We start from the raw sequence: 143,786 nt of genomic DNA, 5'->3' as shown, positions 1-143,786 counted from the left end.
GAGATCGCGCCATTGCACTCCAGCCTGGGTAACAAGAGCGAAACTCTGTCTCAAAAAAAAAAAAAAAAAATCTAGGATCACACAACATGTAAACCAAAACCACAAGACATCTGCACGAGGAAAAATCCTCTCTAGTTAGCAGTCTTGAAGGGTCACTGAGCCTGTGGACAGAAGAGAAAACTTACTCATTCAGTCAAACTTTAACAACTGTTATTAAGTAACTGGTCCTGTCCCTTGAGGGTTTATAGGCTATTAATAAACAATTATAGATTTGTCTCTAAGTGCTGCAAATGTCTTGCTAGAGAGCTTAGAGACTTAAACAATTGCTGGAAGTTTGGTAGAGTCTTCCAGGGGTGGCGGATATGGCTGAGAAACAGCTGTTGGGCCTGGCGGGAAGCCTGTTTGTACGGGAGCCTGGCAGGGCTTGAGGCTGCTGGTGATAATTGTTTTATTCTCAAGGGTACAATAGGGCTGGGCGCGGTGGCTCACGCCTGTAATCCCAACACTTTGAGAGGCCGAGGCGGGTGGATCACGAGGTCAGGAGATCAAGACCAGCCTGGTCAACATGGTGAAACCCCGTCTCTACTAAAAATACAAAAAAATTAGCTGGGCATGGTGGCGCATACCTGTAATTCCAGCTACTCAGGAGGCTGAGGCAGGAGAATTGCCTGAAACCGGGAGGCGGAGGTTGCGGTGAGCTGAGATCGCTCCATTGCACTCCAGCCTGGGTAACAAGAGTGAAACTACATCTCAAAGAAAAAAAAAAAAAAAAGGGTACAATAGGTCAGGCTAAGGAATTTGTATTTTATTTGGAAGATGACAGGAGAATCTTACATTCAAGAAACATTTAAAACTTTGTCAAGACTAGAAATAAAGAAACCAATTACATGACTCTGTAAGAAGCAGCCAAGCCCTAGACTTCAACCAAGAATCAAATTATCTGTGACCCAGATTTTATTATCTCAGTTTATGTGAGATGGCATCACTTTTCTTTTGGGCCTGTAATATTAATCTAATCCTAAGAAGGCATCATAATCATATCACCAGGCTGGGTGAGGTAGCTCACGCCTATAATCTCAGCACTTTGGGAGGCCGAGATGGGTGGATCACCTGACATCAGGAGTTCAAGACCAGCCTGGCCAACATGGTAGAACCCCCGTCTCTACTGAAAACACAAAATTTAGCCAGGCGTGGTGGCAGGCGCCTGTAATCCCAGTTACTTGGGAGGCTGAGGCAGGAGAATCGCTTGAAGCCATGAGGCGGAGATTCTAGTGAGCTGAGACTGTACCATTGAACTCCAGTCTGGGTGACAGAGCGAGATTACGTCTCAAAAAAAAAAAAAAAGATAAAATTAATAAAACCCTTGATGTTAATGGCATTTGTAAACATGTATAAAAATACAGAAGGTCGGGCATGGTGGTTCACTCCTATAATCTTAGCACTTTGGGAGGTCCAGGTGGACAGATTCGTTGAGCCCAGGAGTTTGAAACCAACCTGGGCAACATGGCAAGACCCCATCTCTACCAAAAATGCAAAAACTGAGGTGGGAGAATCACCTGAGCTTGGAGAAGTCAAGTCTGCAGTGAGCTGTGATTGAGCTAGTGCACTCCAGCCTGGACAACAGAGTAATACCGCATGTCAAAAAAAAAAAAAGAGAGAAAGAGGGAAAGAAGAAATATTTTAAACAATATTATATATTTTTTTAAATATATATGTATAATAATCACAAAATACATAGCTGATCAGCTTGTATTCAACATTGAAATATTCAAGGAAAATTATTTTCACATTTTATTAAATGTGTTGGCTCATTATTATTAAATATATATATATATATTTATATTTTTTGAGACAGTCTCACTCTGTAGCCAGGCTGGAGTGCAGTGGCATGATCTCAGCTCTCTGCAACCTCTGCCTCCTGGGTTCAAGTGATTCTCCTGCCTCAGCCTCCCGAGTAGCTGGGACTACAGACATGTGCTACCATGTCCAGCTAATTTTGTTTTTTTAGTAGAGACGGGGTTTCACCATGTTGTCCATGATGGTCTTGATCTCTTGACCTTGCGATCCACCTGCCTCAGCCTCCCAAAGTGCTGGAATTACAGGCATGAGCCACCACGCCTCGCCTTAGGTATGAGAGGTATTAAGAAGGTAGAAATGACAGAATTTTGTGATGAGTTGATTACAGTAGTGAGAGAGGTATACCTGGAAAGGTTTCAAGCTCTGTTGTTTGGATGACTGGGTGAATATAAAAATAAAAATACACATTTCAGGCCGGGTGTGCCTGAAAAAAAATTTTTTTTTTTTTTGAGACTGGATCTAGCTCTGTCGCCCAAACTGGAGTGCATTGTCATGATCTTGGCTCACAGCAACCTCCATTTCCTGGGTTCAAACGATTCTCCTGTCTCAGCCTCCCAAGTCACTGGGATTATAGGCATGGGCCATCACACCTGGCTAATTTTTATATTTTTAGTAGAGATGGGGGTTTCATCACATTGGCCAGGCTGGTCTCGAACTCCTGACCTCAAGTGATCTGCCCACCTCAGCCTCCCAAAGTGCTGGGATTACAGGTGTGAGCCACTGCACCTGGCTACCAAGGTAGTTCACATTCTACACTATAAAACAAGTCTCAGCCAGGCGTGGTGGTTCACTCCTGTAATCCCAGCACTTTTGGAGGCAAAGGTAGGCAGATCACAAGGTCAAGACATCGAGACCAGCCTGGCCAACATGGTGAAACCCCATCTCTACTAAAATACAAAAATTAGCCAGGTGTGGTGGCGCGTGCTTGTAGTTCCAGCTACTCAGGAGGCTGAAGCAGGAGAATCACTTGGACCCAGGAGGTTGAGGTTGCAGTGAGCCAAGATCGCACCACTCACTGCACTCCAGCCTCGCTACAGAGCAAGACTCCATCTCAAAAAAAAAAAAAAAATTAAAACAAGTCTCAATAAATACGAAAAGGTTCAAGTCATACAAGATATAGTCCTCAACCATGGTGGAATTAAATTAGAAATCAATAACGGAAACATATCTGGAAAATCCCCCACTATATGGAAACTAAATAAGACACTTCTATATAATCCATGGTCAAAGAAGAAATCAAAATGAAAATTAGAAAGCATTTTTAACTAAGACGAAAACACAACATATTAATATTTGTGAAATGCTGCTAAAGTAATACTTAGAAGAAATTTATGTTAGGAGAAAAGTCTTAAATCAATGACTGCAGCTTTCATCTTAAGAAACTGGAAAAATAGGTCAGGTGTGGTGGCTCACTCCTGTAATCCCAGCACTTTGGGAGGCTGAGGCGGGCGGATCACCTAAGGTCAGGAGTTTGAGACCCGCCTGACCAACATGGAGAAACCCCCTCTCTACTAAAAACAAAAAATTAGCCAGGTGTGGGCATGCATGCCTGTAATCCCAGCTACTCAGGAGGCTGAGGCAAGAGAATCATTTGAACCTGGGAGGCGGAGGTTGTGGTGAGCCAAGATTGCATCATTGCACTCCAACCTGGGCAGCAAGAGCAAAACTCCGTCTCAAAAAAAAAAAAAAAAAAAAAAGACAAAAGAAAGAAAGAAAGAAAAAAAACAGAAAAATGAAAGCAAATAAATCCCAAAATAAGAAAAGAAAGAAAAATAAAGATCAGGGCCAGGCGTGGTGGCTCAAGCCTGTAATCCCAGCACTTTGGGAGGCCAAGGCGGGTGGATCAAGACCATTTTGGCCAACATGGTAAAACCTTGTTTCTACTAAAATACAAAAAATTAGCTGGGCATGGTGGCCCGTGCCTGTTGTCCCAGCTACTCGGGAGGCTGAGGCAGGGAGAATCACTTGAACCTGAAGGCAGAGGTTGCAGTGAGCCGAAATTGTGCCACTGCACTCCAGCCTGGCAATAGAGTGAGACTGTCTCAAAAAATAAAATAAAATAAAATAAAGATCAGAGTAGAAATCAATGTAATAGAAAATGAAAAAACAGTAAAGTCAATGAACCCAAAGGATGATTCTATGAGAAGATTAGTAAAATTGATAAATATCTAACCATAATGCCCAGGATAAAAAAAAGAGAGGATACAAATTACCAACATTAGGAATGAGAGAGGTGCTATTGCTATTGCTACAAATTCCCAGATACTAAAAGAACACTAAGAGAACAGTATGAACAACTTTACTCATTTAATAAATTAAATAGACAGGGTGCTGTGGCTTACACCTATAATCCCAGCACCTTGGAAGGCTGAGGCAGGAGAATTGCTTTAGGCCAGCAATTCGAGACTAGCCTGTGCAACATAGTGAGGCCTTGTCTCTAGAAAAAATGTTTTAATACCGACATTGAAGCAGAAGCTGAAGCAGGATCAAAAAGTCCTTAAGAAAGCTGGTCTTACCCACTCGCTCCAGCAGCTCCAGGACTCTGGAAATACCTCGAAGCCGCTCCCTGCAGGCCACTCTGCGTCAGGCTCTTTGCTTACACCAGGGCATGAAGCCGCATCCAAAGACCCAGATCACAACACAGGTTTGAAAGTGGTAGAGTCAAACACTTGTAGGACAGACACACCAAGGAGATGGAAGGGAAGGAATAAAGGAATCCAGGACCTGGAGGAGAGCTTTGTGCCTGTTGCTGCACCCCTAGGTCATCAGAGAGAGCTGCAGAAGTACTCCAGTGATTCTGAGAGCACCAGAAGAGCTGGTATGGTGTGTTGCCAAGTGATCAGAAGCTGGCGGAGTTGAAGGCAGAGGAGCCAGGTAACTTCAGCAGCAAAGTAGTGCAGAGGGGGCGAGAGTTTTTCGACAGCAACGGGAACTTCCTGTACAGAGTTTGAGGCAAGGCTTGGCTTGTGGAGATGCCTCGTGAAGCATAGCGAGGCAAGAATTAATATATATGGAGCAGACTGGATTTCTGTGTCTGGATAAGCCAGCTTGGAATAGGAAGAAGTGATGAGCCTGGACTGTGGGAGGAAAGAGCTGCGTGGATAGAGGGAAGCTTCCTGCAGTAGTTCTTCCAGTTAGACTGCTGTAGATCTTCAGTACTCAGTCTTCTTGCTTGGGCTCTCTGTATGTTGAAAACCAGCCCGTGTGCATGTGTTATTAACATTTTCTGTGATACTTGCAATATATGTTTGAGGGGAAGTAAAAAGTTTTACCTTCTGACCTCATTTCCTTCTTGGTCAGTGAACACTAACAGTTTTGGGATAACTTAGTCACTTGGTTTACCTTATGAGCAAAATAAAGTAAAATGTAGCAGTCAAAAAAAAGAAAAAATGTTTTAAAAATTAGCTGGGTTTAGCGGTGCATACCTGTAGTCCCAGCCACTTGGAGGCTGAGATGAAGGACTGTTTGAACCCAGGAGTCTGAGACTGAAGTGAACCGTGATTGTACCACTGCACTCCAGCCTTGACAATAGAACAAGACCCTATCTCTTTAAAAATTAAATAAATACATAAATACACACATACATAGATGAATGGACAACTTCTTTGAAAGACAAACTACCAAGGCTCACTTAAGAATAAACAGATGGGGTGGGCACTATGGCTCATGCCTATAATTCCAGCACTTTGGGAGGCTGAGGTGGGTGGATCACTTGACCTCAGGGGTTCTAGACCAGCCTGGGCAAAAAGGTGAAACCCTGTCTCTAGAAAAAATACAAAAATTGGCCAGATGTGGTGGTGTATGTCTGTAGTCCTAGCTACTTTGGAGGCTGAGGTGGGAGGATTCCCTGAGCCCAGGAGGTTGAAGTGGCAGTGAGTGAAAATCGTGCCACTGCACTCCAGCCTAGGCAACAGAGCAAGACTCTGTCTCAAAAAAAAAAAAAAAAAAAAAAAGAAAAGAAAAAACAAACAAATTTATACACCTAAAGGGAATAAACTTCAAACAGTGAGCAACATAAATATAGAGTATATCTATACATAAGAACTGGAAATAAAATTGAGTCAATATTTGAAAAATTAGATTTTAGCATTCGTTAGCATTTTTCTGTGTGTAAATTGCTTAAAATTATGGTTTGGACTGTGACAACCAGCCTCCAAGATAGTTCCCAGTGATGCTCATTTCCAGTTACTTGAGACTTTGTGTAGTCCCTTTCCATGCAGAATCAGAGCTAACCTATGTGACCAATAGAAAAGTATAAGAACAGCAGTGTGTGACTTCAGAGGTGAGGTCATAAGGGAAGCATTACAGCTTCTGCTTTGTCTCTGGAAACATTTCCAAGGTCTCTTCTGTTGCCCAGGCTGAGTGCAGTGCATGATCATGACTCACTGCAGCTTCGACCTCCCTAAGCTCAGGTGATCTTTTACCCTAGCTTCTTATGTAGCTTGGATCTCAGGCTTTCACCACCATGCCTGACTAATTTTTTGTAATAGCAATAGGGTCTTGCTATTGCTCAGGCTGCTCTGGAACTCTTGGGCTTAAGGGATCCTTGGCCTTCCAAAGTGCTGTGATTACAGGCATACGCCAATGTGCCTGGCCCACCAGAATAAATCTTAGAATATTCTGATCACCATGAAAAGAAACCCTGTACCTATTAGCAGTCACTACCCATTGCCAGTGTCCATCCCCCAACCACCCAGCCATAGACAACCACTAATCTACTTTCTGTCTCTACAGGTTTGCCTATTGTGGGCATTTAATACAAATGGAATCATAAAATATATTTTCCTTTGTGACTGGCTTTTTTCACTCAGCATAATGTTTTCAAGGTTTGTTAATATTGCAGCATGTATCAATAATTCATCTCTTTTTATCACCAAATAATATTTCATATGTACATACCAATTTCATTTATGCACTCATCAGTTGAAGGACATTTTGATTGTTTTCTACGTTTTGGTTATTATAAGGAATTCTGTAGTTAACATTCATGTACAAGTTTTTATGTGAATATATGTTTTGAATTTTCTTAGGTGTATACCCAGGAATCGAGTTTCTGGATCACATGTTAACTTAGGTATACTCTTAGGAGTAAAATTTCTGGGTCAAGTATTTTGAGGAACTGACTTGTTTTCCAAAGCAGCTATACCATTTTACACTGTAAACCCACTAGCAATCTATAAGTGTTCCGATTTCTCCACATCTTCACAACTACTATAGTTTTGATGCTTATTTCCCCAAGCCTCATATTGAAATTTGATCCCCAATGTTGGAGGTGGGGCCTACTGGGAGGTGTTTCGGTAATAGGGGCGGATCCCTCATTAATAAATTAATCACTTCCCTGGTCAGGGAGTGAGTGAGTTCTAACCCTATTAGTTTACACAAGAGCTGGTTTATAAAAAAGCCTGGCACCTCCCCTGCTCTCTTGCTTCCTCTTTTGCCTTGTCAACTCTGCACATATTGGTTCCCCTTTGTCTTCTGTCATGAGTGGAAGCAGCCTGTGGACCCCACCAAAAGCCTAGGAGATGCCAGCACCATGCCTCCTGTACAGCCTGTAAAACTGTGAGAAAAATAAACCTCTTTTCTTTATAAATTGCCTAGTCTCAGGTATTCCTTTATAGCAATACAAACAGACTAAGACACCAGTACTATAAACAAAATCAAGTATCTGTCATTTTGATTATAGTCATCCTAAGGGGTATGAAGTGATACCTCACTGTTTTGATATGCATTTCTCTGATGCCTAATAATGTTGATTATCTTCTTATGTGCTTATTGGTCATTTGCATTTGTATATCTTCTTTGGAAATATGCCTATTGAGAGCCAGGCATGGTGGCTCACACCTGTAATCCCAGCAGTTTGGGAGGCCAAGGTGGAAGGATTACTTGAGAGCAAGAGTTTGAGACCAGCCTGGCCAACATGGTGAAACTCCATCTCTACTAAAAATATAAAAATTAGCCAGGTGTTTTGTTTTATTTTGTTTTTAATTAAAAAAAAAAAAAAAGAGGCCAGGCACGGTGGCTCATGCCTGTAATCCCAACATTTTGGGAGGCCAAGGCTGGCGGATCACAAGGTCAAGAGAGCAAGACCATCCTGGTCAACATGGTGAAACCCCATCTCTACTAAAAATACAAAAATTAGCTGGGTGTGGTGGCATGTGCCTATAGTCCCAGCTACTTGGGAGACTGAGCCAGGAGAATCACTTGAACCTGGGAGGCAGAAGTTGCAGTGAGCTAAGATTGCACCATTGTACTCCAACCGGGGCAATAAGAGCAAAACCCCATATCAAAGAGAAAAAAAAGAAAATGAGCCGGGCGCGGTGGCTCACACCTGTAATCCCAGCACTTTGGAAGGCCGAGGCGGGTGGATCACGAGGTCAAGAGATCAAGACCATCCTGGTCAACATGGTGAAACCCCGTCTCTACTAAAAATACAAAAAATTAGCTGGGCATGGTGGCGCGTGCCTGTAATCCCAGCTACTCAGGAGGCTGAGGCAGGAGAATTGCCTGAACCCAGGAGGCGGAGGTTGCGGTGAGCCGAGATCGCGCCATTGCACTCCAGCCTGGGTAACAAGAGCGAAACTCCGTCTCAAAAAAAAAAAAAAAAGAAAAAAGAAAATGAGATCCTCTGATCTTTTTTTTATCTATTTTTATTTTTTGAGATGGAGTCCTGCTCTGTCACCCAGCAGGAGTGCATTGACACGATCTCAGCTCACTGCAACCTCCGACTCCCCGGTTCAAATGATTCTCCTGCCTCAGGCTCCTGAGTAGCTAGGATTACAGGTGCCCACCACCACACCCAGCTAATTTTTCTATTTTTGGTAGTGATGGTGTTTCACCATGTTGGTCAAGATGGTCTAGTAGAAGGGGGGTTTTGCTATGTTGGCCAGTCTGATCTCCAACTCCTGACCTCAGGTGATCCACTCACCTTGGCTTCTCAAAGTGCTGGCAGCACTTTGACCTTTGTTTTTCTTTTTTGTGATGGAGTCTCGCTCTGTCACCCTGGCTGGAGTGCAGTGGCGCAGTCTCAGCTCATTGCAACATCCACCTCCCAGGTTCAAGCGATTATTCTGCCTCAGCCTCCCTAGTAGCTAGGACTACAGGCGTGTGCCACCAAACCCAGCTAATATTTGTATTTTTAGTAGAGACAGGTTTCACTATGTTAGCCAGGCTGATCTTGAACTCCTGACTTCGTGATCCGCCTGCCTCAGCCTCCCAAAGTACTGAGATTACAGGCATGAGCCACCGCACCCACCCAACCCCTTGGACCATTTTTTATAAGCTGAATTGTCATTGGGCACAGTGGCAATTGAATTAAATTGTCTTAGAACTCTTGTTGACTATTGGGCTGGTTGAGGTGGCTCACACCTGTAATCCAAGCACTTTGGGATGCCAAGGTGAGTGGATCATCTGAGGTCAGGAGTTCAAGACCAGCCTGGCCAACATGGTGAAACCCCATTGCTACTAAAAATACAAAAATTAGCCGAGCATGGTGACGGGCACCTATAAACCAGCTACTCAGGAGGCTGAGGCAGGAGAATCTCTTGAACTCGGGAGGCAGGGGTTTAAGTGAGCCAAGATCACGCCACTGCACTCCAGCCTGGATAACAGAGCAAGACTTCATCTCCAAAAAAAGGGGGGGGGGCGCTGGGCTGGGTGCGGTGACTTACGCCTGTGGGCAGATCACAAGGTCGGGAAATTGAGACCATCCTGGCCAACATGGTAAAACCCCGTCTCTACTACAAATACAAAAATTAGCTGGGCATGGTGGCGTGTGCCTGTAGTCCCAGCTACAAAGGAGGCTGAGGTAGGAGAATCACTTCAACCTGGGAAGCAGAGGTTGCAGTGAGCCAAGATCGCACCACTGGACTCCAGCCTGGCAATAGAGCTAGATTCTGTCTCAAAAAAAAAAAAAAAAAAAAAAAGAATTCTGGTTAAATATCAACTACTTATAAATGAGTGTTTATTTTTGGACTTTAATTTATTCTTTTTATTTGTATGTCTTTGACTTTTAAAGAGGTGATGAATGTTAGCAATACTGCTCAGTTGTTCAATAAGCAATGTTGTGTTGGAAGTGACTGAAGAATTAGCTTCAAAGAGTAATCTTGGCTGGGTGCAGTGGCTCATGCCTGTAATCCAGCACTTTGGGAAGCCAAGGCGGGCAGATCACGAGGTCAGGAGTTCAAGACCAGGCTGGCCAACATGGTGAAACCCCATCTCTACTAAAAATACAAAAATTAGCTGGGTGTGGTGGCACTCGCCTATAATCCCAGCTACTCAGGAGGCTGAGGCATGGGAATTGCTTGAACCCTTGGAGGCAGAGGTTGCAGTGAGCTGAGATTGCACCACTGTACTCCAGCTTGGGTGACAGAAGAAGACTCTTTCTCAAAAAAAAAAAAAAAAAAAAAAAAGAGTTGTCTCTATGGAATGAATACATGTGAGAATATTTTCAAAGAAGTTGAAAGTCAGTACAACCTGAAGTTGAATCTGCTAAGATGTGTTAGAATTGATGCTATTACCAATATTTGCAGAGCAGAAGAAACTTAGTTGGACGTATTCACTAAGTTTGTGACAATGTAAGATGTTTAAAGCCTTATAGGAAATATTTGAATTTATCATGTGTTATTGAGCCAATAGTGTCAACCGTGAACTTTATTTGCTCTTCTAGAATCAATCATTATGAGTTCCAGGATTTTTTTCAGTAATGAAGGTGAACATCCTGACTTGATCTACCATACAGCAGTTTGATGGCTTAGCAGTTGTAACTTATTATTTTATTTGGGCTCAGGGCTGAGAAGGAAATATTTAAAACTTGTAGTAAAATACACACAACATTAAATTTACCATCCTAGCCATTTTTAAGTGTACAGTTCAATGACATTAAGTATATTCACAATGTTGTGAAACCATGGCCACCATTACCACCACCCATCCATCTCTGGAACTTTTTTTATTTTTTGAGATGGAATTTCGCTCTTGTTGCCCAGGCTGGAGTACAATGGCACAATCTCGGCTCACTGCAACCTCCTTCTCCCAGGTTCAAGCGATTCTCCCGCCTCGGCCTCCCAGGTAGCTGGGATTACAGGAATGTGCCACCATGCCCAAGTAATTTTGTATTTTTAGTAGAGACAGGGTTTCTCCATTTTGATCAGGGTGGTCTTGAACTCACGACCTCAGGTGATCCACCCGCCTCAGCCTCCCAAAGTGCTGGGATTACAGGCATGAGCCACCGCAACCGGCTTCCAGAACTTTTTTTTTTTCTTTTTTGAGATGGAGTATCGCTCTGTCGCCAGTCTGGAATGCAGTAGCACAATCTCAGCTCACTGCAACCTCCGCCTCCCAGGTTCAAGTGATTCTTCTGCCTCAGCCTCCCAGGTAGCTGGGACTATAGGCATGAGCCACCATGCCCAACTAATTTTTTTGTATTTTTAGTAGAGACAGGGTTTCACCATGTTGGCCAGGATGGTCTGGATCCACCCATCTCAGCCTCCGGAAGTGCTGGGATTAGAGGCGTTAGCTACCACTCCCAGCCTCCAGAACTTTTCATATTGCAAAACTCAAGCTTTATATCCATTAAATAATAATAGTTCCCCACTACCTCCCTACTCCCAACCCCTAGGAACCACCATTCTGCTTTATGTCTCTATTAATTTGACTACTTTTGGTACCTAATACAAGTGAAATCATATAGTATTTGTCTTTTTGATTGTCTTATTTCATCTGGCATAATATCCTCAAGGTACATCCATGTTTTAGCATTTGTCCTTCCTTTTTTTGTTGTTGAAGCAGAGTCTCTCTCTGTCACCGGGGCTGGAGTGCAGTGATGCAATCTTGGCTCACTGCAAACTCCGCCTCCCAGGTTTAAGGGATTCTTCTGCCTCAGTCACACAAGTAGCGGGGATTACAGATGTGCACCACCACACTTGGCTAATTTTTATGTTTTTAGTAGAGATGGGGGTTTCACCATGTTGGCCAGGGTGGTCTCGAACTCCTGACCTCAAATGATCTGCCCCCTTCAGCCTCCCAAAGTGCTGGGATTACAGGCGTGAGCCACTGTGCCCAGCCATTCTTCCTTTTTAAGGTTCAATAATATTTCAACCTTATTTGTTTATTTATTTTTTTACATTTCTGGTGATTCTAACTTTGAATCACCAGAAATGTCAAGTTGCTTTACACATTTTCTGTGGTGTCAAGGTTGCTTTTTTTCCCTTTCTTTCTTTTTTTACTGGGACAGAGTCTCACTCTGTTGCCCAGGCTAGAGTGCAATGGTGCAAACTTGGCTCACTGCAACCTCGGCTCACTGCAACCTCTGCCTCCCGGGTTCAAACAATTCTCCTACCTCAGCCTCCTGAGTAGCTGGGACTACAGGTACGTGCCACCACACCTGGCTAATTTTTCTATTTTTAGTAGAGACGGAGTTTTGCCATGTTAGCCAAGCTGGTCTGGAACTCCTGACCTCAGGTGATCTGCCCACCTCAGCCTCGAAAAGTGCTGGAATTATAGGCATGAGCCACTGCACCCAGCCTTGTGTCAAAGTTAAAACGAGACCTGAGGCCGGGTGCGGTGGCTCATGCCTGTAATCCCAGCACTTTGGGAGGCCGAGGCGGGTGGCTCATGAAGTCAAGAGATTGAGACCATCCTGGTCAACATGGTGAAACCCCGTCTCTACTAAAAATACAAAAAATTAGCTGGGCATGGTGGCGTGTGCCTGTAATCCCAGCTACTCAGGAGGCTGAGGCAGGAGAATTGCCTGAACCCAGGAGGCGGAGGTTGCGGTGAGCCGAGATCGCGCCATTGTACTCCAGCCTGGGCAACAAGAGCGAAACTCCGTCTCAAAAAAAAAAACAAGACCTGAGATGTCTATTATTGCACAAATTTGCAGCATATTCTTCAGGTTGATCAGATTGGTCTCGAACTTCCAACCTCAGGTGATCTGCCTGCCTCTGCCTCCCAAAGTGCTGGGATTACAGGCATGAGCCACCGTGCCTGGCCTTCGGCATATGTCTTTTCTGTGATTCAAACTACAGCGCCTGTAACATTTTTAGCTCTCACATATAAAGGAAATTTTCATATTTCAAAATCAGTTTCAATTTACAATTGAGGCTCTCCTATCTAATCTTGAATTGGAAGGTGATTACTTTTCAATGTAATGATATGCTCAAAGGCATATATTAAGAGAAGAGTCTAACATAATTTTTTTTCGACGGAGTCTTGCTCTGCCACCCAGGCTGGAGTACAATAGCGCAATCTCAGCTCACTGCAACCTCTACTTCCTTGGTTCAAGCGATTTTCCTGCTTTAGCCTACCAAGTAGCTGGGATTACAGGTGCGCACCACCACGCTCAGCATGATAGCCACGGGACTCTCCAGAACATCATACCTGCATCTAGCACCGCCAAGCTTATGGGCAAGGTCATCTCTGAGCTGAATGGGAAGCTCGGTGGCATGGCCTTCCGTGACCCTACCGCCAATGTGTCAGTCATGGACCTGACCTGCCATTTGGAGAAACCTGCGAAATATGATGACATCAAGAAGGTGGTGAAGGCCAGTCATGGTGGCTCACACTTGTAATCCTAGCACTTTGAGAGGCCGAGATGGGAGGATCGCTTGGGGCCGGGAATTCAAGATCAGCCTGGTCACCACAGTGATATCTATCTCTATTTAAAAATATAATAGCAGAGTATGGTGACTCACACCTATAATCCTAGCACTTTTGGAGGCCAAGGCGGCCAGATCACTTGAGGTCAGGAGTTCCAGTCCAGCCTAGCCAACGTGGTGAAACTCCATTTCTACTAAAAATACAAAAAATTAGCTGGGTGTGGTGGTGCATACCTGCAATCCCAGCTACTCGAGAGGCTCAGGAGAATCGCTTGAACCTAGCAGGCAGAGGCTGCAGTGAACTGAGATCATGCCACTGCACTCCAGCCTGGGCAACAGAGCAAGACTCTGGCTCAAAAATAAAATAAAATAAAGTAGTGAAGTAGGCATCAGAAGGCCCACTCATGGAAGGGCTTCCTGGGCTACACTGAGCACTAGGTCATCTCCTTCAAGTTAACAGTGACACCCAGTGTTCCATCTTTTATGCTGGGGCTGGTATTGCCCTCAATGACCACTTTGTCAAGCTTATTTCCTGCTATGACAATGAATTTGGCTATAGCAACAGGGTGGTGAACCTCATGGTTCACATAGCCTCCAAAGAGTAAGACCCCGAGACCACCAGCCCCAGAGAGTGCACGAGAGATAGGCCCTCAGCTGCTGGGGAGTCCCTGCCACACTCAGTCTCCTACCACACTGAAAATCTCCCATCTTCTCAATTTCCATGCAGTCTCCCTGAAGAGGGAGAGGCCTAGGCCTAGGGAGTCCTACCTTGTTGGGTACAATCAATAAAGTTCCCTGTACTCAGCCAAAAATATAAAGAATAAAATCTCATGACAGATCAGCATTGACAGAATATTTGCAATAGCTTTTGATTATAGGAAACACTAACTTCAAATCTCAATTAAGTGAAATGTTATCTTCTGCCAAAAAAATTGTTTTATTCTTTTGGTTGTTGGTTTTTTTTTTTGACAAAGTTTCACTCTTGTTGCCCAGGTTGGAGTGTAATGGTGTGATCTTGGCTCACTGCAACCTCTGCCTCTGGGTTCAAGTGATTCTCCTGCCTCAGCCTCCCAAGTAGATGGGATTATGGGCATGTGCCACCATGCCCAGCTAATTTTGTATTTTTAGTAGAGATGGGGTTTTTCCATGTTGGTCATGCTGGTCTCAAACTCTTGACCTCAAGTGATTCACCTGACTCAGCCTCCCAAAGTGTTGGGATTACAGGCGTGAGCCACTGCGCCCAGCTGATTTTTTTTTTTTTTTTTTGAGACAGAGTCTCTCTCTGTTACCCAGGCTGGAGTGCAGTGGCTCAATCTTGGCTCCCTGCAAACCTCCACCTCCCAGGTTCAAGCAATTTTTCTGCCTCAGCCTCTTGAATAGCTGGAACTATAGGCATGCCCCACCATGCCCACTAATTTTTTTGTATTTTTACTAGAGACGGAGTTTTGCCATGTTGGCCAGGCTGGTCTCGAACTCCTGACCTCAAGTGATCCTCCCAAAGTACTGGGTTTACAGGCATGAGCCACCGCCTCCAGCCAAAATTCCTTTATTCTTATTAACAGGCCTGAAAACTTACTCAACTACTATATTTTAAATTTTGTCAATAAGCCAGTCATGGTGGTTTATCCTTATAATCTCAGCTCTTAGGAAGGCAGAGGCAGGAGGACAGCTTGAGCACTGGAGTTCGGGACTTGCCCGGGCAATATAGTGAGACTTATTCTCCACAAAAAAGAAAAAAAAGGTGTAAATTTTATCAATAAAATATTTACGGAAACTTTTATACTGTTATATAAGCACCTAGATAAAATTCTCAACTTGGCTGGTTGTGGTGGCTCACACCTGTAATCCCAGCACTTTTAGGAGGCCAAGGTGAGTAGATCACTTGAGGTTGGGAGTTCAAGACTAGCCTAGCCAACATGGTGAAACCCCATCTCTACTAAAAATACAAAAATTAGCCGGGCGTGGTGGTGGGTGCTTGTAATCCCAGCTACTTGGGAGGCTGAGGCAGGGTAATTACTTGAACCTGGGAGACGAAGGCTGCAGTGACCCAAGATCATATCACTGCACTCCAGTCTGGGCAATATAACGGGACTCCACCTCAAAAATAAAAAAATCCTTGATTTTGCCACTTGATCTTCAAAGCCTAAAATATCATTACACAAATGATTTATGATTTTTTAGGCTTTGCAGATCAAACACAGAAAGTTTGCTAGGCCAAGCATGGTGGCTCACACCTGTAATCCCAGCATTTTGGGAGGCCAAGTTGGGCAGATCACTTGAGATCAGGAGTTTGAAACCATCCTTGCCAAAATGGTGAAACCCTGCCTCTACTAAAGATATAAAAAATTAGCCAGTCCTGGTGCCTCATGCCTGCAATTCCAACTGCTCAGGAGGCTGAGGCAGGAGAATCATTTGAACCCAGAATACAGAGGTTGCAGTGAGCTGAGATGGCACCACTGAACTCCAGACTAGGCGACAGAGCAAGACTGTCTCCAAAAAAAAAAGAAAGAAAGAATTCAGGGGATCCATCCATATAGTAGAGTAAAAGCAAGTTTGTTAGAGAAGTAAAGAAATAAAAGAATGATAACTCCATAGACAGAACAGTGGCTGGGCTGCTTGACTGAGTATACTTACAGTTATTTTTTGATCATATGCTAAACTAGGGGTGGATTATTCATGAGTTTTCCTGGAAAAGGATGGGATTTGCCAGAACTATGTGTTCCTCTCCGGTTCAGACCACATAGGGTAACTTACAGACGTTGCCATGGCATTTGTAAACTATCACTGTGCTGATGGGAGTGTCTTCTAGCATGCTAATGATTTATGATTAAGGTGTAATGAGCAGTGAGGACAATCAGAGGTTACTTTCATCACCATCTTGGTTTTGGTGGGTTTTGGCCAGCTTATTTACTGCAACCTGTATTATCAGCAAGGTCTTTGTGGCCTGTATCTTGTGCTGACCTCCTATCTCATCCTGTGACTAAGAATGCCTAACCTTCTGGGAATGCAGCCCAGTATGTCTCAGCTTTATTTCACCCAGCTCATGTTCAAGATGGAATCCCTCTGGTTGGAACACCTCTGACAATTTTAGGAACTTTTTAAAATTGTTTTCGGATTACTCCGTTCTTGCATTGCCGTAAAGAAATAATTGAGGCTGGGTAATTTATAAAGATAAGAGGTTTAATTGGCTCGCAGTTATGCAGGCTATACAGGAAGCATGATGCTGGCATCTTCTTGGCTTCTGGGGAGGCCTCAGGAAACTTACAATCATGGCAGAATGTGAAGGGGGAGCACACACATCATGAGGCCAGAGTAGGAGCAAGAGAGAGGGAGTGAGGAGGTGCCACACACTTTTTTTTCCTTTTCTTTGAGACAGAGTCTCACTCTGTCACCCAGGCTAGAATGCAGTAGTGTGATCTGGGCTCACTGCAACCGCCACCTCTCAGGTTCAAGCAATTCTCCTGCCTCAGCCTCCCAAGTAGCTGAGACTACAGGTGTATACTACCATACCCAGCTGATTTTTGTAGAGACGGGGTTTTGCCATGTTGATCAGGCTGGTCTCAAACTCCTGACCTCAAGTGATCTGCCCACCTCAGCCTCCCAAAGTGCTGGGATTATAGGCATGAGCCACCATGCCCAGCCACACCACACACTTTTAATCAACCAGATCTTGTGAGAACTCATTATCACGAGAAGGGAACTAAGAGGATGGTGCTAAACTATTCAAGAGAAACATCTCCATGATCAAATCACCTCTCATCAGGCCCCACCTCCAACACTGGGAATTAGGATTTTACTTGACACTTGGGCGGGAACACAGATCCAAAGCACATCAGTGTTTAAAAGAACAGCTAAGTGTTCAGCTTTTCAATAGATGACTTCAAATGACTTTATGCTCTGTGGTAAGCAGAATAATTCTTCTCCAAAGATGTTCATATATTAATCCTTAGAACCTATGAACATGCTTTTTTTTTTTTTTTTTTTGAGGGAGGATCTCTCCCTATCACCCAGGCTAGGGTACAGTGGCAGGATCATAGGTCTTTGCAGTCTCCACCTCCCAGGCTCAATTTATACTCCTATCTCAGCCTCCCAAATACCTGGAATTGCAGGTGTGTACCACCACACCTGGCAAATGTTTCCATTTTTTAAGAGACGGGAGTCTCACTATGTTGTTCAGGCTGGTCTTGAACTCCTGGGCTCAAGTGATCCTCCTGCCTAAGCCTCCAAAAGTGCTGGAATTACAAGCATGAGCCACTGCATCCAACATAATATGCTATTTTATTATTTATTTACTTATTATTTTTTTGAGACAGAATTTCACTCGTCACCCAGGCTGGAGTGCAATGGTGCAATCTCAGCTCACTGCAACCTCTGCCTCCCAGGTTCAAGTGATTCTCCTGCCTCAGCCTCCCGAATAGCTGGGATTACAGGCCCATGCCATCAGGTCCAGCTAATTTTTGTATTTTTAGTAGAGATAGGGTTTCTACACATTGGCCAGGCTGGTCTTGAACTCCTGACCTTGTGATCCACGTGCCTTGGCCTCCCAAAGTCCTAGGATTATAGGCATGAACCACCACACCCAGCCCTAAATAGCACACCCTATGCTATTTTATATGGCAAAGGGTAATTGAGGTGGGTGATGAAATTAAGGTTGTTTATTTAGTTGACCTTAAAACAAGGAGATGAGATTCTGAATGATCTGAGTTGGCCTAAAATAATCAGAAGTGTCCTTTACTTTTATATAATATATATATAGTATAAATATATATTTGTATACATATAAATTTGTATAAATATAAAATAAATAATGGAGGTGGAATAGCAAGTGAAAGTGATATGATTTTAAAAGAACACAACCAGCCATTGCTGGCTTTGAAGATGGAGGAATGGGCCACAAGCCAAGGAATGAGGGCAGCCTCTAGAAGCTGGAAAAGGGAAGAATTCTCCCCCAGAGCCTCTAGAAAGCAGCAGGCTTGCCAAAACATTGTCTTAATCCAGTAAGACTCATGGCAGACTTCTATTGACACAATTGTAAGATAACACATTTGTGGTGTTTGAAGACCCTAAATTTATGGCAATTCATTACTACAGCAGTAGAAAACTAATATACTGTCCCAGACTCTTTAAAACCCTTTCCTGGCCAGGCACAGTGGCTCACACCTGTAATCCCAGCACTTTGGGAGGCCGAGGCAGGTGAATCACCTGAAGTAAAGAGTTTGAGACCAGCCTGGCTAACATGGCAAAACCCCATCTTTACTAAAAATACAAAAATTAGCTGGGCATGGTGGTGGGCACCTGTAATCCCAGCTACTCAGGAGACTGAGGCCCGAGAATCACCTGGACCTGGGAGGCAGAGGTTGCAGTGAGCCGAGATTGTGCCACTGCACTCCAGCCTGGGTGATGAGAGACGAACTGTGTCTCAAAAAAAACAAAACAAAACAAAAACCTTTCCTTACTATGTCCACAAATCCCAGTGTATCATGATTCTTATCTAGTTGTAATCAAGCCCCTTTAATTGAAAAACTCGGCTGGGCGTGGTGGCTCACGCCTGTAATCCAAGCACTTTGGAGGCCAAGGCGGGTGGATCACCTGAGGTCTGGAGTTCAAGATCAGCCTAACCAACACGGTGAAACCCGGTCTTTATTTAAAAAAAAAAAAAAAAAAGTAAAAAAAAAAAAAGAAAAACTCAAAATCAGATCCCCAAACCTTATAAATGTTCCAATTTTGCTTTCCCCCTTAGAGATGTTACTGAGACTCTGATAAGGTAGTGATCTATCTTTTTTATTGAAGTAAACAATAACTTTCAGTTTTGCTTTTTTTTGAGACAGAGTCTTACTCTGTCGCCCAGGCTGGAGTCCGATGTCGCCATCTCAGCTAACTGAAACCTCCACCTCCCAGGTTCAAGCAATTCTCCTGCCTCAGTCTCCCAAGTAGCTGGGATTAGAGGTGCCCACCACCATACCTGGCTAATTTTTTGTATTTTAGTAGAGACAGGGTTTCACCAATGTGTTGTCTTGCCAGTATTTTGGGGGAGCTAGTATCTGACAATTATCTTATCCTTGTGCTTAGAATAGTACCTGCTATGTAGTAGATGTCTAATAAATATTTGACAAATAATAAATAAATTATCTGAGTTTCTAAAATAATATGGAATGTTTATGTAGCTGTAGTTATGACTTAGTACTTCCTATATCTAGATGTGATTTTCAGAAAATATTGGTGGAGATCATTTAAGGCACAAATGAAAACTTGTACATGGATAATTATAGCAGCTTTATTCATAATTTATTTTATTTTATTTTTTGGACTTCTACAATGACTTGGAATTTTTTTTGACGTTGTTAATAGAAACAACCCAAATGTCCTTCAACTGATTAATGGCTAAACAAGCTATGTTATATCCACATAATGAAATACTATTCAGCAATAAAAAAGAAATAAAGTACTGATACATGAAAACAACAATGGATAAATTTCACAACCATCATACCAAAGAAGCCAGACTTGAAAGGCTATATACTGTATGATTCCATTTGTTTGATATTCTGGAAAAGGTAATGGTATAAAGACAAAAAGTAGATCTATATTTTCCAGGAACTAGGGTTGAAATGAAGGGTTCATTACCAAGAGCCAAGAGGGAATATTTTGTGATGATTGAAATGTTCTCTATCTTGATTGTGGTGGTAGTTACACAACTGTATGCATTTGTCAGAACTCATAAAACTGTACATTATAAAATATACTTTTTTTTTTTTGAGATGGATTTTCACTCTGTTGCCCAGGCTGGAGTGCAGTGGTGAGTTCTCTTCTCACTGCAACCACCTCCACCTGCCAGGTCCAGTCTCCCAAGTAGCTGGGATTACAAGTGCATACCACCATGCCCAGCTAATTTTTGTATTTTTAGTACAGACAGGCTTTCACGATGTTGGCCAAGCTGGTCTCAAACTCCTGACCTCAACAGATCCGTCCACGTCTGCCTCCCAAAGTGCTGGGATTACAAGGATGAGCCATCACACCCAGACTAGAATCAATTTTATGACATGTAAATTATACCTCCAAAAACCTAAGTTAAAAACAGCACTCTACTAAGTATTGCTACTCTAACAATATACATTAAATACCTTTTTTTTTTTTTTTTTTTGGAGAGGGAGTCTTGCTCTGTTGCCCAGGCTGGAATGCAGATGACACGATCTTGGCTCACTGCAACCTCCACCTCCTGGGTTCAAGTGGTTCTCCTGTCTCAGCCTCCCAAGTAGGTGGGATAACAGGCACGTGCCACCATGCCCAGATAATTTTTGTATGTTAGTAGAGATGGGATTTCGCCATGTTGGCCAGGCTGGTCTCAAATTCCTGACCTCAGGTGATCCACCACCTCAGCCTCCCAATGTCTGGGATTACAGGCATGAGCCATCGCACCTGGCCTAAATCCTTTGTTAAAATCTTGCATGCTAGTAAAACAATCGTATTTTGCTTTGAGGTTTTTGTTTCTCTTTTAGTTTTATGGTACATTATTTTCTGCAGTTTCTCCATTCTGCACAGTAGTCTTACACTGTTCTGAAACATGAAGTTAGAGACAGAACATTCACTTTGTTAAAACGGATACAATGATATAGTATCAAAATTAAAAAAATTTAGAAATAATTTTAGGAACTTTTTCTTTCATTTGCTGTAACAGAGGAAATTTCTTATTTGTAGAATAATGCCAAATACAAGGCTACACTGGTCATTCTCCCCTTTTTGGTTTTTAAATAAGGTCTCATTTTGTATTAAAAAATTATCACTATACTTTATGGAACAAGAGCATATTATTTGGGTTAGCTAAATAACATTTATTTCAAAGCAAGAAAACTTTCTTATAAGATTTGTTACATATTTTCAATTTGCATCTTAATACTTATCTTTAATCAAAATTATTATGGTGTAAAGTGTCAAACACTTGTGCCTTTTTTTTTTTTTTTTTTTGAGATGGAGTCTTGTTCTGTCGCCCAGGCTGGAGTACAGTGGTGAGATCTTGGCCCACTGTAACCTCTGCCTACTGGGGTCAAGCAATTCTCCTGCCTCAGCCTCCCAAGCAGCTGGGACTACAGGCACACACCATCACACTCAGCTAATTTTTTGTATTTTTAGTAGAGACAGGGTTTTACCAAATTGGCCAGGCTGGTCTTGAACTCCTGACCTCATCATCCACCTGCCTCGTCCTCCCAAAGTGCTGGGATTACAGGGGCGAGCCACCGTGCCAGGCCTTTTTTTTTTTTTGAGATGGAGTCTCACTCTTTCACCCAGGCTGGAGTGCAGTGGAGAGATCTTGGCTCACCAAAACCTCTGCCTCCCACGTTCAAGCGATTCTTCTGCCTCAGCCTCCTGAGTAGCTGTGATTACAGGAATGTGCCACCATGCTCAGCTAATTTTTTTTTGGTATTTCTAGTAGAGACAGGGTTTCACCATGTTGGCCAGGATGGTCTTGATCTCTTGACCTTGTGATCCACCCGCCTTGGCCTCCCAAAGTGCTGGGATTACAGGTGTGAGCCACCGTGCCTGGCCTACTCTTCCCTTTTGTCATTTTCCGTCCCCTGACCCTCCAACCTATACAGCCTAGTAAATCTTCTTAAGCAGAATTTGAAAGAAAGTAAATGACATTGGCACAATTTCTGTGTAAGATAATTTGGTATTATCAAAATTAAAAATCTGTTTGATCTAAAGATCCCAGGCTAAGTATTTAGCATATAGGTACAATTTCCTCATTATATGGGGTTTTCATTTTTAATTATTTTCATTTTTTTGAGACAGGGTCTTGCTCTGTTACTGAGAGTGGAGTGCAGTGGTGGGATTAGGGCTCATTGCAGCCTTCACCTCCTGGGTACAAATGATCCTCCCACTTCAGTCTCCCTAGCAGCTAGGACCACAACTCTGTGCCACCACAGACAGCTAATTTTTTATTTTTTGTAGAGACAGGGTCTTACAATGTTGCCCAGTCTTGTATGTATGAGGTTATTCGTTGCATCTTAGCATGTAATAGTAATGGCTTGGCAACAAGCTGAATATCCACCTGTAGGGAATTGGTTGGTTAAATAAGTTAGGATATTTGTATATAGTGGAATATTATTCTGCCTCTAGGAAGAAAAAGGTAGTTCTTTTTAAAATTTTATTTATTTATTTATTTATTTATTTATTTATTTATTTATTTATTTTTGATACAAAGTCTCCCCCTGTTGACCATGCTGGAGTGCAATGGTGTGATCTTGGCTCACTGCAACCTCTACCTCCCGGGTTCAAGTGATTCTCCTGCCTCAGCCTCTCAAGTAGCTGGGATTACAGGCACACGCCACCACCCCTGGCTAATTTTTTGTATCTTTAGTAGAGATGGGGGTTTCACCATATTGGCCAGGTTGGTCTTGAACTCCTGACTTTGTGATCTGTCTGCCTTAGCCTCCCAAAGTGCTGGGATTACAGGTGTGAGCCACCGTCCCTGGCAAAGGTAGTTCTTTATATACTGATATGGTAAGATTTCCAAGATATTTTTCTCTTTTTCCTTTGTTTTTTCTTTCTTTTTTTTTTTTTTAGACAGGGTCTCACTCTGTCACCAGGGTGCATGGCACACTCTCAGCTCACTGCAGCATCAACCTACTGGGCTCGTGTGATCCTCCCACCTCAGCCACCAGAGTAGCTGGGACTACAGGAACGCACCACCACGCTAGGCTAATTTTTGTATTTTTCGTAGAGATAGGATTTTGCCATGTTGCTGGGGTTGGTCTCAAACTCCTGGTCTCAAGCAATCAGCCCGCCTCAGCCTTCCAACGTGTTGGGATTATAGGCCTGAGTCACTGTGCCCAGTCTATCCAAGATATTTGAAGTGAGAAAAGGAAGGACTGAACAGTGTATATAGTGTGTTATCTTTTGTGTGAAAAGAAGTATCCCTGTATTTTAACATATTGTTTACAAATATGTACAGAAGGATACATTATAAAATATGTACAGAAGGATACATTATAAAAGGACTGAACAGTGTATATAGTGTGTTATCTTTTGTGTAAAAAGAAGTATCCCTGTATTTTAACGTATTGTTTACAAATATGTACAGAAGGATACATTATAAAATGCTAAGTGATTGCCTTCCAGTACTGAAGTAGCTAACGGATAGAGATGGGAGAATCAATCATTTTTCACTCTCTTCTGTCATGTTTTGAGTTTTGCATTAAGATATTTCTTAATTTATACAGATCTATAGAGAAAATGTAGGTAAAGAGTGAAGCTTAAGAAATAGTAGGTAGTCATTTGGGCGTGGTGGCACATGCCTGTAGTCCCGGCTACTCTGGAAGCTGAGGCAGGAGAATTGCTTGAACCCGGGAGGTGGAGGCTGCAGTGAGCCAAGATGGCGCCACTACATTCCACCCTGGCGACAGAGCGAGACTCTGTCTAAAGAAAAGAAAAATAAACAACAGAAATAGTAAGTAGTCAAGAATTTTTTTTTTTTTGAGACGGAGTCTCACTCTGTAGCTAGGTAGCTACAGAGTGTATCAAACAAGCTGCTGGGATTACAGGCATGCACCACCACACTTGGCTACTTTTTGTGTTTTTAGTAAAGACTGGGTTTGACTATGTTGATCAGGCTGGTCTCGAACTCCTGACCTCGTGATCCACCCACCTCAGCCTCCTACAGTGCTGGAAGTACAGGCGTGAGCCACCGTGCTGGCCGGTAGTTAGGAGTTTTAGAAATGAAAAAGGGCTGGGCATGGCTCATGCCTGTAATCCCAGCACTTTGGGAGGCTGAGGCAGGCCGATAACATGAGCCCAGGAGTTTCAGACCAGACTAGGCAACACAGCGAGACTGTTTCTACCCCCCCACCAAAAAAAAAAATCCACAAAAATGAAACAAAACAAAATAAAACCACCTCAAAAAACAAAATCAAAAAATGTTTTACACTTCTGTTGCTACCACCTTTGGAGTTCATAAAAGCATTTTTCATATGTACATTTCTTATACTAATTGATTACAAAGTTCCTCAAAATCTCTGAATCTCATTAAAAAGTCTTTAAAGTGATCGCTTCAAAATCAGTTAGAAAGTAAACAAAAAAAACAACAAAAAAACTTCATAAGGCTTCTTCACTGAAAGTAAACAGGTAGAGACGTGAGATTATATTAATATCTTGTTTATGAAATGATGAACAAGAGGTTCATCCCTCGAAAGAGTATAGAACCCTACTAGGTTCTATGACACCCTTTGAAAACCCTGTCAAATCTATATCATTTTACTCTGAGTTAAATTATGCTTGCCCTGACTGGAAGGATGTTTAGAGGTGAAAGAAGTGTTCAGAACGATATCCTGAGGAAAAAAATCAGTGGATTGGGTGCGGTGGCTTACACCTGTAATCCCAGCACTTTTGGGAGGCCAAGGTGGGTGGAATGCTTGAGGTCAGGAGTTCTAGACCAGCATAGCCAACATGGCGCAACCCGTCTCTACTAAAAATACAAAATTTAGCAGGGCGTGGTGGCAGGTGCCTGTAATCCCAGCTACTCAGGAGGCTGAGGAACGAGAATCGCTTGAACCCCCGAGGCGGAGGTTGCAGTGAGCCGAGATCGCGCCATTGCACTCCAGCCTGGGTAACAAGAGCGAAACTCCGTCTCAAAAAAAAAAAAAAAAAAAAAAAAAAAGTAAATAAAAGGAAAAGGAAAAGAAAAGCATTGGTGGTAGAAGATGTTCAGGTGACGAAGAAAGAGGGCCGGTTTGGCTTGTTAAGTTTACTGGAAATACCGAACAGCCTCCTGCGTCCTTTGCCTCTCTGCTGGACCTATTGAGGATTCTAAGGTTCGACACCTGGAAGCAGGTCTAGAGGGCTCCGGGTTGGGCCGGATCGTCCCCGGGCGCAAGGCCTGGGCCCCTCACCTGAGCCCCAGAACCTGCAGATCCGGCTCGGCCCGGCCCTGCCCCGCCCTTCCGAACCTCACTAGCGGGCTAAGCGCAGGAGGGCGTGTGCGCCCGGATGTGCAGGCCTGGTCCTGCCCTGGTAGCCCCGCCTGACGCGGCCGCAGTGCCCAGAGGCTCAGGCCTAGACCGCTCGGGCCGGTCCTCCGCCTGGCCCGGGTCATCGAACTCCCACAGCAGGGCACGTCACCACCTCGGGCGTCGTCTCCCGGCCCAGCGGGCCCACATATCCCCGTCCCCCACCCCCCCCAGCGGGGAGAGGCGCAGAGACGTCACGTGACGCCCCGCACTCGCCAGGTTCTGGTCACATGGGTGGCACGGCCGCTGCGTCAGTCACAGTCCTGGCTGCGGGAGTGGAGCCGCCGTCGCCACCGCCAGCGGACGGGGCGGGGATCCTGGTGCCAGGTCCTCGTCAACCCGCCCTCGCCGCCTCAGTCAGCCGTCCAAGCCGGGGCCTCACCGTCATGGAGCGGTGCGGGGCCTACGCCTGTTCCGTGTGAGGCGCGTCGCTCGCCGCCGCCACCTTGGCTTTTCTAGGCCTCTGGAACCCCCGCCGCCTCCCGGAGCCCCTCGCCCTTGGCAGCCTGTCGCCGCCCCCTGGGCGGGCTCGAATGCGCGTCCGGTGAAGGTGCAGGCCCGGCGCCGCCACTGCCGCGGCCAGGAGATGGTTCGGGCCTAGCGGAGCCGGGACTGGAGGTGAGGGGGCCGATGGACTGACTGAGGGCCGTGCCGGACCGCGGGGGCTGTGGCCCGCGCCGGGTGGGGGAGGGGGACGCAAGCTCCTCAGGGAGCCTCGGGGAGACCCCCCGGGCTGGGGCTGCTCGATCAGGCTTCACTCCTACCCTACCCTCATCTTCGCGTCTCACCCCACCACCTTCCCGCAAAAATAAGAAAATAAAAAAAGCTAACCCAATCCTAACAGTTCTCAGAAATCCATCTTTTCAGTGTTTCTCCTTTCCTCTTTCTGAATCCATTCCTTTCCTCAGACATTTCATCCGCTGATTTGTTACTTTTTCATATCCTCCTCAATTTCGTATTATTTCTAATTAAAGAGAAAATAGGCCCAGATTCTGGCTAACATTACCCAACTAGTTCTCGCTTTCCTTCTCGCGATCCTGCGCACCTCTCCCACCCCCCACCCCCGCAAAAAAAAAAAAAAAAAAAAAGGAAAAATTTCCGCCTTCGACTTGTGAGGGGGGTTGACTAAAAATGGGAACGTGAGGTTATAATACTCAAATAGTACCCCCGACAACTTCTCAGTCGGCCTGTTATCTAGTTATCCCAGTAGCTTGTGCGTGGATATTGATGTTTAGGCCTTTCCTCCAGCTGCCTGTGCTTGGGGTTAATCTCGTAATTGACGTCAGTGCTTTGTTCCTTCTACTTTGCTGTTCCTTCCACTCTTTGAGGATGGATCGGAGTACAGGAGTTTGGGGAGTAACCTTATTGCCTTTTCGTATACAAACAACATTATTTACAGGAAGTGGAAGTACAAATCTGAAATGTTTGTGTATCGAGTTCAAGGCGAAGAGTCCTATTTAGGGTTCTCATAGTTTTGTCACTTGTAATTCAGAATTATGCGGTTTCCTCCCTGCTGGCCATATGGAAATTTTAAACTAAGACCAGTCTCTTTTCCACTGACCAGTGTTTTTCTTGATGGAATCTAAACTATAGGTGACTGTGAATAGACTGTAAATGTGACATAAAATGTGTGCTGTTTTTAGGGCTCGTGTCAATAGCGCAAAGCTTCGTTTCTATATTGATTCTGCACTTTATAAAGTGCTTTTTAAAACTTAACTCGCCTTTAACTTATCAAAATTGAAATATTTATGAGAACTTTATTAATTTGGGGTTTGAGAAACAGCCTTTGTGGTCTGTGAGTCTGCCTAGAATCATCTTTGGTCATATGTGCATAAAGAAGTGTTGGCAAGTGGCCACTTGGTTTTCGACAAAGCTGGCTTCTTTAAATTTCTCAGGTTCGTTTTCCTTATTCATCACTGCATCTTTCCTCCCCTAAACATAAGAAAAATTCCCAATAAATTATTTTAAGTTATCTTTCAGAGTTAACTTACTAAAAACCTGGAACCAGTGAAATTTTTCTTTTTTTAATATCAGCAATTTCATTCAATTTGTGGTGGTTTGCACACTGGTGACTGGTTGTTAGCTCTGTACGAACAGCAGGCAAATTTTACTTTAAATAAAATTTTGCTTCAAGTGGGGACAAGGTAGGGTGTCTGAAAAAAGAGCTTAGCTGTGTTAATTGGAAGATGTTCTACAATTTAGGAGTGTAAGGTGAAACTGTAATAAAGAATTCTTAAAGATAGACTATTTTTGTTCTGAGTTACTTGCTACTTGTCAGAGTCTCACATTCAGGTTTATACATTCTCTTCTGTGTACCCTTGAGTTATTATACCTTTTTCTAACAATATATTCTGCAGCCAGGCCTGGTGGTTCATGTTTGTAATCCTAGCTTTGAGAGGTCACGGTGGGCAGATCACCTGAGGTCAGTCTGACCAACATGGTGAAACCCCATCTCTACTAAAAATACAAAAATTAGCCAGGCATGATGGTGCACACCTGTAGTCCCAGCTACTCCACAGGCTGAGGCATGAGCATCAAATTAGCTAGGCATGGTGGCGCACGCCTCTAGTACCAGCTACTCCAGAGGCTGAGGCATGAGAATTGCTTGAACCGGGAGGCAAGGGTTGCAGTGAGCGGCGATCACACCACTGCACTCCAGCCTGGGTAATGCCTCAGAACAATCAAATGGAAGCCCACTATATTTTCTGCATTGTAATTTTCTTTTTTACCCCGTCTCTTGCAGATATTGAGGGATGCATAATTTTCTTATAGATCTGTTATAGGGTCTTTGAGCAAGTATCATATTTATTCCTCTCTTTATCTGTCTCAGTATTTTACGCAATTATTAGATTGAATTTGAATGTGAGAATATTTTGAACTTGAAATTGTTCTATCAGGTTATCTAAGATTTCAGGAAAAGGTAATGTGAAGAAAGCTGTATGAGTGAAGGATCAGTACTTGAAAGGGAAAAACAGCTTCAGAAGATGAGACAGAAGATGAAGCTTTCTAAAAGTTTTGTATTTTGCCTTTTTTGAGAAGGTAAGGTAAATGTCATAGTTTTATATGTAACTGAGGAACAAATAAAACAGGTATTTCTTCTTTCATGTCCATCTACTGGTTTAGAATGGAGTCGAAAATCTGCAAGGACTTTTCTTTGTGGTATTTTTAATAAAATCAAAGAGGTGTTCTTAAGTATTGCGGGCACACCTGGACAATGACCCAGAAGTACATGTACTATAAAAAATTAATCACTTAGATATTTTTATTTTAGCTTTATTCTACAAATATCTCACTATAAAGACTTTTCTGTATGATATAAAGGTTCCCAGGTGTCCTCATCCTTATATTTCACCCATTCCCTTATTCATTTCCTCTGATAAGTTGGAACAATTGTATTTGATTTCTGGGAGGGTGTTAGCTAGTCTCAGTTATTGTGAAATAAGGTGTAACTAGTGACTAAGGACTGCATAAAGCTAACCTGACCTGTTACCTTGCTTTTTTCTTTGGTTTAAGAAAAGCACTCCTACATGTTGTTAACTTCCTGTATATACCCCTCTCGGTTATTTGAAGTGATACTCTAGTACATGGAAGAGGGCAGTCATATATGTTTCAGTTACTGAGTTTTGGCATATCTGCATTCCTATTTGTCTTGAGGTTCATTTTCACTGGCATCATATCGTGGAAATTTTAATGATACTGGGGCACAGAAAACATTAGAACCACCAAATTCAATTCCAGAGTATTCCAAAACATTTAAATAACAGAACTACCTATTCTATTTTTGAAGAAAAAATGTCTTATTTAACTACCTGCTTTATCAGCTATTCTTTATTAAAAAATCTGTAACCTGAGGAATGTTTTGACAGAAGGCATTTTATGTAACTTTACCTCTCTTGGAGTACTTAATGAACTGTGTTGGCAGCTTTTAGGCAGGGAAACATAGCTTATTAGTGGGTACTGTTTTTTTTTTTTTGAGACGGAGTTTCGCTCTTGTTACCCAGGCTGGAGTGCAATGGCGCGATACCGGCTCACCGCAACCTCCGCGTCCTGGGTTCAGGCAATTCTCCTGCCTCATCCTCCTGAGTAGCTGGGATTACAGGCCTGCGCCACCATGCCCAGCTAATTTTTTGTATTTTTAGTAGAGACGGGGTTTCACCATGTTGACCAGGCTGGTCTCGATCTCTTGACCTCGTGATCCACCCGCCTCAGCCTCCCAAAGTTCTGGGATTACAGGCGTGAGCCACCGCGCCCGGCCAGTGGGTACTGTTTTAAACTAGTTATTTCAATGATCGTTTCCTAGGACAGGTAAAAGAACTTCATGTATTTTTTTCCCAAGGTTGTTGGGTAGGAGAAATCAGGGACTGACATGAATAGATTGCACTGAAAAGCCAGTATGGTTTGATTATCCAGAGATTATAATGATCTGTTTGGGGACTGGGCTCCCTGGGGTTGCTTTGGGCCTAATAGCTCTCCCAGGATTTTGTCAGTTTGGAGTCGCCTAGTGGGTTATGACTTGTCCTTTTCATGTCATCATTAGGGAAGGGACAGTTTTATGGAAAGGTGAGTACCAGCCAATACTCTTCAGAGACACACCTTCTTACGTTTTTGCAGTTGCTAATCAGAATGTTATTTCTCCTATCTTGTTTCTTATCTGTTAACATTTCACCATTTTTAAAGGCCTAATTCACATTTCATTGCTTTCTTAAAGTTTTCCTTGATTCCTTACCCCACTCCAATTGTGATCTGCTTCCTTTCAATCTCTGCATCACTTTGTAGCCGCCTCCCCACTGCCCTTTTTTTTTTTTTTTTTTTTTGGTCATCCAGGCTGGAGTGCAGTGGTGTGATCTTGCAACCTCTGCTTCCCAGGCTCAAGCGATTCTTGTGCCTCCACCTCCCAAGTAGCTGGGACTGCAGGTGTGCACCACCATGCCCTGCTTATTTTTTTTGTATTTTTTGTAGAAATGGGGTTTTGCCCTGTTGCCCAGGCTGGTGTACCTCTTTTAATTATTTGTTATGCAGCTACTATGGGACTATAGCCTGCTGAGTAGCATCATGAAAAATGTATTAGGGAAGGTACTAGTAAAAGAAGGACTGTAAGTGTTGCAGTATCTCATATATTTCTAAAAGATAAGGATTAAAACAATAATCACAATATTATACACTAAAAAAATTTAATGCTAATTCCAGCTGGGCGCCATGGCTCATGCCTGTAATTCCAGCACTTTGGGAAACCAAGGCAGGTAGATCACAAGGTCAGGAGTTTGAGACCAGCCTGACCAACATGGTGAAACCCCGTCTCTACTAAAAATACAAAAATTAGCTGGGTGTGGTGGCACACAACTGTAACCCCAGCTACTCAGGAGGCTGAAGCAGGAGAATCACTTGAACCCGGGAGGCAGAGGTTGCAGTGAGCCAAGATTGTACCACTGCACTCCAGCCTGGGCAACAGAGCGAGAGTCTGCCTCAAAAAAATTTTTTAAAAAAAGGCCAAGCACTGTGGCTCACACCTGTAATCCCAGCACTTTGGGAGGCTGAAGCAGGTGGATCACAAGGTCAGGGAGTTTGAGACCAGCCTGACCAACATGGTGAAACCCCGTCTCTACTAAAAATAGAAAAATTAGCTGGGTGTGGTAGCACGCAGCTGTAACCCCAGCTACTCAGGAGGCTGAAGCAGGAGAATCACTTGAACCCGGGAGGCAGAGGTTGCAGTGAGCCGAGATTGTACCACTGCACTCCAGCCTGGGCAACAGAGTGAGACTCTGTCTCAAAAAAAAAAAAAAAAAAATTAACGCTAATTTCTTAGTATCATCAGTATCCAGTTAAGTGTTCGCATTTCACTGATTACAGTTTTTATATCGTTTTTACAATTGTGTGAATTAGAATCCAAATATTATCTGTATGTTACATTGGGTTTAGCTGCATCTCAACCTTCTTTTTTTTTTTTTAATCTATAAGTTTTTCTCCATCTTTTTATTGTGGTTATTCCCATAGAATTGCTTTGTTGAAGAAGCCAGGTCTTTGCCCTATGATGCTTCTCAGAATCTAGATTGTGTTGATAAGATCCCAGTGGTTTCATGTAATATGTTCTTTTATCCCTTGTATTTTCTGTAAATTTTATTTATTTTATTTTACTTTATTTTTTAATTTATATTTTTTGGACTGAGTCCTGCTGTGTCACCCAGGCTGGAGTGTAGTGGCATAATCTCAATTCACTGCAATTTCTGCCTCCAGGTTTGAGATCAGCCTGACCAAGTTTCAAGCAATCCTCCTGCCTCAGCCTCCTAAGTAGCTGAGATTACATGTACCTGCCACCATGCCCAGTCAATATTTATATTTTTAGTAGAGACAGGGTTTTGCCATGTTGACTAGGCTGGTCTTGAACTCCTGACCTCAGGTGATCTGCCCGCCTCAGCCTCCCAAAGTGCTGGGATTATAGGCCTGAGCCACCGCACCTGGCCTTTCTGTAAGTTTTGATAGTTAACATCTAGAAATCTGATTTGGTTTAGCATTGAATTAAATACAATTTTAAATTAATTAATTACAATAATAATTGTTTTTTGAGACGGTGTTGCACTCTGTTGCCCAGGCTAGAGTGCATGGGGCAGTCATGGCCCACTGCAGCCTTGATCTGCTGAGTGCAAGCAATCCTTTTGCCTCAGCCTCCCAAGTAGCTGGGACTGCAAGCATGAGCCACCATGCCTGGCTAAATTTTTTGGTTTTACCAAGATGAGGTCTCACTGTGTTGCCTAAGCTGGTCACAAATTCCTGGCCTCAAGTAGTGCTCCCACCTCAGCCTTTCAGTGTGCTGAGTTTCCATGCATGAGTTACTTTACCTGGCCATTTTTAAGTTTTTAAATGGTGGGGGAAAAAATCAATTTTTTTTTAGCAAGCGACTATTTTAGGAAACTTAGATTTCTTTTTTTTTTTTCTGAGACAGAGTCTCTGTTGTCCAGGTTGGAGTGCAGTGGCACAATCTTGGCTCATGGCACCCTCCACCTCCCAGGTTCGACTGATTCTGCCTGTGTCACTCTCCCGAATAGCTGGGATTACTGGCGTGTGCCACCACGCGTGGCTAATTTTTTTAGTTTTAGTAGAGATGGGGTTTCACCATGTTGGCCAGGCTGATCTTGAACTTCTGACCTCCGGTAATCTGCCCGACTTCTCCTCCAAAAGTGCTGGGATTACAGGCATGAGCCACTGCGCCTGGCTGGGAAAGTCAGATTTCAATGTCCATAAATAAAGTTTTACTGGGGCCGGGCATGGTGGCTCACACCTGTAATCCTAGCATTTTGGGAGGCCGAGGCGGGTGGATCACCTGAGGTCAGGAGTTCAAGACTAGCCTGGCCATCATGGTGAAACCCCATCTTTTAAAAAAATAAATAAATAAAGTTTTATTGGAACACAGATAGCACACCTGTTTATTTATGTATTGTCTGTGGCTGCTTTTGCTGTTGCGATGGCAGAATTTAGTAATTGTGACTATATGGCCTGCCAAACCTGAAATATTTACTATGAAAAACATTTCTTGAGTCCTGCCTTAGCAGATCAAATAGGCCTTAGTGGATACTTGGGTTTGAGGATTACCTTAGGGTTGAGCAGTTAGTTACAAGGTCCCTATTTACTGTGGTGGCTATTAGGGTTTTTTGTTTGTAGAATATGTATATGTGTATAATATATATATTTATATATTATATTACATATATTGCATATATATTACATATATCATGTGCATTATATATACTATAATGTTTAGTATATATTGTAGTATGTATTATATATATTACATATGGTGTGTGTGTGTGTGTGTGTGTGTGTGTGTGTGTGTGTGTGTATATATATTTTTTTTTTTTTTTTTTTTTTTTTTTGAGACAGAGTCTTGCTCTGTCACCCAGGCTGGAGTGCCATGGCACAATCTCGGCTCACTGCAACCTCAACCTCCTGGGTTCAGATGATTCTTCTGTCTCAACCTCCCAAATAGCTGGGACTACAGGTGTGCACCACCATGCCCAGCTAATTTTTATATTTTTAGTAGAGATGGGGTTCAACCATGTTGGCCAGGATGGTCTTGATCTCTTGACCTAGTGATCCCCCCACCTCAGCCTCCCAAAATGCTGGGATTACAGGCGTGAGCCACTGTACCTGGCCCATATAGTATATATTATATGTAGTATGTATATATTATATATAGTATGTATAATATATATAATATACTCTGCTGTATATTATATATACTATAGATGTAATACATATTGCATGTGTTATATATTGTATAGTTTTATATTATATGTACAGTATAATGTAGTAAACTATGCAAGTTAGCATTACCTCCTAAATTCCACTTCCTATCAGATCAGATTCTCATAGTGATATTGACAGGAGTCAGGGAAATAATGACTAGAAGAGGGCAGAGTCCCTGGTGAGAGCCCCTCAAGCCTGGACCCACAGCCCTAAATAAGAACTTCACATCCCTGTTTTCCAGCCTGAGTTTTGCCTTTTCCATAACGACCCTGGCCTGCCACGCCCCCCTGCTCTGTACCCATAGAAACCCCAAGCTCCACTAGCAGAGAAGCAGAGTGATATGGCAGAGGAGGAGAGAAGAGAAGAAGCATCTGTATGTTGAGAGGAGAAGAGACAGCTGGACACCAGAGACTATGGGTTGGAGAGGATTTCAGCCAGGGACAGCTGAGCTCCAGGGAAGGGTTATCTTCCCACTCCATTCCTTTTCCAGCTCCCCATCCTGCTGAGAGCCACTTCCACCACCCAGTAAAATTTCTGCATTCGCCATCCTTCAAGTTCTTGTGACCTCATTCTTCCTGGATGCTGGACAAAAACCTGGGTACCAGTAGAGCAGGGTGTAAAAGGATATCATCCTGACCTTCTGCTGAGCTGGTTTAATGCTTAGCCATCTGTGGACAGCAAATGATAAAAGAGCATTGTTTGTAACACACACCCTCTGGGGCTCCAGAGGTTGTGGGCAACCACCCCTAGATGCTGCCATGGGGGCTGGTTCATTCCTCCTGGCACCCAAAGGCTCCTGTACCCACTCCCCCTCCTGCAAGAGGTTGGAGCATGGCGGCTGAGCAAACAGGCCACCTTTGTCATGCGTCACATGTTGGGGTCAAGCAAACTATCCTGTCTCAATAGGAGCTCAAACACTGTGCATGTGAGGGATCTAAGTTGCATACTTCTGAGAATCTAACTAATGTCTGATGATCTGAGGTGGAATGGTTTTATTTCAAAATCATCTCCCTGCAACCCCTGTCCATCCATGGAAAAATTTTATCTTCTGTAAAACTGGTCCCTGGTACCAAAAAGGTTGGGGACTGCCTGTCTACATGATTTTCCTGAAGCTGGAATAAGCACCACATGTTCAGGAAGCCCACAAAAAGGCCCTTGGAACTGGAAGGGACTGGTAGAAAGTATGAGATGAATCTGATGAGAGTGACAAGAGTCAGATCAAGTGGAATGTTTTAAGCCCTGTTGAGGAGTTTAAAGTTTATCTTCAGGTAAATGGAAAGCTTATTTAAAAATTTTAAGCAGGAGTTAGGCAATTTGACCTGATTTGTGTCTTAAAAAGATTACTTTGGCTGCTGTATAGCATACAGATTAAAGAGAGACCAAGGGAAATAGAATTCCAATTAGAAAGGCTGTAGCATTTATTAAAGCCAAAGAGAAAATGTGGTGTGTTTCGAATGGTGGCAGTAGAAACAGAAGTGAGCAGGGAGAGTCAAAATTTATTTTAGAGGTTATGGTGATGGATTGGATTTGGAGGGAGGTTGAAGGAAGAATTCAAAAGTGGTTGGATGGATGCACTACCATTAGAATGAGGATCACTGGAGAAGTGGTTGGTGGTAAGGGAAAGTAGATCAGAAACTTAATTTTAGATGTATTAAGATTGAGCTTTTTGGGACTAGGCATGGTGACTCATTACAAAGTTCTTGTAATCCCAGCACTTTGGGAGGCTGAGGTGGTAGGATTACTTGAGGCCAGGAGTTTGAGACTGGCATGGGCAACACAGTGAGATCTTTAGATTTCTTAGATAGCCAAAGGACATTGTCAAACAGGTCCCTGGATGTGTGGTTTTGTATTTCAGAAAAGAAAGTGTCATGTGGGGCATATGTGGGCATTCTGGTTGTAGGCATAGAGTTGTTTTTTGAGACAGTCTCACTCCGTCACTCAAGCTAGAGTGCATGGCATGATCTAGGCTCACTGCAACCTCTGCCTCCCAGGTTCAAGTGAGTCTCAAGCCTCAGCCTCTTGAGTAGGTGGAATTACAGGCACGCCCCACCACGCCCAGCTAATTTTTTATATTTTTAGCAGAGATGGGGTTTCACCATGTTGACCAGGCTGGTCTTGAACTCCTGACCTCAAGTGATATGCCTGCCTTGGCCTCCCAAAGTGTTGGGATTATAGGTGTGAGCCACCACGCCTGGCTGCATAGAGATATTTTAAGTTTTGAGAATATAAGGAGAGGATATAAAATGAATGAGAATAAGACCCATGGCTGAGCACAGATGAATACTAACTTTGAAGAAGTCTGGTAGTAGGATGGGAAGAGCCAGAGGAGCTGGGGAAACCGGGAAGGCTAAGTGTTATAGAAGCCAAAGAATGTATCAAGGAGAAATAAGTGGCTGAATCTATTGAATGGTAGGTCAAGTAAAATGATAAAGTATCTGTTGGATTTAGCAACATGAAAGTTGCTAATGATCTTGGCAAATAAATACTATGTGGGAAATTGGAAACAATGTTGGGAAATTGGAAACAATAGAATGTTGAATAGTGATTGGATACAACATTTTGGAAAGTATTAATTGGCTGTATCTACTAAAGTTGAAAATGCTTATCCTCTGCAGCCCATTAGTTCCACTTCTAGCTTTCTATTCTGGAAAAACTCTCACTCATTGGTAAAAAGAATTAAGCATAAAAATGATCATTTAGTGTTGTTTATAATGGCAGAGAAAGGGGAAACTACCTAAATATATGTCATCTGGAGAGTGGATAAGTAAACTGTGTGGATACATAGTGAAAATAAATGAACTACAGCAATGGATTAACTTCCTAATGCTGAGAATTAAAAAAACCAAGTTGTTAGAGTTTTAATAACGTTGAAGAAATATGCAAAACAATTCAGTTTCTTATTTAGAGATACGTACATATATAGTAGAAGTATAAAGAAATTTCTGGCTGGGAGCAGTGGCTCAAGCCTGTAACCCCAGCAGTTTGGGAGGCCGAGGCAGGTGGAACACAAGGTCAGGAATTCAAGACCAGCCTGGCTTACATAATGAAACCGTGTCTCCACTAAAAAAAAAAAAAAAAAAAAAATATATATATATATATATATATATAAAAATTAGCCGGGCATGGTGATTGGTGCCTGTAGTCCCAGCTACTTGGGAGGCTGAGGCAGGAGAATGACTTGAACCTGGGAGATGGAGGTTGCAGTGAGCTGAAATCAGGCCACTGCACTCCAGCCTGGGTGACACAGTGAGACTCTGTCTCAGAAAAAAAAAAAAAAAAATTCCTGGCTGGGTGTGGTGCCTCGTGACTATAATCCCAGCACTTTGGGAGGCCAAAGCGAGTAGATCATCTGAGGTCAGGAGTTTGAGACCAGCCTGGCCAACATGGTGAAACCCCCATCACTACTAAAAATACAAAAGTTAGCCAAGCGTCGTGATGGATACCTCTAATCCCAGCTACTCAGGAGGCTGAGGCAGGAGAATTGCTTGAACCTGGGATGCAGAAGTTGCAGTGAGCTGAGATCATGCCGCTGCATTCCAGCCTGGGGAACCAAGTGAGACTGTCTCAAAAAGAAAAGAAAAGAAAAATTCCTGAGAATGGTTGAAACCAAAATCAGAATAGTGGCTACTGCTTGTAGTGGGAGGGAGTACCTGAAGATGTGATCCAGGAGAAGTGCACAGCAGCCTTCAACTATGTTGTTAATGCTTTATTTCTTAAGGTGTTTGTTTGATGGGTAGCACAACTGTTCACTGTATTGGTTGGTCCTTACACCTTTTGGGGTAACATTTTATAAAATGATTGGTTGCTTAGGAAGTGAAGAACCACCAAGAGTCCTTTTGAGAAGCTTGTCTGGAGAGAGATGTGGGGCCAATGAAGACCTTTTTATTTTTTTGAGACAGAGTCTCACTCTGTTGCCCAGGCTGGAGTTCAGTGGTGTGATCTTGGCTCACTGCAACCTCTGCCTTCTGGTTCAAGTGATTCTTCTGCCTCAGCCTCCCAAGTAGCTGGGATTACAGGTGCCCACCACCACACCCGGCTAATTTTTGTGTTTTTAGTAGAGACAGGGTTTCACCATGTTGGCCAGGCTAATCTCAAACTCCTGACCACCTGCTTTGGCCTCCCAAAGTACTGGGATTAACACCAGCTTTTTTTTTTTTTTTTTTTTAAGAAGAATATATTTGAATGCTGATGGAAAGGATTTGAAGGATTCATTAGAGATGGAGAAGTTGAAGTTGTTGGAGAGAAAGTAGTAACTTAAAGGTCTAGAAGATAGCACGAGGATAATTGTTCTTTGATAGGAAGATAGAGGTTTTTTCCTTTGTCATTGGGAGGGAAGAGAATAGATGTAGATGCTGATAGTTTGAAAGTTGATGGTTGATTGATAAAAATATTTTTCTTTCATTTTTTTTTTTTTAATTTCTATCTTATTTTTGAGACTGAGTCTTACACTGTCGCCTGGGCTGGAATGCAGTGGCGCAATCTCGGTTCACTGCAACCTCTACCTCCCAGGTTCAAGTGATTCTCCTGCCTCAGCCTCCTGAGTAGCTGGGATTACAGGCACCCGCCACCACGCCCAGCTAATTTTTTTGTATTTTTAGTAGAGACGGGGTTTCACTTTGTTGGCCAGACTGACCAGGTGTGGTGGCTCATGCCTCTAGTCCCAGCCACTCTGAAGGCTGTGGCAGGAGGATTGCTTGAGCCAAGGAATTTAAAATAAGCCTGGGCAACATGGCAAGACCCCATCTCAAAAAAAAAAGACGAACGATGGCAGAAATAAGACATTTATCCTGAAAATACCATTTGGTGTAGTTTTGTTGGCACAGGTCTTCCCTCTGAACATGCTTTCTTACTGACAGCCCCACTGGAGTCTTGTTTGTCTTGTAGCAGTTTTCAGACCCTTCACTGATTCCCATGTTTTGATAAGGTAAGAGCCATCTTCAAATCTATAAATTCCAAAGATAGATTAATACATTTCTCAGAAGAGAGCATCTTCTGTCTCAGAAGAGTCCATAAACATTATGTAGAATCAGCACAGTTTAGGTTAAGTAGACGCATAATTCATCAAAGTGTAAATAAGGTGAAGGAAAAAATACTGCATTGTAAAAAAAAATATTCAAATGCGCTATGAACATTTAAGGCAACTGATGCCCCAAATAGGCAAAGTCAAAGAAGTTGGCCTGCGTTTGGAGGTGATTTTGCGTCAAAAAGGGAATTCACTTTCTTGTCTTTGATGACTGAATAACACTGTAGAACATGTCTTCTTCCTCAAGGCCAATGATGCTTCAGATACCAGGTGGTTTCATCTTTCAAGCATGGTCCATAGAGAGGATTACATTAGGCCAGAATTGCAATCAGCCAAAAGAGAGCAGCAAACTGAACAGGTCACCATCATGGTGAAGATAACTCCCCAATTAGGCCCTTTAGGGATGAATCAGGGCACAAAGAAGCCAACAAAGCACCAGAACATGCTCATCTCTGTGAAGCACTGTGAGGCCACAATATGCCATGGTTGCTGCTCAAGCTGCCTCTCTCTGATTTTTAATATTCTGTTTTTTAATCTTTGTCTATTAAGACAAGGTTATTTGTGAATGGAAATTAGGATTGCAGAGAGTCATAGAACATCATCGAATACTTTATGAGGAATGGGAGAGAACATTCATCAGAGAAAGATAGTACAATTTCACTTTGGGAGGCCGAGGCAGGAGGATCACGAGGTTAGGAGATTGAGACCATCCTTGTCAACATGGTGAGACCTTGTCTTTACTAAAATACAAAAAATTAGCTGGGCATGGTGGTGTGCACCTGTAGTCCTAGCTACTTGGGAGGCTGAGGCAGGGGAATCACTTGAACCCAGGAGGTGGAGGTTGCAGTAAGCCGAGATTGTGCCGCTATACTCCAGCCTGGCAACAGAGCAAGACTCCGTTTCAAAGAAAAAAAAAAGGAAGATAGTACAATTTCTGGGAAAATTTGAGGGTCCAGTTGAGAGTGATTTATGAAATAAATGAGAAATTCAGATAATCCATAAAGATGTGATGAAGAAAGCAAAAATGTATGGAATTGTTATCTTTGCTTTCATGTTTTTCACCACATTATTTTAAACCTGAAGGCTGTAGAAGTCTCATGATCAACTTTGGGGCAAAGGTCCTTCTGTGCTAAATATTGTCTGGGGACCTGATGTTTTGTTAGTATTGGCTTTGATCTCTAAGTGTACAACCTTTGTTTCCCTGACTTGTAGGAAGTGACCTCTTTACACTCCCTCATGGGTAGAGAGGTTCTACCAAATGAGGTCAAGAGGGATTTATGTACTCCTGAGGCTTTGTGCTTTAACATAGTGCGTTGTGGTAAAGTTAACAGTTTAATAGCAGTTGTAATATACTGGCTTTGAAAATAATCTCTTAGCTTAAATCTCATTTTGACTTTTGGAGTTTAAATCACTCAATAATCTTAAAGTTGAATGGCTCTGTTTTTTAGTAGAATAGTTATTCGAATACAGTAAGTGAAAAAAAAAATACTGTAACAAATTCTGACCTCCACTTAAATGGGGAAAGGCAAGTACACATTTTATACTAAACTGTTTTTATTTATTTATTTATTTATTTATTTGATACAGAGTCTTACTTTGTTGCACAGGCTGGAGTGCAGTGATAATCTCGGCTCACTGTAACATTTGCCTCCCAGGTTCAAGTGATTCTCTTGGTTCAGCTTCCTGAGTAGCTGGGACTACAGGTGTGTGTCACCACACCTGGCTGGTTTTTGTATTTTTACTAGAAATGGGGTTTCACCACGTTGGCCAGGTTGGTCTGGAACTCCTGACGTCAAGTGATACACTGCTGCCGGGCATGGTGGCTCACGCCTGTAATCCAAGCACTTTGGAGGCCAAGGTGGGTGGATCACCTGAGGTGGGAGTTCAAGACCAGCCTGACCAACATGGTGAAACCCCGTCTTTAAAAAAAAAAAAAAAAAAGTGATACATTGCCTCAGCTTCCTGAAGTGCTGGGGTTACAGGAGTGAGCCACCACACCCATCTGTTTTAAAATTTTTTTAATTAAAATTGTAAAAAGTCATAAAATGTTTTATATATATATTTATTTATTTATTTGAGTCAGAGTCTTGCTCTGTTGCTGCGTAGTGCAGTGGCGCGATCTTGGCTCACTACAACCTCTGCCTCCCGGGTTCAAGTGATTCTCGTGCTTCAGCCTCCTGAGTCTCAGACTACAGAAGCACACCACCATGCCTGACCCAAAATGTTTTATAACTAATATATGCGTTTATAAAAAATTATAAAATGAATTTAATTCCTAGGAATACACATTAAAATTTTTATTTTTACTGTGTACTAATTTTTTTATTGTGGCAAAATATATATAACAAAATTTACTATTTTAATAATTTTACATACACAATTCAGTGGCATTAAGTACATTCACAGTGTTGTACAATCATCAACACTGTCCATTTCCAGAACTTTTTCATCATCTCAAAGAGAACCTCACCACCTCTGTTCTCTTTTCTGTCTATGAATTTGCCTATTCCAGATGCCTCATAGTAAGTAGAATCATACAATATGTGTCCTTTTGTGTCTGACTTATTTCACATAACATAATCAAGGTTCATCTGTGTTATAGCACGTATCAGAATTTCATTCCTTATGGCTAAATAGTATTCCATTGCATATATAGACCACATTTTGCTTACCCATGTTGACGGATAGCCATCTGTTAATGGACACTTAGGTTGTTTCCATATTTTGGCTATTGTGAACGATGCTGCTGTGAACATTGATGTACATAGATTTGTTTGAGTGTCTGCTTTCAGTTCTTTTGGATATATTCCTAGGAGTAAAATTGCTGGATCATATGGTAATTATTTGTTAAAGTTTCTGAGGAACTGCCAATCCATAGCAGCTACACCATTGCACATTCCCACCAGCAGTGCACAAAGGTTCCAGTTTCTCTACATCCTCACCAACATGTGATATTTTGTATTTTTGTTTTTATCATATCCATCCTAATGGGTGTGGAATGATGTCTCATTGTGGGTTTTTTCTCTCATTAAACTTTACTTGTTTGTTTGTTTGTTAATTTTTTTTTTGAGATGGAGTTTTGCTCTTGTCCATGCTGGAGTGCAATGATGCGACCTTGGCTCACTGCAGCCTCCACCTCCCGGGTTCAAGCAATTCTCCTGCCTCAGTCTCCTGAACAGCTGGGATTACATGTGCCCGCCACCATGCCCAGCTGATTTTTTGTGTTTTTAGTAGAGATCGGGTTTTACCATGTTGGCCAGGCTAGTCTCAAACTCCCAACCACCTCTGCCTCCCAAAGTGCTGGGACTACAGGCATGAGCCATTGCACCTGGCTTTTGTTTTTTGTTTTTGTTTTTGAGACAGAATTTTGCTCTTGTTGCCCAGGCTGGAGTACAGTGGCGCAGTCTTGGCTCACTGCAATCTCTTCTGGATTCAAGTGATTCTCCTGCCTCAGCCTCCTGAGTAGCTGGGATTACAGGCATGCGCCACCATGCCCGGCTAATTTTATATTTTTAGGAAAGTCAAAGTTTCTCCATGTTGGCCCAGCTGGTCTTGAACTCCCAACCTCAGGTGGTCACGTGCCTTGGCCTAGCAAAGTGCTGGGATTACAGGCGTGCCCAGACTGTTTATTTTTAAAACTAGTCAGTCAAGTGTGGTAGTGAGAAGGAGGCAAAGAGTAGAACAAGGAGTTCAATCTCTAACTTCACTGTGAACAATCAGTTGACATAACTGACTACCTTTAAACCAGCCTTTCGTTAAACATTCTTTCATGGGTCTGAAAATTCTGAGACAGTTTCTTGGTCAAGTTGCTTCCATTAAACAGTACTGATTTTAAAGACTAGTAATTTAAAATTGCCACGTGAAAAAAACTCAAAATGATTTACACAACAGTCACCTTTTCCTTCTGAAGGTTTTACCATGCACTTTTATCATTAACCAGTCTCTTACTGTTAAACTTAAATGGCCAGTCAAAACAAAAACTTCTGAGATTGTTCTTCTACCACTGATTGAGACTATGGTGGCAGGTATTAGGGATGATATTTATTTAGTCTTCTGAGCTTTCTGGGCAGACTTGATGATGTTGCCAGGTCCAGGAGCCTTCTTGTCCACTGTTTTTTTGTTTTTTTTTTAATTTTAAATTAAAATTAAAAAATTTTTTTTTGAGACAGAGTTTCATTCTTGTTGCCCAGGCTGGAGTGCAGTGGTACGGTCACAGCTCACTGCAATCTCTGCCTCCCATGTTCATGTGATTCTCCTACCTCAGCCTCTCTAGTGTCTGGGATTACAGGCACCTGCCACCACGCCTGGCTAATTTTTGTATTTTTAGTAGAGATGGGGTTTCACCATGTTGGCCAGGCTGGTTTCGAACTCCTGACCTCAGGTGATCTGCCTGCCTTGGCCTCCCAAAGTGCTGGAATTAAGGTATGAACCACTGGGCCTGGCCAATTTTACCAATTTTGAGAGAGAGTCTCACTCTGTCACCCAGGTTGGAGTGCAGTGGTGTGATCTTGGCTCATTTGAACCTCCACCTCCCAGGCTCAAGCATTCCCCTCACCTCCAGTTTCCCTAGTAGCTGGGACCACGGGCGAGTGCTACCACACCCAGCTAATTTTTTGTATTTTTGATAGAGATAGGGTTTCACTATGTTGCCCAGGTTGGTCTCAAACTCCTAAGCTCACGTGATACTCCTGCCACGGCTTCCCAAAGTGCTGGGATTACAGGCCTGAACCTGTTTTGATGACACCCACAGCAACTGTCTTATATTATGAACAGCAAAAAAACCCAGAGGAGGATAGTCAGAAGCTCTCAACATACATTGGCTTGCTGGGAACCATATCAAAGATAGCAACATTACCAGATTTCAAGAATTTATTTCAAGCCATCTTTTAGCTTACCAGAATGTCAGTTGGTCTTTTTCTTCAATTCAGCAACCTTGCAGGCAGTGTGAGCCATGTGGCAGTTCATTACAGGAGCAAGCCAGCACTGATTTGGCCTGGATAGTTGAGGATGATCACCTGAGCAGTGAAGCCAGCTGCTTCCATTGTTGGGTCATTTTTCCTGTCACCAGCAACATTGCCATGATGAACATCTTTGACAGATATGTTCTTGACATTAAAGCCCCTATTGTCCCCAGGTAAAGCTTCACTCAAAGCTTCATGGTATTTTGTAACAGATTTGGCTTTAGTTGTAACTGTTGACTGGAGCTAAGGTGACCACTATGCTGACACCAGTCTCCAGTTGGCCCACAGAGGCAGTACCAATACCACCAATTTTGTAGATATTTTAGAGAGGCAGACACAAGGGCTTGTCACTTGGACAAGTTGGTGGTAGGATGCAATCCAGAGCTTCAAGCAGGGTGTTTTCACTGGCATTGCCATCTTCACAGGTGACTTTCCATCCCCTGAACAAAGGCATGTTAGCACTTGGCCCTGGCGTGTTGTCATCATTCCAGCCAGAAATTGGCACAAATGCTACTGTATTGGGGTTGTAGCCAACTTTCTTATTATAAATGCTGACTTCCTTAACCACTTTCTTGTAGCTCTTCTGTCTGTAGGGTGGCTCAGTGGAATCCATTTTGTTAACTCCAACAATTAGCTGTTTCACACCCAGTGTGTAAGTCAGAAGGAGATACCAGCTTCAGATTCATTACCGGCAACAGTCAGGGCAGCACAGTCAGCCTGAGATGTGCCTAAAATCATGTTTTTTAAAAAGTCTCTGTCTTGGGGCGTAAACTAGTCACATAATACTTTCTGATCTCAAGTTTCCACAGGGAGCTATCAGGCGTGCCACTATGCTCACACTCAGCTTTCAGTTTATCTAAGACCCAGGCATACTTGAAGGACTCCTTTCCCATCTCAGTAGCCTCGTTAGTTGATAGATCTTTTATCAGTCCCACCACATTTATAGATCAGATGGTCAGTAGTGGTGGACTTGCCTGAGTCTATGCGTTCAGTGACAGTGATATTGGTAAAGGCCTTCCTTTCCTATTTTGCCTTTTAGGGGTGGTTTTTTCAACTGACCTGTGTTCTTGGCAGCAAACCTGATGCAAAAAAGATCATGGTGGTTTCATTTTTATTTTTTTGAGATAGAGTTTTGCTCTTGTCACCCAGGCTGGAGTGCAATCGTGTGATCTCGGTTAACTGCAACCTCCGCCTCCCAGGTTCAAGCGATTCTCTTGCCTTAGCCTCTTGAGTAGCTGGGATTACAGGTGCCTGCCACCATACCCAGCTAATTTTTTGTATTTTTTGAGAGATGGGGTTTCACCATGTTGGCCAGGCTGGTCTTGAACTCTTGACCTTGTGATGCACCCACCTTAGCCTCCCAAAGCTCTGGGATTACAGGTCTAAGCCACTGTGCCCAGCCAAGTGTGTGGCTTTTAACTTTGTTCTTTTGCAAGGTTGTTTTGATTATTCTGGATCTTTTGTATTTAAGGATCAGCTTGTGAATTTCTGTGAAGTCAGCTGAGTTTTTCTTTTTTATCTTTTTAAGAAATGGGGTCACTCTGTCACCCAGGCTGGAGTGCAATGGTGAGAACGCAGCTCACTGCAGCCTCAGCTTCCTGGGGTGAAGCAGTCCTTCTACCACAGCTTCCCAAGTAGCTAGGACTATAGGTACACACTAGTATGGATGGCTGATTTTTTTTTTTTTTTTTTTTAGACAGGGTCTCACTCTGTCACTCCGGTTGGAGTACAGTGGTGCCATCATGGCTCACTGTAACCTCCACCTTCCAGGCTCGGGTGATTGTCTCACCTCAACTACTCGAGTAGCTGGGACTACAGGCACGCACCACCACACCCAGCTAATTTTTGTATTCTTTGTAGAGACTGGGTTTCACTGTGTTGCCCAGGGTGGTCTCAAACTTCTGGACTCAAGCAATCCTCCCGCCTCAGCCTCCCAAAGCTAGGATTACAGGCATGAGCCACCATGCCTGTCTTGGAATTGCTTTCTTAATTTCATTTTTGGTTTGATTATTGCTACCATACAGAAATACATCTCATTTTCTGTGTATTACTGTTGTATCCTGCAACCTTGCTGAACTCATTTGTTAGCTCTAATAGATTTTAAGTGGATTCTTTAGGATTTTCTATATACAGGGTCATCATTTTACTTCTTTTTTTTTTTTTTTTTTTTTAATATGAAACACTTCATGAATTTGCGTGTCATCCTTGCGCAGGGGCCATGCTAATCTTCTCTGTATCGTTCCAATTTTAGTATATGTGCTGCCGAAGCGAGCACTCATCATTTTACTTCTTTCTTTTTAGTTTGATGGCTTTTGTTTCTTTCTTGCCTAATTGCCCTGGCTAGAAGAAGTCACAGGTGTTGAAAGAAGTGGTGAAAGCAGACATCCTTGTCCTGATCTTAGGGGGAAAGCATTCAGTGTCTCACCATTAAGTATGGTATTAGCCGTGAGGTTTTTTTGTTTTTTGTTTTTGAGAGAGAGTCTAGCTCTGTCACCCAGGCTGGAGTGCAATGGCATGATCCCAGCTTACCACAACCTCTGCCTTCTGGGTTTAAGCGGTTCTCCTGCCTCAGCCTCCTGAGTATCTAGGATTATAGGCACGCGCCACCACGCCTGGCTAATTTTTGTATTTTTAGTAGAAATGGGTTTCACCATGTTGGTCAGGCTGGTCTCAAACTCCTGACCTTGTGATTGCCTGCGGGCCTTTGAAAGTTCAAGATTACAGGTGTGAGCCACCCTGCCCAGTTTGTGGGGTTTTTTTTATAGATGCCCTTTATTAGTTTGGGGAAATTCTTTTTTATCCCTAGTTTGTGGAGTGTTTTTATCAAGAAAGAGTGTTAAAATTTGTCACATTTTTTTTCTGCATCTGTTGAGGCAATCGTATGCTTTTTTTCCCTTTACTGTATTAATGTGGTATATTACATTAATTGATTGTGGTATACTATGTTAGCTGGTCTTACGTGTTAAAGCAACCAATGTTCCTGAGATAAATCTCACTTGATCATGGTGTATAATCTTTTGTATATATTGCTGTATTCAGTTTGCTAGTATTTTGTTGAGGATTTTTGTAATTATAAGGTTTTATTGATCTATAGTTTTCTTGTAATGTCTTTGTCTGGTTTTGATAAATATTGGCCTCACAGAATGAATTGGAGTGTTTCTTCCTCCTCTTTTCTGGAGTGTTTGTGAAGGATCAGCATTAATTCTTATTTTTATTTTTATTTTTTCAGATGGAGCCTTACTCTCTCACCCAGGGCGGAGTGCAATGGATGATCTTGGCTCACTGCAACCTCCACCTACTGTGTTCAAGTGATTTCTCCTGCCTCAGCCTCCCAAGTAGCTGGGATTACAGGCACGTGCCACCATGCCCCGCTAATTTTTAAATTTTTTTTTTTTTTTTTGAGACGGAGTTTCGCTCTTGTTACCCAGGCTGGAGTGCAATGGCACGATCTCGGCTCACCACAACCTCCGCCTCCTGGGTTCAAGCAATTCTCCTGCCTCAGCCTCCTAAGTAGCTGGGATTACAGGCACACGCCACCATGCCCAGCTAATTTTTTGTATTAGTAGAGACAGGGTTTCACCATGTTGACCGGGATGGTCTCGATCTCTTGACCTCGTGATCCACCCACCTCGGTCTCCCATAGTGCTGGGATTACAGGCTTGAGCCACCGCGCCCGGCCAATTTTTTAATTTTTAGTAGAGATGGGGTTTTACTATGTTGGCCAGGCTGATCTTGAACTCCTGACCTCAAGTGGCCTACCTGCCTCGGCCTCCCAAAGTGCTGGGATTTTAGGCATGAGCCACCGTGCCCAGCCTTAATTTTTGTGTTTTTAGTAAAGATGGAGTTACGCCATGTTGCCCAGGCTGGTCTTGAACTCCTGACCTCAAGTGATCTACCTGTCTTCCCCAAAGTGCTGAGATTACAGGCATGAGCCACCTTGCCTGGCCTAAAGCTATTAGAATTATTATTTTTGAGACTGAGTCTTGCTCTCTGTTGCCCAGGCTGGAGTGCAGTGGCGCAATCTTGGTTCACCACAGCCTCCGCCTCCCATGTTCAAGAGCACATGAACGTTAACTTACTCAGCCTCCGAAGGTGCCTGCCACCACACCCGGCTAATTTTTGTATTTTTAGTAGAAACGGGGTTTTGCCATGTTGGCCAGGCTGGTCTCAAACTCCCAGCCTCAAGCAATCTGCCTACCTTAGCCTCCCAAAGTTCTGGGATTACAGGCGTGAGCCACCACCCCTGGCCAAAACTGTTAATTTTTTAAGGTAAATTGTTTTAAGTGCCCGTGAAGTACTTATGTTCAGTCGATACATTAATTATAAACAAATATATACATATTTTTAGGTTTTTATTTACAGTTCCTGGCCCCCAGTTTCTATAACCCTTGTAATTTTCTAAATGATAGGGCAGTAAGAATATCTTTTGTTAAAATGTTTGGCCTTTTGTCCTTGGTGTCTGAAACAACTGTGAACAGTTCTGGAGGGATAATGGTGAAAGGCACTGTTTTGTTATTTTTAACAAGCCCCTTTCAACCACACCTGAGCTTACCTTAATGAGGTGATTTTTGGAAAGTCCCTTGGTAACCACACGGTAGAGGAATGGTTGCCAGGGGAACCAACCTAATGCTCATAGGGTTGGAACTCATAGCCCTACCCCCCACCTCTGGGGGGAGGGGTTGAAGGTTGAATTGGTCACCAATGGCCAGTGATTTAATCAGTCATGCCTATGTAATAAAGCCTTCTTAAAAAGTCAAAAGGGCCAGCACGGTGGCTCAGGTCTGTAATCCCAGCAGTTTGGGAGGCTGAGGCTGGCGGATCACCTGAGGTCAGGAGTTTGGGACCAACATAGGGAAACCCTGTCTCTAACTGAAAATACAAAATTAGCCGGATGTGGTGGCACATGCCTGTAATCCCAGCTACTCAGGAGGCTGAGGCAGGAGAATTGCTTGAACCCAGGAGGTGGAGGTTGCAGTGAGCTGAGATCGCGCCATTGCACTCTAGCCTAGGTAAGGAGCGGGGGTAGGGGAAGGGGGGAAATAAAGGCGGACGCTGTGGCTTACACCTGTGATCCCAGCACTTTGGGAGGCCAAGGCGGGCAGATCACGAGAAAGTTACTCGCCTGTCCTACAAAGACTGCTGCCATTGGTGTTGAGAATAATAAAGCTCTTGTTTTTTTTTTTTCTGGAAAAAAAAAAAGTATAGTATTGGGGGAGGCTTGGTTACTCTTATATGCCTGTAATCCCAGCACTTTGGAAGGCCAAGGCGGGAGGATTGCTTGAGGTCAGGAGCTCTAGACCAGCCTGGCCAACATGGCAAAATCCTGTCTCTACTAAAAATACAAAACTTAGCCAGCTGTACTGGCTTGCATCTGTAATCCTAGCTACTCAGGAGGCTGAGGCAGGAGAATCGCTTGAACTCGGGAGATGTAAGTTGCAGTGAGCTTGGAGATTGCGCCACCACACCTCCAGCCTGGGTGATAGAGCAAGTCTCTGTTTCAAGAAAAAAACCAAGAGTATAATACTGGCTTTGTTACTAATTCTAATTTTATAACTGTAGTTTTTGATTAATTTTCTGATTTGATTTATGAATTATAGGCTAGAAATACTCTATACATATAACTTGATTGTTTCCTTCTGGGCTCTAGTGGGACCTTTTTTTTTTTTTTTAAACAAAACCAGGTCCAATAATTTAATGTCTCCAGAGAAGAGTATTGTACAGTCCCTGGTAATCCCTAGGGCCAGAGTTTGACAGCCTTTACTACCATTGTCTATTTAACCAAAATCCTTGCTGCTATAAATTGACTGTATTTCTCTTGGTTTGTTCTGGTGAAAATAAGACAGACTGTCATGATTATAGAGATAAGACTTCCATTTTTTTCCCCTACTCCAAAGACTTTTTCAATACAATTTTAGTTACTGTTACCCAAGTTAATTTTAGATTCTATCTCTGAAAACCTGGGTTTTGCCATTTATTGAGGTGTTAATTGAAATATTAATATATTTAGAGCAGAAATGTCGTTTTTTAGGGAATCTAGAGCAACAGCAAAGCTGAGGTCAAACTGCCATAAGGATGGACACCAAGGAAGCTGTGTTTGGGACAAAAAGAAATCAAGATAAGGTAGATGCAAAGTAGAGAAAAGAAGTGGACCCTGGGGGGAAGGGTGGTAGTTGGGAGTGGGTTTTATGCTTCTAAGGGCAAAGAATAGATAGATTTCTGAAGAGGAAGCCCCAAAAGGAAATATTGAGGATTTGTGTTCAAATACTACCTTCCCTCTTAATGTACAAGTTTCTGCTTTTAGCTAACAGAGTACTTCAAACGTGATAAGGTTAAGAGTTTTGTTGGGGTTGGTTCTAATATTCTGGACTAGTGTTTCCTCTGAATAGTTGTGGAAGACACTATTGGTATTTGTTGATGAAACCATTACCAAAACCCAACTTCAGCACTAATGCCTGTATTACTTGGAAGTTGAAAGGGAATCTGTGATTGAAGTGTTAAGCTGACAAAATCAGTACAGAATATTTTTTTTTTCCTTTTATTTTTGTGATACAAAGATGATGTTTCTTTTCATAGCAACATGAACCGTGAAGACCGGAATGTGCTGCGTATGAAAGAACGGGAAAGGCGGAATCAGGAAATTCAGCAGGGCGAAGACGCCTTCCCACCTAGTTCTCCTCTCTTTGCTGAGCCATACAAAGTTGTAAGTTGTCCTTCTGTGAATGTTTTTTTCCCATTAGCGTGACATTTTTGCTTTTAAAATATTTCATACTTGAATGTTTATATTAGAAAAGAATTATTATGAATACCACTTAACATTTTTCCTGTCCTTTACATATAACATACTTTTTTGGGGGGATAAACTTTTCTTTGGAATATAATATGCTTACAGAAAAATACATAAAATAAGAGTTATGACTTGAAGAATTTTCACAACATCAGCAGCTTCATACATTGAGTACTCAGATCAAGAAATAAATCATTACCAGCACCCTAAAAGTTGTCTTCCAACCCACCTCTTATTGCTGTACTGTGTTCTTAAAAATGTGGTCTGAGTTGGCTCAGACATTTATCTCTATTTTCCTAGTTGTGCTACTAACCATGGGCAGGTACTTTACCATTCTGAGCCTTGAATTTTTTTTTTTTTTTTTTTGAAACGGAGTTTCGCTCTTGTTACCCAGGCTGGAGTGCAATGGCGTGACCTCGGCTCACCGCAATCTCCGCCTCCTGGGTTCAGGCAATTCTCCTGCCTCAGCCTCTTGAGTAGCTAGGATTACAGGCACGCACCACCGTGCCCAGCTAATTTTTTTGTATTTTTAGTAGAGACGGGGTTTCACTATGTTGACCAGGATGGTCTCGATCTCTTGACCTCGTGATCCACCCGCCTCGGCCTCCCAAAGTGCTGAGGATTACAGGCATGAGCCACCGCGCCCGGCCGAGCCTTGAATTAAATTAGTATTTTGTGACTCAATTTGCATTGTTTGATTTTTCCTAGGTGTTCTTTAAGTATGATATCAATAAAAATGAGTATTTTTCATAGATGCTTTTGTTTCTTCTCCTCACTTATTGCCATTTGCTGCTTAGTTTAGAGTTTCAGAGATTATCAGTATGTTTGAATAAATGTGTTTTCAGTATCAGTCTGATTTCTTTTTCTGTTGTTATAGAGTCACTTGGGTATAACTTGTTTCACTAAATTTTCGTTTCTGCTTCTAACTATAACATTGCATTATAAGGAATATAATATTTTCATAAACTGCCAAAATACAAATGTTAGCTAATCTGCTGGCCTGTGAACTTAATTTTATAAAGGCAGTTTACTTTTCTATTCTTCAAAAGACTTTGTTTTTTTAGATGGAGTCTCGTTCTTTCGTCCAGGCGTGAGTGCCATGTCATGATCTTAGCTCACTGTCACCACTGGCTCCTGGGTTCAAGTGATTCTCCTGCCTCAGACTCCCAGGTAGCTGGGATTACAGGCATGCACCACCTTGCCTGGTTAATTTTTTCCTTTTTGGAGATGGATTCTCACTGGAGTGCAGTAATGCAGTCTTGGCTCACTGCGCCCTCCACCTCCTGGGTTCAAGCAATTCTCGTGCCTCAGCCTCCTGAGTAGCTTAGATTACAGGTGCCTGCCACCATGCCTAGCTAATTTTTGTATTTTTAGTAGAGATGGGGTTTCACCATGTTGGCTAGGCTTGTCTCCAACTCCTGACCTCAGGTGATCTGCCTGCCTCAGCCTCCCAAAGTGTTGGAATTACAGGCATGAGCTACCGTGTCCAGCCACCCCCTGTTAATTTTTGCATTTTTAGTAGAAATGGGTTTTCACCATGTTGTCCAGGCTGGTCTAGAATTCCTGACATCAGGTGAGCTGCCTGCCTCGGCCTCCCAAAGTGCTGGAATTACAGGAGTGAGCCACTGTGCCCAGCCCTTCAAAAAACTATATTTAAAAGACAGAGTCTTGCTATATTATCCATGCTGGAGTGCAGTAGCTATTCATAGGCGCAATCATAGTACAAATCTTGGAATTGAATAATCGTCCTGCCTCAGCTGTCTGGAGTAGCTGGAAGTACAGGCACGTGCCACTGCACTTGGCTTATATTTTAGCATGATTATTTTTAGACAGTTTTCAATGATTTTTTTTTTCACTACAGAAATGATATATTTGGAGTTTGCTTCAAGGTATTAACATTAAGATATGAGGTAAAGCCTCCCTTTGAAAAACTTCTTTCCATTAGAAGTTTGGAAAATTAGTTCAGAAGCATATTTTATTTCTGATATGCTCATTATGTAATTTTATTTTTTTATTTTTTTTGTAGACTAGCAAAGAAGATAAGTTATCAAGCCGTATTCAGAGTATGCTTGGAAACTACGATGAAATGAAGGATTTCATAGGAGACAGAGCTATACCAAAGCTTGTTGCAATTCCCAAGCCTACAGTACCACCATCAGCAGATGAAAAATCTAACCCAAATTTCTTTGAACAGAGACATGGAGGCTCTCATCAGAGTAGCAAATGGACTCCAGTAGGACCCGCACCCAGCACTTCTCAGTCTCAGAAACGGTCCTCAGGCTTACAGAGTGGACATAGTAGCCAGCGGACCAGTGCAGGTAGCAGTAGTGGCACTAATAGTAGCAGTCAGAGGCATGACCGTGAGTCATATAACAGTAGTGTGAGCAGTAGCCGGAAAAAAGGCCAACATGGATCAGAACACTCCAAATCACGTTCTTCTAGCCCCGGAAAACCCCAGGCTGTTTCTTCATTAAGCTCTAGTCATTCCAGGTCTCATGGGAGTGATCACCATAGCAAGGAACATCAACGCTCCAAATCGCCTCGGGACCCTGATGCAAACTGGGATTCTCCTTCCCGTGTACCTTTTTCAAGTGGGCAGCACTCAAATCAATCTTTCCCACCCTCATTGATGTCAAAGTCCAACTCAATGTTACAGAAACCCACTGCCTATGTGCGGCCCATGGACGGACAAGAGTCCATGGAACCAAAGCTGTCTTCTGAGCACTATAGCAGCCAATCCCATGGCAACAGCATGACTGAGCTGAAGCCCAGCAGCAAAGCACATCTCACCAAGCTGAAAATACCTTCCCAACCACTGGATGTAAGTCACACATTTAGAGCTTTTAACATTGTGACTGTGAAACAATTGACTGCTCATGAAATTATGATTGAACTTGAACTGCTTCCTTGCCTTAATAGTAAGGAATGTAAAAGTTTAAAGATTGAAAAAAAATGTAGACAGACTTATGAGTTACTCCCAAGTGGATCTGTAGAGCCATTAACTTGTCCTTTTGGGAAATAGAGAAAATGTCATCCACAGTTTTCAAATATTAAGATGACAATTCAGTTATAGAATAAAAGAATGACCCATTGATATCTTAGATTTCTTCATTTTAATTTTATGGAACAATATACCTTTGTTGTTTAAAAACAAAATTAACTTCTCTACGCTTAGATTAATACTAATGAATGAGATGCAGGTCATGGTTTATGGTTATGGTAAATGGGACTTTTGAGTCTATGGAAATGGTAATATTGTATTCTTTGAATGCTACGATCCTTTTCTCTGGTTATGCTTTTTTTTCTTTTCCTTTTTTTTATTTTAAGCGGAATTTCACTGTCACCCAGGCTGGAGTGCAGTGGCCCCATCTTGGCTCACTGCAACCTCCTCCTCCTGGGTTCAAGCAATTCTCCTGCCTCAACCTCCCAAGTAGCTGGGATTACAGGCATGTACCACCACACCCAGCTAATTTTGTATTTTTAGTAGAGACAGGGTTTCACCAAGTTGATCAGGCTGGTCTTGAACTCCTGACCTAAAATGATCCTCCTGCCTTGGCCTCCTAAAGTGCTGGGATTATAGACGTGAGCCACCACACCCGGCCTCTCGGTTTATATTAAAGAATTGAGACAGCTGCTCCAGATTCATAGTGATGGTTTGAAATTTGAATTGAATTGTATCCCAAAGCATGATATTCAAAACAACCAAACGAGTGAACGTTTCACTGTGAAATAGCTGAAATTTTATCTTTTTTCCCGAGATGGGTGTCTCATCATGTTGCCCAGGCCGGTCTGGAACTCCTGATCTCAAGTGATCCTCTCACCTTGGCTTCCCAAAGTGCTGAGGTTACAGACATGACCATCATGCCTGACCCAAATTTTCTCTCTCTCTCTTTTTTTTTGGAGACAGAGTTTTGCTCTTGTTGCCCAGGCTGGAGTGCAGTGACGTGATTTTACCTCACTGCAACCTCCACCTCCCAAGTTCAAGCGATTCTCCTGCCTCAGTCTCCTGAGTAGCTAGGATCACAGGCATGTGCCACTACTCCTGGCTAATTCTGTATTTTTAGTAGAGACGGGGGTTTCACCATGTTGGTCAATCTGGTCTCGAAATGCTGACCTCAGATGATTCGCCTGCCTCGGCCTCCCAAAGTGCTGGGATTGTAGGTGTAAGCCACTGCGCCCAGCCCCAAATTTTATCTTTTGATGTAGTTTGTGCAATAAAAAAAAAATTTGGAAAGTAATGTCAGTAGCCAAAAAATTATAACTCTTAGCTCAAAATGGTGGCGGGAAGAATCTGGGTAGTGTAAAATGCTGTTTTGCAAACATTTAAAACATCTTTCCAGCGGCCTTGGGAAACTCATTTTGAGTGGCATTTGTTATCTAATTACACCTCTCAAGAGAACAGTAAAATGGTAATTTGTTCTTTCTTTAAACAACATGATCTTTACAGCTAGACTGGAGTTCAGCTGTCTAATTCCTGTTTGTGCATTAGAATAAATAATTTGCTTTTTGTGATTTAGAAAGACTGTGTAAAATGTCCATGTTCTACCCCAGTAATCTTTCAGTAATACTTGTTTAACCGATTTATGCCTAGTGTTTCATTATTGGATTGCTAAGCTTGTAGGAGTTATTTATATCCTACTGCTCAAGGTCATTGCCAAGGTCTGATTTTTCACAAAAAAACTTTGCAACCTCTGGCATAAATGGGTTAACTCTATTTATATGAAATGATGTATCTCAGTATCATGATATCTTTTATATATAGATAAGCTTAAATTTTTGGATAAGCTGCACACCTGAAAAATTACATTCTAAAAATTATTTCTAATCTAAAATATAAGATAAAAAACTTAAAACCTTTGAAACCTTTGAAGTTCTCCCAGCTTTGTATGGTTTAGTGATTAGAATTTTCTGGTGCTTGAAAAATTTGTATTTAAGGAAATTAATCCAAAGATTCTAACCAGTGTTCTGATTTAGAGTAGTGGGATCATAAATACTTTCAATAATGTTTTTAAGTCTGTGAAGCAAATACTAAAAGTCCTACTGATAAAAATCTAATGTGTGCTGCTTCTTCTCTTAAGGCATCAGCTTCTGGTGATGTGAGCTGTGTGGATGAAATCCTAAAAGTAAGTTTAAAAAAAAAATCATTTCAAGCTCTTTAATTTTTTTATGCTCTGCTACCCTCTTATCCTCCTTCTACCTGTATTTCACAAAGGATCTGAAGCAACAGATTGCTTATATGTGTAACTTATGCCCATCATAAATAATGTACTCTCTTTTGCTTATATAGGTTCTAAATCACATGATTTGTTTACTATTTGCCTTCAAAGAGCTTTATTCTTTGTGTTTTTTTGTTGTGTTTTTTGAGACAGTCTCACTCTGTCGCCCAAGCTGGAGTGCAATGGTTCAATCTTGGCTCACTGCAATCTCTGCCTCCCAGGTTCAAATGATTCTCCTGCCTCAGCCTCCCAAGTAGCTGGGATTACAGACGCCCGCCATCATGCCCAGCTAATTTCTATATTTTTGTAGAGATGGGGTTTCACCATCTTGGCTAGGCTGACCTGGAATCCCTGACCTCACATGATCCACCCCACCTCACCCTCCCAAAGTGCTGGGATTACAGGTGTGAGCCACTGCGCCCGGCTGCATTCTTTGTTTTTAAGTAAAACAAATTTTAGTCTTAACACTTACTTTGCCTGGAAAACATGAACAAGCCAATTACAACTGTACTTTCTCATGCTTAACTGTTAATAATTTGAAGTGCAAAAAGCTCAGTAGTTATCAGTCAAACCATTTTGATCAAAATACCTTGCTTTAGTTCATCTGTACATACTGGTCAAATCTTACAGTAATAGATTTCCTTCCAGTTTTGCACTTTTTTTTTTTTTTTTTTTTTAAATATATGGGGTCTTGCTCTGTGGCCCACACTGGAGTGCAGTGGCACGATCTTGGCTCACTATAAGCTCTGCCTCTTGGGTATAAGTGATTCTTGTGCCTCAGTCTCCCGAGTAGCTGGGATTACAGGCGCCTGCCACCATGCCCAGCTAATTTTTGTATTTTTAGTAGAGATGGGATTTCACCATGTTAGTCAGGCTGTTCTCAAACTCTTGACCTCAGGTGATCCGCCTGCTTCGGCCTCCCAAAGTGTTGGGATTACAGGCATGAGTCACTGTGCCTGGCTGTGTTTTACATGTTTTGTTTTTGTTTTTTTTGAGACAGAGTTTTGCTCTGTCACACAGGCTGGAGTGCAATGGCATGATGTCGGCTCACTGCAGCCTCTGCCTCTGGAGATCAAGTGATTCTCCTGCCTCAGCCTCCTGAGTAGCTGGGATTATAGGTGCCCGCCACCCTGCCTGGCTAATTTCTATAATTTTTTTTTTTTTAGTTGAAATGGGGTATCACCATGTTGGCCAGGCTAGTTTGGAACTCCTGACATCAGGTGATCCACCTGCCTTGGTCTCCCAAAGTGCTGGGATTTTAGGCATGAGCCACTGTGCCTGGCCAACATTTTGGATATTTAGTGAAATATGTTTAAAATTGACACATGATCAAGAAGTACATTATGCTATTGGAAAAAGAGAAAGTCCAGTGAATTAATGAATGACAGTGACTACTTTTTGCTTAGTAAACTGTTAGTCACATATTATTTAATTTTTTTTCTTTTTTTTGTGTGAGCTTCTGAAATTGTGTCTATACTCCCTATTTCACTGTGGATACCTTTGAAAGACTACCTGCATTGGTTCCTTCCACTGTTTTCTTTCCCATTCCTTCCTTTAGCCCACTATAATTTCTCTTTACCTCTACCATTTTGCTGAACCTGTTTCTCTGTGGTCATTATCTTTCTCCTTCCATCCAGAGGCATCAGTTGAGTTCTTTTTTATTCTTTCTGCTGTTTATTTTTTCCTTTTGGAAACATTCTTCTCTACTTGACTGTTGTTATGCTTCATTGTTTTTGTTTGCCTTCTACCTTTCTTGCCTCTCTTTCTTTACCTGTTTTGGAAACCTTGTGTCTTCTCTTATCCCTTAAGTGCAGGTGCATTCTTCTAGCCTCTGCTCTTTCTGCTCTTTGACTTGCCTTTTCCACCATTCTTGGCTTTATCTATTAGATAGCTGTTTAGGCTTTCTCTCTTGGATTGACCTCTTGGGTTTTGGTTTGTCTCTTAATTGCTTCTTAGCTGGGTTTCCATTGAGGTTTATTTCTCTGTGCTTCTTCAGACTCGACATGTCTAAAGCCATACTTATCAGACTTCGTTGCATTAGTAGTACACCATTTTCCCATGCTTGTAAGTGTAGAATCCTAATTATCTGTGATTTCTTCCTCATGTTCTATATAGTTGCAGAACTAGATGTAGACTTTGAAATTTTTGTTTTTTAAATTTCCATTCCTTTCTTTCCATTTCTGCAACCTTGAGCTTCAATAATTATAACACCGAGTCCTTACTCAGCCTTTCTGCCTCCAGAATCTCCCTGCTTATAGTCTTTTGCATTGCTTCCTGATTCTTTACTTTAGGCCCTGGTTTTCATAAATTAATTTTTTCCTTAAAAATTTTCAGTGGCTCTCTAAGACCTGTAGAAAGAATAGTATCCAAATGTAATGTTCATAGGCCAGTCCTAACCTCTTTCATTACTGATTGACTGCTTTGGCAAAACTGGTTTCCCTAAGCCACATACTTTCTTGCTGTTTTACCTCCTTAAATAAAGTAAGTTGGGAATCTTTTTCCTTTCTCTTCAGTTAATGTTTTTTCCTGGAATCCCAATGAAATCCTTCTTCGTATCAGATTATGAGACTACAGTGACTGCTCGTTCATTTGAATCTCATTCATTTCTTAGTTGCCACGTATATAAAAAGTATAAGGGAGCATAATATTTTCCTCTGAATCCTCAACAGTGCATGGAATTATTAGTACCTGGAAGATTTTCTTACATTTAATGATCTCTTTAATGTTATTGACATCTATATTTTATATGCACAGGGACTTGGCAGTTGGCCTTTAGTTAAAAGGTGCTCAGTCTATTCAATGATAGTTGGAGAATTAGATCAAATTTTTATTTGATAATTTTGACATTTGAGATATAAAATACCAATGCTAAAATCCTGAGTTTATGAATTTCTGTTTCCTTTTCCATTTCCTATCGGTAGTATGCAAGGAACTTCAGGTGTGTGTTGCCTTCATGTTTTCTTTGTATTTGTAGTTGTATCATTTGTAGGAACCCTGTCATGAACTTAAAGAAAAATAAATTACTCTAAAAGTAATGTATATTTATTGAAAAAATGATTTATTCAAGGCATGCTAATTGAACACCTACTTTGTGTCAGCCACTGGGAATACCAGTGGTCGTAATGATAGCTGTTATGCCTTTGAATTGATATTTTAGAGCTGGATGTATGAAGTAATCAATTATATTATTTCAGGAAATGAAATTCTATTAAAAAAACAAAGCATTTTAAGGGAATAAAGAGCAATTTTGTATAAAATAGCCAAAAAATGGCTATTTTAAGAGGTTCAAGTAGTAATATATCAAATGCCCTCATCTCTTCTTCCTTCTGTCATTCTGTTGCCCAAAGCAAGTTATAAACATTTATTAGGACATAGACTATGATTGTCTTTGTCACTTAACAAAATACTGTGGGCATCATTATATATTAATAGTTAAATTTCTGATTTTAATGTCTACTTGGTATTCTATATTATAGATGTCTGATAGTTTATTTAATCAATACTTTGTTGGTGTCAACCTAAATAACAGAGGCTCTCAAAAAGAAAAGACAATGGGAATAGAGCATTGCAATGGGAATATGTGTGCCGTAGTAGTCTGTGTGCATATTCAAGGAGGCAAAGAAAGACAAAGGTTTTTAAAGGGAAAAATGAGGAAGATTACATAATTGTTTTTAAAATAATTATTCTTGGCTACAAAGATCAGTAGTAAGGATGACACCAGTCTGAGGTTGGACAGGCTGGACAGATGTCCTTGTGGAAATACTTTTGGTTTAAGGTTTTGATGACCTTTGTGCAAGGTTGTGGTTTTTGCAGACTTTTTTGTTTATCAGGCATATAAGCATCAAGCATGAAAAGCCTTTCTTCATGATCTTTCTCAGCTCAGGGTGTTTTGTTTGTTTGTTTGTTTGTGTGGTTGTTTCAGTTTTTGAAGTGTGAACCCCTTGTACATGTATCTTTACAAAACTGTTTAGATATCGCTATGGGATAAATTCCTAGGTGTTATACCACTGTTAATGTGTTGTATTTTCTTAATTTAACTGATGGCTTACTTTGATCTAAATGCCAGAAATAAAACACTCTCTCCTTATTCTGATACCTCTGTCTCCTCGGCTCGTCAGATACGTCTGTTAAGATTACCAGACCTCACCCAGACGTATTTGGCATTAAGATTAGACAGAAGGCATGGAATGAAGTCAAACTTAGGGTCTTGCTTTTCTATTTTCTTCCTCATATGCTTTTGAAATTTCTGATTTCTTCCCCTGTCAAATTTTTTCTATGAGCATGTAGACTATAGCCAGGCTTTTTGAGGGTGAAATACAATGTTTATTATTTACTAAGTGTATGGCCTTGAATAAATAACTTTTGTGCTTCAGTGTCATCCTAAATAGAGGTAGGATAATAATGGTATCTACCTCATAATGTCATTGTGAGTATGAAATGAGTAATAAACATGTAAAACACTTAGCACAGTGTCTGGCCCATTAAAGATACACAGTAAATGTTAGCTGTTTTCCTTATCATTGTCCTCTTCCTCCTACTCTCACAGCAAGCTCTTCCTTATTAGTGTTTTATTATTGCCTTGCATTTGATTACAGGCTGATTTCTGTAACAATTCACAGGTTTCATCATTTGAATTGTAAACTCCTTGAAGCCAGGGAGTGTTTATTAATCTTCTTATTACCTACACCATAGTGCCTTGCACACAATTGTACTTAATATTTATTAAGTATGTAGAATTTTGGAAGAGCTGTCATGAAACCAGTATTTATAAATACAAATCTGGTTTTTAGCTGTATAATTTTTATCCTTGACCTGGTTGAAAACAAACTGTAATAATTACATTTCAGGAGATGACGCATTCATGGCCTCCCCCTCTAACGGCTATTCATACACCATGCAAAACAGAACCTTCCAAATTTCCTTTTCCAACTAAGGTAAGTAAACAAAATATGTCTTTCATAATGTAAGAAAACTCTAAATGGCTTGACTAAAATCATATGGATTAAAAATTGTCTTGCCATTCCTATTCTAGTGGGAGAAATAAGTGAATAAATAGGTAAGTTCAGATAGTTGCAACTGTAATGAAGATAATTAGCAGGGTAATGAAATTGAAAGCATCTTGGATCAAGGGCTATTTAAAAAAGCTTAGAAGGCAATATGGGGGAGAGATTTAAAACATATTGATACAGCTGGACACAGTGGCTTATGCCTGTAATGTCAGCACTTTGGAAGGCTGAGGCAAGAGACTCTCTTGAGACCGGGAGTTTGTGACCAGCCTAGTCAAATAATGAGACACCATCTCTACCAAAAATGGAAAAAAAATTAGCTGGGCATAGTGGCACACACCTGTGGTCCTCGCTACTTGGGAGGCTGAGATGGGAGGATCACTTGAACCTAGGAGGTCAAGGCTGCAGTGAGCTGTGATTGCACCATTGCACTCCAACCTGGGAAACAGAGCAAGATCCTGTCTAAAAAAAAAAAACGTTGATATTTATTGCAAACTATTTTGGTATTGTAGGCCAGAGTTGGTAAGGGCTTCTCAAACTGTTGTTTTAAGAACCTGTTTCCATAAGACATAGCAACCGTACTTATGTCCCGTTGAAAAAGGTTTTTCAGATAACAGTTCCAAGGTTATTTAAAATCAGCAGATTGATTTTTTTTTAAAAAGTTATACTTTTTTTTTTTTTTTTTTTTTTTTTTTTTTTTTTTTTTTTTTGAGACGGAGTTTCGCTCTTGATACCCAGGCTGGAGTGCAATGGCGCGATATCGGCTCACCGCAACCTCCGCCTCCTGGGTTCAGGCAATTCTCCTGCCTCAGCCTCCTGAGTAGCTGGGATTACAGGCACGCGCCACCGTGCCCAGCTAATTTTTTGTATTAGTAGAGACGGGGTTTCACTATGTTGACCAGGATGGTCTCGATCTCTTGACCTTGTGATCCACCCGCCTCGGCCTCCCAAAGTGCTGGGATTACAGGCTTGAGCCACCGCGCCCGGCTTAAAAAGTTATACTTAACAGTATTAATTTATACTTACACAGATAATACAAAAATACATTCTCCTTGTGAAAGTTTGACCAGGACCCCTAATAATAGCCTTTTCCCAGTTCTCTTCCTTTCATCCCAACAGAAGGGGTACATCTTTCATACGTACCTTTGCAAGTCTTTTTTATATTCATGTACATAACATATATGTAATCATTACATGTAATCATTTTCTCATTTCTACACAAATATATTGTTCTGTATCTTTCATCAGTTAGCAATAGGTCTTGGGGACCTGTTCATGTTAATTACATATAGAGGTATTTCATTTATTTTAACTGCATCTGTAGTATTAATGTATCCTAGTTTATTTAGCCATTTCTCTGTGGTATTTAAGCTGATAGCAAGTTTTCTTTTCTATAAATGTTTAGTTGGTATCTTTGTTCATGCCTTCTTTGTGCGTGTGATTTTCTTTAGGGTAAAAAGCAGAAAGTAGAATTGCTGAGTGTTGGTAGTGTATATTTAATCTATACTCTTACAAATTCCTTCCATAGTTCTGTTACAGGATTTGTATGAGCCAGTACTCCCACTTGTATTACCTATTGTTTCACACATGCACACCACCATTTGATGTTATTAAATAACAGTGTTTTGAGTGAAAATGGTATTCCATTTGCTTGATGGCTGGTGAGGTTCATCATCTTTACATATTTGGTATCCATTTGGTTTCTTTGTGGGTGAACTTGCTTATTCTCACTGTCCTTTGGGTTGCGTTTTTTACCTATTGAGTTTTAGGTGGTCTTCCTTTTTTGTTTTGTGTTGTTTTGTTTGAATTCTGGATTCTAATAATTAATTATATATGCTGAAAATATATCTACCAGTTAGATTCTTGTTTTTTTAATGATCTAAAGGTTTTAATTTTGATGAATAAAATATATCTTTCTCTTCCTTTACAGCTTTGCTTTTAATATCTTGTTAAAGAAGACTTTTCTTTCTCTAGGATCATGAACATACCCTCTTATTTTTTTTTTTGATGGGGTTTTATTTTTTACGTTTATCTTTGTGAATGATGTCAGGTAGATTTAAAAACTTTCTGTCTATATGTGCCATATCACTCTTACTTTTTAAATCTTTATTTACATATGCAAAATGCACTGGTGTTTAATGTGCTGTTTGAGTTTTGTTTTTTTGTTTGTTTTTTGAGACGGAGTCTTGCTCTGTTGCCCAGGCTGGAGTGAAGTGGTGCAATCTCAGCTCACTGCAACTTCCACCTCCTGGGTTCTAGCAGTTCTCCTGTCTCAGCCTCCTGAGTAGCTGGGACTACAGGCACATGCCACCACACCTGGGTAAGTTTTGTATTTTTAGTAGAGACGGTGTTTCACCATGTTGACTAGGCTGGTCTCGAACTCCTGACCTCAGGTGATCCACCTGCCTCTGCCTCCCAAAGTACTGGGATTACAGGCATGAGCCACCATGCCCTACGTGTTTTCTAATATAATTATTGAAGCTAGTATTTTAACTCCAAGACCTGTTTTAGGTGTATCCTACAAATTTTAGTATGGTTTGTTTTTATTATATTCATTACAAAGGATTTTGAAATATATCTCAGATCAATTTGGATGAGAGTAGATAAGTCATCTGTATTTTTACTGACTTTCTGTCTACTTGTTCCATCAGTTACTGAAAGGAGTGTTGACATCTATGTCTGTATTTGTGGATTTTTTTTCTTACCCTTTTCAGAAAGTTTTGTCAGTTTTTGATTCCTGTATTTTGAAGTATTGTCAGTGGGTATTTACAAATTTAAGATTGCTATGTCTTACTGATTAACGAATCCTTTTTTCATTATGAGATGTCCCTCTTTATTTCTGCTATTAATGTTTATTCGGAAGTCTACTTTGTCAGTTATTAATATAGCTGCTCCAGCTTTGTTTTAATTTATTTTTAGCCTGGTTTACCAATTTTCATTCTTTTATTTTTGTCTTTTTTTGAGTTGGAGCCTCACCCTGTTGTCCAGGCTGGAGTGCAATGGCACAATCTCAGCTCACTGCAACCTCTACCTCCTAGGTTCAAGCTATTCTCCTGCCTCAGCCTCCCGAGTAGCTGGGATTACAGGCACGCATCACCATGCCTGGCTAATTTTGTGTATCTCTAGTAGAGACGGGATTTCACCATGATGGCCAGGCTGGTCTTGAACTCTTGACCTCATGATTCACCCACCTTGGCCTCCAAAGTGTTGGAATTACAGGCATGAGCCACTTAGCCCAACCCTCTTTTACTTTTAATCCATATCTTTATATATATATATATTATTTATGTAACAGGTTTCTTATAGGCATCGTATCACTGGGTCTTGCTTTTTTATCCAGCCTGCCAGTCTCAGGTATTTAATCTTGGAGTGTTTAATTTATTTTCTTTTGATGTAATTATTAATATTTTTGGATTTAAAATGCACACTTTTGCTATTTGTTTTCTGTTTGACCCATCAGTTCTTTCTTTGTTTCCTTTCTCAGGCTTCTTTTGTGTTAAATAATTATTCTGTATTCCATTTTATCTCTTTAATGTTTATACCTCTTTTATTTTTTTAGTTCTGAAATTAAAGCTTGAGTTTATCAGAAGACTGAACCCAAATCCATTATTCTGCCTAGTACTTACTTTTTTTTTTGGAGATAGAGTCTGACTCTGTCACCCAGCCTGGAGTGCAGTGGTGTGTCCCGAGTTCAAGTATTTCTCCTTCCTCAGGCTCCCCAGTAGCTGGGATTACAGGCGTGTGCCACCACACCCAGGTAATTTTTATATTTTTCAGTAGGGATGAGGTTTCACCAGGTTAGCCAGGCTGGTCTCAAATTCCTGACCTCAGGTCATCCACCCACCTCGGCCTCCCAAACTGTTGGGATTACAGGCATGAGCCACCATGTGTGGCCATAATACCTACTTTTTGGGGGTGACAGTTTTATGAAGACATAACATATCTTAAATTCACCTATCTAAACTGTACAATTCACTGGTTGTTAGTATATTCACAGAGTTATACCACCAACACCACCATCATTTTAGGACATTTCTATTAACCTAGAAAGAAACCCTGTATCCTTTATTAGTCACTATTACATATCTTCCAAAGCATCCTTCCCTAGTGCCTGACAGCCACTAATCTACCTTTTGTCTGTATAGATTTGCCTATTCTGAACATTTTATGTTAAGTGGAATCATATACTCTGTGATCTGATTTCTTTCACTTAGCATGATGTTTTTAAGGTTCATCCCTGTTATAGCATGTGTCAGTACTTGCAGTACTCATGGATGAGTTTATTCCATTTTATGGATATGTCATATTTTATTTATCCATTAGTTAATGGATATTCTCCACTTTGGGGCTATTATGAATAATTTCTTTCTTTTTGAGACGGAGTCTCACTCTTTCGCCAGGCTGGAGTGCAGTGGCGTGATCTCGGCTCACGCCTCCGTCTCCTGGATTCAAGTGATTCTCCTGCCTCAGCCTCCCAAGTATCTGGGACTATAGGCACATGCCACCACACCCAGCTAATTTTTGTATTTTTAGTAGAGATGGGATTTCACCATGTTGGGCAGTATGATCTCGATCTCTTGACTTGGTGATACACACACTCCAGCCTCCCAAAGTGCTGGGATTACAGGCCTGAGCCACTGCACCCGGCCATGAATAATTTCAAGTAGAAGTGTTTTCGTGGACATATGTTTTCATGTCTCTTGGTTCTATACCAAGGAATGAAATTGCTATGTCATTTGGTAAGTCTGTATTTAATCATTCGAGGAACTCCCAGATGATTTCCAAAGTGGCTGTTCTATTTTATGTTCCTGTTAGCAATGCATGAGTGCTCCAGTTTCATCTAGACATGTTATTATCTTTCTTATCTATGTTTTCATAGCCATTTTAGTGGATGTGAAATGGTAGGTCATTGTAGTTTTGATTTGCATTTCCCTAATGGCTGAAGAGGTTGAGCATCTTTTTATGTGCTTGTTGACCTTTTATATCTCTCTCTTTTTCTTTTTTTTTGATAGAGGGTCTCACCCTGTTGCCCAGACTGAAGTGTAGCTGTGCAGTCATGACTCACTGTAGTCTTGAACTCGGGGCTCAAGTGATCCTCCTTTTTCATCCTCCCAAGTAGGTGGGACTACAGGCGTGTACCATCATGCTTGACATTTTTTTTTTTTTTTTTTTTTTTTTTTTGGTGGGATAGGGTACAGACAGGGCCTTGCTGTGTTGATCAAGCTGTTTTTAACTCCTGGCCTTAAGCAATCCTGTCATTTCTGCCTCCCAAAGTGCTAGGATTTCAGATGTGAGCCATGACAGCCAGCCTTTTATATAACTTAGTCAGAGAAATATGTCTTCAGAGCTTTAGCTTTTTTAAGAAAATTTTTTCTGGCTTTTATTTTCAAATTATTGGGTACATGTGCAGGTTTGTTACAGAGGTATATTGCATGATGCTGAGGTTTAGAATACAAATGAATGTGTTACCCAGGTAGTGATTATAGTACTCACTAGGAAGTTTTTCAACCCTTGCCTGCTCCATCACTCCCCTCTCTAATAGTCCTCAGTGTCGTTCCCATCTTTATGTCCATGTGTATCCAATGTTTAGTTCCTACTTATACACGAGAACATGCAGTATTTGATTTTCTGTTTCTGTGTTAGTTTGCTTGTGGTAATGGCCTCCAGCTGTATCCATGTTGCCTCAAAGGACATTATTTTGTACTTTTTTATGGCTGCATAGTATTTCATGGTGTATATGTACCACATTTTCTTAATCTACATAGTGAAATCAATTAAAAAATTTTTTTTATTTTTATTTTTTTAGTTTCTTTTGCTAATTTTTATTTTATTTTTTTGAGATAGTATTTTGCTCTTGTTGCTCAGGCTGGAGTGAAATGGCATGATCTTGACTCACTGCAACCTCCATCTCCTGGGTTCAAGTAATTCCTCTGCCTCAGCCTCCTGAGTAGCTGGGATTATAGGCATGCGCCACCATGCCTAGCTAATTTTGTATTTTTAGTAGAGACAGATTTCACCATGTTGGCCAGGCTGGTCTTGAACTCCTGACCTCAGGTGATACTCCTGCCTCGGGCTCCCTAAGTGCTGGGATTACAGGCATGAGCTACTATGCCTGACCCCTTTTGCTCGTTTTTAAATTTGATTGTCTTTATTGAGTTATAAGCATATTTATTTATATTTATTTATTTTTTTGAAACAAGGTCTGTCTCTGTCACTCAGGCTGGAGTTTATTGGTGGGATCCCGGCTCACTACAGCCTAAGCTTCCCAGATTCCAGCGATCCTCCCACCTCGAGTACCACCATGCCTGGCTAATTTTTATATTTTTGGTAGAGATGAGGTTTCTCCATATTGTCCAGGCTGGTCTCGAACTTCTGTGCTCAAGGAGTCCACTCGCCTTGTCCTCTCAATGTGCTGGGATTATGAGAATGAGGCACTGTGCCTGGCCAAGAGTTTCTTATAAATTCTAGAAATCAATTTCTTTTCAGATGCATGATTTACAAAAATCTTCCATTCTTTGGTCTGTCTTTTTGCTTTCTTGATGGTATTATTTGAAGCACAAAAGTTTTTTATTTTGATGAAGACCAATTTATCCAATTTTTGTTGTTGCTTGTGCTTTTGATGTCATACTCAAGAAACCATTGCATAATCCAAAATAATAAAGATTTATACCTTTTTTCTTTTTCTTTTCTTTTTTTTTGAGACGGAATCTCACTCCGTCACCAGGCTGAAGTGCAGTGGTACGATCTCAGCTCACTGCAACCTCCGCCTCCCGGGTTCAAGTGATTCTTCTGCCTCAGCCTCCTGAGTAGCTGGGACTACAGGCGTGCGCCACAACACCCAGCTAATTTTTTTTGTATTTTTAGTAGAGACGGGGTTTCACCGTGTTGGCCAGGATGGTCTCGATCTCTTGACCTCATGATCCTCCTGCCTCGGCTTCCCAAAGTGCTGGGAATACAGGTGTGAGCCACCGTGCCTGCACCTTTTTTCTTTTGAGAGTTTCATAATTTTCTAACTCTTACATTTAGGTCTTTCATCCATTTTGAGTTAATTTGTGTCTATGAGGTGTAAGGGTCTGCATTCATTCTTTTGCATGTGCATATGCAGTTGTCTCTACAGCATTTGTTGAAAAAGTTATTCTTTTTTCAATGAATTATCTTGGCATCCTTGTCGAAAATCAATTCGCCATAAATGTGAGGGTGTGTTTCTAAACTTTCAACTATGTTTCATTGATCTATGTGTCTTTTCTTATGCTATTACCACACCATCTTGTCTACTGTAGCTTTCGTGGTAAGTTTTAAAATAGGAAAGTGTGAGTCCTTTAGATATCAGTGCATGTGTGTGTGTGGTTGCTCTAGGGCTTGCAATTTAAATTTAAACATATTACAATTACTTTATAAGAATACATCATTTCTTGGGGCCAGGGCAGTGGCTCACACCTGTAATCCCAGCACTGTGGGAGGCCGAGGCGGGCGAATCACCTGAGGTCAGGAGTTTGAGGCCAGCCTGACCAACATGGAGAAACCCCGTCTCTACTAAAAATACAAAATTAGCCAGGCGTAGTGGTGCATGTCTGTAATCCCAGCTACTTGGGAGGCTGAGGCAGGAGAATTGCTTGAACCTGGGAGGCGAGGTTGTAGTGAGCCAAGATCGTGCTACTGCACTCCAGCCTGTGCAACGAGAGTGAAACTCCGCCTTAAAAATAGAATACATCATTTCTCGTATAGCTTAATTGCTTTATAACAGCATAACTTTATTTCTCTCTTCATTCCGTTGTTATATGTGTTATTTATGTATGTTAAAAACTTCATGGCATATTATTTTAAACATTTAAATAGTGAAATATCTTTTATATAACTTTATTGAAGATTGACATTTAAGAAATGGCATATATTTAAAGTATACACTTTGATAAGTTTTGACATACGTGCACAACTGGGAAACTGTCAACACAATCAAGATAATGAATATGTTAGTCACTACCAAAAGTTTCTATATGATCCTTATATAATGCTTTCTTCCTTCCATTCCTGGTCCCTCCCATCCCTAGGCAGCCAGTAATCTGACTTCTGTCAGTATAGATTAGTTTGTATTTTCAAGAATTTTGTATAAATGGAAGGATTCTATATGTACTGTCTCTTTTGTTCTGGCTTTCTTTCACTCAGCACTGTTATTTTGAGATTCATCCATATCATTGCATGTGTAGATCATTCTTTTTTATTACTAAAGTAATATTTAATTATATGGCATCACAATTTACTTAATTACCTATTAATGGACGTTTGGATTCCTTCTAGTTTTTGGCTATTAAAAATAAAGCTGATGTGAATATTTGTGTATAAATCTTTGTATGAACATATACTTTTCTTTTCTTTTTTTTTTTTAAGACAAGGTCTCACTCTGTTGTCCAGGCTAGAGTGCAGTGGCATGATCATGGCTCACTACAGCCACAAACTCCCAGGTTCAAGCAGTCTCTCAGCTCAGCCTCCCAAGTAGCTGGGACTACAGGTGCATGCCACTATGTCTGGCTAATTTGCATTTTTTTTTGTAGAGACGAGGTTTTGCCACATTGCCCAGGCTGGTCTTGAACTCCTGGTCTCAAGCAATCCTCCTGCCTTGGCCTCTCAAATTGCTGAGATTCAGGCATGAGCCACTATGCCTGGCATACTTTTATTTCTTTTTGATAAATACCTATTAGTGGGGTGGTTAGGTATATGGTAGGTGTCTATAGCTCACACCTGTAATCCTAGCACTTTGAGAGGTTGAGGCAGGAAGATCACTTGAGTCCAGGAGTTTGAGACCAGTGTAGGCAACATAATGACACTCTGTCTCCACAAAAAAATTTTTTAAAAAAATTACTCAGGCATAGTGGCACAGGCCTGTAGTTTTAGCCACTCAGGAGGCTAATGTGGGAGGATTGCCTGACCACAGGTGGTTGAGGCTGCAGTGAGCAGAGATCATGCCACTACTCTCCAGCCTGGGTGACAGAGTGAGACCTTGTCTGGGGGTGGGAGGAAATTTAACTTCTTACAACTCTCATACTGTTTTCCAAAGTGGTTGAACCATTTTATATTCTTGCCAGCAGTATATGAGAGTTCCAATTATTCCGTGTCCTTAATAACACTTGATATGGTCATTCTTTTAAAATTTTACCCTTCTAGCAGTATTATAGTGGCACCTCATTGTGATTTCAATTTACATTTCTCTAGAGACAGATTATCTTGAGCATCTTTTCATGTACTTATTTGCCATTTGTTTATCTTCTTTGGTGCAGTGTCTGAATATTTTGCCCATTTTGAAATGGGCAAAGATTCTTACTGCTATTATCATATATGTGATTTGGAAATTTGTTTGCTTGCTTTGTAGATTAACTTTTCATTCTCTTAATAGTGTCTCTCTAAGAACACATATTAATTTTTATAAAGTCTACTTCAGGGTTTTCTTTTACAGGTCATGTTTTTGGTGTCTTAAGAAGTCTTTGCCTGGTCGGGTGAGGTGGCTCTCGCCTGTAATCCTAGCACTTTGGGAGGCCGAGGTGGGTAGATCACTTGAGGCCAGGAGTGTGAGACTAGCCTGGCCAACAGGCAAGACCCACTTCTACAAAAAATATAAAAATTAGCCAGGCATGGTGGCCTGGCCTGTAGTCCCAGCTACTCGGGGGATCGCTTGAGCTTGGGAGGTTGAGGCTGCAGTGAGCCACGATTATGCCACTGCACTCCAGCCTAGGTGACAGAGTGAGACCTTGTCTCAAAAAAAAAAAGAAAAAAAAATATTGCCGGCTGGGTGCAGTGGCTCACACCTGTAATCCCAGAACTTTGGAAGGCTGAGACAAGTGGATCACTTGAGGTCAGGAGTTCCAAACCAGTATTGGCAACATGGAGAAACTCCGACTCTACTAAAAATACGAAACTTAGCCAGGCATGGTAGCAAGCACCTATAATCCCAGCTACTCAGGAGGCTGAGGCAGGAGAATCGCATGAACCCAGGAGGCGAGGGTTGCAGTGAGCCAAGAATGCACCAGTGCACTCCAGCCTGGGTCACAGAGCAAGACTTCCTCTCAAAAAAAAAAAAAAAAAGAAAATTTTTTTGCCTAACCCAAATCTTCTTACATTATTTCCTGGACTTCTTTTTTTTTTCTTATTTAAATAAGAGACAGGGTCTCATGCTGCCCTGGCTAGTCTTTTACTTGTGGCTCAGGTAATCCTCCCACCTCCTCTGCTTCCTGCATAGTTGGGACTCTGCTCTCAGTTATCCTAGACTTTTTTTTCTTTTGAAAGGGAGTCTCACTCTGTCACTCAGGCTGGAATACAGTGGTGTAATCCTGGCTCACTACAACATCTGCCTCTTGGGCTCAAGCAATTCTTATGTCTTGGCCTCTGGAATAGCTGGAATTACAAGTGCGTGCCACCACTCCTGGCTAATTTTTGTATTTTTAGTAGAGATGGGGTTTTGCCATTTTGCCCAGGCTGGTCTTGAACTCTATAGCTCAAAGTGATCTGCCTGCCTTGGCCTCCCAAAGTGCTAAAATTATAGGCATGAGCCACTGTGCCCAGCCTTTCCTAGTTTTTTTATAGTTTTAGGTTTTATATTTGGATCTATGATTTATCTTAAGCTAATTTTTCTATATTGTGACAATATATGAAATGAAGTTTTATCCTCTTGTATGTGCATATCCAATTAGCGTATTTATTTAAAAGCCTTCTCTCTCCATTGAATTGTCTTAGCAGTTGTAGTTGATACTATATGTGGTGCATTTCTAACTTTGTTATGTTTTATTAACCTGTTTGTCTCTCATGGTGCCAATATCAGCCTTTCTAGATGATTTGACTTCAGGATTACTGTAAAGTTACTGCATTGTCAATCCTCAAATTATATTAGTATTTTTCAAAGTAGATTTGACTTTTCTAGGCCCTTTGCATTTTCATAAGAATTTTAGACCAGGCATAGTAGCTCATACCTGTAATCCCAGCAATTTGGGATGCCAAGGTGGGTAGATCACCTAAGGAGGAGTTTGAGTCCAGCCTGGCCACCATGTTGAAATCCCTTCGCTACTAAAAATACAAAATTAGTTGGGCATGGGGCGTGGTGGTGCATACCTGTAATCCCAGCTACTCAGGAGGCTGAGGCAGGAGAATCACTTGAATCAGGGAGACAGGTTGCAGTCAGCCAAGATAAGGGCCACTGTACCTCTAGCCAGGGTGACAGAGAAAGACTCTGTCTCAAAAAAAAAAAAAAAAAAAGAACACTATATCAATTTCAACATAAAAACCTTGTGAGATTTTGACAAGGGTTGTGTTGGATCTATAGATCAATTTGGGGAGAATTGACGTCTTAGTAATATTGAGTTTTCTGACCCATGAGTCCTTATTTATCTCTATTTTGGTCTAATTTAATTTCTTTCAGTATTGTTTTGTAGTTTTCATTATATAGATTTTTACATCTTTTGTCAGAGTTAATCTTTTTTTTTTTTTTTTCCTGGGAGAGGGGCAGAGTTGCACTATGTCATCCAAGCTAGAGTACAGTGGTGCTCACTGCAATCTCCGCCTCCTGTGTTCAAGCTATTCTGCCTCAGCCTCTCAAGTAACTGGGATCACAGGCGCCCACCATGATGCTCGACTAATTTTTGTATTTTTAGTAGAGACGAGGTTTTGCCATGTTGGCCAGGCTAGTCTTAAACTCCTGACAGCCGGTGATCCGCCTGCCTTGGCCTCCCAAAGTGCTGGGATTACAGGCGTGAGCCACCATGGCTGGCTTTTTTTTTTTTTGAAACAGAGTTTTGCTCTGTCACCCAGGCGGGAGTGCAGTGGTACAATCTTGGCTCACTGTAGCCTCAGCCTCCCAAGTAGCTGGGATTACAGGCCTGCACCACCACACTCAGATAATTTTTATGTTTTTAGTAAAGATGGGTTTTTCCATGTTGGCCAGGATAGTCTCAAACTCCTGGCCTCAAGTGTTCTGCCTGCCTCAGCCTCCCAAAGTGCTGGGATTGCAGGCATGAGCCACTGTACCCAGCCCTGTTTGATTTTTTAAATGGTATTATAATGGACTTTTATAAAAATTTTAGTATCTGATTTTTCCTTGCTAGTTTATAGAAATAACGTTTCATGGGCTGGATGTTTTGGCCCATGCCTGTAATCCCAGCACTTTGGGAGGCTAGGGAGGGTGGATCACCTTGGGTCAGGAGTTTGACACCAGCCTGACCAACATGGTGAAACCCATTTCTACTAAAAAATACAAAAATTAGGCTTGTGTGGTGGCACATGTCTGTAATCCCAGCTACTTGGGAGGCTGAGGCAAGAGAATTGTTTGAACCCAGGGAGGCAAAGGTTTCACTAAGTCAAGATCGTGCCACTGCAGTCCAACCTGGGCAATGAAGTAAGTCTCCATCTCGGAAAAAAAAAAAGACATGCCTTTTTTGTATAATTTTATGTTTTATCTTGCAATTTTACTAAATTTACTTAATTTTAATAGCACTTTTGTAGATACTATAGATTTACTACTTAGTCATTTTACCTGTGAATAAAGATTTTACAATGTTTGTTTCAAACAGATGCCTTATTTTATATTCTTGCTTTATTGCACTGGCTAGAATCTCTAGTATGATGTTGACTGCCAGTAGCGAATTAGACATTCTTGTCTTATTTTTTACCATAGAGGAGAAAGTATTCAGTCTTTCACCATTAAGTGTGATGTTAACTGTGGGCTTTTTATTGATGTCATTTATTACATTGAGGAAGTTCTTCTCTTCCTCTTTGCCTAAGAGTTCTCATTAGGAATGATTTTTGAATTTTGTTGAATACTTTTAAATCTGTTGGAATGATCATCAGATTTTCCTGTTTGGTTTGTATTAACATGTTGAATACATTGGTTAAATTTTAAATGTTAAATCAATATTACATTCCTGGTATAAACTCTACTTGGTCATCATGTATTTTTTTATAATGTTGAATTTGATTTTAAAATTTTTTTCTAAATTTTGCATCTGTTTTCGTGAGCTATTTTAGTCTGTATTATTCTCTTATATCTGCAACCATAGTAGGTCTGTTGTCTGATGCACACAGCAAGTCAATAACAGAGACACTGGGTTGCTGCAGAGAAAGAGTTTGATTATAGGGCCTTCAAACAAAGATGGGAGGAAACAGCAAATCTATCTTCCCAAGGAGTTGAGACCATGGCTTTTAAGGATTTTGGAGTGGACTGAAGGATTAAGATCATTGTTGGTCAAAGAATGCTGGGTGAAATCATGAGATAGCTAGATGTATCTTTACATCTTTGTGTGATCTTTAAACTGGTTGGCTTCAGCTGTTCTACTGTGCTTGAGCAACTCTTTTGATTAAAAAAATAAATCAATTTGTGGAAATGGGGATCCCACAATGTTGCCCAGGCTGGTCTCAAACTCCTGGCCCAAAGCAATCCTCCTGCCTAGGCCTCACAAAGCACTGGGATGATAGGTATGAGCCACTGAGACTGTCCTGCTTAAGTGATTTTTTTTTTTTTTTTTTTTTTTTTTAAAGACTGCATCTTACTCTGTTACCCAGGCTAGGGTGCAGTGGCACAATATGAACTTATGCTTCTCAAGCTCAAGTGATTCTCCCTGCCTCAGCCTCCCAAGTAGCTGGAAGTACAGGCCCTGCTACCATGCCTAGCTAATTTTTGTATGTTTTAGTAGAGACAGGTTTTCACCATGTTGCCCAGGCTGGTCCCAAACTCGTGATCCTCCTGCCTTGGCCTCCCAAAGTGCTGGGGTTACAGATGTGAGCCACCACACCTGGCCGTAAGCAATTCTTAAATAAAAGCCGTACGTTTCTAATGTCAGAAATTCTATCTGTAGGAACAATGGGCATGCCAGTGGTCAATTTTCAGTGATTACAGAGAAGTGGGTCAAAGTACAGTATAATTAATGCTTAATTATAACTATATTTCTGTCCAGAATTCTGTTTAATCCTGTGAGGATGGTTTCATATCCTTGCCTTGTTTTGGCATCTGAGTAATAATAGCCTTACAGAATGGATTGGGAAATAATTGCTTTCTCTTCCATTTTCTGCAATAGTTTGTATAGAATTGGTAGTTTTTATTTAAGTATTTGTTAAAATTCACCTCTGGATATAAGCTTTCTTTGTAAGATGGATTTTAAGCAAAAATTAGACTTCTTTGGTGGCTATAGGGCTACTCATGTTTTTCTCCTTGAATGATCTTTGGTTTTTATCTTTCAAAGAACTTGTCCATTTTATCTATGAATTGCCAACGTTAACAAATGGCTGTAAGTTTTTTTTTATAATATTCTCTTATACATTTAACATATGTTGTTATGATAGCACTTCTCTTATTCCTGAGTCTGGTAATTTGTTTTCTTGTCTTTTTTTTGATTGCTCTCACTAGAGATTGTCGGTTTTCTTGAGAGCTGCATTTTCTTTCTCTGTTGTTTTGTTTTTTATTGCACTGATTTCTATCCTGATCTTTTACTTTTCTGTTTTCTTTTGGCTTAATTTGTTCTTTTTTGGTTTTTTTTTGAAATGGTATCTTGCTCTGTTGCCCAGGCTAGAGTGCAGTGGCACATCTTGGCTCATTGCAACCTTTTTTTTTTTTTTTTTCTACCTCCCAGGTTCAAGCATTTTTAGTCAGTTTAAAATACCTTTTGAGGGCCGGGTGCAGTGGTTCACACCTGTTAATCCCAGCACTTTGGGAGGCCAGGTGGGTGGATAACCTGAGGTCAGGAGTTCAAGATCAGCCTGGCTAACATGGTGGATCCCCATCTCTGCTAAAAGTACAAAAATTAGCTGGTGGGGGAGGGTGGTGGCATCAGCTACTTGAGAGACTGAGGCACAAGAATCGCTTGAACCCAGGAGGCGGAGGTTGCAGTGAACTGAGATGGAGCCATTGCGCTCTGGCCTGGGCAACCTGAAAACAAGAAAAAAACACCTTTTGATTTTGTATTTTCTTTCTTTTTTTTTTTTTTCCAGATGGAGTTTCGCTCTTGTCCCCATGCTAGAGTGCAGTGGCTTGATCTCAGCTCACTGCAATCTCTGCCTCCTGGATTCAAGTGATTCTCCTGCCTCCGCCTCTCTAGTAGCTGGATTACAGGGGTACACTACCACATCCGGCTAGTTTTTGTATTTTTAGTACAGAGGGGGTTTCATGATGTTGGCCAGGCTGGTCTGGAGCTCCTGACCTGAAGTGATCTGCCCGCCTTGGCCTCCCAAAGTGCTGGGATAACAGGCATAAGCTACCATGCCCTGCCTGATTTCTTGTTTTTTGGATTATTTCTAATTGTGTTTGTTCCCAAATATTTGGATATTTTTGACATATTTTGTGTTATTGATTTGTAATTTAGTTCCATTATGGTAATGGATCATACATTATATGAGATGAATCTTTTTACATTTATTGAGACTTATTTTATATCCCAGATTATTGTCTTTTTTGGCTAATGTTTTGTGTACACTCTAAAAGAATGTGTATTTCAGCCAGTGTGGTGGCTCATGTTTGTAATCCCAACGCTTGGCTGAGGTGGGAGGATCCCTGGAGGCCAGGAGTTTGAGACCAACCTAGGTAATATAGCAAGACCTCATCTCTTAAAAAAAATTTAAAAAATCAGCAGGGCATGGTGGCAGGCACCTGTAGTCCCATTTACTCAGGAGGCTGAAACAAGAGGATTGCCTGAGCACAAGAGGTCAAGGCTGCAGTGAGCCATGATCATGCCACTGTACTCCAGCCTGGATGACAGAGAAAGACCCTATCTCAAAAAGAAGAAAAGAAAAGAATGCTTATTTTGCTATTGTTGAGTGGAGTATCCTGTTAGGTTAAGTTGGCTTATAGGGCTATACTAATCTTTTATATTCTTACTCATTTTAATTCTATTATATCAGTTATCTATTATTGAGAGTTAATCTTCAATGATAATTTGAATTTGTATGTATGTTCTTGCTTTGTTTCTTCATGCTCTCTCAAAATCTGTTTTTAGGTACATAAACACTAAGGATTGTTACCTTTTAATGAATTGAGCCTGTATTATTATGAAATGACCCCTTTTAAACCTGATAATATTCTTTGCTGTAAAATTTACTTTCATATTAACATGACCAGCTCCAGCTTTCTTTTATTTAATGTTAGTATGTTATACATTTTTCCAACCTTTTGCTTTTAACCTATTTATGTTCTTATATTTAAAATGCATTTCTTGTAGGTAGTATATTATTTTGTTGTGCTTTTTAAATATAATCTGACACTCTGCTCTTTAATCAGGGTGTTCAGACCACTTACATTTAATGTAATTATTGATATAGTTGGGCTTAAATCTACTGTCTTGCTTTTTGATTTCTGTTTGTCTCATCAGGTTTTTTTTTTTTAACAGCCTCTACAAGTGATTTTATACCATCCTTTTCTACTGTATAAGACCCTATTATCATTATACTTGCATTTCTCCCCTCCTAGAATCTGTATTATCTGTATTATTCTTGTTTATGTTTTACTCCCACGTAAGATATAAATGGCACAATGTTACTATTTTTTATTTAAACTATCTATTTAATCTTTTAGGCTGGGTGCAGTGGTTCACACCTATAATCCCAGCACTTTGGGAGTCCAAGGAAGGAGGATCACTTGAGTCTAGGAGTTTGAGACCAGCCTCAGCAACATAGTGAAACCCTGTCTCTACAAAAAAATAAAAAAATTATCTGAGTGTGGTGGTACGTACCTGTGGTCCCAGCTGCTCAGGAGTCTGACATGGAAAGATAGCTCAAGCCCTGGAGATCTTGGCTGCAGTGAGCCATGATCACACTACTGCACTCCAGTCTGGGTGGCAGTGAGACCCTGTCTCAAAATAATCAGATAAACACACTATTATCTCTTCTTTCTTTCTTTTTTTTTTTTTGAGACAAAAGTCTTGCTCTGTCACCTAGGCTGGAGTGCAGTGGTGCAATCTTGGTTCACTGCAGCCTCTGCCCCCGCAGTTCAAGCAATTCTTCTGTCTCAGCCTGCAGAGTAGTTGGGATTACAGCGACTGCCGCCCTGCCCAGCTAAATTTTTTTTTTTTTTTTTTTTTTTTTGTATTTTTAGTAGTGGTGGGGTTTCTCCATGTTGGCCAGGCTGGTCTCAAACTCCTGACCTCAGGTGGTCCGCCCGTCTCTGCCTCCCGAAGTGCTGGGATTACAGGCATGAGCCACCATGCCTGGCCCATTTTAATTCTGTCTGGAGGACTTTTTAAAATATTTCTTTGAGTACTTTAAATAAATTTTTATTTTACTTTTCCATTTTTATTTTATTTTTTAAAGTGTTTTTGCTGGCTATAGAATTCTAGGCTGAAGATCTTATCCCACTGTCTGCCAACTTGCATTGTTTCTGATATGTACTTTGATGTCATTCTTTTCTTTCTTTATATGCAAAGTGTCCTTTTTTGTGGGGGGCAGGGGCGCGCTGCCTTTAAGTTTTTGATCATTGCTTTTAATCTGTTCAGTTATGATCTGTCCCGGTATAGTTCTCTTTATCTTTCTTGTGCTTGGGGTTTGTTCAGCTTCTTGAAACTTTGGTCTTACAGTTTCCATCAAATTTGGGTAACTTGCTATAATTACTCAAAAAACTTTTTTTATCCTCTCCTTCCCTTTTCTCTTCTTCAGGGACTCCAATTACATGTATATTAGGCGCCTTAAAGTTGTCCCAGAGTTTACTAATGCTGTGTTCTTTTTCTTTCTTTTTTTTTTTTGCGGGGGAGTCTCCTATTTTATTGCTCCATTTTAGATGGTTTGTATTGCTGTGTCTTCAGGTTTACTAATCTGTTGTTCTGCGATGTATAATCTACTATTAGACATTTAATATGTATTTTATGTTAGACATGTTTTTATGTATGCAAATTTGATAATGCTTATATATTTATTCAACAGATACTTATTAACTTTTTACTGTGTTCCTGGTGTTAGATTTGACAATTTGTTCTTTATTAACAAAGATTTTTAGTAGAAAGATGAGGGTAAAAGACTAATTGTATACTAGGCTCAAAAGATCAGAGTAAGTGTCTTTGAAGCATTTTTTTTAAAAGCACCCCGAATGCCCACAGGTCCAGGGCCAGGCCACGTGGGGCTGCACCAGGGCTAGAAAAATTTACTGTAAAAAGGAACAGAGAATGTGGTACCAAGAACTGTGTGGTGATGTCAGGGGAGTGTTTTTATAAGATGAAGATTATTTTGTTATATGCTGATGGTTTAGTAGAAAGGGAAAAACAAATGATACGTGGGAAAGAGAGCAGGTAATCTTAGGAAATCTTCACAAGAGTGGTTGAAATTCAGTGCCCAAGTAGAGCAGAGTAGCTTTAGAATAGAGCACCACTACTTCACTGGCACCAGAGGGAATCAGAGAATATGTGTATAGTCAGGGATAGCTTGGGAGATTTTCCAGTGATAGTTTAAAGAATATTAAAGATTTTCATTGCCTTTGCACTTATTCACCATATGTTTGGAACAACCTCCAGCAGTGTTCTTGACACTGGAGACAGAACACTGTACAATTTAAATGTTTTTGGTTTAACTACGATGGATATTTAAAGAACATAGGAAAATGTTATGCCAATGCTTAGAATAGTTCTGGCATGAAGTAGCTTTTCAATGAATGTTTGTTAACTGAGTTGGGTATATATACTCAGGTAACAGTGTTTAGATTTTGGTGTTTGTAAGACACCTCAGTTAGCTGCTGACTGATTGTTGCTTAAGCTTATCTCATTCTCCGAATTTCAGTGGGTACAACTTCATGTATAATATACCTAAAAGCTCTGTGTGATACTTGTCCAGTGAGAGGACAGAGAAGGGAGAAAGCTGTTACACCTAGGGAATTTGGGGATAGCATCCTACAGGAGGTTACACTGTTCTTTACCTAGACCTTCTTTACCTAGGTGCTTCACAAATCTTTATCTTACCATGTTCTCCTCCCCATCTCCTTCCCTCTTTTCCTTCCCCTTCCATATGCTACTATTGATATAGGGGCTGCTTTAACAGGAACTATAAAAAGGAGCCTAGAGCAAGGCAAGAGTTATGGTACAAGTGCAGTTTATGCACAGTTGTACTGTTGCAGCAATGCAGAAATGTCTGGAACTGTGGAATATCTTCAACTCAGATATAAAATCATGCTCTGTACAATGTGTTCTATAATGAAATGAGTGAATCTGAATATTTTTTACACTAACATAGAAGTTATTTTGTCATGTCAGTTATTCCAGTTAAAAATGAGTTAGGCACCTGTCTCTTTTTGTCTCTCTCTCTGTCCCTCTCTCTCTCATACATGCACACACATACACACCACCACCAAGTATGCCATATGTGTCTTTTTGTAATGTATTTTTAAAAAATTAATTAAACCGTTTCTCTCTTCAGAGTAAAGACGATGTTGGCTGAGTGTGGTGGCTCATGCCTATAATCCCAGCACTTTGGGAGGCCAAGGTGGGCCCAAGATCACCTGAGATCAGGAGTTCAAGACCAGCCTGGCCAACATGGAGAAACCCCATCTCTACTAAAAATACAAAAATTAGCTGGGTGTGGTGGCACGCACCTGTAATCCCAGCTACTTGGGAGGCTGAGGCTGGAGAATCATTTGAACCCAAAAGGCAAAGGTTGCAGTGAGCAGAGATCACGCCATTGCACTCCAGCCTGGGTGACAACTATGAAACTCCCATCTCAAAAAAAAAAAAAAGACAGTGTTTTAACAATGAATGAAGTAACTGCTCCCTTAAAAAATATACTCGTTAGGAAAATAACACTTAAAAATAATATTGTCATTGTTTATGTATTTTTAGTTTTTTGTTACCAATAACCACGGTTACTAAAGTGCAAACTTTAAAGAGCTGAACAAAAAATTCTATTCAGTGGTTTGAACCTATTTGCTAAAAATATTAAAATGCAACCTTTTAATTAATTTTCCTAAGTGATTTATACCAGAGAACATGGAAATCGAATTCAACTTCAGTAGAATCCTTTACATAATGTGCAGGACTGAAATTTTGGTACTATGATTTAATAAGCATAGTATTTCTTCCATGAGTATAACTATATCTTTGTGGCATCTATTGAAACCAGATGTCAGAATAAGTCAGTCTTAGTCATACTTTTGTTTTTTTTGTTTGTTTGTTTTTTTACAGTCCAGAGGTCTTTTATTTTTTTTTAACAACTGTTATGCCATGAATTCATAGGGAATAGGTTCCAGCAGCTCAGGCTCTTTCCCATTGGTTCTCACAAAGTGTGCTGCTCTGGGTGGAGCAAGCTGGCGCTTCAGTTGAACCCAGGTACCTTTCTCTTTGGCTTCTTTCTTTTTCTGATCATTTTCCTTCACACGTTTTTAGGAAGCTATCTCGGCTCTTAGAGTGCTTGATGTGCTCAATACGCACATTAATTCTTTTGGCAAGAATCTTGCCCTTAACTTGTTTGTTTACAACAATGCCAACAGCATGCTGGGTAACATTGTAGACTCTTCCAGTTTTGCCATGATAACATTTGTGAGGCATTCCTTTTTGAGCAGTACCCATTCCCTTGATGTCTACAATATCACCTTTCTTATAGATTCGCATATACGTGGCCAAAGGAACAACTCCATGTTTTCTAAAAGGCCTAGAGAACATACATTGAGTGCCTCTCCTCTTTCCCTTTGTGTTTGTCATTTAATTACTGGAAGATGGTGGTTCCGACCAAAAGGCTTAGTCATACCTTTGAAGCGTTATATTTTTGTGTGTAAGAACAGTTTTTGTTGTCATTCATAAATATAATTTAAAAATTAAAAATGTTAATTTTTATCTTATGCCTTTAAAATTGCAATATTGTAACCTTATACATATGTTAGTTAAGTAGTAATGCATACTCTGTACATATTTTAGAGATATAAATGGAAAAATTTCTTAGTAATAGAGTACATGATAAAAAGCCTGAGGACAAACTTGTTTAAGCTACAGCTTCTACTGGTACTACTACTCTAGTACCTCATTTTGTATCCTTAACGCCATCCTAGCTTTCGTAAAGCTGTTCTCCACTTAGTAGGCGAGATGGTCTTCACAGCATGCAGATACAGTTGCGTGACTCTTCTCCTTAATAAGCTGCACACACACAGGTCTTTAATATGGTCTACAAGGTCTATAAACTGTGTGATGTTGCTTTTTAGGTCTCAGTTTCATATCTTACCACTCTTCCACCTGTACTTTTTCCTCTCTGTGGGCTGCCTTTAAGTTCCTTGTATTAGGAACTTCCTTTTAAGCTGGCATTATACATGTTTTCTCTCTTCCTACGGCACTTTGCCTATCTCCTCCTTTCCCAGTTTATTTCCTACATATCCTTCAAACTTCAATCTGAATGGCAGGTCCCTCAGGGAAGCCTTTGATCATCTTCCTGGCTAGATCTCTCTCCCACCCCCACCGCCGCCCCATACACACAGACACACACAATTACAAACTCTTAATATAACTCTGTGTATTTTCCCTTTATTGTACTTATCACAGTTGCCATTTTACTTTGATTTGCATGACTATTTGCAAAGGTAGTCATACTGACATCCAAATAGGTGTTATGCTCCTTGGGGACAGAGCCCTTGTCAGTTTTTGCTTATTCTGTTTTCTCAGTACTTTGATACACGAGTAAGTATGATGCCAGGGAGTTTGGGTTTCATACTAGGAAAAACAAAGAGTCATTGGAGGTTCTACAAAAAGTAGGCAAGCAGTGATGACACATACTAAGACTTGGGCTGTAGAAGGGTAAACTGGAGGCTATAGTTGAGTGAAGGAGAAAGACTAGAGCCAGGAAGATCCATTAGAAGGCCACTGTAGGTAAAAAAGATGAGGACCTGAATCTTTTTCCAGTTCAGATGGTCTTGCCTTTGGTGGGTGTTTAAGAGACAGAATCTAGTAGTATTTGGGGACTTTGTCAGAGATAAGACAAAGAACTCAGAGATTACTTGGAATATAGAGCTAATAACTTTTAAGCCATTCACCAAGTAAAATGAATATTAGACAATAAGCAATTCAAGAGGGTAAAGGAATCTTCATTTTATTTTACTTTTATTATTCGTACAGATGGGGTCTTGATATGTTGCCCAGGCTGGTCTTGAGCTCCTCGCATCAAGCAATTCTTCCACCTTAGCCTCCCAAAGTATTGGGATTACATGTGTGAGCCACCGTACCCACCCTGGAATCTTCATTTTAAACAGAAGTCACAAAAGTGACCTCTTGCCTACTGCTCTAGTTAGAGTTTTTAACAGCAGTACTGAGATGCGATTCACTTACCATGTAATTCACCTACTTCAAGTGTAGAGTTCAGTAGTTTTGAGTTTATTTGTAAATCATCAACTCAAAAAGAAACTGTACCCTTTAGCTGTTATCCCTCTTTCCCTCTATCCTCCTTCCCACCCTTAAGCAACCATTAATCTACTCTATCTCTATAGATTTCCCTGTTGTAAACATTTTATATAAATAGGATAATGTAGCATGTGGTCTTTTGTGACTAGATTCTTTCACTTAACATTATGTTTTCAAGATTCATCTAAGTTGTAGCATGTAACAGTACTTCATTCCTTTTTATGGCCAAATACTATTCCAGTGTATGGATGTATGTCACATTTTGTTCATACATTCATCAGCTGTTGGGCATTTGAGTTGTTTCCACTTTTTGGCTATTATGAATAATGCTGCTATAAACACTTATGTAGAAGTGTTTGTGTGGACATATGTTTACATTTTGTTTGGTTATATACCTAAGAGTGGAATGTCTGGGTCATCTGGTAACTCTGTGTTAACTTATTTGAGGAACTGCCAGAATGTTTCCAAAGTAGCTGTACCATTTCACATTCTTACCAGGGTTCTGATTTTTCCACATCCTTGTCAACACTTGTTAGGTCTGTCTTTGATTCTAGTCATCCTAGTGGGTGTGAAGTGATATCTCTTTGTAGGTTTGATTTGTATTTCCCTGATGACAAGTGTGAGACATCTTTTCATCTGCTTATTGACCATTTATATGTCTTCCTTGGGTAAATGTTTATTCAGGTTCTTTTCCTGTTTTTTAATTGGATTGTCTTATTACTGAATTGTAAGAGCTCTTTGTAGTATACTGTGGATACCAGCCCCTTATCAGAGATATCATTTGCAAATATTTTCTCTCATTCTCTGAGTTGTCTTTTCACTTTTTTGATAGTATCATTTGAAGCACAGAAGTTCTTAATTTTAATTAAGTCCAGTTTATCTTGCCAAATCCCAGGTCATTGGGATTGGCACTATGTTTTCTTCTAAGGATTTTATAGCTCTAGCTTTTACATTTACAGGTCTTTGGTCCATTTTGAATTAGTTTTTTTATATGGTATGATATAAAGTCCCAGCTTTATTTTGCCTATGGCTATTCAGTTTTCCTAGCACTATTAAGAGGATATCATGTAATGGTCTTGGCATCCTCTTGGAAAATCAGTTGACTGTAGAAATAAGTTTTTAATGTTTTTTAACAGCAAAACTATATTTTACTTTCTTACTAGTTGGATTGTTCTTTCACAGACAATTCTGTAACTAAAGGAAGATTATGCTTGTTTTTAAGTAGGCTTTTAGGAATATTTGTGTAATTTTGGTGCTACATCTTGTACCCAGACTTAATTTTGAGAAATGCAAAGTTTGTACATATGGAACAGCTGTTCTGGTCATGAAAATTGAGTTTGGAAAACCATGTTTTACTGAGGGTGACATTTTGGTTTCTTGCTATTGGTGCTTCCTGAGTGCCAGCCACTATGCTGTTACAGGGCTTACATGGAAGTATATGACCATCTCTTCTTCAAGTTGCTAATGTATATAAAATATTGGGACCAGGGAGAAGGAGGTAGTAAAATGATAAGGAAATGTTCGTATGGGTTTTTTAGTCTATAAAAGTGGTGTTTTTTTGTTTTGTTTGTTTTGTTTTGTTTTGTTTTTTTGGTTTTTTGGTTTTTTGAGATGGAGTCTTGCTCTGTCGCCAGGCTGGAGTGCAGTGGCATGATCTCAGCTCACCGTAACCTCCACCTCCTGGGTTCAAGTGATTCTTTTGCCTCAGCCTCCCAAGTAGCTGGGACTACAGGCACGTGCCACCATACCCAGCTAATTTTTGTGTTTTTTAGTAGAGATGGGGTTTCACCATATTGGCCAGGATGGTCTTGATCTCCTGACCTCGTGATCTGCCCACCTCGGCTTCCCAAAAAAGTGGTATGCTTTTAATGAATAAAGGTTATGCAGCTATTTTCACCTAGTACACTGTCTTCAGTATTACCTTTAGTTTTAAATGAAGTGTTTTCTTAAAACCAAGAATTTTAAATTGAATTTACTTTCTAAAGGACTCCAAATAAGAATATGACTACAATGGATGCTGCTGAAAGAATTGAATGATAAAAATTATTAGGTGGCTTAATTCTTTTTGTGTTAATCTCTGGGAAAGTCCATTATTGATCACAAAATTGCCAGAGCTGATCAGATAGGATCATTATATTCTTTCTGTGCTTTTTCAAGTATTCAAAGTGTTTTTATGTAATTTAAGCATTCTTCACTGATTAACCTTTCTTCTTTAGTGTCACTTTGTATAATATTATGTTCCTTTTTCTTAGGAGTCTCAGCAGTCCAATTTTGGCCCTGGAGAACAAAGTGAGTATTTCTTTCCCTCTTGGTTTTTCAAATTAAGCTATTTATTGAACATTCAGTTTTCATGGTCATACCATATATAACTTTAACAATAACTTTACATGTCATATCCGTTTTCTTTTTTTTTTTTCTTTTTTTTTCTGGAATGTAGTGGTGTGGTCGTAGCTCACTGCAGCCTCCATCTCCGGGGCTCAAGTGATCCTCCTGCCTCAGCCTTCTGAGTAGCTGGGACTTTGGGAACATGCTACTATGCCTGGCTGATTTTTTAAATTTTTCATAGAGATAGGGTCTCACTATGTTGCTCAGGCTGGTCTCGAACTCCTGAGCTCAAGTGATCCACCCACCTCGCCTCCCAAAGTGTTGGAATTACTGATGTGAGCCACCATGCCCTCATATCCTAATTTTTATGATCTAATGAGTAGTAATGGGTTGAGCTGAAAAATTGTTATGCTTTAAAAAATTCAATAACTGTAGGTCATTGGAGATCAACATACACTACTTTTATTAAGTATTAGAACTAATAGTGAACACAATTTGATGGGCACCTCGTAAACTCAAGAGTCATTCTTTCTTTTAACTTTCTTCATGAAGATACTTGGTTCTATGATGGTAAAATGCCACACAGGAAGGGGTCATTTTATTTAGCTGACCATGGCTCTTTTCTTCTTATATTTGTACATTCCCTGTTTATTCTTCCTTGGTTTTCTGATCTGGGTAGAAAGTCTTTTGCCTGCTATACCCTCACCTTTGCCCTTACTCTTTTGGCCTGTTAGAAGAACTTCTAGGGAAGATAGTCTTAGGGAATTCAAATATGGTCCCAAGAGATGGTGGTTGTGTAGACTGAGAGTGGTAAGATCAGGAACCATTGCAAATGTGTGGGCTTCACCATATACCTCGGTAACAAAATGGGTATTCCTTTTGCCAAGAGCAGTAATTTCTTAATTAAGGTAGATTTATACTAGTCATAAGGTATTTTGGGAAATGAAAATGTGGAACTTTTTGATCCTTGATTTGTTATCTTCAGTGATCTTAATGCAGAGGTTAAACTAGAAGAATACCTCTTTTGATGTATGCTTTTCTTTTTCTATATATCCGTTTCTTAGTTCCACCGTAAAGGCTGTAGCTACAGGAAAAAGGGACCTGACATTGTTAATATGCAGAAAATAGCTAGATGTAGGCCAGAACATTTATATTTTCTCTCTTCTTTTTATTTCCTTTTTCTCAGCTTGTTTTTTCTAGTCGTCATCTTTTAAGAATATTTCGTCCTTCTACTCCTCTCCCATTCTCTTTCCTAAAAGCTGTTCACAAATGGGATTATAAGCTGCCTCTACTCATTATTACTTTGTGTTTTTCACTTTGTTTTAGAGCTATTTCTATATCAGCATAAAGTTCTAGCTCATTCTTCTAATCTTAAAATTGTGTTATAATATGAAAGTATCTGGCTGGGAACGGTGGCTCACACCTGTAATCCCAGCACTTTGGGAGGCCGAGGCAGGCAGATCATGAGGTCAGCAGTTCAAGATCAGCCTGGCCAATATGGTGAAATCCTGTCTCTACTAAAAATACAAAAATTAGCTGAGTATGGTGGCGGGTGCCTGTAATCCCAGCTACTTGGGAGGCTGAGACAGGAGAATCGCTTGAACCCGAGATGGAGGTTGCAGTGAGCCAAGATTGTGCCATTGCACTCCAACCTTGTTACTCCAACGGGTAACAAGAGCAGGCATAATTTATTTCACTATTTATCATAATTTGTTGCCAAGAGCAGTAACTTCTTAATTAAGGTAGATTTATACTAGTCATAAGGTATTTTGGGAAATTATGCTTTCTTTATCTGTATATCCATTTCTTAGTTCCACCTTAAATATTGATGGACATTTTTTTTCCAGTTTTTGCTGTTACAAACTATGCTATGAAAACACTCCTCTGTGTGTGTGTGTGTGTGTTTCTCAAGATTATACCTGTAATGTAAATTCCTTTTATTATACTAAGTCAGTTAGCAGTATAGTTATAGTATATTACCAGATTGCCATCCAAGAAGATAGTATGAGTTTACAGTCCTACCAGCAACATGTATGCATGCTTATTTCCCCTGTAGTCACCAGTATCTCATATTATTGGGCTTGAAGGTGTTACCTGTTTGGTGGATGAAGAGCTATATTTCATTGTTTTATTTACATTTATTTGAGGGTAGATATTTTATATAGACATTTTACAGTCTAAATAGCCATACTTTAGTTGCTCACTTCATTGTTTTTGTTCCAGAAAGATATAATCCTTCTAAAACTTCAAATGGGCACCAGTCTAAATCGTAAGTTTATTGCTTAATAAGTTTCATGTTTATCATTTTTATAAAAGTTACCTGTAATATCTGGGGTTTTTTTTGTTTGTTTGTTTGTTTTGAGACGGAGTCTCGCTCTTTCGCCAGGCTGGAGTGCAGTGGCGCAATCTCAGCTCACTGCAACCTCCCCCTCCCGGGTTCAAGCAATTCTCCTGCCTCAGCCACCCAAGTAGCTGGGACGACAGGCGCACGCCACCAAGCACAGCTAATTTTTGTATTTTTAGTAGAGACAAGGTTTCACCATGTTGACCAGGATGGTCTTGATCGCTTGACGTCGTGATCCGCCCGCCTCAGCCTCCCAAAGTGCTGGGATTATAGGCGTGACCCACCACGCCCGGCCATATCTGGGTATTTTTAACAATACTTAGAAATATTGAGGCTGGGTGAGGTGGCTCACACCTGTAATCCTGGCATTTGGCAGGCCAAGGCTGGTGGATCACGTGAGGTCAGGAGTTTGAGACCAGCCTGGCCAATGTGGTGAAACCCCTTCTCTACTAAAAATACAAAAAATTAGCCAGGCTTGGTGGCGAGTGCCTGTAATCCCAGCTACTTGGAAGGCTGAGGCAGGAGAATCTCTTGAACTTGGAAGGCTGGGGTTGTAGGGAGCTGAGATTGCACCACTTCACTCCAGCCTGGACCACAGAGTGATACTCGGCCTCAAAATTTAAAAATAAAATAAATGTTGATCTTTTAAGGCATGAGCATGCAAACTTTTATGTAAAGGGTCAGATAGTGAAATATTTAGGCTTTCAGAGCCACATAGTCTGTGTTTTAACTGCTCAGCTCTGCCACTGTAATATGAAAGCAGCTGTAGACCATATTCCAGCCACACTCTTTATAACAATGTGGCAGGTTGGATTTGGCTTGTGGCCACAGTTTGCCTGCCTCTGCTCTGAGATAATTTTTTTTTCCTCATCTGAGAGTTGTATGGGTATGTTTTTGTGTGTATATTCCTAATTTGTATTTAATAAAGAAGTCATAAAATAGAAAAAGACATGATTTTTCTTTAAGCCAAGCCCTTCATTTAACCACTAGATTAAGTAACAAACGTAGTTTGTACTGTCTTTAAGTTTTCTTATTTTTATTTTGTTGGTAGATCCAGGAATATATTTTTAAAAATGTAACAGGGTAATGTATTGGATGAAAATAAATTCCAGCTTAAAAAATGAATTCCTGAGACTGCAAGTTAACTCAGTGATTAAAGTTCTAAAGAAACAGTGACTATAGTGCCAGCTTTCTATGCCACAGTCACAAACTACTGTGATGACCCTAGCCTGGTAGCACTTCAGCTGAATATAAGAACTAAGAATGAAAATACATGAACACAAGAAGCACCCCCCTCCCACTGAAAAATTCAAATTATATTCCTATTATCATATTTATTTGTATGTAAAGAACTGCTCTGTACTTACATATTTGTACCTATCACTTTGGTTGCTAAGGGAACAAAAGTGTGTGCAGGGCCTTGAGCAGTCTGGTAAAAGCTTTGACATATTCACATGTGTAAACAAGTTCATTGAGCTGCCATTATAAATCATAAGGGCAGAGAGAATTAAGAGTAAGTACATTTCCTTAGAGGAAAATCAGTCATAGAGATAGACGTACTCAGCCCTTGCCTGAAAGAAAACTCTTTTTTCCCTGTTCCATTTAATTGGGTCTGTTTTAAAAATCATCTGGTTACTTTATTTCAAGGTGATCTTTTATATATAATATTTTGAACTTAGGGTCAGATACAGAAATGTAGGTTAAGCTTTGATGGGGAAAGTACAAGTAGTTATTAGAGTGTTAGATTTCCTTCCCGCTAATTGGAGATAGTCATGAAATTTTAAGAAAGATAATGGAATTACTGGTAATGAGAAATTAGACCTTTTTCTAGTTGTAGTTCTCCCTAAGCTTTGTATTTATTTTTCCTCCTCTGTAAAAAGACAAGGAATGTTTTGTTGGCTGTGTAGAAAATTTTAAGTTTAGGCCGGGCGTGGTGGCTCAAGCCTGTAATCCCAGCACTTTGGGAGGCCGAGGCGGGTGGATCACGAGGTCGAGAGATCGAGACCATCCTGGTCAACATTGTGAAACCCCGTCTCTATTAATACAAAAAAAATTAGCTGGGCACGGTGGCGCGTGCCTGTAATCCCAGCTACTCAGGAGGCTGAGGCAGGAGAATTGCCTGAACCCAGGAGGCGGAGGTTGCGGTGAGCCGAGATCACGCCATTGCACTCCAGCCTGGGTAACAAGAGCGAGACCCCGTCTCAAAAAAAAAAAAAAAAGAAAATTTTAAGTTTAATAGTTTTGATTTTGTATCTTTTAATTTTACTTTCAAAAACAAATTCCAGAAACAGTTAGCTTTTGGTATTTGTGTATGTTTTTTAATTGATTTGAATTTTGCTCAAGGGAGATTCTGGAACTTGGGTGGTTTTATTTTTGTTTTTGTTTTTGAGACAGAGTCTTGCTCTGTCACCCAGGCTGGAGCACGGTGATGGGATGTCAGCTCACTGCAACCTCCAGCTCCCAGGTTCAAGCTATTCTCCTCCTACCTCAATCTCCTGAGTAGCTGGAATTACAGGCACTCACCACCACCCCCAGCTAATTTTTGTATTTTTAGTAAAGACGAGGTTTTACCATGTTGGCCAGGCTGGTCTCACTCCTGACCTCAGGTGATTTGCTCACCTCGGCCTCCCTAAGTGCTGGGATTATAGGTGTGAACCACTGCACCCAGCCAGAACTTAGGAGTTTTAAAAATATATACATAGTCATTGCTGCTATATAGCCAAGGCTTTTACCTGAAATTTTTATTTATAGAGGGCGGTTTCTTTCATAGCAAGGCATTTATGAAGTAAAACTTTGGCTTAGGAAACTGTTCTGGTTTTCACAGTTACCCAGTTGTCAACAGTTATACTAACCTCTCTTTGTGGAACATAGGGTACAAAGAAAGAATTGCTTGATGCTTTCGTTTTGTCTTCCTTCTTTTTAGGACTTATATCTCTCTAGTGGATTGTTGGGTATGGCTGTGTTAATTTTTAATAATAAATATGTGTGTGCATGATTAGGGGAAAAATTAGAGATTACAGAACTGAATATGAGAGTTTATAGAAAGTTGCTTTTGTTTAATTAGAAAAGGTGAATATTTTATTCATGGGAAGGTTAGAGCTTATGAGATAGTTAAATTCCTCCATTCTCAATTTTGAGACTGAATCAAACCAGGTAGAGTAAGACTTACTGGTGTTTCGTTTTTTGCTTAAATCTTCGGCTACCACAGCGATTGTTTCTACAATTTAGTACTTTGGCATACCATGTAAACTGTTCCAAAAATAATAATCCTTTCTGCCTTTTCTCTCTAGTATGTTAAAAGATGACTTAAAACTAAGCAGCAGTGAAGACAGTGATGGGGAACAGGTGTGTCTACTATTGTATTATTTTGCCAGTCTCATATAGTGTTTTCATTGTGTCTTATAGAAATGATAATTGAATAATGCATTTATTACTTAAAATAAGTTTCTTCTTATAAGCTTTCTGACACAAATGTTGTAGTTTTCCTCTCTATTTAAATCTCCATTTTTTTCTTATATTTTTTTTAAAAATTGGGTTTTCCTCACATTTATTATGGATCAGAACATACTCATGAAGCAGTAGATCATTGACAATAATAGCTATTAACAAAGCTTTTGATCTTATACTGGCAATTCAGTTACTCTTTAGGTAAAAACAGTTTAAGTGTTAATTAAGCATTGTTGCATAGATTAGAGAATCCAGTTTTTATTGTTAAGAGTTCAGATATTATTCACACTAAGCAAATAGAATACTGTTTATTCATTCACAGATTCCTTCTTATGCTTTAATTTTAGGATTGTGATAAGACAATGCCGAGGAGCACACCAGGAAGGTGAGCATCCTTTTCTTTTCTCTTTTATTGGTAAGAGTTGGATCAGCCTGATAACATTGTAGGGATATAATAAGTGGCCTTATAAGTAAATATCAGTTTTGATAGTGGTTGTACAACTCTGTAAATTAACTAAAAATAATTGAGTTATACACTTAAAGTAGGTGGTTTGTATATTATACCTCAAACTGTTTTTAAAAGGTGAGAATTAATAGCTAAGCAGCACATCAGAAACTTTTAAAAGGAATTATTCATTTCATTTACAGTGAAGTTCTGGATTCATAAAATTATAACAGTCTAACAAATAGTAAACATTTTAAAGAGAGTTGTGGCTAGGTGTGGTGGCTGATGCCTGTAATCCCAGCACTTCGAGAGGCCAAGGCGGGCATATCACCTGAGGTCAGAATTTTGAGACCCACCTGACCAATATGGTGAAACTCTGTCTCTACTAAAAATACAAAAATTAGCTGGGCATGGTGGCAGATGCCTGTAGTCCCAGCTACTCAGGAGGCTAAGAGAAGAATTGCTTGAACCCAGGAGGTGGAGGTTGGAGTGAGCTGAGGATCATGCCACTGCACTCCAGCCTGGGTGACAGAGTGTGACAAAAAACAAAACAAAACAAGAAAGTTGTGTCAGATTTGGATGTTTTCCTGTTGTCAATGTAAAATAAACTTTGGACATTTCTATGTTTCATCTCTTTTAGTAACTCTGAACCTTCACACCATAATAGTGAAGGAGCAGATAACTCCAGGGATGATTCTAGTAGCCACAGTGGATCTGAAAGCAGCTCTGGATCTGACTCAGAGAGTGAAAGTAGTTCCAGTGACAGTGAAGCAAATGAGCCATCCCAGAGTGCATCTCCCGAGGTGAGACAGAGAGAGGGGCTACCTTCCATAGGCCCTCTCAGGATTCTTGGTGATGTCCATTTAAGACCTGATTTAAATATAAAAGGTAAAGGAAAGAAGATTCCATATTCTGACAAAAAGAAATTGTACTGTGTACCTTGGAGGAAACATATGGTTCCTTGTTGTTTGAGGAAATTTGGTCTAGATTAGGAACTGCTTGGCATCATATTACAGGTCACTAAAATATTGTGTATCTTTAGTTTGGTCTTTATTTTTATGATTCAACATGGTAATTGATGTTCTGTAGTTACAAAGAACATCCTGTTGTTGATAAAAAGCATCTTATATAATACAATTTTAGTATAGCTTGTTAAATTGCAGTTAAAAATCTCTTTGTGCCTACATCATTTCTTTACTTTCTAGAATTAAATATTCTGTATGGTCATTTGTAATTATGCTTTTGAAATTGGATTCTTGAATAGGAATATTTGTAATTTAAAGGTCATATATAACATTAAGCTTATCTTCTCATTCAGATGATAAGAGCTAATAGTCAATACTCAGCCCTTTGCTTTGGTTCATAGAGAATCATGGCAAGTAAATGCTTTTGTTCCATGAGGCAATTGTAGTTTTTGTCTTCTTTGAGGTTATAAAGGAGGGAGAAAGCTTCAGTATTGACAAAAGCATACGTATTTCTCTGTTTTTCAGCCTGAACCCCCGCCAACAAACAAATGGCAACTTGATAATTGGTTGAATAAAGTGAACCCACATAAAGTGTCACCCGCTTCTTCAGTGGACAGTAACATCCCATCATCTCAAGGTTACAAAAAGGAAGGCCGAGAGCAGGGCACTGGGAATAGCTACACTGATACAAGTGGACCTAAAGAAACGAGTTCCGCTACTCCTGGACGAGACTCCAAAACCATCCAAAAGGGATCAGAAAGTGGGCGTGGGAGACAGAAATCTCCTGCTCAGAGTGACAGCACAACACAGAGAAGAACTGTAGGCAAAAAACAACCCAAAAAGGCTGAGAAGGCAGCTGCTGAAGAGCCTCGTGGAGGCCTGAAGATAGAAAGTGAAACTCCTGTAGACTTGGCTAGCAGCATGCCCTCCAGCAGACACAAAGCAGCCACCAAAGGCTCAAGGAAACCCAATATAAAGAAGGAGTCTAAGTCTTCCCCTCGACCTACAGCAGAGAAAAAGAAATATAAGTCAACAAGTAAATCTTCCCAGAAATCAAGGGAAATCATAGAAACAGATACCTCATCCTCAGATTCAGATGAAAGTGAGAGCCTTCCTCCTTCCTCACAAACTCCTAAGTACCCCGAGAGTAATAGGACTCCTGTTAAACCCTCCTCAATGGAGGAAGAAGATAGCTTTTTTCGGCAACGAATGTTCTCTCCTATGGAAGAGAAGGAACTTCTTTCACCCCTCAGTGAGCCTGATGACAGGTATCCACTTATTGTGAAGATTGACCTGAATCTTTTGACTAGAATACCAGGAAAGCCTTACAAAGAAACAGAGCCGCCCAAGGGGGAAAAGAAAAATGTGCCAGAAAAGCACACGAGAGAGGCTCAGAAACAAGCCTCAGAAAAAGGTTCCAACAAAGGCAAGAGGAAGCATAAGGTGTGTGAAGGGTTTTTGTTGTTTGTTTTGAAACATCAGAATCTGAAATGCCACATCAAAATCTGAAATGCAGTGGAAATCTCAGTAAGCCACAAAGTAACAAGGTGGGTCATAAGCTGTGAAAGAAAATGGTGGGTAAGTCCAAGGCCCAATTGAGGCTGCATATGGAGCAGTCTCTTGAGGACTTCTTTGTTTCTGCCTGTGTCCTTCAGTAAAGCAGGGTAGTTGCTAATGAAATAAGAAATGAGCCAGTGCTTTTTAGCATCTGCTGGCCAGTGTAAAGGTCAGAGAGCAGCATCTTGCAAACAGGCCTTTGCAACATTCTCAACATTTTGGTTGTAGGTGTTTTTAGTTTGGATATGTACCCTCCAGGTTGTTATAATCCCTACCATTCTTTTCTGTCTTACACCCAGACCAAGTCACACTTTTAACATAAGTAATACTGATTTCAGCTAAAAAAAAATTGATTTACAAATTTTGACATATCCTTAAGAATTCCACTAATCTGCTCTGCACCTCTGTGCCCCAGCTTCTTTTCCTTAACAAAAGTCAGAGCTAAAAATACTGCTGGCACATAGCCAGCTCTCATCCCTAAATATCTCCAAGATAATTTTGGATATAGAGGCAAATTGGTACATTTAAGTTTTCTTAGAGGAATGTGAAAACTCACACATGTCTATGATTGGAGGATAATAATCATATAATGAAGAGATCTGAATCACTTACACATATAGAAACGCTTTGGGAAAAGCAGCCTGATCTTTTCAGCTCTAGTGAGGAATTTTTAGGAGAACGTAAAGTTTTAAGTAGTCTATATCAAAGAATAATATAATTTCCCCTGATACCTGTATATGATTGTGAAAGACTAAAAGGTAAGCTTGACTAGTTGAACAGATAGGTACCTGAATGGCCTTACCAAATAAACTTAGAACACAAGAACCAATCTAGTTGACCTGAGAATCCTAGATACTACAGGGAGAGTAGAGCACTTTCTTAAAATGAAGTGAGATATTTACCTCTCTCCTTTTCATAAAACCACAGTGCCATGTGCAGATGATATATTAAGAGAAATTAGAATAGTACCTCACTACTTTTTGAATCTTTAAAAATTGAAATTGTCCACATTATTTGAGTTTCTAGAAAACCAAAGCTTACTACTGTCCATACTATACCTAATGAGTTTTATTATGTTATGGTAGAGTATTTACATTCTCGTGCCCTGATATTTGAAGCAAAAGGAGAACTTAGATTCATTTAGAAAAATAACATTGGCAGTGAGTGGGCCCACCACTTGTGTTTTGCATCAGAAAGTTTTTTCAGTGACTAGGCTGGGCTATAATCAAAAGTATGGACCATAACAAATGTTGGCAAAGTTGTCAAAAAGTTGGAACTTTGAGACGGTGCTGGTGAGAATGGAAATGATACCACTGCTCTGAAACATAGTTTAGTTGTTACTGAAAAAGTTAAATAGAGAATTACCTTTTGACCTGCAGTTGTACTCCTAGGTATACATCCAAGAGAAGTGAAAACATATGTCCACAGAAAAACTTACACTTGAATATTCATAGTAGCATTATTCATATTAGCCAAAAGGTGGAGACAACCCAGATGGCCATCACTTGATGAATGACTAAACGTAGTGAATAAATTCTATGCAGTGTAATACTATTTGGCCATAAATGAGAATGCACTACTGATCCATGCTGCAACATGGATGAACTTTAAAAATGTTACACTAAATGAAAGGAGAGCCAGTCACAAAAGGTCACATATATTGAATGATACCATTTTCCTGAAATGTCTAGAATAGGCAAATCCATAAAGATGAAATATGGATTGCCAGTGTCTGGGGGAGGAGGAGATGGGGAGAGACTGCTAATGGGTATAGAGTATCTTTTCAGGGTAACAAAAATATTTTAAAATTCATTGTGGTGATGGTTGTACAACTCTGTGAATATACCAAATGTTATGGAATTGTGCACTTCTGAAGAGTGAATTTTACGTTATATAAATTTTATCTTAATTATAGTTTCACAGATGCCACCCCTCAAATCATTACACTGAAAAGATGCTATCTTAGACACTGCAGGAAATCTGTTTTAGTCTGTCTAAAATAGGATACCTCAGCCTTAAAACCTAATCTTTTTCAATATTATTTAAATGAATTATTGTACTTCTCTTTTATTTTCTTTCTGATGTCTTATCAGGGATAAACTCTTTATGGGTAGCTAGTGCTGGAAGCTGAAGTTAGTTGAATAAAAATCAGACCTAGTAGCCACGATTTCTATTTTTCATCTAGAATGAAGATGATAGCCGAGCCAGTGAGAGCAAGAAACCCAAAACGGAGGACAAGAATTCGGCAGGCCATAAGCCATCCAGCAACAGAGAGTACGTCCCCAAAACATGTTGCATGCTAGTGTTGTTAATATATGTATATCACTTGATACTGGGTACTTTCTGACATGCTCTGAGTGTTCCTTTTAGTAAATGGGTGTCATATAAATGCACACACATAACATATGGCACATAGTGGGAGCTTTTGCTTTTAGCTAATAGGGATGGGCAACATTTAAAATTTAATTAGTTCTTCCTTTCTTCATTTTTTATTGGGGGTAGGGGTGAGTATGGGGGGAGAATTAAAATAAAGCTATGCCACTTTCTGGTTAGGTGGCAAACTTACCTATAATTTCCAAGAGACTAGTTGCCAACTTACGAGTGGTAATCTCTTTATTCACCGTTCGTCAATTTGTTCATTCATTCAACCAATATTTATTGAGTACTTACTGAGTGGTAGGTCATATTTTTGGCACTGCATATACAACCACGGGAATAAAAACAGACAAGATGCCTACCCTCATGGAATTTACAGTTTTATTTTGTTTTACAGAAATCATGTGTCCTAGTAATGAAATGGGGGAAAACAGATTTGTCTTGAAAGTGGACAAAGAGAATTGGAAAAATCCGTCATCTCTGTATCACTGTGTGGAGAAATGAGGGCATTTGTTTTATTTGGCAGGTCATCTAAGCAGAGTGCTACAAAAGAAAAGGATTTGTTGCCTTCTCCTGCTGGGCCTGTTCCTTCAAAAGATCCAAAAACAGAGCATGGCTCTAGGAAGAGGACTATTAGTCAGTCTTCTTCCTTAAAGTCAAGCAGTAACAGCAAGGAGACAAGTGGCAGCAGCAAAAACAGTTCTTCCACATCCAAGCAGAAGAAGACCGAAGGGAAGACTTCCAGTAGCTCCAAGGAGGTTAAGGTAAAGTGTTGGGGGCTGGGGCTTTTGAAAATCACTCAGCTTCCCATATGACTTCTCTAAGGTGACACTGCTTTGAAATTATTGTAACATCTCAATAAATATATAGGCCTATGCCTTTTACCCTCTCTATATAATAATACTGATCGATGAATACAGTGATGTGAGACTGTCAAAGCGGTTAAGTCAGCTGGTCACATGCACATTGAAATAAAAACCCCTGGGTGCAGTGGCTCATACCTGTAGTACCAGCTGTTTGGGAGGCTAAGATGGAAGGATCACTTGAGGAATTTGAATCCAGCGTGGGCAACGTGATGAGACCCTGTCTCTAAGAACTTTAAAATTGGAAAAATAAAGATAGAAACCAGTAATTGGAAAAGTTGGTTATGGAAGTTTTTAAAATAAGAACTAAATGGTTTTAGTTGCTAAGATCGAGTTCTTGTGTATTGTTTGAAGTAGGCTTTGAGTTTCTCAGAATTAGACTTTACAAACAAGTTTTATTACATAAGGTGACAAAGCAATCATTTGCCTTTGATTCATTAAATAGAAAAAGAATCTTTAGCTAAGTTAGCACTGTAATTATTTCTAATTATTATTCCTAGGATAGTCACAATGTAGGGGAATATTCTTCATGTTTATGGATGGAGATTTGGATCAAAGAAGCTTTTTCAAGGCTGTACTTTAATTGACTCACCCTCAATTTGTTTACCAGGTTCTTTGCATTGCTTTCTAAACTGTTTACAAATTTACTCAAATCAGAAAATACCTATTATTTAGTAAGCAAAGGTTTGAGAGTTGAAAAACAAGACTGCTTAAAGCTATTAGTTATATTGATTAAATGTGGTAAAATAAAAAATTTTTAATTAAGATTATTTTAATTAACAACTTCTCAAATCAAAATACACATTTTCTCTAGCTGAACAACCTCCTTCTGTAGTAGTTCAGTGTTAGCACAAGGTGCTTAAGACCTTTACTCTTACATTGGCCCTGCTTCATTGCTCCAGTTCTCCATCTCCCTGCTGATGGTTTTTCTCCATTTCCCATCCTTTAACTGTAGAATTTGAGGGCTCTGTGCTTGCTTCTTGAAACCTGCTATTGCTTTTTTTAAAAAAAAAAATGTATTAAGTGAGCTCTCCTGCTCATTCGGCTTCTGCTGTCTCACAGGTAAAAATCACTGTGTATGCTTCTAACACACGTTAGAAGGGAGTTTTGGTCGGGCGTGGTGGCTCACACCTGTAATTCCAGCACTTTGGGAGGCCAAGGCGGGTGGATCACAAGGTCAAGAGATCGAGACCATCCTGACCAACATGGTGAAACCCCGTCTCTAGTAAAAATACAAAAATTAGCTGGGCATGGTGGCGCATGCCTGTAGTCCCAGCTACTTGGGAGGCTGAGGCAGGAGAATCGCTTGAACCCAGGAGGCAGAGGTTGCAGTGAGCTGAGATCGCACCACTGACTCCAGCCTGGCGACAGAGCAAGACTCCGTCTCAGGAAAAAAAAAAAGAAGGGAGTTTCTTCAAGAAGTTTGTTAGCTTCTTGAAAGCAGGGATTTGTGTCTTATTTATTTTGTGTTTTATCTAGTACTTAACATGCTGGGTAATGAGGAAATATTTGTTGGATCAAATGTAGTCATTTGAGACTCTGTTGTTTTCAACAAAATATAGAATAGGTCCTTACCACTTTGATTTCAATAGCTCTTGGGACTTAATTAAAGTTAAATATTTGTTAGTCTTGACAATTTCCAAGTTAGGCAGTGACATTTGAGTTTATTAGAGAAAAATCTGTAATTTAGTTAGGAAATATGCTACTTTTTATTCTATCAATGAAAGAAAAATTAGATCTGGAAAACCAACATTACACATAATTTTTATATAAGAAAACTATGTTTAAATATCTGGAAACTTTTTTATTTCAGAAATCCTCTGAAAAGCAAATATAAATGTAGGTCCTCAGGGGGTCTATTTACAAAACAGAGGGAGCCAGGCATGGTGGCTCACGGCCTGTAATTCCAACAGTTAGGAAGGCTGGCTGGAGGACCACTTGAGCCCAGGAGGTTGAAGCCACAGTGAGCCATGATTGCACCACTACACTCCAGCCAGGGTAACAGAATGAGACCCTGTCTCAAATAAATAAATAAAACATAGAGGGAAAACTATCCTAGTAATGTTACAGTACAACATAGTATTTAGAAGGCCATTTCAGAGTACAATTATGTATTTAAAAATTTTATATGTTTTACATAAATATTAAAAATTTTATATTATTGGATAAAGTTATGTATTATTGGGTTTTCTAATGTTGAAATATCCATGCATTCCTGGAATAAATTCCACTTGTTTATGGTGTTTCATTATGGAAAAATGTATATTTGTTTTATTGAAGATAGGGCTGGATGGGAGGCAATTGAGAGTCATAGTTCTCTGGAATAAATTCCACTTGTTTATGGTGTTTTATTGTAGAAAAATATGTATTCATTTTATTAAAGATAGGGCAGGATGGGAGGCAGTTGAGAGAGAATCCTATAGGGCTATATTGAAAGGAGGCAGAGCAGACATGTAGCCAGGTACAGTGGTACATGCCTACTATCCCAGCTACTCAGGAGGCTGAGGTATGAGGATCACTTGAGCCTAGGAGTTTGAGACCAACCTGGGCAACATAGCAAGACCCCATCTCAAAAAAAAAAAAAAAAAAAAGACATGTGGATGGGAGGCAGAATAAAGTTTAAGAAAGTAGCTAGGCTTCTGAAGACTGACAATTCTGAATTTAAAACTCAATTCCAGGAATGCCACTTAAAACCTATTTGAACTTAGGCAAGTTACTCAACCTCCTTGAGACTGCTTTTTCATTTTATCTTAATAGCAGTACTTATTTCCTAAGGTTGTTGAGGGATTAAAAACAGTGCTAAGTACTTAGTTAACTTAGTGTCTGGTAAGTAATAAGCACATAATAAACATTAGGTGCTATTAATATTATTGCTGTTTTCATTGACGAGCAACTATCAATAAATTTTGCCATAAGTAGTGCTGACATTTTGGTATTAGGTTTTGTCTTCCTTATGTTTTAACAACTGCCTAGGCCAGTGCCTGTTTTATAGTAGACCCTTATATAAATATTAGAATGAATATTACAGTTATATAAAATGGACCCATTGTTTTTTTAAAAAAAGTTTACATTATGAAGTTTATAAAAGTTTTATAACAAGGAAATTCATTACAAAAGGCAATGGACATGCTCTGGTTTCTCTTCATAACAGATAAATCATTTGCTTTTTACTAAAGATTTCCATGAAGAGGTACAATTATGAGTTTATAACTGAATTTTTTGATGTCCTGCTTAGTCAGGGCTTTTTTTTTTTAAAAAAAAAAAGGGCAATGGATTTTTGTTTCCTTTTTACCAGTGGCTGAAAAAAACGCTGTTAGTTTAATTTTTAATCTCCTTACAGTTTTTATTGTAGTTATTTATTTTTTTGGTCAGGAAAAGGCTCCAAGTAGCTCCTCTCACTGTCCTCCATCTGCACCAACTCTTGAATCTTCTAAGCCTCGGAGAACAAAGCTTGTCTTTGATGACAGGTAAGATAATAACAATTTTTTGTATGTGTATCTAAGAAATGATTTCAGACAGCATATAAGAAACTTATTTTAATTTCTATCGTTGATCGGAAGGATAAATAGTTACATATGATCTGCAGCATATTCAAGTTTCAATTTGAAAGGTACCCATTAGTCCAAGTACTGCTCCTTTAGTGACTCCCATGGGGGATGTGAATGATCTGCCTTTTAGTAGAAGAACCTTACTACTGCTGATACCACTGTTAAAATGGAGTGTTTCTTAGATGAGGAAGAGCAATATTGTTTTTTTCCTCTGTTTTAATAAAAGATTATTTCTTCTGCTCACATTTTATTTATGCTTAATCTTTCAGTCAACTTGAGTAACTTAGTATTTAATACTAGGGAGCTTGATTTCTATTTTCCTAATTAGATTTGCCATGAGTTAGCCAAATAACTTACGCTTTTAACCTGATATAAACATTTGTCAGAAAAAACTGAAACAAGTACTTAGTAATAGCTCATTTTATTTGCTTGAGGACATAAAAACTGAGGATTACTAGATACTGAAATGAACTAGTATTATCTGAAAATATTTACTATTTTATTTATAATGAAAATTTACCTTGCAGAAATTATTCAGCAGATCATTATCTACAAGAAGCAAAAAAGCTAAAGCACAATGCAGATGCGTTGGTATGTAAATAATCTCCGTACAATTACGTATTTAATCAAATTAACTTAAATAATCTTTTGATGTTTGTAGCCATAGTAGATCACTACTCATTACTTGTATTCTCCTTTCTTCAGTCTGATAGGTTTGAGAAAGCTGTGTACTATCTTGATGCTGTGGTATCTTTCATTGAATGTGGGAATGCATTAGAGAAAAATGCTCAGGAATCCAAATCCCCATTCCCTATGTATTCAGAGACGGTGGATCTCATCAAGTAAGTGGAAAAACGTGGCAAATAATTGGCAATAACATTATTTCTCTGGTCCATCTAGGGAAGGAGCTGATACATAGTAAACTGAAGAGGGTGTATAATCCTTTAACGTCCTTGGATAAAGGAAAAGTAGATACTTCAATGAGTATTTTTGCTTTTATTTAGGCTTGAAATTCTAATGTTTTGAGAACAAGTGAAATCATAAGATCAAGGTGAAGTATTCTGTTTGTCATTTGTTTGTTATTGTAACTCACAGATACACTATGAAGCTAAAGAACTATTTGGCACCAGATGCTACAGCTGCAGATAAACGACTCACAGTACTTTGGTGAGTTTCTGTGTACTAGCCTCTATAGATGACAGGAAGTTCTATGATAAATAGTGCTGTGTTGCTCTTCTGAATGTTTTCCTTAAATCAGCCTTCTATAATCCCGTCTTAAATCTGTTCCTGATGGGTCAAGCAGGAAGTAACTCAAAATTCCTACTAAAAGGTTTTAGTTGTTGTCAGTCTCTGATCCATTTCCCTCTTGATGAAAGCTTTGGTTTGGTGGAACTGATGTTAGAAACCTCCACGGTCTGACTTTTCCATGCTCTTCTTTTGGTACCCTCTCTCTCCATTCACATATATATACATCTAACTTGCTGAGAATAAAGGATGTGAATTGCTTGCTTCATCCTAGTGAGATATTATCAGTTCGGTTGTTACAGGCCTTTACTTTACCTGGCACTCTGTTTAACACTGGGAATGCAACTAAGAAGAAAACTAACAGAGCCCTATTCATCATGGAATATTGTCTAGTATGAGAAGACAGAAATCAACCAAATCATCATACAAGTCCATATTAATTATTTTGAAAGAAAAGTATATGTAACTGTAACAGTAGAGGGTAGGGAGACCTACTCTATTCAGAGGGAACAACATGTACAAGGGCTAAATGGTGGAAAGAAATGGGAAACTTTTAAGGAATTAAAAGAAGACCATCGAGAAGCAGGTGTGACTGGAGACATAGGCAGGGATGATCCTGCAGGGTCTTTGTAAGCCATGTTTTGGTTTGTAATGTTTGTAGTTGAGTTTCCCAGTTTTCGTTCTTTAATTTTAGATTGTTTACAATTTGGTTTGGAAATTCTCTCCCTTTGTAGTCTTTAAAACTTCCTAACATGTTGGCGTCCTATGAGGTGAGGTTTGAATTTTGGAATGTCAACAAATAATGAAAGGCTAGTCCTAGGCTTCTTAGTTATCTTCCTCTCCCTAGGTTGTATACCACAATAAGAGCACATCTTTTGGTTTTGCCTAAGGGTTAGTGTTGTGGCCTATGCTGTGGTCACATGAGCCAGTTATATATTTTTGCACAATGCAAAGGCTGTCTGTGCAGATCTGACCAGAGTTTGCTGTCCTGGTAAATAAGCTGCCATTTTCCATTGGCTAGCCTGCGATGCGAGTCTTTGCTGTACCTGAGGCTGTTCAAACTGAAGAAGGAAAATGCTCTGAAGTACTCAAAGACACTGACAGAGCACCTGAAGGTAAGCACGCAAAAGTGCAAGGTACATTTCTTAGGAGAGAAAATTTGTCGTCTCCTGTCCTTACCCCAGAACTGCTCTCATGTTTGTGCAAAACACAACAAGGGAGGAGCTACTGTTTGGGACCTTTCAGATAAGTTTGAGGTTTCTTTGAGTTTTTTAATGTACGTGTATCTCATTGTAGAACTCTTGTAGCCACGTGCAGCCACTGTTTTTAATTTTTTTAAATGATCTTTTATTTTCATGCCATCGTTTTTTGACTACTATCTTAGTTTCCTAAAAGGTTTTCTTGTGTTTCTTCAGGCTAACACCACATAAATCCTCCTAAAATCTGCCTCTGATTATGACTTGTAACCCTTCAGTAGTTGCCTACTGGGTCAAGTTTAAATTCCTTAAACTGGCCCCAAGATCTCTCTGTTTCTTGCCTAAACTTCTGCTTTAGGCAAACTGTATGGGGCACATACATTGTCTTTTCTGTAGCCTTAGTGCTTAATATGATTCACCTCTCTCCTGCCCCTCTCCCAGACTCCCCCCTCCTTTTTTTAAGAGGGAGTTTTAAAGAAAATGATCATGGCTTACTGTAGCTACTCCTGGGCAGTTGGGAGTAGCTGGGACTTATTCCCCTTCCCTTCATCCATATGTTACTTATTCTTTTCTTGCCTCTTCTGTGAAGACTTCCAGAACACCCCAGTTCTCACCTAATAATTTTTTTTGTACATTTACACACACACACGTGCATGCACACACACATGTGTATTTGGTGTCTTAAACTTTTAAAGCTCCTTAAGATCAACTCTGGCCCAATGCTTTCAGATATATTTAGAACTTTATAAAGTAGTGGTAGTTTTTGTTGTTGTTAAGTATATTTTACTTTTTCCACAGAATTCTTACAATAATTCTCAAGCACCATCGCCTGGTTTGGGAAGGTAGGTGAAATTTTATTACATAAAATTTGTGGCAAATTAATAAAAGCAAAATGAGGCCAGGCGTGGTGGCTCACGCCTGTAATCTCAGCACTTTAGGAGGCCAAGGCGGGTGAATCACCTGAGGTTAGGAGTTCAAGACCAGCCTGGCCAACATGGTGAAACCCTGTCTTTTAAAAATAAATAAATAAAAGTAAAATGAGTATGGTCCAATTTCTAAAAAATGGAAAGATGATTACTTTTTAAATAAGTAAAACTGTCTCTGATAAAATATTTTTAGAAGTTAGAATTTTTTCTCTGTATTTTTTGTGAATTGAAAATATGAATGAACATAATCACAAAGATTAGATATGAGACATTTCATCTGCAGAAATCTGAGTTTTTACTAGCACACAATCCTTTTCACAGTTTCATTTCCATAGTTACTTGGACTTATCACAGTGGGCTTATCTTTAGCCAAATCTTGGCACTGTCAGAATTTAGTAACGGTGACATGATTGTGATTTCTCCTCCATCCCCACATCACTCTCATCTCACCCATCTCTCAAAGGATGAAAAACACCCTGGAACCTTTTTTATTTTGTTTATCTGTTCAGTTACTATGTTTATACAAATTGACATTCTGTCTTTGCCTGTATGTATTTTTTTACATAAGTTTATAATGTTAAAAATGCAGATAAAAATACAAACAAGCCAAGTGAGGTGGCTTATGCCTGTAATCCCAGCACTTTGAGAGGCCAAGGCAGGTAGATCACAAGATTAGGAGTTCGAGACCAGCCAGGCCAACATGGTGAAACCCTCGTCTCTACTAAAATTACAAAAAATTAGTATTATATAAACAAATTTATGATTTTCCCCAACTTTCGATTTTTCCTTTCTTTCAGTGTGTGATCATAGTCTTGAACATTGCACAAATTTTAGTACTCCTGAAATGAACATGCCAGATTTCAACATGCCTGTTTTCTAAGAAATATTTAATTGACAGGAAGCTTGGATGATTGCAGTTGCTTGAGAGAGCTGTACCTCTTTGTCAGCTGAGTAATTTGGTTAAACTAGGAAAGTGTCAGAAATTATGGAGTTCAATAAAAGATGTTCCCATCTTCTACCACAGTTTTTTAAGTGAAATGTGAATTCCACCAAACTTTGTACAAAACAGTATGAAAAATATGTAATTATATTCCTGAATAGATGGAAAGTGTTGAGCAGAGAGTAAGAGGATCTGGCTTTTAAGTCTTTGAACTGTCACAAGGTATATGATTTCTTTAGTTATCTTCCATCTCTTGTTGTTTTGTTGTCATTCATTAAAACAAAGGGTATAGATTCTAAGATAATAAGATTATGAATTGCAAAGTTATAATACTTATTTAGAAGAAATTGTAGTTCTCTGCAAACCCCTCTAGTTTAAGAGAATGTTGGCCGGGTGTGGTGGCTCATGCCTGTAATCCCGGCACTTTGGGAGGCCAAGGTGGGTGGATCATGAGGTCGGGAGATCAAGACCATCCTGGCTAACATGGTGAAACTCTGTCTCTACTAAAAATACAAAAAAAAATTAGCTGGGCATGGTGGCAGGCACCTGTAATCCCAGCTATTCAGGAGGCTGAGGCAGAAAATTGCTTGAACCCAGGAGGTGGAGGTTGCAGTGAGCCAACTCCACAGAGTTTTTTTTGAGACAGAGCGAGACTCTGTCTCAAAAAAAAAAAAAAATAGAATGTTTACATTTTTAAATGCTTTCATGTAGAAAGAGCTAGTAGTACTTGATTTTATAATGCTTACCATGTCCATATGAACAAGCTTCCTATTTCTGTTGTGTAGCAAAGCTGTGGGGATGCCTTCCCCTGTTTCTCCAAAGCTGTCACCAGGCAATTCAGGAAATTACTCATCTGGGGCCAGTAGTGCTTCTGCAAGTGGTTCTTCAGTGACCATTCCACAGAAGATCCACCAGATGGCAGCCAGCTATGTTCAGGTCACGTCCAACTTCCTCTATGCCACCGAAATTTGGGACCAAGCTGAACAGCTTTCCAAAGAGCAAAAAGGTAGGTAGCTTTCTGGATAACTTCGAGGGATGGAATTGTTAAAAGGAACTGTTATAATTTAGTTAAGTAAGTATTCAGTCTATATTTAGTTTTATTACCTACTTTAGAGTTAATGATAATCTATTTGTTAATAGTCTCCGTTGCTTAACAGTTATACTAAATGAAACTGAATTTAGTCAAACAATACCTCTCATGATTCTGGTGACACAAATTAAACTGAAAATAGTTCTTGGTCTAAGATAATGTGCCTCTATTCTGGCACATTAAATACAGCTCATACCATAAAAGTAATAAAATACGTGTCCTACTCTATGATCGTCAACAGTAAGTTTGGCAGTAGGCACAGGATTACATCCAAACATCTGTACATCTAAGAATTTTAATGTATAAGAAAGCATATTCATACTGGATTTTTAGGTTTATTGGAAGAAAACCTATGGAATAAAGGAGACTAGGAAATGAATAGAATTCTTAACATTCTTTAAAATTAGGTTGGTTGAGGCTTTGCCCCTTAAAAGTTTATTTCCCAAACTAAGGATATTGAGAATTATAAAGTCTTTGAAGAACTTAGTAGAAAGTGCTGTATAAACACCATTTTATTTTAGTAGATGTTATTCACAAATATGTGCATGCAGCTTCTCTTTAGGCAGATCCTTTACAGAGAAACACTATATTAGCCAGTCAATTAAGTGTCCTTTTGTCACAGGGTACATTTAAATACTTATAGTATGAACAGTTAATCAGATGAAAATGAAAGATTCCTATCCGTAAGAGAGGTAATGGTGAGAGAAAAGTAAAAGTAGAATCCCAACTTTTTTTTTTTCAGACAGCGTTTTACTCTGTCACCCAGGCTGGAGTGCAGTGGCAAAGTCACAGCTCACTGCAGCCTCTACCACTTGGGCTCAAGTGATCCTCCTGCCTCAGCCTCTTGAGTAGCTGGGACTGCAGATGGGTGCCACCATACCCAGCTAATTTTTCTACTTTTTGTAGAGACAAGCTCTCATTATGTTGCCCAGGGTGGGAATCCCAACATACAACAAAAGTTGTATTTATAAAAATACAATTTGTGGCTGGGCGTGGTGGCTCACGCTTGTAATCTCAGCACTTTGGGAGCCCAAAGTGGATCACCCAAGGTCAGGAGTTAGAGACCAGCCTGGCCAACATGGTGAAACTCCGTCTCTACTAAAAAAATACGAAATTTTTTTGTATTTTACATTTGGCTGAGGCAGGAGAATCGCTTGGACCCAGGAGACAGGGGTTGCAGTGAACCAAGATTGCGCCACTACACTCCAGCCTGGGCAACAGAGGGAGACTCCTTAAAAAAAATAAAATAAATGAATAAAAACATAGGGTAGTTATCAGTTGGTTCATGTCATATGATGCTAGCCGAAAGTTTGATACAGTCTTAAGTGTCTAACCTCATAGAGGCTGTTACAGGAAACATGCAAAGAACATCTTCCTTTTTGTATCACTTTCTTCTTATACAAAAACAATACACAAAATGTTTTGCATAATCAGTAGCACATTGTGGCACTAGGTCTTCATTTTAATAATATTTACTGCATAATAGCCCTTTATCATTTCCATTCGTGGAATCCTGCGTATACATATAACACTTAATTTCTGACCATACATTCTCTTTAAAATGTGCATGACCTAGGGAACAACTATAACTTGAGAGACACTGTGGAATGATTTGCTCTAAAACATGGACAGTAATCATTTTAGTGTGGGAGGAGGTATTTTTTGAGTTTATATGAATGCTGTTTTATAATCTCTACTCAAAATTTTAAAGCAGTGATTCAAAGGAGTATGTATCATTTAATGAATATTTTTGGTTTTCCAGAATTCTTTGCTGAACTGGATAAAGTAATGGGTCCTCTCATCTTTAATGCAAGCATCATGACAGATCTAGTTCGTTACACCCGGCAGGGACTGCACTGGCTTCGCCAGGATGCCAAGTTGATATCTTGAACTGAACACATTCTCGTTGCCTCTGATTTTCTCCACAACACTGTGTCACATCACGAAGAAAAACTGCCATAACATACCACCTAGTCGACACTAAGAATGAGGAATAGTTTTCTCCTCGTTGGTTATGTGTTGTTTTTTATAATCCAAAGCCATCATGTCAGTTGGCCCCTTTAATATTTCCAATGTGAAAAATTATTTAAATGCTTTTAAATCTGCAGCACATTGATACGATGGTTTCCATGAGCTATAAGATTGAAATTCCAGTTGCAATTCATAACTAATGAATTGAAATTTTATTTATTTTAATTTTTTTAAGTTCCCAGACTGGGGCTAGTTTAAGACTTAGTTATTTCTGCCTATGAATTTACTCTGTTGAATATTTAGCATAAATTTAATGTAGACATTTTTATTTATATACTTTGGGAGCTTTATTACCTAATGTCTTTTTGTGGTAGCTGTTCTAAGAGTAAGAACTGGTTCATCTAAAATAAGAACATATTCTTTCTATACCTACTACCTGATAATTGAAATGATAACTCCCATTTTATTATTGTGGAATTTACAGTTAGTATTAAGGATATTCTTCTATACATGAAAAATCACTTAAATGTGAGAGAATGGCATTCTACATGTATGTAATATGAAATGTGTCTGATTTGGTATGCATTATTTCAAAAACTGTGAATGTGTGTTAATAACACTACAGCAATCACAAGGTGACTATAACTTGCATTTAATGCATTACAAAAGAGGGTGGGCAAACTTTCTAGAAGAAGCATTTCGTGTTAAAGGTTTTCATACAAGGACAATCCTGAACTTTATGGATTTTATTAAAACCATATGTTCTTTTTTGTTGCTAATCATTTGACACTTAATCAAAACAGAATAAGTACTGAGGGTTGCTGCCTATGTGTCTTTGATAATCTTTGATGGTTAGAGTTATTTTTCAGATTTTTCCCCCTCATACTGGATTATGATGCTCTGATATGAGCATGCAGTGACTGATACAGAAATAGGCTGGAGCTTTGGTGTGTGCTTTTGCTATACAACTTACAGTTCTAATGCCTGATGTAGAGATGATGAATTTCTTCTTTTTAAACCTATCTTATGTTTACTCCTTTTGTATTATGAAGGCCCTCTTCAATGATGTATGTTTCTGATGGAATCAGAAAATTTCACACTAGGAAAGTATACCTAACTTGTTCAGTGTGAGCTCTCGGGATGGGGAGGGGGCCAGGAGTAGAGCTTAAGAAGCCGGCTCTGTAAGAGTTGTATATCAAAGTACCTTCTGCTACAAGGTGCATATAGAAGTCAAAGGTAAGAAATGTACCCTCTGTACTTTATTTTTCATGCCCCTATCATATTTGGTGTGCCTTAAATCTTACCTTTAAATGAAGACTATGGATTGTTTACAAATGAAGTTTTACACTAGGACCAGATCGTCCATACATGATTGGTCTTCTACAATAATAATGTTAAATTCTCTTTCATTTTAAATATTTCTTTAGGGTCACAGAAAGATTAGTTCTTTCAGAAAAGCTATTGCTTTGGTACATGACTTAGTCTGACCAGTTGGGTTAATGCTGCTTTGAAAAATAGTTTGTCCCTCTCCCCATTCCAAAAATGAATCTATCTAGTCAGAAAAAAAAGATTATCCTACTATTTGTAGATGATTGCTAAGGCTTGAAATAGGAAAGGGGAACGAAGGGATAGAAAAGCTTCAAGTCCCGTGGTGCAGTGACTCCTTTGAGTTTGAGTCTTTTTTACACTTAGTTCTGAAGGTGAACTTTCATTGTCCTTGTGGCCTCATATTTATAGAGCTTCTTAACTGTTTTGTACCTCAGATTGTTTTTAGATATCATTGAAGATTGAGATGTACAAATTATGTTGGATTTAACCCGTTTCTCTTGGAGAAATTGCCTCTGATATCTTTCTAACTTAATCTCAGTGTGTTCTAGGAACAGTTTTCCATAAGAGGGCAACTTCTCAGTGATCACGATAGTTATTTAGTAAGAAATAATGGTTGTTAATCAAGTACATGTATGTCTTGTCCTTCTCTGACTTCTCTGACTCTGATTCCTTAACTTACAGTGTTGTCTTAGAAATGGAAAAAGTATCCTCTGGGCTTTCAGACTTTCAGCAACAATAGCCAGTGGGATACCTCTAAGTTCTAGTGTGTTCTAGTCTCTTGTATGTCCTGAAAGGCAGCAGGAGCATTTCTGGGGTCACACTGATTATTTTGTTAAAGCAGAGTTTCCTGCATGGTTTATGGTGCTGCTGTAATATTTTCTCTTTAAAACTGTCTTAATTTTTGGAGAATGACTTTTTCAACCTTTTCATTGTGGAGGGTTTTTCCCACAAGGTTGTAATGAATTGAAATACTGTCATAAATGACTGAATATTCAATGTCATAGTGTGTGGAAATACTCCCTTTCCTTCATATCTGTCTCATTAGATGTTCTGTCTTTGTCATCATCTGCTCCGGCACATATTTTGGACTCCTTTACAGGTGACCATTCCTCCCTCCTCAATAGGTGTCCTCAGTGTTTTCTAACCATTTAAAACTGAATTTGACAAGTGGCTAAAAACTTAGTCTGAGACTTGTACTTAACATGTGGTTAATTATAGAAATAACAACTATTTTAACAATTACTCTGTTGATTGCTCTTTATGACCACACTTGTATGCCAGGAGGCAGCAGCCTATACACCATTGGACTCTTTACAAGCAACCAACGAACCAATTGCAGTGGACGCAGTTGTCACAGTAGTCTTGCCTGGGCCAGACTGGGCTGGGCTATGGGGAGCATTCCCCTTCAGGGGAGTTTCCACAGCTCAGCCCAGGCTCCAGTCTGGTTAGAGAGCATCCAGCCCATTCCTTGCCTCAGTGCCACCTTTTTCTGGGCAAGTGACTTTATACGCAGTGAGTACTTCAGATAAACTTAACAGCTGTAGCTGCCGAAGAGTGGAGAAGGTTGACCACCACTGATTTAATTCTCTAGTGTGAAAGCAATTGAGAGCAGTGTGTGCACGAACCCACAGATGCCTGTGTTTCTGGGAGCTCTCGCAGTGGCGGATTCATAGGCACCTGGGCTGCACTTTGAGTGACACACTTGTGGCTTTATTAGATTCACTGGTTTTTAAAAATTGTTTGTTTCTTTTCATTAAAGATTTAATCAGCCAGATCAGACAGCATCATTTTGTATTTAATGACAGAAACTTTGGTACATTTTTTCATGAATGAGCTTGCATTCTGAAGCAAGAGCCTACAAAAGGCACCTGTTATAAATGAAAGTTCTGGCTCTGGAGGCCAGTACTCTGTGGAGTTTCAGAGCAGCCAGTGATTGTTCCAATCAGTGATGCCTAGTTATATAGAGGAAGGGCACACACACTGTGCACTCTTCTAGGTGTAAGGGTATGCAACTTTGGATCTTAAAATTATGTACACATACACACTTTATATATATGTATGTATGTATGTATGAAAACATGAAATTAGTTTGTCAAAAATGTGTGTGTTTAGTATTTTAGCTTAGTGCAACTATTTCCACATTATTTATTAAATTGATCTAAGACACTTTCTTGTTGACACCTTGAATATTAATGTTCAAGGGTGCAATGTGTATTCCTTTAGATTGTTAAAGCTTAATTACTATGATTTGTAGTAAATTAACTTTTAAAACGTATTTGAGCACTTCTGTAGTGTAATAGGGCTCTTACAGGGTGGGAAAGATTTTAATTTTCCAGTTGCTAATTAAACAGTATGGCCTCATTATATATTTTGATTTATAGGAGTTTGTGTCTGGGTCCCAGGAACATCTTCTGGGATGACTGTTAGGCAGCTTGTGATGATGTTTTTTCTAAAAAACCTAAGTAACTTGGGGAGCCAGAGCATTTCAAGCCCATATAGACACCTATCATACCTATATATCCCCTAATACATGGAACATAAATTTTATTTCAACTTTATGCATTAATGTGTTGAAGAGGCAGGCTTTTTTCCAGTAATAATATTGCACATCTAAGGTTGCTATTCAGTAAAATTAATAGAAGATATCATTATTGAATGCCTTGGAATATGTAGTGACAAGAGGCCAAATTGTTCATGTTTGTGAGCATGTCTTTCAGATACTCACTAATGGAGAAATTCATTTTAGACCTCTAGGCTGGGTGCAGTGGCTCATGCCTGTAATCCCAGCACTTTGGGAGGCTGAGGTGGGTGGATCACAAGGTCAGGAGATCAAGACCATCCTGGCTAACACGGTGAAACCCCGTCTCTACTAAAAATACAAAAATTAGCTGGGCATGGTGACACGTGCCTATAGTCCCAGCTACTCGGGAGACTGAGGCAGGAGAATTGCTTGCACTTGGGAGGTGGAGGTAGCAGTGAGCTGAGATCGTGCCATTACACTCCAGCCTGGGCAACAGAGCAAGACTCTGTCTCAAAAAAATAAATAAAATAAAATAGACCTCTAGACCCCAAAACCAAGTTAGCAAGTGATAAAAAGTAAATTATTAATAGTAAAGTGGACGCTGGTCTTACAAAGCTCCTATTCACATAAACCCTAAGGTTAATTAAAAAGAACTTGCTGTCTCCAGAAAAGGGAATGGAAAGAATAACTATGTATCTTCTTTTCATGTAATTTGGTCACAGAATAAGGTATTCGAGTTAAGTCTAATCCAAGTCTTAGAGATCTTTATGTATCTTAAAATAGCAGCCTAAGTAGTCATCATGTAAAGAAGTTGACTTTCAGGAATGTCAGCATTGACCTCTCCTTGCCACTGTTACTCAGCTAAGCATAACTTGCCATTCTTAAAAATTAAAAAAAGCTTTCTAAATGAACGTGGAAAAAAAGCTCCCACCCAGAAATTCTAGTAATACTCAGTTTTGACCTCTTACTGCTTCCATGTGGGATTTCTTTTCAGCTTTTAACCATTAGCATTCTCTACCTGCTATGTTCCTCTCCGGAAAATATCAATTTGGAAATGCTGCCTTTCAAATCAATGCCATGATTATCCATATTGTTGAGTTTGTTGTTGTTGTTCCAGAAGTGTCCCCATTTTACAACTTTATGCACACACCTGGCAAATCATTGACATGAGCATTCAACAGTCCTGGGATGGTTGGGGTTGGGGGTGGGGGGCTCACCAACAGAACTGGCCCAGTTGACATTGCCTGAAAAGGCACCATCTTTGAGGGCCAGTTGTGGGGTTGGTAAGCACAGTTATGAAAATTTCTATCTAACCTCCGTTTTGAATGGTTTTAAGAAATTTTGTATATGGAGGATGGAAATGCTTATATATTTATTGAAAATCCTTTTATTTGAAATTAAAATTATTTGGTAAATAATTGTTTGATATTTTGGGAGGGTTTTGGAGGGGTGGTAATGTCACTGAAAAATTAAAAGCCTGTTGATTTTGCAGAAAGGTACTGTTAGTGACTGATAGGATGCCTTTGTTTTGTACATGATCCAAATCTTTGTTTTACATTTCTTTTATCCAAAATATTTAGGCATCTGACATTTTCAACCAAAATTTCAATTATATACTGTGATTTTTATTTGTTGCAATACATTAAAATTTCAGAGGTACTTTGGGGCTCAAAAGCTAGGATTTCTAAGTCAGTATGTGCATTTCACATGATAAAGCTGTTAATGGTGAGCAAAGTATTATATACTAACTAGATTTTTCCACATCTGTATAGTATATTATATGTATTTTGTGGTATTGAGAGTATAGAAAGTTTAGAGTGTCAAACATGCGTTTAATGTGTATTTTTAAACAAATTTATGGCAATTAAAATATTTGGAGACAAGGGTATCACATTTCAATTTGTAAAGATCTTTTTAACTCTACTGTGTCATTAAGATGCTTTGTACAATGCCAAACCATAGCTGGAGAAACTAAGTTTAATAAATATAAATAGATTTTCTGTATTAAAGTTAATGAACACTGTGCTCTTTATACTTCTTCAACTCTTAGCCCTTTTCATGGAATTCGTGTTTTGTGTCTTCAGGTCTATTACTACAAAGTCTATTCCTGCCAGCTGAGATCTCATTTTCTGATTACAGAAATTCTGAACTTGCTGGCCATAGGTCGTTGTGCTTATGTCAAAATTTACCTTGTCCCAGCAGAAATCTTAAATCCCTTTTGTTGCTTTTGGTGACTTGGGCTTTTATTGCTTTATTAAACTAGATTTTTCTTTTTGTTCTCCCTTACATTCAGACAGTCATAGACAAACTTGGGTGTTTGTCTTAGATGGCAAGTGCCAAGCTTGACCATCTTTTTTTTTTGAGACAGAGTCTCGCTCTGTCACCCAGACTGGAGTGCAGTGGCGTGATCTCGGCTCACTGCAATTTCCACCTCCCAGGTTCAAGTGATTCTCCTGCCTCAGCCTCTCAAGCCTGCTGTCTTTGACACCTCCCTGAAGAGTTATCATGGAGTGAAGGGATCCAGGGCTACAACTTAGGAACTTGTCAAAGCTGATTACATAGCTGTTGCTAAACTTTTGCCTTTAACCTACCATTGTGTTCTTTATAAGATTCTTGAAAGAATGTTAACTCTCACCACACTTTCCAGATCGAGAAGTTAACATGTTATTGGGCAGTGCTCTTTTTTTCTGTAGTATACAAAGTGAATCCTTCTTTCCCTCAAAAGCTTGAATTCCAGACTGCTAAAATTTCAATTTGAGACATTTAATAGTATCCATAGAAAAATAAACTCTAAAGTGACAAGTTTAGTTATTCTTATCCATATATCAACATTCTAAGAAGAAATGGAGACCAATTTAAAGCATACATCTGCCTTTAAATATTAAAAATACAAGATTGCTTCACTTGTATGTCTCCAGCCAAAATGCAGTTAATCAATATTCCATAGAACGGAGCATTGTCAGAGATGACTGCTATCCTTTCTTCCCCTGGTATGTACTTCATTCCTGGGCCACGCTTAAGGAACAACGTCTTTTTCTAGGGGAAAAGAAAAGGCAGTTTTTAAGAATGAGTCTAGGAGTGACCAGGGCCACCTCTGCTGCATTTCCCTCTTCACTTGATCTATTTAGTCTCAAGAAAGACTGAAGAATGGAAAGTCACCAATCTTTCATGGTACCCATGTGGAGCTGTTCTTGGCTCCTAACTCCTAAGGGATTTTCCATGGAGCTCCCAGTCTCAGCCCAGAACTCCTCCAGCCCAGCTTTATTCTTAGGTTCATGTGTCCCCTCATCACTTCTCTGCCCAGCTTCCCAGGGCTCTCTGGCCCAACCCTGCTCCTAGGTTCGTGGAGTACCTGCATAGCCTTGTGATACACTCAGAATCATCCCGGCAGGAGGCTCCAATGGGCCTGAGGGAAACCCCTCTCCAAAATGGGGTCATTCTCTTTGGCCTTCTCTTTGCTGAACTCACTTCTGGTATTGGGGAGCCATTTATCTGTAGAGCAAAGACATCCAGACATGGAAGTGTTGACACCCTGCCGCACACTTTGGAAGAATGATCATTCCCCAGATGCTGTAGACTCAGAACAGAGGAACCATTCCTCAGGACTGAGTCTGGCTTTCAAGTTTCACTTACGGTTCCACCACTACTGTCATCTCCACACTCCACACATACACATACATATCCGTCCCTCCTTACCTGGCCCAACAGCAACAAGAACATCATGAGCACTGCACAAAGTTTGAGGTGCCACATCTTGACAGAGGCAGGATGTTGGAGCCTGAAAGCCAGGGACAGTTCCTACTTCCTTTTATAGACTCACATTGACTCTTGCATTGCTACCGGGTGAGATGGGGGCAAAGTTTATATTTGTAATCAGAATCAATTTAATAAGTTAATGTCTACCAGAGGAATGTGCCCAAGGGCCACCTTTCAGGCACATTGTATTTACTGATCCCTCATCTGGACTTTGAGTGATTGTGTTGCTGGCATGGACCCTTTCGCCCATTTTACCAAAAGTCAGCACTGCCCCTCCTTCCCTTTGAAAGCCACGTGAAACCATTGAGGGAGATCAGGCAACTAGCCACATTTCTATTCCAAAATAGCTCAGTGAGATCACTCCCAATAAAAATAGAATTCCAATAATAAAGTCTTCAGAAATAATGTTGACCCCTTTCAGCCTTGTCTAGGAAAGAAGTACCGATCTGTTGTGTACAGGCAATTAGGATAAAGCCCTTATCTCCTTTCTATGGGAGGATGCCTCAGGAAGGTATACAGTCCCCCAGCTCCTCCACTTGCTTAGATGAACTATCACCCTAATCTGCACCAGTTCATCTCACTAGTAGAATGAAGACCTAGCTGTGGAAAGTTCAAAGTCTGGCTTCCTGCCCTCTCAGGGTAATGGCTGGATGTGAGACTTATTTGGACCACAGGTGAATTGAATAATTATAGGTTTCTTTTTGTCTTTAAGCACATGTAGATGAGGAGGTAACAAGATCCCCTAAATCAGAGGGAGAACTTGTGTAGTGACTATATTAAAAGCCTTGAATTATGGGCTTGCTTTCCAGTAGTTGAGTGAGGCCTTTCCTTCCTGCTGCTTCAGGGCAGCAGGCATAGGGATGAGATACCTCCGAAGCCCAAAGCATTTCATCAGTTTAAGTAGGAACTGCTGCTGATTTCTAGACGAAGGGAGTGCTCTACTGAGACAAAGGGAGGACATGTATCTAAACTATGCGTAGTTATAGGTACTTGTGAAATGGCATGGACATTTTAAGTTTGAGGGGAAAGGTGTGAATTCTGAGTAAGGAGATTCATTGGACTTTAGATCTTTCTATGACCTGGGAGGATAATAAGCTTAAGACAAATACAACAAATTCTATCTGCCAGGCATCACACTGAAAACTTGGCTAATACCCCTTCCCAAGGCCTTTCTCATCGTCATAGGTTGGGTATTTGGATAAGAATCAGCTTGTTCCTTTACCCCAAGAAAAACAGGAGATGCACAATAGCTGAAGGTAGAAAAGGATGGCCACTGACCCTGCTATCAGGCAGATGGAGCTTCTTGCCAAGGGAGAAGCAGATGGTTTGATGGACCTCCGAGCTGGAATTGGGCAGGATGTGACCACAAATCTGACTGTCCTGGTTTTAGTCCTCTCAGAATCATGGAGCCAAGCCTTGAGGGGGATGTCACTGTTTGCACGTTAGGAACATTGAGAAAAGACCTATATAACCAACTAACCAGTTTAGACTAGTTAGCTGCTCCCTCCCTTCATCCCTGAGCTTGGATACTGGATGATCCCAGCTAGGGGCCTAACTGGGAACTTTTGTGGGGTGGGGAAGTGGCTATGTGCTGACCTAATGAACATTGGGTAAGAACACAAATGTGATTAGATAAGCAAAAGACTGAACAACGTGATGTCCTAGAGCCAGTTGGGTCTGTGGACTCAGTGCCAGCCTCCCCTTCACCAGTCTAGAGTGACGTGCCAAATGGGATTTGGAAACTGCTCATCCAAAAGATGAGTAATTCTTCTAATTCTCCATTTCTGCCTTCCTGTACTTCAAACAGGATCAAACTAGCCTGTTGTGTTAATTTGTAAAGCCGGTAAGACCGTCAAGGAAAGAGCTTAAAGCCCTTGGCCCTCCGTGTGTAGGGGGAAAAGACTATTCATCCTCATGAGTGTGGCAACACTGCAGAGGCCTTTGGTTCAAGCCTCTATGTTGTATGCCGCCCTCTCCCCAAAAGAAGAAACCATTAGTTACTGTCTGTGGAAGGAACCACTGTTGGGGAAGGGGAATGTATTTCAACATATATCTACATGAACTCTGTAGTTGTTTTAGTTAAGTATGGAGCAAAAATCAAACACAAAGCAACATCCAGGCAGCACTTAGCTGAATTGACAGCATTCGTCCACAGCCATCCCATACTTGAGAGACTGTGAAGGTCTCTTCTTGAAATTTAAAAAAAAAAAATTCATGGACTCTACAATCAAGTATTTTGCTCAGCGCATAGACACATAACTACGTAACTATATGCACCTTCCTCCCATAGGAAGGCCTAAGTAGGCTTTAACAGTTTCAGCCGTAAGAAGATAGAATGCTTGGCTGGGAAGCAGTAGCCTGGGGTCTAGAGTGCAACTGCCCATAGGCCAGCCCTTACCCTCTCTGGGCTTTAGTCTCCTGTTCTTTCACTTTGGGGGTTCAAACGATTAATTTACAAGAAGAAAATGAGACTGAAGCAGATTCGATAGCTGAGAGCTTGGTAACTCTGGATACAACTCTTCAGAGATTGTATGCTTCTGAGGCAAATGCCTAGGATGAAATGGGAGAAAGAGGGTGTAGATAGATGAGCAGCTGCTTGAAACACATTCCAGGTCACTGAGTAGGAGTTGGCAGTAATTGGAAACTTTTTTTGCTGTCCCTAAGCAGAAGGCACCTAATAAAAGATGAAAGACCCTGAAATGGGAAAACTTTTCCAGGTAAAATTTCAACAATGGGTCAAAGTGTATTTGCTTTTTTGCTGGCTGGAACTGGCATAGACTTTTGGGCCTACCCTAGCATTTTGAGGACTGTTGGCAAACTAAAAGAGCAAGGGCATTCCTTTCACCAGACTCTGCAGCCCGCAGATAAAAGCACTTGTGGGGGCAGGAACATTTGGAGAAAGAAAGGTTAAATGGAGCAAGTGGTTGTGCCAGAGTAGCAAGCAAAGGCTCAACACCCAGGGCTGGAGGCTCTGGATGGGCTGCTGGCCCTGAAGCCCACAGCAGCTGTCCTCTCTTAAAAAGGCTTTACTCAGATCCTCCTCTGAGGATTTCTGCAAATAGAATGTCCCCTAAAATGATCCCAGATGATGTATAGGAGCACTAAGCTGCTAAAACTCACCACTTACCACACACCTACTACCTCAGCACACCTGCCACACAGGTCAGATCCATGCCCCCAAACTTAGAGAGGGAAGCCCCTTGATAAGACATAGGCTTAAAGCAGATTAATTTCATGCAGAGCAGAAGCTCCACACATCACAGGGCTAACGGGCAGAGTGATCTCAGTAGAGCACTCCTGGAATAAAAAAACAGGCTCGGTGCCTGGTTTGGGCTGAGAAAAGGGGTTTGGATCTTTTGAGCTGGTCTCTCCAAAGGAATCAAAGAACCAGGGAGAAATAGTCTAAGTGTAGAAGGCGGCAAGCAAGATGGGAGAGGGTGGCTATCTACTTTGGAGGCTTGGGGCAAACATCATGGGGTGAAAGACATTATCAGGGGGTGAAAGACATTAATGGCCTCTCAAAGCAGTGGTCCTTTCCTGGGCCGTGAACTTTTTGAAGCTATGCAAGGTAAGTACGGGTCCACAGTTTCCTCAGTCTGTGACCCAAATATGTTGCAAGACCTCGGAATAAACCTGGACCAAGAGGCAAATGGGAAAATTGAACTGTCTTTTGGGGGTGGAAGAGTTATTCAGTTAGTTGTCCTGTGTTAACCCTGTACCACCTTGCCAGACATTTGTCATTCATTTCACCATCACCACAACCCAAGAACTTTATATTAATAGTTCCACACTATATCACACAACGAGGAAGTGATGGGCTAGGAGGATGAGCCCAAGACTCAACCTTCTCCCCATATCCTGCCTCACAATGTAGTTGTTTATCTTTTAGGTTTTGTTTGAAGTCTCACTCTGCCACCCAAGCTGGAGTGCGGTGGCACAGTATCTACTCACTGAGACCTCCACCACCTGGGTTCAAGCAATTCTGCCTTAGCCTCCTGAGTAGCTGGGATTACAAGTGTGCACCACCATACTCAGCTAATTTTTATATTTTTAGGAGAGAGATGGGGTTTCACCATGTTGGCCAGGCTGTGATCACCCACTTCAGCCTCTCAAAGTGCTGGGATTACAGGCATGAGCCACCGAATCCAGCCATGTTTTGAAGTATCTTTTGATTGTTGAAAGGCAATAGAAGGGCCGGGTGCGGTGGCTCACGCCTGTAATCCCAGCACTTTGGGAGGCCGAAGCGGGTGGATCACGAGGTCAAGAGATCAAGACCATCCTGGTCAACATGGTGAAACCCCGTCTCTACTAAAAATACAAAAAATTAGCTGGGCATGGTGGCACGTGCCTGTAATCCCAGCTACTCAGGAGGCTGAGGCAGGAGAATTGCCTGAACCCAGGAGGCGGAGGTTGCGGTGAGCCGAGATCGCGCCATTGCACTCCAGCCTGGGTAACAACAGTGAAACTCTGTCTCAAAAAAAAAAAGGCAATAGCAGTAATTAGGATAATATAGTCTCAGCCAGAATAAAAGTTGCTGCTAGCAGAAGTGTCCTTAGAAGAGTTTCTGTGAACAGGTCTCATATTATATACTGTACTGACTGAGCTATGACAACTCACCTTATTCCACATAAGCACTACCCCAGGTGAGATCCCTGCCCGCAAGCTTAGAGAAGCCTCTCTGAGGGACTAGAGGCATAAAACTGCCAACCACATCTACCCCCACCATCTCCTGGTGGGCGAAGAGGAAATGGTACCTTTTCTACCAAAAAAAAAGAATGTAAGCACTCTAGAGCAGGGACGACTAACTTTTTTTCATAAAGAGCCAGAGTACATATTTGAGGCTTTATGAACCACATATGGTTTAAAACATTGTTGGCTCCCTGGCACAGAAACAGAAAACTTCTGTGGAGGCCAAGGGATCACCTCATCCATTTTGTAGCTGGCATCCCCTCAGGCTAAGGCCTGCCTTAGGAGGAAAGGGAGTAGAGCAAGCTTGTCCAACCTGCAGCCCGTGGGCAGCATCTGACCCAACAAAAATTGAGTTTTCTTAAAACATTGAGTTTTCGTAATTTTTTTAAAGCTCATCAACTATCATAGCGTATTTCGTGTGTGACTCAGGGAAGCCAAAAGATTGGACACCCCAGAATTAAAGCATAGCTTTAAGAGCATCACTTTAGTGCAAGACTCCACCATTCACTGCTGTATACTTTCTGGCAAATTACTTAATCTCTGTGACTGTTTCCTCATCTGCAAAAAGAGGATGATACATCAAGAGTGCTTGTGAGGTTTCACAGTTCATTTGTGTGGATAAGAAGAGTACTCGAAGCCGGGCTTGCAGTGGCTGACGCCTGTAATCCCAGCACTTTGCGACGCTGAGGCAGGCAGATCACCTAAGGTCAGGAGTTATAGACCAGCCTGGCCAACATGGTGAAACCCTGTCTCTACTAAAAATACAAAAAATTAGCCAGGCGTGGTGGCCTGCACCTATAATCCCAGCTACTTGGGAGGCTGAGGCAGGAGAATTGCTGGAACCCAGAAGGCAGAGGTGACAGTGAGCAGAGATTGCACCACTGCACTCCAGCCTGGGTGACAGAGCAAGACTGTATCTCAAAAAAAAAAAAGCCAGGCACAGTGGCTCACGCCTGTCATCCCAGCACTTTGGAAGGCTGAGGTGGACGGATCACCTGAGGTCAGGAGTTCGAGACCAGCTTGACCAATATGGGGAAACCCCTCCTCTACTAAAAATACAAAAAATTAGCCAGGCGTGGTGACACATGCCTGTAATCCCAGCTACTCGGGAGGCTGAGGCAGGAGAAAGGCTTGAACCCTGGAGTCAGAGGTTGCAGTGAGCCGAGATCGCGCTATTGCACTCCACCCTGGGCAAGAAGAGTGAAACTCCCTCTCAAAAAAAAAAAAGTGTACCTGAAATATAGTAATTACAATATAGTTACTAGACTTTATTGTTATGGCAGCAGAGAACCAAGAACCAGCACTCCCCATAGCCCATGTCACCCACAAACGGTTAGCTGTAGCTACTTTCTTGTAGATTATGGAACAAAAGGCGAGCCTTGCGCCTTCACTAAAACCCTAGACCAGGTAAAAACTTCCAAGACTCATGCTGAGGAGGGGAGCTTCATGAACTTGAATATTAGGGGTCACACAGGATTCTGTTCACAAAAATGTACAATCACAACAGTGCAGACCATAGGAAGTTTACTGTGTCTTTAAGAGACTACAATGCAGACTCCTCTTCCAGAGAAAGGTCTTTCAGAGTCAGGGAACTGTCATTCGGATGCGTTGCTCATTTGTCATTTTCGTAGTCAGCCGGATTCTTCCTCTTGGATCTCTCAAACTCTTCAGTCCCCCATGTGTAGAGAAGATAAAACGCTATAAACGCTTTAAAAACCAAGAGAGCACACATATAAGACATAAAGAAGAAAAAATAAGAGGTCTCAGTCCTCTTGTTTAAAGTATACACTTCAGTATTTCTTAGCATATCCAAGGCCGTGCAACTATCATCACTATCTGCTGCATGTTTTACAAAGCATTTCACCACTGGTAAGAACTGGATAAAGATGACCTCAGAGGAACATGCTGGAATCACCCGAGTGACCCTGAGCCAGTCATTTCAGTTCTGTAACTCAGTTTTCCCCGTGTAAGATGCGGAGGATAATATGACCAGCTTAAGGGCGGTCACGAATATTCAACGAGAAAGGTGTGTACTGCAAACTACAGAGCGCCTGCCCGACCGCCAGAGCTCAGAGGGGAGCCGCAGTGACTGCTGCTGCTGCTGGGGTCCAGCCTCCCGCCCCCGCGGGCCCTGGGCACTCACGCGGCACCACACGAAGGAAAGACTCCCGAGTGCGGCGCACCACGTTGGGGACTCCTTTAGAGAAGACGTGCGGGAAGGCGCGCTGCTCGAAAGGTGACAAGCTGTAGGAGATCACATGCCGCATCCGCGTCAGATTCCCAAACTCGCGGCCCATGGTGGCGGCGGCCCTGCAGGACCGAGGGCGGACGGGCGCTTGGCTCGCTTTCGCAAAGCGCCGCAGTCCCCGCGGGGTTCTGTCCCCAAACCCAGACGCCTGCCCCTGCACTCCTTATCCTTCCCCAGCCCAGGGAGGGGTGCACCCTTAGCCTCCCAGGGTCCACTAACACAGCACAACCAGACGCCACTCACGCACAGGAATCCCCGACCCCTCCACAGTCACCGATCCGGTGGACTCGTTCGTCACTTCCGGTAAGATCGGAAGCCGCTCTTGGAGGACGTGAGGTCACTTCTGGGAGATACCATTTTCCTGCTGTCTCTAGGGGTGACGCCTTTGTCCCAGAAAGAAGTGTCCTGACTGAGTGACCCGTAGGTGGGCGGTGCCTTGGAGGCCCTCCCTGGGTCGGTGGCTTGGAGCCTAGCGGAGGACGTTTGGGATTGAGCGGGCTTTGGGGAGCAGGGGACAGGCGGAGGCGCTCACACTTCTCAGCCGTCGGCCTTTCTGTGGAGTCCAATCAGGAAGCGGTCGAATGCGGGAGGCGGGTGAGGGGACAAAGAGGTGACAAGGAAGGGGCCTGTCGACCTGGGGACCGCGCTGGCCAGGAGCTTGGGGCCTCCGAGTACTCCCGGCTGTGGACAGAGCGCCTCTGAGTCTCGAGGCCAGGCCACCCCGCAGCAGAGGAGCGCGAGGTTTTATTTGGTCTTGGCCAGTAGCTCAAAGGCGGATCCGTTATTTTCAGGCCACCAGCAACCCCAGCACCAACATCAGGGACACACATCTAAGGCTTTTCTTGGTAACCTCTGTTTTAGAGTCCACTGGCAGGCTGTAACAGTCCCAAGAGATAATACAAACGTTTCTTGAAATTCAGCCACAAAAATCATCAAGCATTTGATGAACACTGAGGCTGCGTCGGCAGCAGCCAGCCTCCTCCCCAGATGGTTTGCGTGGGGTGGGGGGTATCACCATGCCCCAGTTCTTTCCTCTCCCCACGTGAGAAGCAAGGAATGTCGGGTGAGAGGCCTTCTTGTGTTTTCCCTCAAGTGCGTTCTGCTTAACGATGCTGTTGTCCTGTGCAGCTCACCATGCGGCGGCTGTCAATGTTTTGTTAGTGGAATTGCTGGCCATATCTAATCTAGGACCAAACTCATTCAACAGTTGAGTGTGTTTTATAACAATGCTTACGGACCACAGAGGCTCGGCAGGCACTCAACTTATATTTTGCAGACATACCTTAGTTTTCTCAATCTAGCTACTGCACAGACTGGCTTTGTATCTTGTACTATGAGTGTGAGTTGACTTTCTTCCAGCATAGTCTCCTTCGGGGTGGCGCTGAATATCCCCTCATTTCAGCTTTTTGTGGTGCTCCTTTGCCTCATTTTTCTAAACCATAATGTCTAGCCTGGTCTCAGCTCCAAGGCAAAAACAGAAATACAGGTAAGGACAGAAATGCTATAGCGAATGCTACCACCATTTGGATGAATAATAAAAAATAAAACATTTATTTTATAGCATCTGCAAACATCCCAAAACCTTTCAACCAAAATATATATAGATGAGTGTGTAGACCAAAGTAAGGACATCAAGATGTTATATTTAAAAATAAATCAAGATTAAAGGTAATGTCCTTCTCTTTTAGGAACATTGCAAATACAATTGCAATACTCCAAGTACATATTCTGTACCCAGCCACCTGGGACGACTGGGAACTTCTATGCCAATTATGACTTTCTCACCCCTCAAATTAACATGCAGTGAATAATTACATATTGTAAACACCTGGAAGTGGAAGAGGCAGTGGAGATAAATTAAGAGGAAGAGTAAAGCTAACACCGTATGTTCGTTGCATACCAACAGATCTGAGTATCATCATGAATAATTGGTTAGCTTTTCCACATGCCTCAGAAGTTTCAGCATCACCTAACAAACATTTTAAGAATCTAAATTTCTCAAAAATTGAGAGATTTAAGATAATTCCTCAATTTATCCTAGACTTTCAGCTACATAGCTAGCCCAGTAGTATAACAGTGACAGGTTTTAAGTAAATGGCAGGGGAAAAGAGAGGAAAGCTAAATAACCAGTTCTCTATCTGATGAATAAATTGGCTGAATAAGGTGTTATCAGCTGCTTGATATAGAGCTGATAAAAATCATCTTCAGCTAGGCATACTTGAGGCCTGATTACAGAGGTGACGCTCTTCCACCCACACCTAAAATTTATTTAAGAGACCAAGCTAGGCTCTTCCTGGCTTTTAGGAAGAGGACTGGCATGGAGAAATATGTTCCTCACTAGTTCTCCCAAGCCATGGCACTTCCCAGCAAATTCCTCCTTTGGTTTTGCTGCTTTGCCTGGCTGTGTTTTCCTATTAGTGTTGGTTCTCAGGCTTCTAGGGTAGATGCTCAGATTGCTGCTAGTGCTGAGTTGGCATCTGAGGCTAAGCCTTGGTCCTTGCTGCAGCCTACAGATGAGAGAGACAGAGCTGGCCTCCTTCCCCCGCTTTTCAAAGTTCTCTCTGGTGGGCGAGGTGGGGCACCTAGGCTGCAGCCAGACTCCAGAGCTTTGCACTACATGAAGAAGCTCTATAAGACATACGCTACGAAGGAAGGGATTCCTAAATCCAATAGAAGTCACCTCTACAACACTGTTCGGCTCTTCACCCCCTGTACCCAGCACAAGCAGGCTCCTGGAGACCAGGTAACAGGTGTGTAAAAGCAGATTGGTAACTGGATGGAGGGAGGATGATAAACACTTCTGCATTTCAGTTACAGAAAGGAACTGAGCCTAGCTCCTTGAATTGCATTTTATTTTGCATAAAACTCAGTATCCAGCTGAAACAAATCTGGGACTTGAGCTTATTGTTTGTTCCTAATGCTCTCATTGGTTAAGGTGGGCTTACATGATGGAATTTTAAAGTGACACCAGAGACTTAATGGCTTTCAAGGCTGAGGGGAAATGCTGCTAGAGAATAGTAGCATCTCTTTCTATACCACTAAGCTTTTGGCCCGGAAATGGGCTTTAAACATCTCTTACAGCTATTGGTGTGCCATGTTAAATAGGATATTTTTTCCTTGTTGTTTTCTTTGAGAGAAAATCTTAAGTCCCCATTTGGAACAGTCAGCCCTTACAAGAACAAAATATTAGCCCACAGTTTGACTCAGCAGTTGGATGTGGTGCTTTAAAAAAGTAACATATTTACCAGCTTTTTTTTTTTTTTTTTTCCCCCTCTGAGACTGAGTCTTGCTCTGTGGCCCAGGCTAGAGTGCAGTGGTGTAATCTCGGCTCATTGCAACCTCCGCCTCCCGGGTTCAAGTCATTCTCCTGCCTCAGCCTCCTGAGTAGCCGGGACTATAGGTGCACAGCACCGTGCACAGCTAATTTTTGTATTTTTAGTAGAGATGGGGTTTCACCATATTGGTCAGGCTGGTCTTGAACTCCTGACAGGTGATCCACCCGCCTCGGCCTCCTAAAGTGCTGGGATTACAAATGTGAGCCAGTTGAGCCCAGCAACCGTTAGCTCTTGATTTAAAATCACTGGACCCCAACAGGGCAGTTGTGTCTGCTTAAAATCCTTTCTCCTAGGCCAGGCACAGTGGCTCAAGCTTGTAATTCCAGCACTTTGGGAGGCTGAGGCGGACAAATCACTTGAGGTCAGGAGTTCGAGACCAGCCTGGTCAACATGGTGAAACCCCATCTCTACTAAAAATACAAAAATTAGCTGGGCATGGTGGTGCATTCCTATAGTCCCAGCTGCTTGGGAAGCTGAGGAAGGAGAATGGCTTGAACCTGGGAGGCAGAGGTTGCAGTGAGCTGAGATTGCACCATTGCACCCTAGCCTGGGCAACAGAGCAAGACTCTGTCTCCAAACAAAAAACCCTTTTTCCTTCCTTAATATCCTATTTTAATATAGTGGTTTTAGAGCATCTGTTTTTAATCTCAAGTGTTCTAAATTAACTCGGACGATTACCTTGTTGTAAATTGACTTTCTTCACTAAGGCTTGGAATGTCATCTTAATAAGTCTGTTAAGTGTTTTTATTATGGTGTGCCCTCTAGAGACGATCCAAGAGAAAAATACTACTTTCTTTATCAGCTGCTTCTGTGTTTGGAGCAAATTATTCAGAATGAAACTTCAGGCTGAGCACAATGGCTCATGCCTGTGCTTCCAGCACTTTGGGAGGTTGAGGCGGGAGGATCACCTGAGCCCAGAAGTTGGAGAACAGCCTGGGCAACATGGCGAGACCTTGTCTCTACAAAAACAAAAAATTAGCTGGGCGTGGTGGCTCACACCTGTAGGCCCAACTACTTGGGAGGCTAAGGTGGGAGGATCAGTTGAGCCTGGGAGGTTGAGAGTGCAGTGGCCATGATGGTGCCACTGCACTCCAGCCTGGGTAACAGAGTGAGACCCTGTCTTGAAAAAAATAAAAATGAAACCTCAGAATGTAGTGATTCCCTGGTACTTTAATTCACCACCAAATCTGACTTTCTAGAGATAAAATGTCCAGTATGGTTGCTGGGAATTAGTAATGGTACCAATTGCTTTCCTTTTCTATATTAAACCCCAATCTCTTTTTTGAGTCTTGAGAAAGCAGAAAAAAGAAGGGAGAAAGCATATTACAAAGTACTGATTCCTTGACTTGACTGCCTGTTATGTTGACTCATATTCAAGCACTACTGCTAGATTGTTTTTCTTCTCAGGAATTCTTCCATCAGTGGACCTGCTGTTTAACCTGGATCGCATTACTACCGTTGAACACTTACTCAAGTCAGTCTTGCTGTACACTATCAATGACTCAGTTTCTTTTTCCTCTGCTATCAAATGTGTGTGCAACCTGATGATGAAGGAGCCAAAGTTTTCTAGCAAGACTCTCCCCAGAGGTCCATACTCATTTAACTTTAACTCACAGTTTGAATTTGGAAAGAAACACAAGTGGATTGAGATTGATGTGACCAGCCTCCTTCAACCTTTAGTGGCCTCCAACGAGAGTAGTGTTCACATGTCTGTAAATTTTACATGCATGAAAGACCAGCTGCAGCATCCTTCAGCACAGAATGGTTTGTTTAACATGACTCTTCTGGTGCCCCCCTCACTCATTTTATATTTGAATGACACAAGTGCTCAGGCTTATCACAGGTGGTATTCCCTTCACTATAAAAGGAGGCCTTCCCACTGTCCTGACCAGGAGAGAAGTCTGTCTGCCTATCCTGTGGGAGAAGAGGCTGCTGAGGATGGGAGAACTTCCCATCACCGTCACCGCAGAGGTCAGGAAACTGTCAGTTCTAAATTGAAGAAGCCCCTGGTCCCAGCTGCCCTCAATCTGAGTGAGTACTTCAAACAGTTTCTTTTTCCCCAAAATGAGTGTGAGCTCCATGACTTTAGACTTAGCTTTAGTCAGCTGAAGTGGGACAACTGGATTGTGGCTCCACACAGGTACAACCCTCGATACTGTAAAGGGGACTGTCCAAGGGCAGTTGGACATCGGTATGGCTCTCCAGTTCACACCATGGTACAGAACATTATCTATGAGAAGCTGGACTCCTCAGTGCCAAGACCATCATGCGTACCTGCCAAATACAGCCCCTTGAGTGTGTTGACCATTGAGCCTGATGGCTCAATTGCCTATAAAGAGTATGAAGATATGATAGCTACAAAGTGTACCTGTCGTTAACAAATGGTCCTCTTAAAACCTCGAGCCTATTTGGTGAAGTATATGTGCCTTCAAGAGAAAGCTTCATATGTTAAGTCTCAATAAAATGCAGCGTATGTTGTATAAAGAGGAGCCTGTGTAGATTAGTACCTTACATGGCATCTATCAGGATGATGCGATAACATCAATTGTTGCTTCAGAGCCTTTTTTTATTTCCAAATTTAAATGAAATATAATTATTATGGAGAACTTTACATTTTTTTCCTTGAGCTATTATTTTCTTTTCATAGGAGTCTTTTTCTTGATAGGGGAAAAAAAACCTTAATTAGCGTAAATCCTGGATGGACTTGCACTATAAATAGGCAATTCAGATTGTAGTCTTAATAGAAAAATAAATTTCTGTCAATGGCATGAATTTTTTGTGTGTTTTATTAAAGATTGCTTTTAAGTGATCTTTTGGGGGAGAGAGGAAGTGTTTAAAAACTGGCCATAGCTCAACTTTTGATCCTTTTTCAGGGTGAAAGAGAGCCTAACTTCACCTGAATCCTCATGAAGTGAGACTCAATAGGACTAGAGAGTAGGCAGTTTAACCCATTTCTGTTGCTTCAGTGTGATTGGCGAACAATATACTAATTCTCCTTGTTAACTGGGATATATAAATTAATCAAGTCACACAGAACAAAATAACATTTGTCCCATTCATTTAAAGGAAATTGCCTTGCATATTTTCCCAAGAAAACCTATATATAAGACTTTGTAACTGTATTTTTTTCTTTATATATTTAAAACCTCTAACCTTATGAAAGGAAGCCAGGGAAGGTTTTATGTCTTGTGGTTTGGTTTGGTTTTTGCTGATTTCCTTAGCTCCCTCCACTCCAACCCCACAGACTTCTTTCTAGCTGCATTTAGAACTGTTCCTACTAAGCTTGCAGTAGTGACTGGTTATGTTATTGACTGGTCTAATGTGGATGCTAGGGTTTTTATGTAGGTTTTCAATACCTCTGTTTTGAGAGTGCCCTGGAGGCACAGAGGTAGGTTTGATACGGTGATTTTGTGTTTGAGTTTCTAAAACCTTGATGTATAAACCAAAAGTAACTCCTAGATGTAATAAGTACTTTTCATTCTTGTAAACGATCTTTTCTTGGTGCTATTTTTAGCTTCATTAAATATGCACATACCATATAATTTACCCATTTCAAGTGTCCAATTCAATGACTTATAGTATATTCATAAACATGGGACACCATCACCATCATCAATTTTAGAACATGTTTATCACCTCAAAAAGAAACCTTAGACTCTTTAGCTAGTACTCCCCTGTTTCCCATCCTGCCCCACTCCCCGCCCAAAGCAACTACTAACCTGTTGATAGGTTTCCTGATTCAGGACTTTCATATGAATGGGGTCATACAATAGGCTGGCTCTTTTCATTTAGCATGTTTTCGACGTTCATTTGTATTGTAGCATGTATCAATACTTTCTAGTGGCTATATTTCATTGTATGGCTATACCAAATATTGTTTATCCATTTGTCGATGTACGTTCGGGCTGTTTCCATTTTTTAGCTATTACAAATAATGCTGATAAAATTCATGTAGAAGTTTTATTTCTTTGGAGTACATACCTAAGAGTGGAATTGCTAGGTCATATGGTAACTACATTTAGTCATTTGAAGAACTGCTAGATTTTTTTCCAAACCAGCTGCACCATTTTACATTTCCACCAGCAGTGTATGAGAGTTCTGATTTCTCATCCTTTCAACACTCATCTGGCTTTGGGAGATGTTTTTATTTTTATTTTCTATGGGTATATAATAGTTGTACATATTTATAGGCACACGTGATATTTTGATATAAGCATACAATGTGTAATGAACTTAACTGACTTTTCTGACCATCCAAGTGGGTGTGAAATGGCATCTCATTGTGGTTTTGATTTGCATTCCTTTGATAACTAATGATGTTGAGCATCTCTTCATTTGCTTCTTAGCCATTTGTATATCTTTTTTGAATAAATCTCTATTAAGATCATTTGCCCATTTTCTAATCGTTTATTGAGTTGTGAGAGTTATTTATATATTCTAGATACAAATTTCTTATACAATTTTCAAATATTTTCTCTCATTCTGTGGGCTACCTTTTTGTTACTTTATTGTAATATATATATATATATATAACATTTTACTATTTTAAGTATTTTTTAAGTGTCCAAGTCAGTGGCATTAAGTATTAAGTACATTCACGTTGATTTCCGACCATCACTACTATCTCAAACTTTTTCATCATCCCAATCTGAAATTCTTCCCATGTAGAGTTAAAAAAAAAAAAAAAAAAAAAAAATCCCAGCCTGGGCAACAGACAGGGTTCTGCAGTGTTACTCATTTAAATAAATCACAGCCTGGGTAACATTGCAAAACTCCGTCTCCACAAAATATACAAAAATTAGCTGGGCGTGATGTCATGAGCCTGTAGTTCCAGGTACTCAGGAGGCTGAGGTAGGAGGATTACTTGAGCCTCAGAGGTCAAGGCTGCAGTGAGCTATGATTGTGCCACTGCACTCCAACTCCAGCCTGGGTGGCTGAGTGAGATCCTGTCTCAAAAGAAAAATCATTTTTCTCCTTGCTGTCCCTGGTAACCACTATTCTGTTATATCTCTACAAATTTGCTTGTTCTAGGTACTTCCTATAAGTGAATCATTTAATATTTGTTCTTTTGTGTCTGTCTTATTTCATTTAGCATGATGTTTTCAAGGCTCGTTCATGTTGTAGCATATATCAGATTTTCTTTCCTCATTAAGGCTGAATAATCCATTGTACTCATACCACATTTTGTTCATCTATCAGTGGACTCTTCAATTGTTTCTACCTTTCAGCTATTGTGAATAATGCTGCTATGAACATTGGTTTACAAATATCTGTTAGAATCTCTGCCTTCAATTCATTTGGATCTATTCCTAGAAATGGAACAGCAGGATCCCAGGGTAATTCTTTGTGGCCTAGCATTTTACATTTCTACCAGCAATTTACAAGTATTCCAATTTCTCCACCTCATAGCCAGCACTTGTAGTTTTATTTGCTCTGTGTGTGTGTGTATGTGTGTGTGTGTACACACAGCAAATAAAATTACAAGTACGTGTGTATGTGTATATGTGTATATATGTGTGTGTATGTGTATATATGTATAAAATAGCTATCCTAATGGCTGTGAAATGGCATCTCACTGTGTGTGTGGTTGTCTTTTTGTTTGGTTTATTTTTAGAAGTAAAAGAATAGTTACTCCATAGGCAGAGCAGCTTCATTGTGGTTTTGATTTGCATTTCTCTAATAACTGTGGATGTTGAGTATTTCTTCATGTGTTTACTATTTGTGTATCTTCTTTGGAGAAATGTCTATTCATATCCTTTTCCTTTTTTTTGAGATGGGGTCTCTCTTTGTTGCCCAGGCTGGAGTGCAGTGGCATGATCTCAGCTTACTGCAACCTCCACCTCCCTGGTTCAAGCGATTCTCATGTTCCAGCCTCCTAGATAGCTGGGATTGCAGGCACGTGCCATCACACCTGGCTAAGTTTTGTATTTTTAGTAGAAACGGGGTTTCACCATGTTGGCCAGGCTGACCTCAAACTCCTCACCTCAAGTGATCTGCCTGCCTCAGCCTTCCCAAGTGCTGAGATTACAGGCATGAGACACTGCATCCAGCCCTGTCTATTTAAAAATGTATTTTCTCATTCTTTGGGTTACCTTTTCACTTTTCACTCGTGTGTGTGTGTGTGTGTGTGTGTGTGTGTGTAGGTAGAGACATGGGGTTTTACCATGTTGCTGGGGTGTTCTTGAACTCCTGAGCTCAAGCTATCTGCCCACCTCAGACTCCCAAAGTAAGCGTAAGCTGCTGCGCCCAGCCCCTTTTCACTCTCTCAATAGTCCTTTGCACAAAAGTTTTCAATTTTGAGTAAGTCTAAAACATCTGTTTTTCAATTTTTTGCCTATGCTTTTGGTGTCATATCCAAGGAATCATTGCTAGATCCAATTTTGGGTTGTAAAATCAATGTCATGAAGATTTTCCCCTATGTTTTCTTCTAATGGTTTTGCAATTTTAGCTTTTACTTGAGTCTCTAATCCATTTTGAGTTAATATTTGTATATGATGTGAGGTGGCGGTCCCACTCTTACTTTTGCATGTGAATATCTAGTTGTTTCAGTATCATTTGTTAAGATGATTTTTTTCTCCTGTTGAATTATTTTGGAATTCTTGTTAACAGTTGACCAGGCTGGGAGTGATGACTCACACCTGTAATGCCAGCACTTCGGGAGCCTGAGACAGGAGGATTGCTTGAATCTAGGAGTTTGAGACAAGTCTGGGGGGGTAACAAAGTGAGACACTGTCTCTACAAAAAATCAAAATAAAAAAATTAGCTAGGTGTGGTGGTGCACACCTGTAGTTACAGCTACTCGGGAGACTGAGGCAGGAGGATTGTTGAGCTCAGGAGGTTAAGGCAGCATGGAGCTATGATTATACACCTATACTCCAGAGTGACAGAGCAAGACCCTGTCTCTCTCTCTATATATATATACACATTTTTTTTTTTTTTTGAGACAGTCTTTCTCTGTCATCCAGGTTGGAGTGCAGTAGTGTGATCTCAGTGGTGTGATCTCAGCTCCCCTTCCCAGGTTCAAGCGATTCTTGTACCTCGGCCTCTAGAGTAGCTGGCATTACAGGCAGGTGTCATCACACCTAGCTAATTTTCGTATTTTTTGTAGAGATGAGGTTTTGCCATGTTGGCCAGGCTGGTCTCCAGCTCCTGGCTTCAAGTGATCCACCTCCCTCGGCCTCCCAAAGTACTGGGATTCCAGATATTAGCCACTGTGCCTGGCTAAAACCATATAAATTTTAGAATCAATTCATTAGTTTCTGCGAAAAAGTCAGCTAGGATTTTCCTAGGGATTGCATTGAATCTGTAGATCAGTTTGGGAAGAATTGCCATCTTAACAATGTTGTCTTCCAGTTCATGAACATAAGATGTTTCCCATTTGTTTAGATAATCTTTAATTTTCTTCTTTTTGTTTTTTGTTTTGTTTTTTGAGACAGGGTCTCATTCTATTGCCCAGGCTGGAGGCTCCCTATAGCCTTCACCTGCCAGGCTCAGGTGATCCTCCTACTTCAGCCTCCCAGGTAGCTGGGACTATCGGCATGTGCCACCACTCTTGGCTAATTTTGTGTACTTTTAGTAGAGACAGTGTCTCGCCATGTTGCCCAGGTTGGTTACAAACTCCAGGCTCAAGTGATCCTCCCACCTCCTCCCTCACAAAGTGGTAGGGTTACTGGCCAGGCACAGTGGCTCATACCTGTAATCCCAGCATTTCAGGAGGCCAAGGCAGGCAGATCACTTGAGGTCAGGAATTTGAGACTAGCCTGGCCAACATGGTGAAACCGCCCTCTACTAAAAATACAAAAATTAACTGGGCATGGTGGCATGTGCCTGCAATCCTAGCTACTTGGGAGGCTGAGGCAGGAGAATTGCTTGAACCCGGGAGGTGGAGGCTTCAGTGAGGCAAGAGACTGTGCCACTATACTCCAGCCTGGGCAACAGAGTGAGACTCCATCTGGAAGAAGAAGAAGAAAAAAATAGGGTTATAGGCATGAGCCACCGTGCCTGGCCAATTATGCCATTTTTAAAAGTTAAAGGGTCGAGTGCGGTGGCTCACATCTAATCCTACCATTTTGGGAGGCTAAGGTGACAGAATCCTTTGAGTTCAGGAATTCAAGACCAGCCTGGGCAATGTAGTGAGACCCCATTTCTTAAAGAAAAAAATTCAGCTGGATGTAATGGCTCAAACCTGTAGTCCCCACTATTCTTGAGGCTGACATGGGAGAATTAATTACCCAAGCCCAAGAGATGGAAGTTGCAGTGAGCCATGATCGTGTCATTGCACTCCAGCCTGGGTGATGGAGTGAGATCCCATCTCTAGAAATAAAAGTTAAAGCATCTGGAATGGGCCGGGCACAATGGCTCACACCTGTAATCTCATCCCACTTTGGGAGGCCAAGTCCGGCAGATCATTTGAGGTCAGGAGTTTGAGACCAGCCTGAGCAGCGTAGTGAAACTCTGTCTCTAAAAATAGAAAAAATTAGCCGGGTATGGTGGCACATGGCCTGAAATCCCAGCTACCTGGGAGGCTGAGACAGGAGAATTGCTTGAACCTGGGAGGCTGAGGTTGCAGTGAGCCAAGATTGCGCCACTGCATACCAGCCTGGGCAACAGAATGAGACCCCATCTCAAAAAAAAAATGTGGAATGAAAAGGGCATGAATAATGGTGCCAATGTACAATTGAACTTAATTGAATGTAACTTCCCTTTAATATGGCTGCTTTCAAATCTATCACACTAAATATATATTGACCTAAATGATGCCTCATAGTTTCCTAACCTATTATTTTTATTTTTGAGGCGGAGTCTCACTCTGTCACTCATGCTGGAGTGCAGTGGTGTGATCTCGGCTCACTGCAACCTCCACCCCCACCCAGGTTCAAGCAATTCTCATGCCTCAACCTCCAGCGTAGCTGGGACTACAGACACCTGCCACCACCTCCAGCTAATTTTTGTATTTTTAGTAGAGACAGGGTTTCACCATGTTGGCCAGGCTGGTCTCGAACTCCTGACCTCAGGTCCACCCACGTTGACTTCCCAAAGTGTTGGAATTACAGGCGTGAGCCACTGTGCCCAGCCATCATTTTTATATTTATGGTTTATATATATATAGAGAGAGAGAGAGCCAGAAAAGAATTATTATTGCTTATATGTTTTTATTTATATATAAAATATGAGATGGAGTCTCGCTCTGTGGTCAGGCTGGAGTGCTGTGGCACAATCTTGGCTGACTGCAACCTCTGCCTCCTGGGTTCAAGCGATTCTCCTGTCTTGGCCTCCTGAGTAGCTAGGACAACAGCTTGCCACCATGCCCAGCTAATTTTTGTATTTTTAGTAGAGATGGGATTTCACCATGTTGGCCAGGATGGTCTCGATCTGTTGACCTTGTGATCTACTCCTCGGCCTCCCAAAGTGCTGTGATTAGAGGCAAGAGCCACTGTGCCTGGCATCTATTTATTTATTTATTTGTTTTTATTTATTTTGAGACAGTTTTGCTCCTGTTTCCTGGGCTGGAGTCCACTGACACTGTCTCAGCTCAGTGCAACTTCCACATCCTGGGTTCAAGTGATTGTCCTGCCTCAACCTCCCAAGTGGCTGGGGTTACAGGGATGTACCACCACATGTGACTAGTTTTACATTTTTAGTAGAGACAGGGTCTCACATGTTGATCAGGTGGGTCTTGAACTCCTGACTTCAGGTAATCCACCTGCCTCAGCCTCCCAAAGCGCTGGGATTACAGCCATGAGCCACTGTGCCAGGCCTGTTTTCATTTTTTCATGACCTAGTTCTGTGGTTAAGTATGAATGTGGTCTGAAATCTGAAGATATCAAAACGAAGAAAGCAGGGGAGTTGGAAAAGAAAACGAAGGGAAAAGTTTGATGGAAGTTAAGTATTAGGGTCAATGCCAAAATTCAGGAGCAGAAAAATCGTTGGGTATCCTTACAGGTAAGTTCTAAAAAGTACTTACCTAAACTTGCATAGTGTTTTGATGCTATAGGTGAATAATGATAGCTTGACATTAAATTTTTTTTCTTAGACTTTATTTGTAAATCTAATTTCACTCACAGGACAGTGTTAATATTCCTGTAATATGTCAGGGCTGATAGACCTGCTAAGTTTAAACTTCAAAGTTTCTCTTATACACAATTGAGAAGGATATACTAATCGCTCAACTCCCTCTCCCATATGAAACCTATTTTCTTTCCTTACTCTTATAAAAGCTGTCACTCTAGAAAACAAATGAGAAAGGACAACAGTGATTTAAATCTGGAAATTTAAGGATGAAGCTACATCTGCCTTAAATAGATGCATTCAGCTTTGGTATTTAGTCCAGATGAGATATGAGGTCACTTAATGTGATGAGTGCCTTAGTATGCCAAGGAACAATGGGTTACGTCAGGCGCTGGTTTTACCTTTAGCTCTGAATTTCCTGCCCTTTATCAGTTTAAATCAACTCCTGTATTATGTTGAATACTTTGTGTTTTGCTAATCAGCTTCAAGGGCAGCAGCCACTGGACTTGGTTTAGAGTGCCATTTAGACAGTCTGTGGGAAAAGAAAAAAAGCTCTTCATGGGGTAGAGGGGAAAGAAAAATGCTCAGACAGAAGAACTTGATTTATATAAAATTTTATGAAGTTGATTTTAATGAAAAATAAGAATTTAAAAAACAAAAAATAATAAAAAAATTTATGTAACGAATTTTAGTGTTTAACTTTGTAAGGATTGTAACTTATAAAGTGAAAAATGAAGTGAAATTAAAAATTTTTAAATGTTCTTTTAGAGGATGTAAGACCCAAAAATATTTTAAGTATGTAGATTAGCTAAATGGATACAATAGACAACTATGCTGCTTAACTCATTAACTGTTCTCTAAATAGAAACAAAATATAAACACAACCAGGGGATACAGGCACTTCATCCTTTACCATAATTGACAAGTCAAATAGGGCCTCTTCTTGTGGCTAGCTACTTCCTGATTCAGTTGTTCTTCCCAAACCACATATTTACTAGTAGATTTTTAGAAAGGGCCTTGTTAATAAGACCAGGACTCAGGATTTTATACATGGCCTACCAGAGTATTTCCTTGTCTTACCTTAGTATATAATGCAATTTGTATCAACTAATTTTATTTTTTATTTTTAAAAAATTTTTGTATATCAAAGAATTGAGTAGACATATGTGGATAAGTGTCAACTGTACACTTTGGGAATCTTACTCCTTTAAGAGTAATAGGGGCATCGGGCACCCTGGCTCACTCCTGTAATCCCAGCACTTTGGGAGGCCAAGGCGGGTGGATCACGAGGTCAGGAGATCAAGACCGTCCTGGCTGGCATGGTGAAACCCTGTCTCTACTAAAAATATAAAGATGAGCTGGGCATGGTGGCAGGCGCCTGTAATCCCAGATACTTGGGATGCTGAGGCAGAAGAATCACTTGAACCTGGGAGGCAGAGGTTGCAGTGAGCTGAGATTGTGCCACTACACTTTAGCCTGGGCAACAGAGTAAGACTCCATCTCAAAAAAAAAAAAAAAAAAAAGTAATACGGCCTTTGTGAACAATACACGGAGTCATTGATAGACCTGTCTTTGATGCTGGTGTCTTTCCATGCTGGAATAGAAGTCAATGTAATAAGAGTTCACAACCTGTGCCTGGATGTCATTTTGGCTTTCTCAAATAATTAGCTCATTAAATAAATATTTATTGAACACTGACTATGGGCCAGGCGCTGTGTGTGGTTAAGAACAGTATAATGTTCTTAGCTCCCAGAGAGGGATATTGGCTATCAGCTATGTAGGCGTCTTCTATGACCCTAAGTTCATCAGTGAGCATTCATCTCTGTGGAACATTCTATAAAGGAATACATTTTGTGGTGGCAGTACAAAAGTAGGCTGGGTGAATACTAAATGATCTTACTTTTGATTAGAATTGTTTAAACTTTTTATTTTAGCAGAGATACTAAAATAATATACTAAGTAATATAAATAGTAAATTTAGATACCAAATAATATACTAAAAGAGACAATTTCAGATTTATATAAAATTACGAGAAATAATAGAGATCCTGTGTATCTTTTATCCAGTTTCTTCAGTCTTGCAAAACTATAGCATAATATCACAACTAGGATATTGACATTGATAGAATTTTTGACATTAAAACTTACTTGGTCCAAGGGAAATACTGATTTTAACATCAAAAGAGTTTTTATATCCCCGATGGAATTTGCTTAACGGTTCAATATTTTTTCATTTTACATTGTTTCACCTCTCCCTTGAAACTCTGAGGCTTCTATACTACAATTCCATTTATTCAATATTTGTTGGGTGCACACTACATGGCAGGTACCGTTGTAGATGGTCTAATGGCAAATAAGATAGACATGATACTTGCTCTCATGGAGCTTTTGTTATAGTGTGGGGACACAGACAATTAAAAAAAAAGCAGTCATATTCAGGAACCTCTAGGCTAGGGCCTGAGAGGAGAACAAACTTGTGTTCTAGGAACAGAAAGAGCTGGATGTGGCTGGTGTGTCTTGGGGAAAAGGAATGGGTGGAATGGCAAGTAGAATGGGAGAGGTCGAACGACCATGCAGGCTCGGTGATACCAGACCTTGTTGGCCAGCACAAGGGTATTAGATTTATTATTTATGTATTATTTTTTGAGGCAGGGCCTCACTTTGTCACCCAGCAGGAGTGCAGTGGCATGATTTTGACTCACTGCAAACTCGACCTCCCAGTTTCAAGCGATCCTCCCACCTCAGCCCCCCAAATAGCTGGGATTACAGGCATGAGTCACCATGCCTGGCCAGGCATTAGATTTGTATGCCAAGTTCTAAAGTAAGCCATTGAGAATGTTTAATCAGGGGCCTGATATGGTTGGATTTTTTTTTTTTTTCAGACAATCTTATTCTGTCACCCAGACTGGAGTGCAGTGTTGCAATATCTGCTCACTGCAACCTTCACCTCCCAGGTTCAAGCGATTGTCCTGCCTCAGCCTCCCAAGCAGCTGGGACTCTAGGCATGTGCCATCATTCCCGGCTAATTTTTTTGTATTTTTAGTAGAGATGGGGTTTCACCATGTTGGCCAGGCTGGTCGTGAACTCAGGTGATCCACCAGCCTCAGCTTCCCAAAGTGCTGGGATGACAGGCATGAGCCATGTCCCTGGCCTCTTTTTACTGTTGTTGTTGTTGTTGTTTAATAGATCATTCTGGCCCGGTGCAGTAGCTCACACCTGTCATCCCACCACTTTGGGAAGCTGAAGTGGGTAGATTGCTTGAGACCAGGAGTTCAAGACCAGCTTGGGCAACACAGGGAGACCTCATCGCTACAAATAATAAAAAAAAATTGCCAGGTGTGGTGGTACACATCTGTGGTCCCAACAACTTGGGAGGCTGAAGTAGGGGAATTGCTTGAGCCCAGGCAGTCAAGGCTGCAGTGAGCTGTGATCATATTACCGCACTCTAGTCTGGGCAACAGAGTTTAAAAAAAAAAATTCTAAATATTCTATGTAGTATTGTTTGGCAGGGACTAGTCTAAAGCAGGGAGACCTTTTGAAGAGGTTGTTGTCATGGTTCAGGTGAGAGTTGATGTTGTTTTGGACTATGGCAGTGGAGATGGGGGTGCAGAGAAGTGAAAAAACTTGGAATTTATTTTAACGGCTTTTTATTTGGTCTATCTCTCTGAGGTGGTAGGGTGGCAACATTCTAATAAGAGAAGAAACATAAGTTCTTAGAGTGAAATGAAAAGATACAAGTTATCCCATTCTTCGGCTTTATAGTCCCATCCAAATGAAGTGTTTCTTAATTACAATTTTTTTGAAATCATCTTCTTGCATTGATTCATCTAAGTTTTTATTTATTTTGTCCTTTACCTTTCATGTTGGAGGCTTTTTTCAAAAGTCTTTTGTTGTCTATGAGTAGAAGGCCCTAGAAAGGCCATTGGAAGCTCTGCATCAGAAGATGAGATGTGTTAGTGCACTCGTATTTGAAGCACCTATCAATTTCTTTATGTTTTTCCAGAGAAGAATTATCCAATCTTCTGGTGGGGAAAAAGATTGGGCAAAGATACACACTTAGCTACTGGTGGCCTTAGAGCCCACAATGCAGGCTAAGATCATCATTCACAGTGAGCACTTTCACCCTTTTCCCCAATAATCTATTACTTCCCCCAACCTCCAACATGCCTGGAGTTTATTCGCCTGGAGCTTCTTTGAAACTGTCCCACAGAATCAACTCCCAGTCTCTTGTTAGTTGGGAGAGGGGCAGTCATCTAGCTGTTTGGGATGAGAGTGTCCATAGGGGCCCAATTGTTCCATCTAAAGACTCAGCCAATACCCACCTACAGTCACAGCTGGCCCCCTGCTTTCCATGGTACATGGCATGATACATGGTATGTGGATCCTGAGCTTCTTCAGGGTCTGAGGCTTAACTCACTAGCTTCTCATTGACATCCCCATCCCTAGCAGGTTTAGGTTTCACTTTTTCCTAAAAAAAAAAAAGTGGAAAAAAAAAGTAAAAAGAGTTTCACTGCTCACTCTTCCAGATAATTTCTAACTTCTGAAACTCTGTTCACACTCATCTGCTGTTCTCTTCTCCCTTATTTTTTGTCCGTATGGGTATATTGATGTTCACTTGCTCTAATGTTAGTGGGAAGAAGTAGAGATAAATGCATGTGCTCAGTTCTTCAAGTCAAAAAGAGGTGCTCCTTAAAGTACCAGGTAAAGTCCTCATCCAAACCTCTGCTTAGAGAAAATAAGAAAAGTTTATAGCAGTTTACAATCCCTTTGTGACCGGCAAATAATTTGCTACATGTTCTTTGTCTAATGGCATTCTTAATTTTCTCCATCTCGTCCTTCTATCAGTTTTAGGTAAGTAAAGTAGTATTCCTAAAGCAGGAGAACATCCAACATTTGGACCATATAACATATTTGACACTAAAAAGTACCTCATTAGATAATATTAACTAGCAGGGCTAAACCACTTTCCAAGAAGTAATCTGAAGTTTTGTCTAAATGTAGGAAAATGGATTTCAATTGTACCTTTAGAAAATGGACAAACAGGTTTAACAGTTTATTAAAGTCAAAAGGCTAGCATGCTCAGCTTCTACTGCATCATTCTCCAGGAAAATTTGTGCTGTGAACTTTGCAAATCATTGCATGATTAGAGAAGAAAGTGATTAGCATCACAAGTTTTCTTTGTGTTTGTGCCGTTGAGCATTGCCAGTTTGTGAAATATTTGTAAAGCGCTGGAGCAGGGTTGTAGAGATTAAGGAATCTTGGAGATTTACTGAGTTGATGCTCCACATTTAGCGCTTCCTGGACCTGAAGAGTTCATTACTCCACCTTATCACATCCGTATCCAACAAAACTACATACAAAGTAAAAAGTATTCCCAGCAGCAGCACTTGGTTTATTATCACTTATCAAGACCATACTAGAGAAATAGTAGGCAGGCCCTAGGGAGTTAAGTAGAATAGTTAAAAGTATGAGCTCTGAAACTACCTTGGCTATGACTTTGGGCAAATAAGCTCACCTCTCTGAAACTCAGTTTCCTTCTCAATAAAACAGGATGACATTACCTACTTCGTAGAGTTGTGAGGATTAATGTGTTAATACCTGTAAAGAGCTCAGAACAATGCCTACAAAAATCGATTTCCACTAAGTGCTGCTTTTATTATTCCCACAACTAAGATGCTCTGAAGCTATGCTGTCCAATAGGGTTGTCACTAGTCATGTGTAGCTACTGAGCATTTAAAATATGGGTAGTCAAAATTGAGATGAGCTGTAACTATAAAATATTACCAGTTTTTAAAGACGTTTCAAGTCTTTTACCAAAGACTTAAGACTTTAAAACACTTACGAAGTATGTATTTTACATCTAGCATATATCTATTCCCTCCATGGAAAACCTACATGCCCACACATTGCCCACCTCACTGATTTTTACAAATGGTTTCAATTCCCTTTGAAGGCTACTGGTGGGCTGATGTATTGCCAAACTATTGGGAGTTTCACACATGTAAATTTTAATCTCTGACCTCTGCAAATAAAAGATCTTTATGTTCTCCAACTATGAAGTGTGTTCACAATTTCTATGCAGAGCATCTGTCTGTGCATGAACTCAGAGGCTCTGCAAACATATCTGTTTGCTGCCATGTTTGAGAATTTTCATGGAAAAGAGGGTTTTTTTGGTAAAAGCCCTGACAACACCATCTCTTTCCAAAGAATGCCCCACAAATGCTGTGTTGGGGCTAAATTGTCAGCCCTGGTATTGTGTCCAAGTGTTTTGAGAAGTCCCATACCAAAGTAGGCCCACAACAAGCTACGCTGGTTTTGTCATAAGGAACAGTGTTTTAAATGCTTGACAAGAAATTCATATGGGTTTTTGTCTTGTTGATACATTTTGGGACACCAGGGTGGATGGATTGCTTGAGCCCAGGAGTTGGAGACCAGCCTGGGTAATATGGCAAAACCCCGTCTCTACAAAAAATACAAAAATTAGCTGGGCATGGTGGTGTGTGCCTCTGGTCCCAGCTATTTGGGTGGCTGAGGCAGGTGGATTGCTTGAACCCAGCACGTTGGGACTGCAATGAGCCGTAATTTCCCCACTATACTCCAAGCTGGGTGACAGAGAAAGACTCAGTTTCCAAAAAAAAATGTATAATGGGAGTTAATGGGCAAGCAAGGATTTTGCAGTCAGCTATGGATCTGAGTTCAGGCTCTACCATGGATTAGCTCTGAGATGCCAAACTTGACCCTCTAAGTCTTAGTTTCCTTACATGCACAATGGCATAATAAAGGTTACTTTGTGGAATAAGACTGATGAAATATGAAGAAAATAATGTAGGCTGGGTGTGGTGGCTCATGCCTATAATCCCAGCACTTTGGGAAGCTGAGGCAGGAAGATTACTGGAGCCCAAGAGTTAAGAACAGCCTGGGCAATATAGTGAGACCCTGTCTCTAAAAAAGTAAGAATAAAAAATTAAGCAGACATGAGCCTGTAGTGAGCTGTATTTGCACCACTGAACTCTAGCCCAGGTGAACTAACGAGACCCTATCCAAAAATTAATAATAAAATGTAAAATATTTCTGTTGATTACATGGGGAAATATTTTGATATATTGGGTCTATTTGGATATGTTAAATTGGTACATATAGTTAATGTACAAAATAATTTCACCTTTTTTTTTTTTTACTATTTAGTTTTGAGACGGAGTCTTACTCTGTTGCCCAGGCTGGAGTGCAGTGGTACGACCCTGGCTCACTGCAACCTCCGCCTCCTGGGTTCAAGTGATTCTTGTACCTCAGCCCCCTGAGTAGCTAGGATCACAAACACCCACCACCATGCCTGACTAATTTTTTGTATTTTTAGTAGAGAGGGGGTTTCATCGTATTGGCCAGGCTGGTCTCAAACTCCTGACCTCAGGTGATCCTCCCATGTAGGCCTCCAAAAGTGCTGGGATTATAGGTATGAGCCACTATGCCTGGCCTACTTTATTTATTTATTCTTTATGTATTTATTTATTTTGAGACAGGATCTCACTCTGTTGCCCAGACTGGAGTGCAGTGGTGCAATCTCAGCTCACTGCAACCTTTGTCTTCTGGGTTCAAGCGATTCTCCCACCTCAGCCTCCTGAATAGCTAGTATTATAGGCATGAACCACCATGCCCAGCTAATTTTTTTGTATTTTT

At 40.7% G+C, this 143,786-nt stretch overlaps 4 protein-coding genes, 2 non-coding genes and 3 pseudogenes across 9 annotated transcripts; 4 read left to right on the top strand and 5 right to left on the bottom strand.

The window, feature by feature from the left end:
* The first annotated feature begins 362 nt into the window (after positions 1-362).
* LOC105715732 (neugrin-like) lies at positions 363-4,857 on the top strand (annotated as a pseudogene).
* Positions 4,858-25,978: 21,121 nt separating this feature from the next.
* Positions 25,979-114,090, top strand: AFF4 (ALF transcription elongation factor 4). Of its 4 annotated transcripts, XM_012442720.2 has the most exons (22): positions 26,007-26,068; positions 49,701-49,792; positions 50,246-50,372; positions 52,483-53,277; positions 55,535-55,579; positions 60,520-60,606; positions 85,241-85,277; positions 87,537-87,582; positions 90,948-91,002; positions 91,452-91,489; positions 92,190-92,352; positions 93,040-93,957; positions 96,257-96,345; positions 96,974-97,211; positions 100,683-100,777; positions 101,386-101,449; positions 101,564-101,700; positions 101,954-102,025; positions 103,125-103,218; positions 104,098-104,141; positions 105,951-106,171; positions 108,018-114,090. In XM_012442720.2, exons 3-22 carry the CDS (start codon positions 50,250-50,252, stop codon positions 108,143-108,145), a joined length of 3,489 nt encoding a protein of 1,162 aa, XP_012298143.1. In that variant the 5' UTR covers positions 26,007-26,068; positions 49,701-49,792; positions 50,246-50,249; the 3' UTR covers positions 108,146-114,090. The 4 variants fall into 4 exon arrangements, with proteins under 4 accessions (XP_012297992.1, XP_012298143.1, XP_012298216.1 ...); XM_012442569.3 differs by lacking the exon at positions 49,701-49,792 and having other exon boundaries at positions 25,979-26,068; XM_012442793.3 differs by lacking the exons at positions 26,007-26,068; positions 60,520-60,606 and having other exon boundaries at positions 49,241-49,792.
* Positions 38,954-39,195, bottom strand: LOC135270600 (V-type proton ATPase subunit e 1-like; annotated as a pseudogene).
* LOC135270594 (putative elongation factor 1-alpha-like 3) lies at positions 42,753-44,565 on the bottom strand (annotated as a pseudogene).
* On the bottom strand, positions 45,841-45,947 carry LOC135270700 (U6 spliceosomal RNA). The gene has a single exon (XR_010338829.1). It is a non-coding gene; the product is annotated as a U6 spliceosomal RNA (small nuclear RNA).
* Positions 100,437-100,553, top strand: LOC135270697 (U5 spliceosomal RNA). The gene has a single exon (XR_010338826.1). It is a non-coding gene; the product is annotated as a U5 spliceosomal RNA (small nuclear RNA).
* On the bottom strand, positions 113,522-116,395 carry LEAP2 (liver enriched antimicrobial peptide 2). The gene is made up of 3 exons (XM_012442966.3): positions 115,773-116,395; positions 115,429-115,568; positions 113,522-115,112 (listed from the first exon to the last, which is right to left on the bottom strand). Exons 1-3 carry the CDS (start codon positions 115,827-115,829, stop codon positions 115,076-115,078), a joined length of 234 nt encoding a protein of 77 aa, XP_012298389.1. The 5' UTR covers positions 115,830-116,395; the 3' UTR covers positions 113,522-115,075.
* Positions 116,396-122,028: 5,633 nt separating this feature from the next.
* Positions 122,029-123,100, bottom strand: LOC105710684 (cytochrome b-c1 complex subunit 8). Its single transcript, XM_012443196.3, has 3 exons — positions 123,017-123,100; positions 122,665-122,831; positions 122,029-122,228 (listed from the first exon to the last, which is right to left on the bottom strand). Exons 2-3 carry the CDS (start codon positions 122,816-122,818, stop codon positions 122,134-122,136), a joined length of 249 nt encoding a protein of 82 aa, XP_012298619.1. The 5' UTR covers positions 122,819-122,831; positions 123,017-123,100; the 3' UTR covers positions 122,029-122,133.
* GDF9 (growth differentiation factor 9) lies at positions 123,061-128,872 on the top strand. Its single transcript, XM_021664976.2, has 3 exons — positions 123,061-124,255; positions 124,458-125,519; positions 127,512-128,872. Exons 2-3 carry the CDS (start codon positions 125,123-125,125, stop codon positions 128,480-128,482), a joined length of 1,368 nt encoding a protein of 455 aa, XP_021520651.2. The 5' UTR covers positions 123,061-124,255; positions 124,458-125,122; the 3' UTR covers positions 128,483-128,872.
* Positions 128,873-143,786: the final 14,914 nt, after the last annotated feature.

The sequence above is a fragment of the Aotus nancymaae genome, unplaced genomic scaffold (genome assembly GCF_030222135.1).
Source record: "Aotus nancymaae isolate 86718 unplaced genomic scaffold, 86718_ANA_hifiasm-v0.15.2.pri h1tg000064l_1, whole genome shotgun sequence".
NCBI lineage: Eukaryota > Metazoa > Chordata > Mammalia > Primates > Aotidae > Aotus > Aotus nancymaae.
This window is presented reverse-complemented; position numbering and strand designations above follow the sequence as displayed.

Coding starts and splice junctions, on each gene's coding strand:
- AFF4 (XM_012442569.3), top strand. CDS start 50,250: ATGAACCGTGAAGACCGGAATGTGCTGCGTATGAAAGAACGGGAAAGG. Junction 93,958..96,256: donor AAGGCAAGAGGAAGCATAAG/GTGTGTGAAGGG, acceptor TTTTTCATCTAG/AATGAAGATGATAGCCGAGC. Junction 101,450..101,563: donor AGCACAATGCAGATGCGTTG/GTATGTAAATAA, acceptor TCCTTTCTTCAG/TCTGATAGGTTTGAGAAAGC.
- LEAP2 (XM_012442966.3), bottom strand. CDS start 115,829: ATGTGGCACCTCAAACTTTGTGCAGTGCTCATGATGTTCTTGTTGCTG. Junction 115,569..115,772: donor TCTTGTTGCTGTTGGGCCAG/GTAAGGAGGGAC, acceptor TTTGCTCTACAG/ATAAATGGCTCCCCAATACC. Junction 115,113..115,428: donor TGTATCACAAGGCTATGCAG/GTACTCCACGAA, acceptor CTTTTCCCCTAG/AAAAAGACGTTGTTCCTTAA.
- LOC105710684 (XM_012443196.3), bottom strand. CDS start 122,818: ATGGGCCGCGAGTTTGGGAATCTGACGCGGATGCGGCATGTGATCTCC. Junction 122,229..122,664: donor TTTCCTTCGTGTGGTGCCGC/GTGAGTGCCCAG, acceptor TGGTTTTTAAAG/CGTTTATAGCGTTTTATCTT.
- GDF9 (XM_021664976.2), top strand. CDS start 125,123: ATGGCACTTCCCAGCAAATTCCTCCTTTGGTTTTGCTGCTTTGCCTGG. Junction 125,520..127,511: donor TCCTGGAGACCAGGTAACAG/GTGTGTAAAAGC, acceptor TTTTCTTCTCAG/GAATTCTTCCATCAGTGGAC.